Source organism: Paramisgurnus dabryanus, chromosome 17 (genome assembly GCF_030506205.2).
Source record: "Paramisgurnus dabryanus chromosome 17, PD_genome_1.1, whole genome shotgun sequence".
Lineage (NCBI taxonomy): Eukaryota > Metazoa > Chordata > Actinopteri > Cypriniformes > Cobitidae > Paramisgurnus > Paramisgurnus dabryanus.
Genome location: NC_133353.1, coordinates 32,177,390 through 32,306,829, shown reverse-complemented (window position 1 = coordinate 32,306,829; position 129,440 = coordinate 32,177,390). Strand labels below are relative to the sequence as shown.

Here is a 129,440-nt window from a genome sequence, read left to right as displayed (position 1 = left end):
CAACTTTAAGGCTTTAAAATGCATCACACTGTGTAGTCATGGCCGTAGCCAGGGTTTGAAAATTACAGAGGTCCAGGGTGGGGTGTTAAGAGTTAACAAATGCTATCACAGGTGAAAAAGCGCACTTTAATAAAATACACTTTTTGAGTACACTTAGTAAATAAATAAAGTAAATATTTTATTTAAACCCAATTCTTCTACATCTTTGTACCAGAGTTCTTTTCTGTTTTTCGATAGTGTTGTTGATACTGTTGATACTCTTACAGACACAATGATGATGATTACTGCTTTTATCTAACCGAATGTAGTATCAGCAATAACCTGCTCGCGCTGAATGATGCGTCTTATTGGATAACTTTCAGTTTCCATGTTGCCAGATATTAGTACGAAAAACAAGCAAAAATAATTGGCCTTAAAAAACAAAGTTCGTCCAAACCTTGTATTTCAAAAATAAATCAGAAAAACGCTAATACTAACCTACACCTAACAATCACTTTATAGATAATGTCAAAGTGTCACATTAATTTCTAAAACACTACGTCTAAAGAGAATTTTAACAATGGGATCTGGCAACACTGCAAATTCTGTACCCGCGCCGTCGCAGCTTAAGCCAATTTTTCGTCATTTTACACTAAACTATACAGTAAACTGTCCAAACTTGATTATATATGCGGATTAGTTTTGAAAAACTAATTAGTCAATCAGAGAATTTCAAATTTTATTTTTTAATATGAAAAAATTACTGAGGTCCTGACCTCTGTGACCTCATAGCTGGCTACGGCCATATGAATTTCCGTGGGACAGTCATAATTTTTTTTGCTAATTTTTCAGTGGCATTCCCACGGATCTCCACAATTTTCCATGGCCCTGCCACAGACTTTCTTTTCTGTGGCATTCTCACGGATAGGTTATTTAACTGTTGTCCTATTTTCTTACCATTGTCGCGTCAGTTTAGGGTTAGATTTACATAAAATGACATCTTTACCAAACCAACTCTAACCCCAGCGCCAGGCAACAATGGTTTAAAGTTTAGAAAATATATAAGAATAAATCAGAAAAAATAGTATAATGGTATAGCAAACACCAAATCTACCCCTAAACTGAAGCGACAATGGTTTGAAAATAAGAAAAAGCAGTTGAGTAACAAATCCGTGAGAATGCCATGGAAAAGAAAGTCTGTGTCAGGGCCACGGAAAAATGCGGAGATTTGTGAGAATGCCACGGAAAAAATGAGCAAAAAATTTGGAACTTTGTGAGATGTTTTTGCATGGTTATAATGTATAATTGACTGTGTGCTGTGTATAGACGGTTTCAGCAGTAACAACATAAACACGCGGCTTTGTGGTCATCACGTAACTTCCGGTAAACTCAACTTAGAATAAATAACAACAAAGTCCTTTTAAAGTAGTTTTATATAACATGCAAAATAAACAACACGTAGATTACATAGGAACGCAAAACATTCGTTATTTTCGACAAGGTATTTGTTTAAGAGTTCAGTTTCAGCAACTAGTCAAACAAACAGAAACCGAAAATAAAGTTCGGACCAGACGCTTATCGCGTCGTGCGCCCAGTGAAATGGTCTATATATGTCATGCCTTGTCTAATTTATTGCTAATGTTTTCCTCATCCTGTCATAGCCTGATCCATTTTCTACTAACATCCCCTAAATGCACTAATTTAATGAGAAATAATCCACTACAAACGCATTGATGAAAAAATTTATTTGATTCCATGTAGTGCTAATATACAATCTTATTTTTTAAACATTATGGGGCGGTTTCCTGGAGAGGGATTAGACTAGTCCTAGACAAAAAATACATCAGTGCCCTTTGTTTTGCCTCAAAATGTTTTTAGTAAGGTATGTTTGTTTGTTAAAACTAGTTATATTTCCTAATTAACCCATTAATTGGTGATGTCCCATGAGCGGGACACCTAGGTTTACTTCAAAATTTTTCATGTAAATGATAATCTATCACGACAAACCGTATATTGTTGGAAAGGTCTATGAATGTAATTTTCATATTTCAAAACCTTTTATCAGTAATAATAATAATGCAGTTATTGTAATTTATTCATTTGTGACAAGAGTATGCAGCAAACTTCACAGCAAACCAACACAAACCTGAGTTTTTTTGATAATTTTATGTATTAAAAAATATACTATATTGCATTTATTTATTTTATTACAAATAATTGTAAACTGCTATAAAAAGATATATATTTCACATCCAGACCCTTTCGTAAAAAACGTTAAAGTGTCTTCTTTAAAACAAGACCAAAATTAGGCTTCTAGACCAAAAATGCCAGAGTTATATTAATTTAATTTAAAATATTACATCACCTTTTCACCCCCCCACTCAAAAAGGGCTGTGCCAGTTAAAGGGTTAAACTAAGGACTAGTCCTGGGGCGTCATTTATAAAATGCTGCGTAAAAACCATCCTACATTTGATCTTACGATCTTTTAACAAAAATGCGTACGTGTGATTCATAAACCGAACGTACGCGCAGAAAACGCGCGTACCCCTTTCAAATCTATAAATCGCAACTGAACTTGAACTTGTGCACGCAGCCGAGCAGTTTCAGATCTCCGCTTTTAAACGATACGTAATTAATGTCAGACATATTAAAGTGCGCTTATCAATGTTTAAACCCAATTTCAAACAGAAAGAATGGCTTATATTTCCAAAAACCTGCAGCAATCAGACAAGCAAAAATGTGTACGTCTGCTCAGACCCTGACGTGGCACTAAGCACTTTTCCACGTCAAAGACAGTTTTATAAATATGGACTTTGCCGTGGATTTTTGCCTACGCACACTTTACGATCAAATCTGTGCGTACGCACGCTTTATAAATGAGGCCCCTGGTGTAAGCTAATTCCTGTCCAGGAAATCACCCCCTTAAATCTTAAAGCTTTAATCAAGTTCATCACATTTAGTCTTTCCGCTGCAGCTCTATATATCTGACAGTAACTTCCGGGAATTCTTGAGAGGCTTCATGATCCGCCATTGCTGCAGAAAACGGTTCAATTGGACTGAATGGAGTTGACGCGACTCTCTTCTTTCCTGCAACGTGAATCAACCCTTTTTAAAAAGCCACTTTAAAGTGCATAAGGATCATAATCATTTGATAGTTCTCCTGTGATAGCTATGTAAACAAATAATTCTCTCAAATAATATTGTTTACCAGCTGTTTTCCAAGGACCATAATGGCGCAATGTTAATCGTGCCAAGCAAGAAAACTTTTGTGAATAAGGCACGGTCTATAAAAAGCTTAATTTACATAGAAATGAGGCATATTTGTAAAAAAAAATTATGATGGCTTAATTTGAATGCTCACAGCAAAGCGTTATTTTAGCACATAGCGCTTGGTTAAACTGTATTGGGGGTGGTTAGCGAACAAAAGCAGCTTAATCATATTATATATGCACTGACAACATCACATATAATAAGATTTATACATCAAATCCTCTATATTCTCTTGTTTTTCTGAATAAATAATAATGTGCTAAATAATGCGCTGTCGAAAGAAGACTGCGAACAATCAGTGTTTTGTGGATGTGTTTTGTCCTGCTGTCCAATAAACTGATCATCTGGTTTGTTATCTTATGTGACTCATAAAAACTGTTTTGTGCAATAAAAGTGTTAATTATCTTAAATCATTTACTGTCTTTAGTTTGTGTCATACTTTATTTCAGAATCTAACGTATAAATCAGCAAATTGCAGTACTGTAAAACATGAACACAAAACCTCTTCTGTTCATATTCTACCTAACTCTAGCTGAATTCCTAACAGCTGGTATTTACAACACCACAAAACCATCATACGACGTGAGAGAAACTGTCTGCTGGAGAGAGAATCTTGTGTGAGAGAAAGCAATTTGGGGGACGGGTAGTGGAAACAAAAAGCTTTTCAGACATACCTTTATACTGTGAAACATCTTGTTGAATTTATGGTGAAAAGTGGCTGCGGTTGCCAGACGTCTGCTGTCAATGATACAGTATAACTGCAGCAAAGGCTTTGTTTGATGCCATTTTTGTGCCTGTATTTTGCACAGGTCATAAATGTGCATATTTCATAACTTTAATATACCAACTTACTTAAACTGCCAAAACAGACTTTCTACCTTTAATTATATACTATAGACGAAAAATTTAACGGACGCACGGCAGGTGTCGCGGTTACGCACCTGAACCGGAGTGAACTTCCGGCCTGTATTTATCTATTGGTCTGGCTAGGGGCTAAACTGATCTCTGAAACAAATACATTGTTGAAAATAAAAAATTGGTTTGATAAGGACGAGAGGAGACAATGAGCATGGATCAAACTGTGCAGAGAGGTTTGGAAGCCAAGCAAGAATTCAAGGACCTGTAATTAACATCATATACATTTATTTTACACAATAATATTAGCTCAGTGTAATAGTCAACTCTTTTCCCACCATTGACGAGTTATCTCGTCAATTACGAGAAAACGCTATCCTGCCAATGACAAGTTTTTACGCCAATCCATATTTCCGCTATTATCCACTAGGTGGCACTCTTACCCAACTTATAAAACATTAGAGTATCCACTGATCTAAAAAGCAGTAAAACTCTGTGTGTTTGGATCTTCGTTTAGAATCTGATCTCTTTAGAAAAAAAAATTTTATTTTTGAAGAAACCTACCCATATTTGAGAGATGATAAAAAGAGAACAAATGAAGAAAGGATAAAAGGTTTTTTTTGGAAAGCAGAGGGTCTGTTCTTTCATCCGATATATTGTATGTTTTTTCTGGAAGGCATTCAACTTTTGTGAAAAAGTTCTTATTCTTATTTAATTTCAGGGTTCCTACACCTTAGTTACCATCAAATTCAAGGACCTTTCAAGGATTTTCCAGGTCCAATACCTTCAATTTCAAGGACTAAATGTGGGGACACATTTCAAGTGAGAGCAAGGCTACATCATGTTACCTTTTAAGATACATTGTTACAGTTCCCTTTCAAGGGAATTCGCTTTGCGTCACTGCGGTGACACTTTGGGGACGCCTCCAGGGGTAAATGTGTCTGAATGTGTATATCTAATTCAACCAATGGTGAGGCTTAACGACAAAGACAGGGTGATGCAGGAACCAGGAAGTATATCGCTATCTGAAATATTGCCAAAGGCGGCGTTAAAGGGATACAGGAAGTATGGCAAGGAAGACGCAGCGTCTCGTTCCCTTCTCAGGGTAACCAGAGACGTTTTCATGTGTCAAACACAACTATGCAAAAAAACATTTTGGTATGAATCAACATTCGCATACAGAAGATATAAGCATTTAAAGCAAACAGTTAGCACGTGTGCTTAAAAAGTCTAGAATTTTTATGATATGATCCTACACTACACAGGGAATAATATGGATTTTTCCCAGAAAACTTCTTGCATAAAATAGATTAAAGCACTTTCAATGACCTGTATCTATGTATGTATATTTTCAAAAACTTCCCAGGGCCTTGAATTTTTTCCCCCAGATTCATAAACTTTCAAGGACCCGTGGGAACCCTGTAGTTTTCCCCTCATGTGGTATTTTATGTTTTACATTGAATTTCTGTTAAATCGACAAACATTTGCTGTGAAGGTCGGTGAGGTGAGATGAATGTGACTTAAGCTCCTCCCCTCCACACACTAATTAGGTATTGACCAACCAATAATGGCTACAGAGAAAAGGAGATTGTAACTAGATTAAAAATAACCCATCTAACGGGCTACTGTGAAGGAGGTTGATCTATATCCGCAAGACCTGCTGACTTATTTGAGACAATACATATGTCAATACTCACATTCAAAACCCAAATTCGAGCGTATAGTGCTATTGATCTGCAGAGGTAAACATAACGGTTGACCGCCCACGGCACGTGCATGGCCACCAAAACTATAGCGGCCCCAAGGCTACAGTATGAAGCGTTTATAAATTCATTGGACTTCAGCCCATCTCTTAACACAAACAGACCTATGAGCTGAGCTTATGGGCCCATTAACTCCTCTGCAGCTCCATGTTTATCGTAATACTGGCAGTGCAGAATAGTCCCCACGGACAATACGCCGAGCATAAATCCACTCTCAAAAACCCCGGCGATGCTTTACAACTCATTCTCATAGACTAAACGGCTCTCAAATGGGTGTGCGGGAATTAAAGGGGCCGTAGCGATTGTTACCGGCATGTCTGATAAAACCGTCCTTGTAATGCTGAGACGGTACCGGCGGAATCGAATCAAAACACACACATAGGAGCAGGGCATCCATATTCACATTCGACATATCGCGTGTCTCTACACATCTCGTTCGTGATTTAATCTCTAAGGCAACATGCCCTCAATCTAATTCTCTCATATCAAACATTGACGCTCCCTCCGTGTGCATTTAAATTACGGACGACGACGGCTCGAAATCCTCATTTCCTGTCAGTTATCACAACGTGCGAACACACACACATCACCGCATTGACACAAGTTGAGCTCTGCTGGAAGGTTGAAGTGCTAATGGGGGTGAGTTATTCGAGACTGATGCGTATGTGTGGTTGTCAGGAGGATTTATACATCCCTGCGTCTGGATTTTCATTTGGGAGAGAATAATAACAGATCAGATATGGGAATTAATCACTGCTTTTTTCTTTATATAACCTCTGAGAATTAGACATAGCTCGACCGCTCTCTCTCCCCCGGTCTTGCTCTATCTCTTTCTCCTTCAGTCCCAACCTTCTCCATTGTCATCTTGCGCTCTTCTTTTCTTTTTTTTCTGCGTAAATGCCTCATAAATCAGGTTCATATAAAGCAGGCGTCACATCGGGTCAGCTGTTGTCCCCTAGAAACTCATTAAAAGAAGAAGAAAAGCACTTTTCCCTAATGAAAGCGAAGTGATGTCTCGGTCTTAACATGCATTATTCTACAAGGGATTCGAGAGGCAATGGTAAAGAATAGAAAGGAGACATATGGCGGATAGAAGAGAGATAATGGGGTGTTAATATGATTAATATAAATATGTGAGACAGAAAAGAATCAAGGAAATTGGTGTTGTTAAACCATCATATAATTCGGGACACTATCAGAAAAAGCTGTCATCGAGACAGCACCCTTTCAAAAAGTACACCTTTGCACCTAAAGAGTTCATATTTGTACTTTATATGTATGTATAGGTACCAACCCAGACAGCAGACTGGGATCAGCTGTGGTCATCTGTAGACCTGTTCGAGTCGTGACTCACTCGGATCTTTAACCCGGATCTTTAAATTAACTCATGAGTCGCGAGTCTCTAGTGTCATTAACCCGGATCAGTTGAGTCCTTCTACAATTCAATGTAAAACCATAAACAGCGCCACCACACACACAAACCTCTTTCAACATTATTGATGAGACTTCGCTCGCACTACAAATCCACTCGTAACCGGCTGATCTGCGTGAGAACTGACCCGAGATTCTCACTCAGAGCCGGAAACATTGCAAACTCGAGAGACCTGCGGATCTGCGCGAGCCGCAAATTGACCCGAGATTCTCACTCAGAGCCGGAAACATTGCAAACTCGAGAGACCCATGGATCCGCGCGAGCCGCGAACTGACCCGAGATTCTCACCCAGAGCCGGAAACCATGCGGACTCGAGAGACATGCGAATCTGCTCTGACTCGAGAGTCTCTCAACTCATAACCGGCTGATCCGTAACCGACTGATCCGTAACCAGCTGATCCGCCGGCTGATCCGTAACCGGCTGATCTGCGCGAACCGTCTCTCCGGCTCTGAGGGCTACAATAGCAGGACAGTTTTATTCTATATTTTCTCTATATTATTATGCTATTGTTATTAGGCTTCTTTTTTAAATGGTTGACCATACACACCAAACCTAAAACCTATAAGCATGTTATTTCAGAAGTGAAAGGCTTTTGTTATGGATTTGCTTTTGAGGATACTTCAGTCGCTCTATAGATCCACTAACCGGCTCCGGCTGATCCACGCGAATCAGCCGGTTAGTGGATCTGTAGAGCGAGTCTCATGTCCATGGTCTGCGAGTCTGCAATGTTTCCGGCTCTGAGAATCTCGAGTCGCGTGGATCAGCTGGTTACAAGTGGGTCTGTACTGAGTTTCCTTGGCAATTAAGCAATACTGACTCAAATGACTCAAGTGAATCACACAACCCGGATCACTTTAGTGAGTGACTCACAATAACCCGGATCCTTAAAAGGAATCGAGTTTGCCAGGCCTAGTCATCTGCTGTGTGGGAAAGAGTGCATATTAGTACTTTAAAGGTACATATATACAATGGCAAGAAAAAGTATGTGAACCTTTTGGAATTTAATAAATTTGTCATAAAATGTGATCTGAACTTCATCTAAGTCAAGTGTATTGACAAAATAATAACACAAAAAATTCTGATCTTTCATGTCTTTATTGAACACACTCATTTAACATTCAAAATGGCAGTGGAAAAAGTAAGTGAACCCTTAGAATGAATAACTGGTTGACCCCCCTTGGCATCAATAACCTCAACCAGGCACTTCCTGCAGCTGTGGATCAGACCTCCACATCATTGAAGAGGAATTTTTTAGCCTTTCTTCCTGGCAGAACTGCTTTACCTCTGTCATGTCTCATGTGTATGGCCGTCTTCAAGTCAATCCATAGAATCTCTATTGGGTTGAGCTCTGGGCTCTGACTTGGCCACTGCAAAAGGCGGATTTTTTTTTTCTGAGCCATTCTATTGTGGACTTGCTCATGTGTTTTGGGTCGTCGTCCTGATGCATCACTCACCTTTTACACAGTTTCAGCCGATGTACAGACATTTTCACATTATCCTGAAGAATTGTCTGATATATTGTCAGACATCCAGGCCCTGATGCGGCAAAGCTGGCCCAAATCATGATGTTTCCTCCACCACACTTTAAAGTTGGGATGATGTTTTAATGATGATATGCCGTGCCCTTACTATGCCAGATGTAGCGCTGTGTTTTTTCCAAAACTTAGTTTCATCAGTACACAAAAATTTTGCCAATACCGCTGTAGAGTGTCAATGTGCTCTTTTTGCAAACTTCAGGCATGCAGCAATTACTTTTTAGTAAGCAGCAGTGGTTTCCTTCATGGTGCCCTGTCGTGGATAACCTGCTTGTTTAATGTTTTACGTATTGTAAACTCATAAACAGAGATGTTAGCAAGTTACAATGAGGCCTTCAAATATTTGGCTGTCATTCAGGGTTGTTTCTTTACCTCACTGATGAGTCTTCATTGTGCTCTTGGCTCATCCATCCATCCTCCAATTATCTATCTATCTGACTGTATGTATATCCATCCATCCAATTATCTATCTGTCTGTCTGTCTGACCATCCATCCAATTATCTATCTGTCTGTCTGTCTGTCTGTCCGTCTATCCATCATCAATCTTTCCAATAATTTGTCCGTTCATCTGTCCACCCATCTGTCAGTCTGTCCATTTATCAAAAAAAAAGTTCACATACTTTTTCTTGCCACTGTGTAGCTAAATGAGACATATTGGGCTCTTGGACTCTGTTGGGTCAGTGTGAAACCCCTGTTGGCAGTTATTGGATCAAAGTAAATGAGACTTTAGAATGTTGTGGTTTGTTGGTTGTTGTTGGACCAGTGTGAATTGGCCTTTAAAGGTTACTGCCCTTTTTGATCTGTTCAAACAACAGCAGCGCATAAAATCAGAAAGATGATATTTTGGCTTGTGCACTGTAAAGTTTGCTTTGGTATGCTAGTAGTTTTCATTAACGGCTGTTTTAACGGTTCTTTTGGGATCAACTGTATGCCATTATGGCCACAAGCTGATTCAGCGGTTACAGGATTACATTTTAGGCTTTAAATCAAATGGTTTTCCCATTACAGGCATGAAATGAACATCCTTGGGGACGTCGCCACAAGAATAAAGGTTCACAAAGGGACTAAGTAATGTCTTAATATTCTAATTTCCAGCAAGGTTTATGTTAATATGTGTGCGTATCCGTGTATGTGGGAATTAGCTTCGCTAATCAATTCGAATGGGTAAATTTGGTAAATTTTTGTTGTTGTTTATTCTTGGTAGCTGATAAAAGGTTTGAAAAGGAATATTGGTCTGATAACCCATATTGCCTGTAACTATAGGAAGAGAACATTCAGACTTTTAAACAGAAAAGTTGAGTGTCAGAGAGAAAGGAAGAGACAGAAACTCCATTCACACAGCAATTTGGTCACAGAAATTTCCGTAAAATTGGCAGAGAGGCTTCTGTGTGAACACAAACACGTCCCGTAAATGTTCTGGGAACGCTCTCTCAAAAAGGACTTAGTAACATTTACCAAACACTTTCTGTGTATACAAAGTCATAGACAATGCCGTAAGGGGTATGCCATCACAACCAGAAGTTATGGTTCAGCTATTTGACACAGGGATTTAAAGCTTAACATTTTACATTTAACATTTACAACGCGAAATGTGGCAAACTGGACTGAAGCAGAGATGGGAGTACACCACTATCCGCGTTGAAGCTGAGATCATTCACCAGCATGACAGAACAGCACAAACTGAACCTCTGCCAACCTTGCTGGAAATAAAGAAACAAGTCACCCATGTGTAAGCCCAAACATTTAACCCAACTGATTCACTTCTCTCGCTCTTTTTATATCTCATTTCATTAAAGGGACAGTAAGTAGGATTTACCCCCATCTAGTGGTGAAATTGTATTTTGCATTCAAACGAACAGTGCTCTCTAGCACCTCGCCTTTCCAAATGCATGTTGCAACTACGGTAGCCGCTATGAACTCAATGTTCTCCTTGTCCGTTGCTGCTGGTTCACGTGTTCTGAATGAAAACGCGTAGTGGAAACGCGTTGGTAGGCTAGTGCTTTTTGTCCTTCTCTGCTATTATAGTTTATCAATACGGCGGAACGACATGGAAGCCTCCTTGGACTTACCCGTTCAATGTAAGTAAAGAGAAGAAATTCTAAGCTTACAAAGAAAGGTCAGATCACTGGCAGAGGTCATTTGACACCAACGAGGACATATTTATGAATAAAGACATTGATTTTGATTAATAAAACACTTTAAACCCTACTTACTGTGCCTTTAACAATCACAGTAAATGACTGTAACATTTACATTTCAAATTTAAGGACTTCATCTTTTATCTCTGTTAATACTGCGCCTAATAAGTGATGCATCGAATATCATTGACCATATTGGTTAATGTCAATTTTTATTTTAATTATTGTTGTAATTGTCCCGATTAGATCAATACTGAAAGCACAAAATATCCAAGCTCATTTTTACGCTGCCAGATTCCTACAGTGCTAACTAAACAGTTATCTGCTGTTTCTACATTTTATATATAAAAAATCAATCATAAGATTAAAAATATTACAAAATAATCTGTATGCTGTTAATGATCTGATTCTGACATAATCTCATTTGACTTCTGAATCTGATTCTGAATGAGTCAGTCCAAAAGTGGAATAAAGTGACATATCTTTGCTGTTTTGGTTGTCCAGTTGCACAGGGCTGTTATTAATGTGATGAATAAACCCAAGTAGTCTGTAGTCTGGTGAAACGGATGAGAAATAATAAAATAGTAAAGATACAGGTGGAGGAGGACTGTTGATTCTCAACACTCTAGAGGACTGAAATGTTTGAACATCAGCATGCTAATATAGATGAAACAGGTTTCCCTCATTTAAATACAGAATTAATTATGCATGAGTGTCTCATTAGTTATGCAACACAGTGTTTGGATAACATGTGGGGAAATTAGAGCTTACAAAATGAAACAACTTGATGCTTTTGTAAAACACACCTTAACAGACTGAAATCTGATATCTGTCTGTCCGTCCATCTGTCCATCCATCTTTCCATTATCTGTCTGTCTGTCCATCTGTCTGTTCAAACATCTGTCTGTCTTTCCATCCATCCATCCTCACATTATCTATCTATCTGACTGTCTGTCTATTTGTACATCCATCTATTCATCCATCCAATTACCTATCTATCTGACTGTATGTCTATCCATTCATCCAATTATCTATCTGTCTATCTATCTATATATCCATCCACCCATCCAATTATCTATCTATCTGACTGTCCATCCATTCATCCATCCATGCATCCATCCAATTATCTGTCTGTCCATCCATCCATCCATCCAATTATCTATCTATCTGTCTGTCCATTCAAATATCTGTCAATCTTTTCATCAATCTATCTGTGTGTTTGTTTGTCTGACCATCCATCCATCCTCCCATTATCTATCTATATGACAGATATAGATAGATCGTTTTTCCATCCATCCATCCAATTATCTATCTATCTGTCTGTCCGTTCAAATATTTGTCTGTCTTTCCATCCATCTGTCTGTTTGTCTGACCATCCATCCTCACATTATCTATCTATCTGTCTGTCCATCTGTCCGTTCAAATATCTGTCTGTCTTTCCATCCATTCAAATATCTGTCAATCTTTTCATCAATCTATCTGTGTGTTTGTTTGTCTGACCATCCATCCATCCTCCCATTATCTATCTATATGACAGATATAGATAGATCGTTTTTCCATCCATCCATCCAATTATCTATCTATCTGTCTGTCCGTTCAAATATTTGTCTGTCTTTCCATCCATCTGTCTGTTTGTCTGACCATCCATCCTCACATTATCTATCTATCTGTCTGTCCATCTGTCCGTTCAAATATCTGTCTGTCTTTCCATCCATCCATCATCCAATTATCTATCTATCTGACTTTATGTCTATCCATCCATCCAATTATCTATCTATCTGACTGTCTGTCTGTCTATCCGTCTATCCGTCCATCCATCCATCCTCCAATTATCTATTCATCTGACTGTATGCCTATCCATCCATCCAATTATCTATCTATCTGACTGTATGTCTATCCATTCTTCCAATTATCTATCTATCTGACTGTATGTCTATCAATTCATCCAATTATCTATCTGTCTGTCTATCTATCTATCCAACCACCCATCCAATTATCTATCTATCTGACTGTCCATCCATTCATCCATCCATTCATCCATCCAATTATCTGTCTGTCCATACATCCATCCTGCCATCATCTATCTGTCTGTCCGTCTGTCCAATCAAATATTTGTCTGTCTTTCCATCCATCCATCCATCCATCCATCCATCCATCCATCCATCCATCCATCCATCGATCTATCTATCTATCTATCTATCTATCTATCTATCTATCTATCTATCTATCTATCTATCTATCTATCTATCTATCTATCCATCTATCTATCCATCTATCTATCCATCTATCTATCCATCTATCCATCCATAATCCAATTATCTGTCTATCCGTCCATCCATCCTCCAATTATCTATCTATCTGACTGTATGTATATCCATCCATCCAATTATCTATCTGTCTGTCTGTCTGTCCGTCTATCCATCATCAATCTTTCCAATAATTTGTCTGTTCATATGTCCAGCCATCTGTCAGTCTGTCCATTTATCAAATTATCTATCTGTCTGTCCATCGATTTATCCATCCATCTAATTATCTGTCTGTCTGTTAGTCCGTTCGTTTGTTTGTCCATCCATCCAATAATTTATCTGTCTGTCTGTGTGTCTGTCTGACGATCGATCCAATTATCTATCTATCTGTCTTTCTGTCCATCCATCCAAACTTCCAATAATCTGTCTGTCCGTCTGTCTATCCGCCCATCCATCCATCCTCCAATTATCTATCTATCTGACTGTATGTCTATCCATCCATCCATCCAATTATCTATATATCTGACTGTCCATCCATTCATCCATCCATCCAATTATCTGTCTGCCCATCCATTCATCCAATTATTTATCTATTTGTCTTTCTGTACATCCATCCATCCAACCTTACAATAATCTGTCTGTCCATCTGTCTATCTGTCCGTCCATCCATCTATCCTCCAATTATCTATCTATCTGACGGTATGTCTATTCATCCATCCAATTATCTATCTATCTATCTGACTGTCCATCCATTCATCCATCCATCCATCCAATTATCTGTCTGTCCATACATTCATCCAATTATTTATCTGTCTGCCAATTATCTGTCTGTCTGTCCATTCATCCATCCAGTTATTTATCTATCTGTCTTTCTGTCTGTCCGTCCATCCATCCAACCTTCCAATAATCTATCCGTCTATCCGTCCATCTGTCCATCCATTCATCTATTTATCTTTTCAAATATGTGTCTGTCTGTCTGTCCAGCTGTCTGTCCATACAATTATCTATCCGTCTTTCTGATTAACTGTCAAATCTCTCTCTCTCTCTCTCTCTCTCTCTCTCTCTCTCTACATTTCTAACCGAGAGCACAAGCCTTTAAATACATACATACCATGTCAGCCTACCTGTTGTGCAGCAAATCATTGTCATTTATCTACTGTCGACATAAGAGCATTGTAACACATACACCCCCCCCCCCATGCTTCTGTCTGTTGACACATCAGTTTATGATCTCATTACACAGTCCATTAATTAGCAGTGAATTAGTAAGAGAGCGAGCAGCCAACAGTGAACACCTGTCCACACACACACATACTCACGACTCCTCTCTATATCATGGCCTGTATGCTCTGCTTCTTGCATTCAAGTGATGACATGCTCAGTATGACGGCCTTCTCGACAAAGAAAATAAAGGCTTTTGCTCAGGCACCCGAGAGGACACCTAATCACACCAGCGATACAACAGCCAATCACTTAACTACAATGTCATTCATCACCATGTGGGTTAATTGACAGGTTCTTCTGTAACTGGAAGAGCTGTGTCAGCACAGATAAACGCTGCGCGGGCAGACAGATAAAAGTTGTTGTTTAACAGGAAACACACCAGAGGCCTATTTCACTCTAAATCGCTTTAGGGAGACAATCGTAAAGGAAAATGTAATTTTGGGAAAGCCGTGAGACATAGAAAAGCGGGAACATGGAGATTCCATAAACAACCACGAGATAATAAACAAAACTTCCTAGCAATCGCACAATTTCAACATCTATATATAGACACAGCTTTGAGTAACCCAAAACAAACTTTAATTTGGTTATTGCCCAAGTCAACAGTCATTAATGCGTTTGCTTTCATTTATTTATTTATATATCCAACCCAACCCAGCCTTTCTTAAAGTGTGTCTATCCGGTGCTTAAAAATAATAATGATAACTCAAATTGCATTTTAAAAACAAATCCTATTCAATGTAACTGATTAATCTGTGTTCTTTTCGAAAGGGTCACCTCTAACTACATAAAAAAAGCATTAAAACCAACACCATTGCTATAAACCAGCAATCGAATTTGGCATTGTGGTCAGGTTTTAAATTATTGCATCTAAAGGTCACTGAATCCAAGATGTGACTGTGATAGATTACTCCCAATGTCAAGTCAATAAGTGGTCGATGGCCATACCTGCTGGAACAAACCCGGTGGGCTTGTCTGAGAACGAGACGGCAGCGGAGATGCTGAGACATCAGTCGAAGCGCTGGGGCGAGACCCTTCATTAGCAGCCAGAGGCCAACGGGTCAAGTCTCGCCTGAGGGAGTTCAGTGACACAAGGCTGAAGAAACTAAGAGAGGATTTGGCGAATTTCTTTGTCTGTTTGAAGCACAAAGGTCTGAATAAGAACAGGTGCCAGGGGAAAAGACAGAAAGTAAAAGAGACGGGTCAGAGCAGGTTCACAGAAAAGAGAGAACGGTGTAGTCGGATTGTCTGGGTGAATTAGAAACAGTATATATCGGCCTGCTACTTTAACAGGGTCAGACGCACGGAGAATACAAATGGTTTGATTTGTAAACATTTACGAACCTTTATGGTGCATGACGACAAACAGACACAACTACATTCACACTTTCTATAAAGGAGTAAGTAGGAATTCAGCTATCAGTTATCCTTTATTACAAACCTGTTTGTCTTCTGAACACCTCTGATGCTTTTAGATTTATGCACTTGGTGGATGCTTTTATCAAAGGCGACTTATAGTGCATTGAAGATAAACATTTTATCATTGTGTGTGTGCGTTCCCTGGGTATTGAAACCGCACTTCTGTGTTGGTTTGAATGCTTGAAGAAGCCTCAACCCCATTATTAAAAATGACTTTATAATTGAAGAGCAACCAGAACATAGTTTATATTTTTGAGAACTTATTCCTTCATAGATATTTTTTTTTTTTTGTATGTTTCTAACATTTATTTTACGAAGCTAAACATACACGTTCCCATCAAGAACATTTGCGTTTTAAAGGGGACATATTATTATAATCTGACCTTTTCCATGTTTGAGTGCTATAATTGGTTCCCCAGTGCTTCTATCAACCTAGAAAATGTGAAAAAGATTAACCCAGTAACTTAGTTATGGTAAACCATTCTCTGCAAGCATGTGAAAAAAGAGGTTGTTAAAATGTGGCTCCCCTTGTGATGTCAGAAGGGGATCTTATTATTATAAAAATGCCCCTTAATCCAATCACGGAACTGCCATTTAGTGCAGAGAGAGCGAGAGAGAGAGAGAGAGAGACCAAATAATTGACAGCACAAATGAGTTTCAATTTCAACAAAACCACCATTATGGCGATCAGTGTTTGCAGTTCATCAGCTCATTTGCATTTTAAAGGACACACCCAAAAACGGCACATTTTTGCTCACACCTACAAGTGGCAATTTTAACATGCTATAATAAATTATCTATATGGTATTTTGAGCTCACATATGTACTCTGAAGACACCAAAAATTTATTTTACATCTTAAAAAAGTCCCCTTATAAGACAGCCCAGGGGTCTAGGGTAAAACAAGCCAAAATTTGGGCTGTCAGTGAAAATTTTATCAATGTCTAATCATAGCCTGAATATAAATGAAATACATAAATAAATGAAACCAAACAAAACACCTTGTTTAAGCCTGGTACACACAATTAGAAAATCAAGTTGAATTTGGGCCAGTGGCGGCTGGTGACTTCTCTTCCGAGGGGCGCAAAATCAAAATATGTGTTCGGAGTGTCATGTGTGTTGCTCGTCATGTCAAAATATGTGTTTATTGCGTCATGTGAACCATGTGCATTATACGTTTTTGTCAAAATAAGTGTCTGCTGAACACGCATCGAAAGGATTTATGATGAAAGAGCCGCTCACTTTCATGAAATACTCGCAAGACACTCCCTTAACACTAAACCTCATTTGCAAGTCGCTTTGGACAAAAGCGTCTGCTAAATGACTAAATGTAAATGTAAACTCTGATTACACATGAGATTAAGTGAGTATCTGGCAAACACGAGTGTCTCTTTTATCATAAACCCCTTTCGAAGAGTTGGCAGCAAGCACTTATTTTGACATCACACGTGATGCACAAAACTTGACATTATATTTTGAAATGACAAGACACGTGTCTTCGTGGTTGAACCGATTATCTTATCAGATTTTCCTGTGGTGCGTGGTGTGTTAAGAGCGTCTGAATCTGCTTGGAAGCACGTCGGAGGCGCTCCAATTGCAAATTGGAAATATTCAACATGTTAGGAATAAATAATCATAGATTTTGAGATGATGACAGAATTTTAATTTTTGGGTGAACTTTCCCTTTAAAAAAATCTTTTGGTGTGACCTTAGCCTTACATGATGGCATATCTCACATCTTCTAAGTTTTATTGGGAAAAACTACATTTTCAACCAAATTCAAGCGGGACTATATCGGGTCTATAGTAAACCTAGACGGTGAAATGATGGCTATTGCTTTCTAGGTTAATACCCCCAGTGTGTTACTATAACACATCAGAAATCATTTGCATATTAAAACCTACAGTATTTCAAACACTTTATCTATATTCCGGCCACCCCTTACATTTCTAAACTCTTAATGAGTTAAGATCTGCTAAAGACCTTTTCCTCTCCAACTAGAAGTCCTCTCTTTGTACTCTCGGTAGCTAATTTCATTTAAGTGCTTCATTTAAACGCTGTTTTGATGTAGCTGGCATGGCGAGACGTGCACCGAAAAAGGATCAAAGCATTTTAAGAAATCTCTTGCTTCTCGGGAGGTTAATATTTCATTTTCAGCCTAATTTGCACCAAATCAAAAAGACAAGAAAGCCAGGCGACGGCACGCAGCGACAGCGAGCTTGGACCAGACACGTCTCATTCCCACTCCTGTTGCCGAAGATATTTTATTTACAGTCTGTTAGAGGGGGACATGGCAGTGCACCCCCTCAATCAAACATCTGGTCATGGCGACGTATGTGAATGTTTTTTCCGAGGGTGATGCAAAACAGGGTGCGCAAAAGGTGCTTCACAGCGATGTCAGAGAAGAACCCCTACTGAAAAATCCAGTGAGCTGGTTTTAGATGGTCCCCCAGCTTGGTTTTAGCTGGTATTGCTGGTATAGCAAGCTGGTCTAGTCGTGTTTTGGTCACTTTTTAACCTGGTCTAGCTGGACTTAGTTGGTCAGAATGGAAACCCCCAGTTGACCCACCATCTTGACCAGCTGGGAGGACCATCTTAGACCGGCTACTGCCACCTTAAATCAGCTAAAACCAGCTACCAGTTTATGCTGGTATTTTTCAGTAGGGGCCATTTTTGGTTCCTCAAAGAACCATGGTTCTTCTATGGCATCATGAAACACCTTTATTTTTAAGAGTGTGGGTGTTGTCTGTTTTGTGTCTACATCAGTGGTCTCCAACATGGTCCCGCGGGCACAGAGCACATTTTATTAATAGCCTCAATTGTAATATTTATTATTTTTTAATATTAGCTTGGCTTCTTTTATGTATGTTAACATTTTAACATTTAAAAAGTAAAATTAAATAAAATCAACAAGTAAAAGAAAAAAGTTGAATCTATAAGTATTAATCTTGCAGACTTGTGCGCCCTCTAGAGGTCCTCTGATTTGGCAACAGTGCTGTGAATGACGTCATTAAATGAGTACTACATCTATACTTGTGATGGTCTAAATGACTTTAAAGTACAGTTTATGTGGCCTTTGCTATTAAAAGGCCTTTAAATAGTAAAAAAAAAAAATGTCTATAATAATGTGCATAAGGTTTAGGGTTAAAAAAACTTTAGGATGGTATAAAAACAATGCAAAGGTAGAGGTCCTCCTCACTAATATGATGATGAAACAAATTGTGTGTGTGTGTGCTACAAAGGTGAATAGTAGTTTTTAGACCAAATTCAGTGAGTTTATGTGGTAATCTGGATTAAATCCCTCAGAGACTGCATTAAACAACACTGACCGAAAATCTGTGTGCGTCTGTGTGTATGGCGTATTAGTTTTGATTGGATTGACTCTGGGGATTTGTGTATTTAAACTGAGATTACCAATGCGATCCAGCTTTTGAGAGCTCTATACACAGATGGAAAGAGAGAGAGGCCAACATCTCTGACCCTGTTAGCTAAACCTCTGCTGTTTGGGATAATGCCCTGGTCTCTCATATGTGAGCATAGATGAAACTCTTACATTTTTACGCACTATCAGCAGAAGTGTGAATATGTGTGCATCTGTGCATTCATGATTGTGTTTGTGTATCTAGGGAGTCTGGTGCTCCACAAATGTGTTTAAAGAGTGCCCTCTGCTGTCTGTTAAAGGAATAGATTATAATTTATTGACCCTGTGTTAGCTTTCTTCGTTGGTAACAAATAGAGGAAACGCATTTGCTCTTAATCGACTGGATTAAAGAATCAATAAAATGTGACCCTGGACCACAAAACAGTCAGTCAATTTCTTGAAATTTATGCATAATCTGAAAGCTGAATAAATAAGCTGTATGGTTTGTTGGGGTATTAGGGTTAGCGTTTTAAATGTGTGAAACGTGCCGCACTTTCTTTTTTTCGTCACTTTAAAAAAAAGAGCAACGTTGCTTTTTATGTTGCTAGGTAACCACCACGGCAGATGTACTGTCAATCAAACTTTGAAGCGTGAGCCCTCTCTTAACTATCGTATTAGCAGAATCTTTAAAAAGAGGACGCTTGCTCTGACCTTGATCGAGGATGAGAGGTGCACAAACACGCAGGAGGTAGTGAGTGACTGCAGTCTCCGGTTGTTCCAAACTGTAAACTTCTGTCACTACAACGGAAAGCCCGCCTCTCCCCTCATTCGATTGGACAATGAAAAAAGACGCGTGCTGTGGCAGGTGGCAAAAAACGCAAGGAGTTTTTACTATTCCCTATATGGGGAATGACAATTGAGTCCACTAGAAGCAAATGAAAATGAGTGAGCGATTTCGGACACCGACGTAAATATCTTTATTTTTTTAAACATCAAGTTTGGGATAATAATATAATAATATAATATAATAATAATAGTAATATAGGTCCATTTTAAATGTGTAGGTAGTATAGGACTCCCCCTACAGCACACATAGACATCAAAGGGGGCTTGAGCACCTGCCCTTTTTATTCCTGGAGAGAAAGTGCCCTTTTTTCTGGGGTGCCTTTAAAAAAAAAAAAAATAATATGATCTTTATTCATATAACAACTGATGTCTGTCTGTTTCTTGTGTTTTTTACTTGTTGCTTATTTAATTTCATTTAAATGAGATTTAAACTCTTATATAAAGAAAAATAGCGCTATTTGTGGCACACAAACGGTTAACCAATGAGTCCCGCCTCCAAAATTCACATCGCTAATATGATTGGCTTTACCTTTCCTTAGTCCCGCCTCTCTAACTTACTTCGCTTTATGATTGGTTTGTCTACACTCGTGCTGCATCATTCGCGCTTCAAGCGCCAAAGCTCAGCCTGAACGAGACGCGATCATGTGCATGATTATGCAGGCAGCTATCGGTAAGTGTGTGAGGAAGAGAGCATTCTTATATTAACAGTTTTATGCACAAAATATGGGACACGTTGTTACACATAACGATTCAGGGACATTGTTTTGCACGGCAATCCCATATTAACCTGAAGAGTTGCAAACGTGTAACAGTGTAGTGTATGTAGTTTAAACAGACTGCTCATAAAATAATAAAGCACAAACAATAAAATAATCGCTAACTGCAGTAGTAAGCTTTTTTGTTTGCGTTTTTTGTAATGGCTGTTAAATAAGTATAATGTGTTGTGTTATACTGGAGTGCTGGAGTAGATTGGGAAGAAATCTGATGGTTCAGTATTTTACTTGCCCAGTCTGAATTTTCACTGACATCACAAAAAAGTAAAATATAAAATACCAATAAAATAGGCCGTATCTATATTTGTTGTTTCTGACATGTGTAACCCTAATAAATATGAAACCTAAGATTAAAGGTGCCATAGGATGTGTTGTCATAATATGTTAAATTGTTCTTTGACAATTACATAGAAGGTATGTTGCTTTATTAAGTGCAAAAATTATCCAGAAACGTTTTTACATGTCTATTTACAACCCTAGAATTTGTCATTTGAATGAAATGGTCTATTTTTGCCCTATTTGAAAAGGCTCATGCCAGAAGCTCACATAAGTAAACAGACCTTATATTTTGAGCCCTTATCAGACAAAAATACATTTTGAGTAACAACTAACAACTAATCAGCTAAACGCTAGCATATGATATATACATTTATTGGCATGTAGCGCTAACTCAGCAGTCACAACTTTGTTTTTAGCATTTTAACAAATTTGTAATTAATGTGTAATTTAAAGGCGCTCTAAGCGAATAATGTGCGACGTCACTTCCTGTTGATGTTTGAACTGTTTTCAAACAGACAGAGCGTAGCTAACTCCTCCCCCTCCCCCTCCCTTCCGTGCTTTCATGAACGCGCCCAGCCCCCACCCCCAAATCCTTCTTGTCGTTTATTGGCTGGAACACTTTGTTATGGTTTCTGTTTGTAGGTTTGGCCATTTGTTGATATTGCCGTTTGTGAAGCCTGGGCTGTCTACAGAGATCGCGTTTTTTTACAGTTTGATCAGCGGACAGGCAGCAAGCAGATAGTGAGGAGATGTTTCCGGTATGTAACAAAAAATGTTTTATGGTCTAAAACGCTTCAATTCGCTTAGAGCACTTTTAAAGTTTTCAAAACATGCACATTGTGTAATGGCTTCCTTTGGTGCTCTATAAACCTAGACTACTAAGGAGACCTGTGTGAACTGATTATTTTGTAGACATCTTTTGAAAATTAAACAATTGCTTGAGTTTGAGGAAGATAAAATTAATTAACTTTTTAAATATTTTTTTTTTAAAAGGAAGTCAGAATTGCGTTAATATATATACTTTTTGTTAAAAAAATGAAAAAATATACATAATTATGAGAAGTGCCCTTTATTTCACTTGAGCCCCTGCCCCTCAAAATGTCTGTGCACGTCCCTGCCCTACAGGATATGAACGTCCATTTTTTCTACTTGTAAGAAATGTCATTTCTATTGCTATTTAAAAAAGAAAATCAACTGTTTCTCCAAAACTATGCAGTAATTTTGGTCAATTTTAACTGTGTATGTAGTATAGGATGCCCCCTACAGGATATGACCGTCCATTTTTTCTACTTGTAAGAAATTACATTTCTTACGTCATTTAAAGAAGAAAATCAACTGTTTCTCCAAAACTATGCTGTAATATATGTCCATTTTAACTGTGTATGTATAATAGGATGCCACCTACAGGATATGACCGTCCATTTTTTCTACTTGTAAGAAATGTCATATATAACAACACCCTTGACAAATACTGTTAAAAATCTCCATTACTGTCATAAGTTAAGTCCGGTGAATATCGTGAATATTTTACTGTAAGTATTGCAAGTAATAGTAAGTGTTCAATATTACTGTAAGCAGCACTTGTATTTTGTAAAAAGTCAGCAATTCAACTGCAAATTTTGCCAATTTGCATCATCTCTGATGTCCTGCTCTTTATCATACTCTTCATCTGCCTCTCAGACTGTTTCCAATCCACACAATTGGTAAAAAAAAATACCATTAGAAAAAAGTGTGTACATTTTTGAGATGTTGTGTTTACCCGATGTTAACTGTGTTGTACTGTAGTAGTGTTCAACTTTTGCCTACCTGTGTTTAGCATTCATAAAACAAGTGCATTGCAGTGTAAAATGTGTGTTTTAGTGAAAAGTTTGTGTTTAGAGTTTTGCAAAAAGAGTGCATGATTTGACTAATGGGTTTAGGCCAAAATGAATTTGATTCAGAGATAGAGGTTTAGGTTTAGGGTTTTAGCAATTCAGAGAAACTGTAAGATATCACTTATGTTTGTTTTAGCAGAGGGAATTTACACTTTGTAAATGTACTCTTTTCATTGATAAATTTGTCTTTAAATCTTAAAATAATCTTATTAACATGTACTCAACTGTGCAATTTGTTAAATACTTTTAATTAGTATATTTGTAGTGTACAACATGTACACTTTAGCACAAAATAGGAATGTTAAATAACAAACTTGCTGATATTTCATTATATTTAAGTAAATTAAAATTTTTTATTAATATTTTTACAATTTTAAATGTAGGGTAATATAAAGGAGACGTACCATAGGTGAAAAAATATTTTTTTAATATTGGTATTAAAAAACAAACAAATTAAGTAGTGAAACATGATTTTGTGACATTTAACACAGTGAGTAGTGAACACATACATACATTACACACACACACACACACACACACACACACACACACACACACACACACACACACACACGCACAGAGAGAGAGAGAGAGACAGAGAGAGAAAGAGCGAGCAAAAGAGAAAGGGCGAGCAAGAGAGAGAGAGAGAGAGAGAGAGAGAGGAAGAGCGAGCACGCACGCACAGAGAGACAGAGAGAGAGAGAGAGAGAAAGAGCGAGCGAGCGAGACGCCCGGAGCAATGTATGGCATATCAAGATGCTGATTAGACGGTATGATTATTTTACCACAATAAAATGTGCAGTTTACTGTTTTGGTGTAACAGTTCAGACAGGTTTGGATCTATATGCAAATCTTTTGGGGCCGGAGGCATCCAAAAATCAGTCAGTATCCGGTGTCACATAGTGCAAAACATCTATTACTGTTATCCTTAAAAAGAAAAAAGAACCTTATGATTATGGAAGTTCGGAGCCAGTTAGTCTAGGCAAGGCAAGTTTATTAGTATAGCACATTTCATACACAAAGGTCATTCAAAGTGCTTTAGGCAAGGCAAGGCAAGGCAAGTTTATTTGTATAGCACATTTCACACAGAGGTCATTCAAAGTGCTTTACACAGAAATGAGAAAACAATATATAAAAAAGAAAATGTAAAAATAAGATTTACACGATAAGATCACAATAAAGACAAAGATACATGAGAATTTAAAATAACAATTAAAGAAAATAAATGTGATTTTAATAGAACAGTTTCTTTACATAGAAATGAGAAAACAAAAATCAAAGATACATGAATTTAAAATATCAATTAAAAGAAAATAAATGTGATTTTAATAAAAACTGTTTAAATGTGTGAAAAAGAATAAAACAGGAAAAGTATAAAACAGTTAAAAATAAGAATAAAAACAAGAGAAATAGAAAATAATTAAAATAGTGCATATATAATATAGTGCAATCAGTTCGGACGCAGCATAGTGCTCATTCAGTAAATGCATAGCTAAACAGATGTGTTTTGAGTCTGGATTTGAATGTGACTACTGTTGGAGCACATCTGATCTCTTCTGGAAGCTGGTTCCAGCTGCGACTGGCATAATAGCTAAAAGCTGACTCTCCTTGCTTTGAGTGAACCCTTGGTATTTCTAGCTGGTGTGATCCTAATGATCTGAGTGATCTGTTGGGTTTATATTCAATGAGCATATCAGTAATGTATTGAGGTCCTAGTCCACTGAGTGATTTATATACCATTAATAATACTTTAAAATCAATCCTAAATGTAACTGGTAGCCAGTGTAGAGACCTGAGGACTGGTGTGATATGTTCATATTTTCTGGTTCTGCTCAGAATCCTGGCAGCAGCATTCTGAATGAGCTGAAGCTGTCTAATGGTCTTTTTGGGAAGGCCAGTGAGGAGGCCATTACAATAATCCACCCTGCTGGTGATGAAAGCATGCACAAGTTTCTCTAAGTCTTGTCTGGAAACAAAGCATCTAATTCTTGCGATATTTTTGAGATGATAGTATGCTGATTTAGTTATTGCTTTGACATGACTACTGAAACTAAGGTCAGACTCCAGAATCACACCAAGATTCCTGACTTGATTTTTAGTTGTTTGACCCCTAGCGTCAAGGTATGCATTCACCTTGAGCACTTCATCTTTGTTTCCAAACGCAATGTCTTCAGTTTTCTCTTTGTTTAACTGAAGAAAGTTTTGGCACATCCAACTGTTAACTTCATCAATGCATTTGCTGCGTCCGGAGTCAATGGGGCTGTAGTCATTAGGGGATAGAGCTAAGTAGATCTGAGTGTCGTCTGCATAACTGTGATAGGCAATTTGGTTCTCTCTCATTATTTGGCTTAGTGGGAGCATATACAGGTTGAACAGGAGTGGCGCTAGAATTGAGCCTTGCGGGACTCCGCATGTCATGGATGTCCACTCAGATTTATGGCCACCTATACTTACATAATAACCTCTCCCTTCTAAGTATGACTTGATCCATTTTAGGACCACCCCAGAAAGCCCGACCCAGTTTTCGAGCCTGTCAAGAAGTATGTTGTGATCAACAGTGTCAAAAGCAGCAGGTCGAGTAGCACCAGCACTGATAGTTTGCCTGTGTCTGTATTGAGGCGAATATAATTTATTATCTTTATGAGCGCTGTCTCTGTACTGTGGTGTGGTCGGAAACCAGATTGAAAAATGTCAAAGTAACCATTAGAAATTAAGAATTTGTTCGGCTGATTGAAAACAACTTTTTCAATGATCTTGCATATGAAAGGAAGATTTGAGTTAAGCGACTTTCGGGAGCGACTACCAATGAGAACAAAGCAGTGGAGTTCACGTCATCCTTCTCTCGTCAGTTACTGGTGTGGATGGTACTCATTTGTTTATGACAAGCAGATTTAGAAACGCCTCATTGAAAGAGACGGGCGACACACAGCGATAACGTCGCTGGCTGTCTGAACGAGGGGTGAGTGAGCAGCGACAGCTAGTATGGCAAATGGTGGTGAGGATCCGCCGGCCTCTTTAAGATCGCAAGTTTGGCAAAACTTCAGTTTTCCAGAAAGTTACAGTAGTACAGGTGAGAGAGTGGTGGAAAAGACGAGGACTGTGTGTCGGCAGTTCTGTCGAGTTCAGCTGCTTTCAGTTTTTTAAGTGTTCTCAACTTTACGCAGCGCCATCAGCGTCAGAGTACCGTGAGAAATCTTGCGGAAGAGGCTGATTTCAAATCGCTCTCACGTTACTCTGACGTCATCCACTTGTCGTTTCTTGCAGCGCCTCATGAAGTCGTACACACCTATTAACTCTTTCACCGCCAGCGTTTTTAAAAAAAGTTGCCAGCCAGCGCCAGCGTTTTTCATGATTTTCACCAAAGTTTAATGCCTTCCAGAAAATGTTCTTCTTTAAATTTATAAACATACAATATACCAAATGAAAGAACAGACCCTCTGCTTTCAAACAAAAAAAAAACGTTTCATCCTACCTTTAGTGTCTCTTTTGCAATCAGCTTTTGAATATGGGTAGGTTTTTGCAAAAACACCATATTTTGAGCAAAAAGCAGAGATAATTCCATTTTTATGACGGACTTTTCATAGAGATCCCATTCAGAGCGATCTTTAAAACAGACACGGACATGCAGCAGCTTGCCATAGGGCAATACTTCCGGTTTTAAAAAGTTGCGGAAGGGCGCCACCTTGTGGATAATAGCGGTATTGCGGAAAGACGGAAAATCTCGTCATTAGCGGGTAAGCGTTTTCTCTTAATTGACGAGATATCTCGTCAATGGCGGGGAAAGAGTTAATGCATCCCACAAGCCTACATTTTTTTGTTCTTTAGTATATTAATATGAAATAAATGTGCTAAAATGTAATTTAAAAATGTATTTAGATAACTTGTAATACATTTGAAACCTATCTTTGTATGAAAGATAGGGCTGTTCCGAATACCATTTTTTGAGCTTCGAAGCTCTAGTAGAAATAAAATTGAATATTCGAAGCTTCGGAAGGAGGGGCTGAACATATTTTTTCTCTTTAATAAAGGCAGGAATCTGTGTGTGTGTGTATGTGTGTGTCTGTCTATCCACAGTTTTATTATGTGGCGGATGTGTTGCTGCGAACTCAAGGGAGTGTAGTGCATTTTTTTCGTGCAATATGGACATGTGACACTTCTAGAATTAATAAACTTTAAAAATACTACAGAACAGCGCAAGCCGGAAGCGGCGTGCCTGTCATGCGTCATGCGAGAACAGCATTAGTGAAACCAAACACAAGAGCAATTCTTTTAATAAGGTAGCCTATTTTCTAACATCATTTGTCTAACAAACAAACATTCCCGTATCAGAAATTAGCAGCACAGTAATTACTGACAACGTAGGGTAGGCTATTTAAATAAAACAACGAAAATAAATGAACAAAGTTCAACAAACTGTAATAAAACGGTAGCATACTTTCAAAATCAAGTTTATTTATTATAACACTTACACCATCCAATATGTTTTTTTCATCAGAACAATAATGAAGATATTTTGCAGAAACCCCAGTGCTCCGTCATGCAAGTCAACCGATCCGCACACTTTAAGAGCTAAAGCATATATATCCAATACAAAAGTAATCCCCCATATCTCCGTGTGACATATTGACATCTTGTGAAGCAAATCAATCAGTTTTTGCAAGAAACTGAACGTTATTTACAACACTATTAGCGTGAATGCCAAAGCAGGAAGCGCGCTTTCCGTTCGAGGCGATCTCTTCTTCTACTGGTGGAGTTTGATGGATGTTGGTCTCTCTGCGCCACCTACAGAGCGGGAGTGTGAAGCGCACTTCCTTCTTGGCAAAAGCTCTGCATTAACGCTGAAAAATATTTATATATATATATTCGAATCTCAAAACTGAAAATCGAATGTCAACCCACTGAACGAATATTCGAATATTCGAATTTTTTGGTCCAGCCCTAATGAAAGATGAGTACACGTTTATACATTTTTGTTATACAAGATAGTATGTTAAATGCATTTCAGTTCATATTCATGACATCTCACAATAACAGAGATAAGGACACCTATGTTTTTAAGATTATCTTAAGTACTAAATAAAATTTGCCTTCTTTTTGTGTTGCTTTTCCCTCCATTGTACCGAAAATTGAACCGAACCGTGACGTCTGAACCGAGGTACGAACCGAACCGTGACTTCTGACTACCGTTCCACCCCTATGGTCTACCAACGCGACTTCCGGAGAACTCACCCGAAAAAATGTTCGGGACGTGTCCGGCAGAACTGGCACGAATGGCCACCCTATACACATTCCCTTTTTCTGCTCTGTGGCTCGTGGTTGCAGGGAGAAAGTGTAGAGGGCCTCTCATTGTGAGAGGGCATCAGCGTTGCCATGGCAAGGTCCGGGCCTGTGAATGACAGAGAAATGAAATGCTTTGAGGCTCAGGAACCATCGAGTTACTCTCCTATTGGTCTCTTTATTCCTTGCCATCCATTGTAATGGGGCACAGTCTGTTACCAGGACAAACCTCCGCCCTAGAAGGTAGTACCGAAGGGTCTCCAATGCCCATTTGATTCCTAAACATTCTTTTGCCAATGTGGAATATTTTTTATGCTTTGCTAACTTCCTGCTTATATACAAAACTGGATGTTCCTCTCCCCCTTTTGTTTGGGATAATATTGCCCGCATTCTCCACCATATATGGCATCATGAGAGATAGGGTATCACCAAAGTGTGGGTTGTTTCACAAATCGAGTCCAGGCACAGATCAAATCACTGGGTTCTTTTTAATCATCAACTTAAACACCAAAACGATTTTTAACCAAAAAACTCTTCCAGCTTCTCTTTGTGTGCCCTATCAAACACAAAACAAACAAGACTCTCTGTTCTCAGCTCATTAACAGGGAGAAAGTGTAGAGGCTTTTCTCCTTCATTCGCAACAGCTGTCTCCACCATTGAGAATCTTGGTAATTGTAGTCCAGGACCCGGTGGCCATCTTGGTTTGTAGTCCCCATGCTGCAACCACCTAGGGTGCGTTCCACTCCAGTTTTAGACACGCACTCGCAAACTTCCCTAAACACTTCCCCTCGGGGGAATCCCTGTCGCCATTTTGAAGTGCGTTCCACTTCGTCAAGTGGACGAGGGAAGTTTGTATGGACAGACCTTCGCTCCCTCGAATTTGACACAGGGAGCGAGTCTACTTCATATGTACACTTCAGGCAGCTCCATATCCCACAATGCAACACGATTGTAACGTCACTTCAGCAACTCGCGCTTTGCACAGTTCAAATGATGGAGGGGGCGGTCTCCACTTTCCATATGATCAAGGGCTTAGGGCGATCCATTTGAACCCACTTTAAGTGTTCTAGCAGTAGTGGGCACTCGTGCAACGTAAGCAATGATGTACCTCCGAGTGAACGAGACTAAGGGAAGTGATCAAGGGAAGGTCATGAAAAAACGAACTCGAACGCAGTGCTAGATGGCAGATACCTTGCCTCTATAACATACCCTCTCACGATGACACAATATGAAGGTTAAGATTTAAAAATATTTTCAATTGATCATTACTTTCTACAAAATGTATAAAGCATATATTTAAAATATATTTTTGGCCAGAGAAATGTATTTTAAAAAAATGTTTGCATTTAGAGTTGAGCATGGTAATAGGCAACGTCCGTTCGGACTGAGATCTATGATTGGTTGAACATTTTTTGGTCGTACGCCTTTCACAGATGACATAAATTTCTACAAATACATTTAAACAACTTAACATAGTGATTGTAATCAAGATGTGAGGAGACTTTTAACCAGCATAACTAAAAATGTTTCTGCATCAAATGAGATACCGTGCTTTTAAATGACAAAATAAAGGAAGTCAACAACAGTAACCTAGGTAACACCTAAAATGCATCACAGAAAGGGAGGAAACATTATAAAGTCAGATTTCTTTGCTACTAAATGTATACTCTTACACATTTCCCAGAGTTTTTGGATTCAAATCTGAAATCTGGATAATTCTTGCATATGGGTATTTGGGAATTTGTATTTCTGCATCTTTTTAATCCTAAAAGACTGTTATCTGTGATCAGGTGCTACTGTAAAAGCTCAAAATAGACTATGTACAGGGTAAAGTTGTTAACCAAACACACGCATGGGGGGAAGTTACATCACAATGTACTGCTGATTTAAGCTTTATTTTGAGGAACACGTTTCGCTGTTTGGAAGAAATATGGATGTGTTTAAATTTTAGGAAAGTTTTTTGTTTCTTAATGTCGTTTTTAATTATTTTCCAATACATAAACCTCATATGGGCTGATTCATAAAACACAACCCTTACAGTATACCCTTAATTTGCCATCTGCTTGAAGCTGTGAATTTCCAATTCTTCCTGGAATAAGCGATAAGTGTCATGGTTTTTGAGGCTTTAGAACAGGATTTTGTAAAAGATACTACATGTTGGTGCTTGTTTGCCTCCGAGCCTTATTTATAAGTCCCAGGAAACCAAACTTCTCGGACTTCCCCATGCTGTTCGAATTTCTCTAGAATCCAGAGCCTTGGCAGGACTAGTTCTTACAAGTCACTTCCTTCAGAGGCTAGGCGAGGCTCCTCCTAAGAATTCGGAGAACACGTTAAATGGAACAGGCTAGCAAGTGCACGTCATTGCGTGATTGAAAGGTGTGCTTTCAGTGCTGCGAGCATAGGATTGTATATGTGTTTGTTGCATCATGTGAACCATGTGCATCACGTGTTTTGTCAAAATAAGGGCTTGCTGCACACGCGTCAAAACCGTTTATGATAAAAGAGACGCTCACGTTCACAAAATACACGCAAGACTCCCTTAACACTAAAATGATAACGCATGAGATTATGCGAGTATCTGGCAAAAGCGAGCGTCTCTTTTATCATAAAACCTTTAGACGCGTCTGCAGAAGGGACTTATTTTGACAAGACACGTGATGCACACAGGATCTCTCAAAGAGCAGAACACATATTTTGAAATTACGAACCACACACATAATGGGCTACATACATGTTGTGACGAACTTCGCATCGAGCGCCCTCAAAAAAAGAAGTCACCATCTGCCACTGTTTAGATTATGAAAAGGTATGAAAGAAATGATTATTTAAGACTGAATAGTTCTTTAGGGAACCAAAAATGTACTACTATGGCATCACTGGGACAATCCAGTGATGACCATCCGCTGTAAATATCAGATCCAGTGTACACTGATTCAAAAACTGCCGCCACAAGAAGCGATAATATGTCATGATTGTGAAAGGGCATTGGCTCTCGTTTGTCTCGTGACCGATTGCATCATTACATTAGCTAAGAATATGAAGCGCTGTTGGTTCTTGTGACCGACTATGTCACGCTGGTTTATGTCAAACGTATAAATATCAAAATATCATGATATCATTTGGCAAAGAACAATACTTCAAAATAAGGTAACACTTTATTTCGATAGTCCACTTTAGACATGTTACTAATTATAAGTAACTTTGCAACTACCTATCAACTACCAATCTTTAGAGAATTAGTAGAGTGTCTGCTTAAAGGAATAGTCTACTCATTTTCAATATTAAAATATGTTATTACCTTAACTAAGAACTGTGTGTGTGCACGTAAGCGCTGGAGCGCGCTGTGACGCTACGATAGCATTTAGCTTAGCCCCATTCATTCAATGGTACCATTTAGAGATAAAGTTAGAAGTGACCAAACACATCAACGTTTTTCCTATTTAAGACGAGTAGTTATACGAGCAAGTTTGGTGGTACAAAATAAAACATAGCGCTTTTCTAAGCGGATTTAAAAGAGGAACTATATTGTATGGCGTAATAGCACTTTTGGGAGTACTTCGACTCGGCGCAGTAACACCGTCCCTCTCCCATTATGAGAGTGAGAAGGGGAGCGGACTTTTCAGGCGAGTCGAAGTACTCCCAAAAGTGCTATTACGCCATACAATATAGTTCCTCTTTTAAATCCGCTTAGAAAAGCGCTATGTTTTATTTTGTACCACCAAACTTGCTCGTATAACTACTCGTCTTAAATAGGAAAAACGTTGATGTGTTTGGTCACTTCTAACTTTATCTCTAAATGGTACAATTGAATGAATGGGGCTAAGCTAAATGATATCGTAGCGTCGCAGCGCGCTCCAGCGCTTACGTGCACACACACAGATGACAGAGGGATGATTCAACAGTTCTTAGTTAAGGTAATAACATATTTTAATATTGAAAATGAGTAGACTATTCCTTTAATATCTACTAACACTTTATTGTGATGATATCTCAACAGACATTCAACTGACTATAAGTACCTTTGCACGTGCATGTCAACTTATTCCACTAACCCAAACCTCTTCCCTAACCCCAACCCTTACAGTCTACTAATACACTAATGACAGTTAGTTGACGTATAGTTGCAAATTATTGAAAGTTAGTTGACATGTAGTTGCAAAGTTATTTATAGTTAGTATAATGTCTAAAGTGGACTATCAAAATAAAGTGTAACCCAAAAGGAATGCAATGATCAAGCATTAACACACCTGTCAGAAAAAAATGTCAAAATATGGTGTCACTGGGCTGTACCCTTTCGTAAAGCACACATTTGCTTCGAAAGAGTGCATATTAGTACATTAAAGATGTTGGCACCAAATGTATATGTACCTAAATGGTACAGGACCTTTTGAAAGGGTACTGCCCCATGTGAGGTACATATACCTTAATAATGTACTTTTTGGGGTACAATATTAAATCCTAAGGACCTATTGTATACCTTAAGGAATTTTTTTTATCGGTTAAATTTAAGGGGTACAAAACAGTTAACTGTACCCTTTTTCTGTCAGTGTAGATGTTTTGACATGTTTTTAATTGATGTGTTTTTGTTCACATTTCAAAGAGAAAAGGGCTGCACTTTGCATATAAAACGTGTTTATTGCACAAACACGTTTCGGCTTAGCGCCTTCCTCAGTGTGCCTCAAGCACACTGAGGAAGGCGCTAAGGCAAGGCAGGGCAAGGCAAGGCAAGTTTATTTGTATAGCACATTTCATACACAGAGGTCATTCAAAGTGCTTTACACAGAAATAAGAAAACAATATATAAAAAAGAAAAAGAAAATGTAAAAATAAGATTTACACGATAAGATCACAATAAAGACAAAGATACATGAGAATTTAAAATAACAATTAAAGAAAATAAATGTGATTTTAATAAAACAGTTTAAAATGTTAAAAAGAATAAAACAGGAGTAAAAGTGACTTGAGTTAAAGGTGCAGTCAGTGTGAAGCAGCACAGTGCTCATTCAGTAAATGCAGAGTTAAACAGATGTGTTTTTAATCTAGATTTAAAAGTGTTTACTGTTGAAGCACATCTGATCTCTTCTGGAAGTTGATTCCAGCTAGAGGTGGCATAAAAGCTAAATGCTGACGCACCTTGTTTTGAGTGAACCCTTGGTATTTCTAACTGACCTGATCCTAATGATCTGAGTAATCTGTTAGGTTTATATTCAGTTAGCATATCTGTCATGTATTTGGGTCCTAAGCCATGAAGTGATTTATAAAGAGTAACAATACTTTAAAGTCTATTTTAAATGTAACAGGAAGCCAGTGTAAGGACCTGAGGACTGGAGTGATGTGCTCAGATTTTTTGGTTCTGGTCAGAATTCTGGCAGCAGCGTTCTGTATGAGCTGCAGCTGTCTAATGGTCTTTTTGGGGATCCCAGTAAGGAGTCCATTGCAGTAATCCACCCTGCTGGTGATGAAAGCATGAACAAGTTTCTCTAAGTCCTGTCTTGAGACAAAACATCTAATTCTGGCAATATTTCTGAGATGGTAGTAAGCTGATTTGCTTATCGCTTTCACGTGACTACTGAAATTAAGGTCAGACTCTAAAATTACACCAAGATTTCTGACTTTATTTTGTGTCTTTAGACCCCTAGAGTCAAGGTATGTGTTAACTTTGAGAGTTTCATCTTTATTTCCAAATACAATGACTTCGGTTTTGACTTTGTTTAACTGGAGGAAGTTTTGACGCATCCAACAGTTAATTTCATCAATGCATTTACATAGAGAGTCAATGGGGCTGTAGTCATTGGGTGACAGGGCTAAGTATATCTGGGTGTCATCTGCATAGCTGTGGTAAGCAATTTGGTTCTTTTTCATTATTTGACCAAGTGGGAGCATATACAAATTAAACAGAAGCGGTGCAAGAATTGAACCCTGTGGGACTCCACATGTCATGGATGTCCACTCAGATTTATGGTTACCTATGTTCACATAGTAACCTCTTCCTTGTAGGTATGTTTTAAACCATTTGAGAACCATCCCAGAGAGCCCCACCCAGTTTTCCAGTCTATGTAAGAGTATGGTGTGATCTACTGTGTCAAAGGCAGCACTAAGATCTAGTAGCACCAGCACTGATATTTTACCTGAATCAGAGTTTAAGCGAATATCATTTATTATCTTTATGAGCACTGTCTCTGTGCTGTGATGCTGATGGAAACCAGATTGAAAATTGTCCAGATAGCCATTTGAGTTTAAGAATTTGTTCAGCTGATTGAAAACAACCTTTTCAACGATCTTGCTTATAAACGGAAGATTTGAGATAGGTCTGTAGTTGCTAAGTATGGTTTTGTCTAGATTACTCTTTTTTAGGAGAGGCTTAACAACTGCTGTTTTTAATGACTCTGGAAAAGTACCTGTGATCAGAGAGGTGTTTACTATTTTTAAGAGGTCAGTTTCTAAGCAGTTAAGCACCTTTTTGAGAAAAGATGTGGGGAGAGTGTCAAGGCTGCAAGTTGATGCTTTAAGATGTTGTACTGTTTCTTCCAAGGTTTTTATATCAATTATGTCAAATTCTGAGAGAATGGCTAATTTCTGAGGTTGTTGCAATGATATCTGACTGACCACAGTACAATTTGAGGTCGTATTGATTGCCATTCTGATATTACTGATCTTCTCAGAGAAAAACTTAGCAAACTCATTGCATTTGTTGTCAGAGAGCATTTCACTAGGAACTTGATTTGGGGGGTTTGTTGGTCTCTCTACAGTAGCAAAAAGAGTGCGAGTGTGGTTTATGTTGTTATTTATAATATTGGAGAAGAAGGTCTGTCTAGCTGTGCCTAGTTCTACATTGAAAGCACGAAGACTGTCCTTATAGATGCTATAATGTACTTCAAGTTTTGTTTTCCGCCACATACGTTCAGCTTTTCTGCATGTTCTTTTCATGTGCTGTACTGCTGTTGTGTTTGTCCAGGGTGCTTTACGTCTGCCAGTGATCACCCTGACCTTTACTGGAGCTATATCATCAATAGCATCTTTAACTTTTATGTTAAAGTTTTCAAGGAGAACATCAACAGAGACATAGCATTCATAAATACCTCACTGGTGTTCTCATTTATGAACCTTTTTTTGATATAGACAGATCTACCATCAGTGGCAGGACAGATCAATAAATCAAAGTAAACACAGAAATGGTCAGATAGCGCTTCATCCTTGATTACAGTGGATGAAATGTTTAGACCCTTGCTAATGAGCAGATCAAGAGTGTGTCCCCGATTGTGTGTAGGACCTTGCACGTGCTGGGTCAGATCAAAAGTGTTTAAAACATTTAACAGTTCAATCGCAGTATTGTTTTCTGAATTGTCTATATGAATATTGAAATCTCCAGCAATAACAAAATAATCAAATTCAGAGGAAATTGTTGATAAAAGTTCTGTGAATTCATCAACAAATGCTGAGGTGTATTTGGGAGGTCTATAAATAATTGTAGATGTCACAAGGTGACGATCTTTTTGGGCGGAACCAAAAGTTGGGAAAGTTTGGTTCCGCACGGATGTTTCCGCCCAGACCGGGGAGAGGAAACACCGGACATCCGGCAGCATCGCGAAGGGCTGTAATCAGTAGATTAAGCACAGCTGTGTGTCGTTAAGGAGATCGCCGGGTGATTGGACGACTGGAGTACACGGAGGAGTACTTAAGAGCAGTTAAATCACAGTTGGACTAGTTTAGTGTGTGCTGAGGTGCGGAGCTGTGCTCGTTTGATAGACATTGGTGGCTGTCTACATTTTCTCTCTCTCTCGTTTGCAGTCTGCGGTGAAAACGCTGGAGTTAAAGGAAAATCCTACGGGTAGAAGAAACATTGGTCTAAGTGGCACATTTAAAGGAGTAAAGCAGGAAGGAAACTGACTTTGTTTTGCAACGTAAACAAAGGCAGACCGGTGTGAGTATCAACTCTTGTGTTGAGCAACGTGTAAAACTAACCTGTGCATTCGTTGGATACCTCCAGGAGAAGGAGGGCGGCCCTACCCCTGAAACAGCGTGGTGGGTGAGCTGCAGAAACGTTCATCCGAGCAGCCACAGCAACGGACTATTATCCAGGTCGTATTTTCATCGCCCTCATCCAGCCCAAGTGAAGTGGATGACGCCGGGCGTCTCTTGTTGTGTACACCGATAGTGTGGTGAGTGAGTCCTTGTAATTAGCAAACTTTTCACGTTGAAGTGGTGCTGTGTATTTGCTGTGGGTTGCTGTGTGTCTTGTCAGACGAAACCCCGCATCACCCATTTTCACTGAGCAAGGGACGAAGAGGCTAACGACCCTAGGAATAACCAGCTATTATACGCAGTGTGCTGTTTGGAGTGTGAAGTGACGCAGATTAGAAGCTGTCAGCGAGTGTGAGTACGAAATTGGATTATTTGCATTGAAAACTTACCTGTGTATGCCCTTGTCGCAGAGTCAGAGGCGAAAGAGTTCCGCCGCCCCGTGGTCTTTACAAAGGGGCGCCCCTGTCCAGTATTTGATCGCCCTACGGGTAGTGAGGATAGGGCAGCGCTCGACCCGGTGAGACGGTGTGTCATCTTCGCGCCCTCTGCTTGACCTATGGAGGAAAAGGAGAACGAGAGTGAACATTAGGAGAACCAATTGAGAGCTGTAAACGACAGAGCAGGTGAGAAGCATCCAAAATCCAAGTTAACAGTGCTTTTGTGTCCCAGCTGCCACCTGTGGAGTGAGCATTAGGCGGACAAACTGTGGAAAGCTGTACCTACCAAGAGCTGTAAACAGCAGAGCAAGTGAAAAGCATCCAGAGTCCAAGATAACGGTGTTTGTGTGTCCCCGCCGCCACCTGTGGAGAAACAGGAGAACGAGAGTGAACATTAGGAGAACAAACTGTGGAGAGCTATACCTACCAAGAGCTGTAAACAGCAGAACAGGTGAGAAGCATCCGAAGTCCAAGTAACAGTGCTTTTGTGCCCCAGCTGCCACCTGTGGAGGAAAAGGAGAACGAGGGTGAACATTAGGAGAACAAACTGTGGAAGGCTATACCTACCGAGAGCTGTAAACAGCAGGGCCGGTGAGAAGTATCCGAAGTCCAAGTTAACAGTGCTTTTGTGCCCCAGCGGCCACCTGTGGAGAAAAAGGAGAACGAGAGTGAACACTAGGAGAACAGACTGTGGAAAGCTATACCTACCAAGAGCTGTAAACAGCAGAGCAGGTGAGAAGCATCCAAAGTCTCAGTTAACAGTGCTTTTGTGTCCCAGCTGTCGCCTGTGGAGAAAAAGGAGAACGAGAGTGAACATTAGGAGAACAGGCTGTGGAAAGCTATACCTACTAAGAGCTGTCAACAGCAGAGCAGGAGAGAAGCATCCAAAGTCCAAGTCAACAGTGCTTTTGTGTCCCAGCCGCCATCTGTGGAGAAAAATAGAAAGAGAGTGAACGTACGACGGAGAAACGTGAAGGCACGCGGGGCAAAGACCCCCTGCCGAACAGAGAAAGGTACGCAGATAGCGAAAGGTCCACTTACCAGTCACACTGATCTTACTCTGCCTCCAGGAAGGAAGAAGGAGGGCGCCACGGATAGCAGGGACCAGGCCGGAGCCTGACGTTTCCCTTCCCCCTGGCTTACGGTGGTCTGGACCCCCGTTGCCCTTTGTCCCTGCCTGCCCGTGGCTGCAGTCTCCCTGGAGGGAGGAGCCAGAGATCCTTTAGTTTTAATTGCCCTTTCCCCATTTCCCCATTTCCCCATTCTTTTAAATATTTAAATAAAGATTGTTTTATTACTTACCTGTCCTCGTGTTGTCTGGTCATTGGGTTGGCTTTGGGGACCTCCTCGAGGTGGAAGTTGAGAAGGGGCGTGGCTTTAGCCAAACATAGCTAGCCCCTGGGTGTGACATAAACAGAATGCGTGGTGTACCTTTTAGAGCAATACACAAATATTCAAAAGACTGGTAATCACCAAGTAACACTTGCTTGCATTGAAAGGCATCTTTGAATAAAGCAGCTATTCCTCCACCCCTTCTAACAGCTCTACAGACATTTATAAAGGTAAAGTTGGGTGGGGCTGATTCATTGAGGACTGTAGCACTGCAGCTGTCATCTAACCAAGTTTCATTTAGAAACATAAAGTCCAGGTTGTTAGTGGTGATAAGATCATTAACTAAAAAGGATTTGTTCTTTAGTGAACGGATGTTCAGAAGTGCTAACTTAACAGTAACTGGTTTTGACACTGTATCAATCTCAGAATGACGTATAATAGGCAGTAGATTAGATAGAATTGCTGTGCGGCTGGAGACAGCCTTCATCTTTCTATCACATGTCAGGACAGAGATAGGGAAAGCTAAAGGGACATCGGGCGCCCGCTTGTTCTTAAAATATTTATGATTGTTACTGCTGACGGAGCGGGAACCCAACACACATCAGTTACCAGTGCTGTTTGCAGATGTTGCAGCTGTTTGCTAAGCCGAAACTTGTCTGTGCAATAAACACGTTTTATATGCAAAGTGCTCCCTTTTTTGTCTTTGAGATTACTTATATGTTTGGTCAAAGAAATTGAGTGAAGCCTTCTCCTACGACACAATTATTTGTTTACATTTACCATGTATTATATTGAAGAAGAACGGTATTAAGCTTGACATACTATATATCATTACAAAGGGTTTAAATATCTGAGCGCCTTTTCATAAAATAAACTGCATATGTCATCCTACCTAGGCCTGGGGCGGTAACCGGATTACCGCCATACCGCGGTCACGTGACCCATGCCGCGGGTCTGAGCTCCTCACCGTCATAACCGCAAAAAAAAAAAAAAAAATCCCTTGAAACATTGGCCTGCACCTGTGTGTTATGTGCGGATGTTATAAACGCAGCTTGTTAACAACCGCAACTTGTTAACTGAACATTAACTGATATGATTTTAATATTAAATTGTCATTGAGTAGAAATACAGGTGACGTTGTCTGTCACTCGTTTAAAGTAGAGTTGCTGTTCAAACGTGCTGAGAATCCTCCTTTTAAGGAAGTAAAGATAACAACCATGCATTAGGAAAATTTATAATTGCTTTATTTAGGCTATAGTATATTTTCTATAGACGTGTAAAACCATATTTTGGCGGATTGTTTTTTACTTTCATTGTTTTTACTAGTTTGCCTGCCCATTTAGTCTTAATAATTAATGGAACCTAAATGAACTTGGCTTGCTGTTCTCGAAGGCAGCTCGAATCTTGGTCGGGCTCGAGACCCAATTCCCAGTAACAGAACAGAAGAAAAATGCAGTGAAGGAGGAGAGATGCCAGAAGAATTGCGGCTGGGCGCAGAGACACGGAGACTTGCGTTTACCATGATTAATGATGATTGACAAGTTTAGGTTCCTTTCAAATTTACGTTAAAAGTGTAGCCGTTAAAATATTATTAGCCTAATAGTTTATTTTGATCATGGTGCTACGATCGATGGATAATTCTGAAGTTGTTTTAAAGAAGAATAAAATAATTACTTCTCAGTCATTTGCGCTGTCACACATTTGAACGTCTCCGCATATGTGCATCATTGCCAGTGGCGTGTTTACCATTTTGGGGGCCCTAAGCAAAGTCCAAGGACCTGGGGCCCCCCATGCCCCAACATTAAGAAAAAAATTCTTGGTTTAAAAATACAAATAGTGCCCATTGTCTTATTCAAAAGAATAAAGAATCATTATCTGTCAAAAACATAAAGGTCTTGGTTTTACCGCAGTGGTTTCCAAACTTTTTCCAAAAGGCCTCCCTTTTGTACAGAAATATATTTTTAAGCCTATCTCAGATATATCCTTTGCTGGCAAATTCCTTATAGGATGTATTTAAAATGATGTAATTAATACAGTACTGCAACTTCAGTGTGTGATCTTAAAAAAAAAAATAAGAAAAAAGCGGAATGCTTACCACGCAGACTTTTTATAACTCTGCAATCATTAAATAAAAAATCATTAAATAAGTTAACCGCTTGTGGACAGTAGGGGGCCCCCCAAGCCCGTGGGGCCCCAAGCAATTGCGTGGTTTGCGTGGTGGGTAAACACGCCACTGATCATTGCAACGTACATTTGCAAATGATTCATAAAGTCATACCTCCGCAATACTTTAATCGATTGTGTTTTAAAAGTACTGTATGCTCAAACTCTAATGACAGCAATGTGATCACTGATGCGCTGGTAGAGAGAGAGAGGCGGAGAAAAAGAGAGAGAGCGCGGCTCTGTTCAAATGTGGAAATAATTGATGTTATTTGAAGTCGGCTCTTACAATACAAAATACCCGATTAAGCTATTACGTGGCTATTATACACATTTTTTCGGGACGTTCTTGTGACCCGGTGGCAACTTGTCCACGACCCAGTACTGGGTCGCGACCCGGTGGTTGGGGACCTCTGATCTAGCCTACAACAGTGGCCATTTCTAAAGCAGGACACATTTCAAAAAGTTTTGCTTTTGCGTCTTCTTTCTCTGTTTGTGGAAAAAGACAGATGTTTATGGTAAGGGTCGAGGATAGAAGCGGTCTGTCCAAGCACGCGCAACAGAGGCGGACTGGCCAGGCGCGCGCGAGACAGACAGACCGCGCGTCATCTTGCACGCACACACACACACACACGCGTCTCCGTGCAGCTTCCCAGCTATACTCAAGCACAGACACATATGCAGTACAAGTGATTTCTCATACAAATGTTTATTTTACCAGACCATCAGGGCAGCAATAATTTGCGTCCTTACAGGCTATTCACAAATTAAGGATAGAAAAGTGGCGAAATGTCTGTAGGCACGTGTGGACACGCACAATGCGTTAAAAAATTTTTTTAACTGATAATACTAATTGTTCAAGTTGTTGAATGTTGAAATTGAAGAAATGTGGAAGGAAATAAAATTCACTTTACATGTTCCTTAAGTAATTTGCACGTGTTTTGTATTAAATATAAATAAATCATGCATGTTATTTAACTCATTGTCTTGCCAATAAACCGCAAAACCGCGGGAATTTGTTGATTACCGACCGCGGTAAAAAAAAATCCAAACCGGCCCAGCCCTAATCCTACCACACTTTCTCCAACCCATACACTGTTAGACTTTTTATTGTATATATGCTGTAACTGCCTCATTACAGTACCATAACTGTACATGTTTTTTACAGTATGATGCCTTTACTGCAGTTCCATTTTACAGTGTAATACACTTACTGTAACCTAGCAGGTGCGTCGCCAGCCGATTTTGCTGAGGCTTCAGCCCCGAATGTTTTGAGTCAAGCCTCGTATGTCATGACCTGAGCACTTTTGGGAGTACTTCAACTCGCCTGAAAAATCCGCTCCCCTTCTCCCTCTCATAATGGGAGAGGGAGGGTGTTACTGCGCCGAGTCCAAGTACTCCCAAAAGTGCTGTTCCGCCATACAATATAGTTCCTCTTTTAAATCCGCTTAGAAAAGTTCTACGTTTAATTTTGTACACCAAACTTGCTTAACTACTCGTCTTAAATAGGAAAAACGTTGATGTGTTTGGTCACTTCTAACTTTATCTCTGAGTGGTACCATTGAATTAATGGGGCTAAGCTAAATGCTATCAAAGTGTCGCAGCGTGCCCAGCGCTTACGTGCACGCACTAAGATGATAGAGGGATGTATCAACTCTTCTTAGTTAAGGTAATAACATATTTTAATATTGAAAATGAGTAGACTATTCCTTTAATATAGCCTACTTTTTTTTCTTTAGTACGTACATTAATATGAAATATGCTAAAATTTGTATGAAAGATGAGTACAAGTTAACTTTAAGTGGTATACATTTTTTGTAATAAGAGATAGTATGAAATGCATTTCAGTTCATGACATCTCAAAATAAAACAGATAAGGACACCTTTTTAGGATTATCTTAAGTACTAAAGAAGAATTTTTGGTATATTGTGTACAAAACTACTGTGTGAAAACAGGGCACTTTAAAGGGAAAGTTTACCCAAAAATAAAAATCATTTAAATTACAATTCTAAAAAAATTAATGAACACTGAAAACACTGAACATGCACAGCCGTTATAATTGGTTCTAGGCTAGCGAGTGGGTGGCTAGGCTAGTGATCCATGTATACATAAAATGGTCTGGGCTAAGCCCCGGATGTCCTTTAATGCTGGAAATGCCCCTGTAACCTAGTTTAAAAAAATATATTGCCTTGAAGGGAATCAAACCCAGGTCACCCATGCATGGCATAGGTCCGTAACACTACCACAGTGCCACAGAGTCACTCCCCAAGTAGCCTCTTCTGTCACTCTCCCGACACTTCGAGGAGCGAAAACTTGGCGTCACTGGTGTTTTAAAGTCTTGAGGTCAAATTGAAATCTGACGGTCAAGCATTTATCCATAATCCCTTTTTTTTGTTTCTATCTACAATTCTCAATAAATTATTTACACTGCTGAAAAACAATTCACATTTTGAAATTTGCTTCACTGCTAAAAGCATAACAAATAAAATGTATTTCATTTCATAGATATATTTTATTTTTCCATTTTATATGCTTTTATGACACTAGTATTTTTATTCAACTACAGTAGCACTACAGCTATTGTTTTACAGCAGTCTACCGCAAATTCAAAACATACAGTAAATCACTGTAAATTAAATGTTAATACCCATAATGCAATGCATATTAGAGTAATGAACTGGAAAAGAAAATGATGGTATTTTACTGGGCATTTTGTGGTAAGTAACTGTAGAAATTACAGTTAAGTCTAACAGTGTACGATTGCAGTGATCGTTTGTCCATTTCACCAAATATGACCATGCGTTTACTAAATTAGCACCTCTACCAGCAGCAGGTGAAACTTAATAATATTAGGTTATAAAATTATAAATTGGGGTATAATTTTGCTATGATGACATGTACTGGCATAAGATTTTCAATTTAAACCGCCAGGATTAAGTGTATTTTATTACACATTACACTATTCAAGCATTTAAAGCAAATAACGTACCAATTTATTTATTATATGATAAAAAGACAACTTTAAGTCACAACTTTTAAAAAAATTACTTTAAGAAAAGATGCAAAAGTGATGACAATCCGCTGTAAATATCAGATCCGGTGTACAGAGATTAAAAAACTGGCGCCAGAAGAAGCGATGCTACGTCATCTATGATTGTGAAAGGGCATTGGCTCTCGTGTGTCTCGTGACCGATTGCATCATTACGTTAGCTAAGAATGTGAAGTGCTATTGTCTCTTGTGACCGACTACGTCATGCTGGTTTATGTTTGAATGAGATCTGACTATATGTTTTGTGAGAATAAACAAAAAAGCAAAACATCCAGCTTAATGAACAAAGTTTATTTAATTGATTGAAATTTACACGGACATCAACTTTATTATTTTATGTACAAAGATGAATGAACTCTTGAGAACTCGAATAAATAGTAGCCGCACAATCATCGAGTCATCAATAACCCATCTTTCTGAGCATTGCACATATTTGTCTGAACCATGCAAGCATTAGCAGACATTAGCAACACATTTTTGCCTAATTTCCTGCTTGATGGACATAAAGCTGAATCATTAGCGGCATTATAATATCATGAAATTTGATAATACTATAACAAAGAAAACAAAGATGAGCATTAAATACTGTATGTATCAAAGATTTCAGTGTGGAAAAAGTCATATTTTATAAAATGAACACATCTGACAAGGTTTAAAAATATAATTGTACACCATACAAAATACAAAACAATATAAACAAGAAATATTACAATCAGTTATAAATAACAATACAAAATTGAAATGTCGGAAGTTCTATTGGGAACACAACATAAAATTGTTTCTGAGTGTCATTTAAAAATGTTGAACTTTTAAACTTATCACTGTAAGTCACATATAAAAAGACATTTTGATTATTTAAAATGTTCAAGTTCTCCTTTTGAGCAACAAATTATTGCAAAAGAAAATAAAAGTTCCTGAAAAAGCAATTCTATTCTTGAGATGGAAACCAGGAGCAAGCATGTGACTCAGATACAGCAGGTGAGCCTGAGCTCGCTGTTAATTTAAGATAGAGACAAAAAAAACGAATTATCTTTGTCTCTCAACAGGTATTTTTTAAGAATTGTAAAAACTTGGTTTAACGTCTCATCTGAATGTGTTAAAAGCATAAAACCAAAAGATGTGTAAAAAAGTTAACACATCCTTTCCTAAAGACAGGATTAGGCCTTGGTTAAATAATTATATTTAAGTCATTTTTAAAAGCATAATTTATAAATAAACAGTATTGGTGTGCATCTTGAGATACAAGACACATATTTTAAGATATGCCAGAGCAAGTTATTTTTGATTAAGAAAACACTAACATTTAATTAAGTTAGTCTGGGACTAGCCTTCAGGCCTGTCTGGGAAACCGCCCCATAATATAACTAATGCCTAGTCCTGGATTTGGATAAAACCTGACTGGGAAACCTGTTAGTTTAATAGATTCACTAAAAAATTTACATTCTGCTACCCTAAAAAATACTATGGAGTGGTTTATCCTAGTCCCAGACTGAACTGCATGTTTGAGCTGCCATCATTTTAAAACACTGTATACCGACAGATCTTAACATATATCAGTGCCATTGTTTTATCTCAAGATGCACACCAGTATTTTTTTTTTGTAAAAACTATTCAATTTCGTAATATAACAAAGGTCAAGGTCCTGGATTAATCTAAACCCTGTCCGGGAAACCCTTAAGTGCTATCATTTCAGTGATGATTCTGCACAGAAACGCTGCTTACAGTAACAAAGCTACATTACACCCAGTCATTCAAAACAATTAATATTTGTTTTCAAACTACCTCAAAGCTGTTTTTTACAAAGTGCATTTAAGATTATAAATACATTTACATTAGAAGATATGGAGATTTATTTTCTGGGTGACCTAAATATTAATTGGAGGTTGAATAGTTGTTCGTTAAAAAATAAATTGCAGGCTATAGCTGATACTTGTAATCTGTCACAAAGGGTTACAAAGCCAACAAGAATTTTTTATAATGCTGATGGGACAAAAACGGAAACATGCATAGATTTACTTTTTACTAATGTAACGGATTTGTGTTCAAAAGCAATTTCAATTTGTGTAGGCTTTAGTGATCATAATTTAATTGTAATTAACAGAAAAACTAAAATTCCAAAGCCAGGTCAGAAGATAATAATTAAACGGATTTTTAAATATTTCAATGAGGCTAGTTATTGTGCTGATATTAGAAATATTGACTGGTCAATATTATTTAGGGAAGTAGATACTGATCTGGCTTTGGAGGTTTTTATGAATTTATTGATGCCAATTGTTGACAAACATGCTCCATTAAGACGGATGACTGTAAGAAATATTTCTTCTCCGTGGTTAGATGCTGAACTTAAAGAATATATGATGAAAAGAGATAAATTAAAGTCAGAGGCAAGCTTATCAGGGGATAATAAATTATGGGAAAAGTATAAGCAATTAAGAAATTTTGTTACAAAATTAAATAGAACTAAAAAGAAGATTTATTATGAATATAAATTTGAGGAAATAAAATCAGATAGTAATAAATTATGGAATACATTAAACCAATTAACAGGGCGTAGGGACAGATCTGTACCGACATTTTTAGATGTAGGCGATATGTTTTTGACTAAACCTGTTGACATAGCTAATTATTTAGGTGATTATTTTACAAATAAAGTTCAGAACTTACAAAAAGATATGATTTCACAGGTATACTCAGATCTTTCTTTTAAGACTATTAAGGAAACAATTATGTTTAATAAATCATGTACATTTAAATTTGATAGCGTTAGTATTACTAGAGTAGAAAATATATTGAAGTCAATGAAAAATAAACCTCCTGGTTTTGATGAATTGGATGTCAAGTTATTAAAGATGGTTGCTGATTTGATTTCTAGGCCTATATGTTATATTATTAATTTAAGTTTAGAAAAATGTGTTTTTCCTGTTAATTGGAAAAAAGCTAAAATTGTGCCTCTGTCAAAAAATAACAAGGAACATTTTTCTGGGAAAAATAGTAGACCTATAAGTATTCTGCTAATTTTGAGTAAAATTACGGAGAAAATAGTATATGATCAAATTAATTTGTATTTTTCTAAAAATGGGTTGAATTCACTTTATCAACATGCCTATAAGAAAGGGCACTCTACAACAACGGCCTTAGTTCAGATGACGGATGATTGGTTGCATGAGATTGACGATGGAAAATTAGTTGGAACGGTAATGTTAGATCTAAGCGCAGCATTTGATTTAATTGATTATGATTTATTATTAGAAAAATTAAGTTGTTATGGATTTGAAAAGGGTGCAATCGAATGGATCTATAGTTATCTTATTAATAGGGAGTTTAATGTATTGTTTAATGGTAGTTATTCTGAGACAAAGGTTCTGCGTTGTGGGGTGCCTCAAGGGAGTTGTCTTGGACCATTGTTATTTTCTATTTTTATAAATGATCTGTCTTTTATGTTGGGGTGTGCCACTATTGCTCTATATGCAGATGACTTGACAATTTCCATATCGGATTATAACTCTACCAGACTTAATACTCTATTAACTAATGAACTAAAATTAATTGAAAATTGGATTAGGGATAATAAGTTAATTATTAATGTTGAGAAGAGTAAATGTATGATGCTGGGATCAAGTCATCTTTTAAAAAATTCTCCTGCTCTGTACTTGTCAGTAGGTGGTTTGATTATAGAACAAGTGGTTGAGGCCAAATTGCTAGGTGTGATTGTGGATAGCAGGTTGACCTGGAACGTTCAGATTAAATCAATATTGAATAAAATGGGAAGGAGCATGGCTGTAGTTCGACATTGCAGAAAATCTATACCAATGCGTATACGGAAAACTTTGGTTGAATCAATTGTTTTGTGTCATCTGGATTATTGTTCCATCATTTGGGCTACAACTACAGAAAATAATTTAAACAGATTACAGATTGCACAAAATAAAGCATCTCGGCTTGTTCTAAATTGTTCTTTTAGAACAAGTATCAGGGATATGCATAATAAGTTAGCATGGCTTCATGTAAGAAGCAGAATTAAGTATTCTCTTATTAAATTCTTAAAAAATATAATTATTACAAAAGCACCAGAAATTATTTATAACAGGTTGATTCTTTTCAGTGATGTTCATACTTATTCTACTCGTCAATCAAGTGAAGGGCGTTTTTTGTTACCTGTATGTCGAACAAAGCAACTTCAAAGAACTTTGTATTATAGAGCAATGGTGGCATGGAACTCACTCCCGTTATTTTTGGTTTCTGAGAGTCGCAATGCTAGTTTTTCTAAAAGATTGAGATTGTATTTATTTACCTTGGAGTAACTGTAATTATGTAATTAATAGTTATTGTTTAATGAGCTAAGCAATTGTGACGTTATTATTATATTTTACACAATAAGTTATGATATTTTGAACATAGTAGAGCTTATATTGTAATATTGTTATATGGTTATGTTGTGTGTGTGTGTGTGTGTGTGTGTGTGTGTGTGTGTGTGTGTGTGTGTGTATGCGTGTTTATGGAGTGTAGATGATTTAGATAATGTTGTGATCACTTCTGTATTTGTCTTCATTGTTGTAAAGCGTTGATGTTAATATGTTGGTAATATTCTAAGACCCCAGGAAGAATAGCTGCTTCTTTAAGGAGTAGCTAATGGGGATCTTAATTTAAATAAATAAAAAATAAATTAGAAATTACGGTAACGCTTTAGATTACAGCCCGGAAAGTACTACGTAAGTACAGCGAATTTACAGCGTATGTTTCTGTAATTATAGTTTACTTATGAAGTACGTACGTGTAATTATAAGGGAACAATTTATAATATTTGGGGAATAAAGGGGTAACAACCAGGAAAAATACAAATAATATATGCAGTGAAGTACTGCGTAAGTACAGCGAATTTACAGCGTATGTTTCTGTAATTATAGTATACTTATGAAGTACGTATGTGTAATTAAAAGGGAACAATTTATAATATTTGGGGAACAAAGGGGTAACAACCAGGAAAAATACAAATAATATATGCAGTAAGTATTTTAGATTACTAAACAAAACTTAAAATTCAGTTAATGTGTTTATGCTATTTATTAGTATGATACAATTTATTTAGAATTTTCAATAAAGGTTACTTACCTTAAGAAAGAAAAAGAGTACAGGAATTTGTTGGGTCATCAAGCAAAATTAAAAATAGGCAAGGCAACTTTGGTGAAAACAAAGCAAGCAAAACTAGAACTACACTCTTAGAACAAATGTGTTAAAAACAACACATTAGTGTTGATTCTGGGACGACACACTAAATGCGTTGTCCCAAAATCCACCCATCTCTGTGTTATTATGGAAACAACACATTTTGTGTTATATTTTAACACAACTTGTGTTATATTTTAACACAAAATCAACACAAAATGATATATAATGTGTTAAAATTACACATAATGTGTTAAAAACTTAACACACAAAGATGTGTAAAAAATTAACACATCCTTTCTAAGAGTGTATTTTCTGTAGTTACTGTTTTGTGTTGTTACAGTCTAAGTCGAAATGTTTTACCCCCTTGTTTCACGTAGTTACAGAGTAAGTACAGAATCTGCGGGCTGTAAATTAAAGTGGCACTTGTTACCCCCCTTGTTTCACGTAGTTACAGAGTAAATACAACATCTGCGGGCTGTAAATTAAAGTGGCACTTGTTACCCCTTGTTTCACGTAGTTAAAGAGTAAATACAACATCTGCGGGCTGTAAATTAAAGTGGCACTTGTTACCCCCTTGTTTCACGTAGTTAAAGAGTAAATACAACATCTGCGGGCTGTAAATTAAAGTGGCACTTGTTACCCCTTTGTTACGAAAATATTATTAATTGTTCCCTTAAAATTACATGTATGTACTGTATAAGTACACTATAATTACAGAAATGTATGCTATAAATTCGCTGTACTTACGCAGTACTTTACTGCATATATTATTTGTATTTGTCCTGGTTGTTACCCCTTTATTCCCCAAATATTATAAATTGTTCCCTTATAATTACACGTACGTACTTCATAAGTAAACTATAATTACAGAAACATACGCTGTAAATTCGCTGTACTTACCCAGTACTTTCTGGGCTGTAATCTAAAGCATTACCGAAATTACATAGAAAGCGACTTACAGTGCAATCAAACATTGTTTTTTCTCAGTTAAACCCACAACCTTGATGCAGATTGTGTCCTGCTTTAAAGACTGAGCTGCAAAGACAAAAAGATAAACAGCAAGTTCAAGTTTATTTTGAGAACAAATAAAAGCTATCTTACAGATCAACCACATGTGACCTCTTATTTGTCTTTGTCAATCTTCAGCTTCTGGCATTACGTTATCATTCTTCATGAAACTGTCGCCAAAACACTGCACTAACAACCCTTACGAAAATTAAACAAGTTTACCATTGGCAAAACCATGGTCTTACTACAGTAACCCATGGTTTTGTAGCAAACCTATGCTTCAAGCCTTAAAAACCCACAACAACCGCAAAGTGGTCCATGTGACTACATTTCAAGTTATTTAAAATAATAACGCTTAAAATAGTTTAGTTGCTACACCACCAATGCATGCAAGTAACTGTGGAGCAAACTTTGAATTGTGAAATGAATTAATAAATTAATAAACAAACATCGAGAGTCATCTATACTTTTGGCAACATTCATAACTCGGTCTAAATACTGCTCTTCGGAGACATAGCTGTGCTTAGCGTCTGACGTGAGCAGTTTTTCTTATTCTTGACCTTTTTAAAGTGACCCTGGATGTATTTGCGAAACTTTGTGGTGGCAAAGCAATACACCAGAGGGTCCAGAATGCAATTTAATCCCATCAGCATGAGTGTGATCTGATGAGCATCATTAATGAGTTGATGAGTCTTCATGCTCCATTCTTTTTCTCTTAGGCCCAACACTGACAGAACCCACGGACCCTGCACCACATGATGGGGTAAGAAACAGATCACAAACACGCCCACAATGGCAAACAGCATCTTTAAAGCTATCCGCTTAGTGCCGCCGAATCGCTTCCCCGTACTGGCTCGTGGCTGACTGATGGGTTGAGACAGAAGAGTTCGAGCAATCGAGATGTTGCACAGAATCACTATTAAGAAGACGACAAAAAACACGGCGATAATAAGGAAATGAATTGTGGCGACTGTGTTTTTCGTAGAATCAGTCTCGTTGCGATAACCCTCGAAGCAGCGGTTATTCGCGGTCGTGCGGTCTTCCTGGAGCCCAGGATCAATGAGAAATTTTATAGAAGCTGAAAGTGTGAGGCCCCAGACGCCCGCTGAGATGATCGCTCCACGTTTCCAGCAGTTGGAAGAAGCGGCGATCAGTGGCCTGGTAACAGCCCAGTAACGGTTAATGTTGATAGTAGCAAGAAAGAAGGAGCAGTAGGTGTTAATAAAATAGAATGACCCTTTGATGCGACAGACAACATCCGAATACTTCCAGATGCCATTGTTAGCATAGTACCCGATCCAACACGGTAGAGTGAACACGAACAGCAAGTCTGCAACCGTCAGGTTGGTCATGTAGATGCGAATCTCATTCATGGCTTTAGAGTCCCGCATTTTGTGCAATACATAAAGCGCGTAGCAGTTGGCTGCCAATCCTAAGACAAAGATCACGCTGTAGAAGATGGGGAAGAGGGTGTAACGAAACTCAGAGGCAATGAACTCCATGTTGAATATCTGAAAAGAGATGCATGAGATAAATAAGACATTATGAGCATGACACATACTTATTTTTGTTAAGTTTTGCTGTAAAGTGGTAAGCCAGTCTGGTCTCACTGTTAATACGTTGTATTAATATGTACCTTTAAAAATCACAAAAATGTACTTTTGTACGTTTAAATCGATGCTAAAGCATACAATGTAGACGTATTTGCAACATTTAATCATAACATTTTTACATTTTAATGAAGTCATCATTAATCCGGCTTCTCAGAGGGTGTGCATTTCAAATTTTAAAAGTACATAGATTGAAAGACGGCAATGTCGCAAATCTGTGCAGGATCCAATGAGCGTTTGATGTAAGTGCCGTGAAATGTGTCGTAAGGCTTCTTGAGGCTCAATATTTGAATTTGAGTTCATAACAAATGCGGGATTAGACATTGATGAGAACTGGGATCAAGATCGCAGAATTTAATTTTATTTTTCAATTTGGCCAGAATGATGCTTCATCAAGTTGAAAATGAAAATGAAAAAAATCAATTTAATGTTTTAATTTTTATTTTAGCATTTAATTTTCAAATTTTGGACATATTTTGCGATTTAATTTTTTATTTTATCATTTAATTAATTAATTTAAAAAAGACCAAAAATACCTTCCATACATAAGAGACGAAAATTACGAAAGACTCAAGGCGACACGCCAATCTATAGTTAGGCTATTAAACAGTTGTATATTAAAATATATGGATAGCGTTTTTTTATGATTTAAAATAGTTCAGCAGCTTTCATCAACTTCCATCTTATCATTATTGATGAGAGGTTTTTTTATTTTGTCTCGTACTTTATTTAAACTCGTATGCTCTTTATTCAAAGTAAGACTGTTATTTAAATAAAAATGTAATAATTTATTGTAACCCACCTCGTATATCGAGATCAATGTGTTTGTTCCAGCACGCGCTCCTCACGCTCTCTCTGAAGTGCGCAGCCTTTAATGGCTCTGTTCATGTTCAAAGTCACACCTCTCTCTCTCTCTCTCTCTCTCTCTCTCTCTCTCTCTCTCTCTCTCTCTCTCTCTCTCTCTCTCTCTCTCACATAGGAAATGTATTGCACTTCTTTCTGGCTCTGTTTCTGTTTCATGAACTAAATTTAAAAGAATCCATTTGGTTGGAGAAAATTTGGAAAATTTGAAAATTGGCCACTTATGGATTAAGAAGTTGTTCAGGTTAAACTGGTTACAGACATGAAACACTTTGTACTCCTAATCTCTTCATCACAAAGGCTTTTGCACTGTTAGCCTTCAGGCTCACATCACTGGGTATCTGCTGAAATATATAATTTGTTACATTTATATAGCGCTTTTTCTGCAGACCTCAAAGCGCTTTACATATGAATGTGGGAATCTCCTCATCCACCACCAATGTGCAGCATCCACCTGGATGATGCGACGGCAGCCATATTGCGCCAGAACGCCCACCACACACTAGCTTATTAGTGGAGAGGATATATGGTGCATACAGTATATGATGTAATGTATACATATTATGTGGTTCTAAGATTGTAATTTTATATTAATGTTTAGCATTATTTTAAAGGTCACGGTGCGATAAGTAAAAATATCTCATTTCTATAAATCTCAGATAAGATAGGACAAGGTTTTAGAACTTAGGATAGAAGATGCATTTCTTGTAGAGTTGGGGTTTCGCCAGATACTTCTGGCTAGTTTGACCAGGTGTTCTTTAAGATCACTTGGCACAGGTCAAACTGGGTTTTTGTAGTTTTACAATGTCTTTGTCTAAAGCTGTGTATAAAAGGTGGCCTGGTAAAATATTCTGGGAGGCATTCTGTTCAGAAGCTCCCACACTATGTGTGTATTGAGACATCATGGAAGAAATCTTTAACAAGAATCTTCCTACACCATTTTGGGTGTATTATATCCACATTGAATGTACTCTGTAGCCAGAGTGTCTATTCCCAGGTATGACTATTCTTTAATTGATGTTTGAAGCTGAAACCTGCCTGGTATAATAAATTGTTACATTTGTTTCATCTAAATTCTTCAGAAATTGTATTGATTTATTTTAATTCTTTCAGAAATTATTATTTCCAGTAGATTAGAAGGAGTCTGGTATTACTGCAAAATATGTATGTCAGGATATGATCACAGATTTATGTCTATGACCTGACTTAACAAGTTGCATGTTTCAGTATACAGAATTAAGTGAGATATATTTAAACCATGTTAATTTTGTTTTACACTGCTTAAAACAACACTAAATTGTAGGGCTGGGCAAAATCGATTTTTCAACAACTTCATAGGTGCATACCGCCCCCTACTGTATCGGGTGCACGGCATGAGGGCGCTTATAAACTATACGGGGCACCCGATACAGTAGGGGGCGGTATGCACCTATAAAGTTGTTTCGCAACCCGCCATTAAACATTAGATGAGTAAGACGGTGATGTGAAAAATAAACATAACGGTGATGTGAACGCACATGTTGCTCTGGGGTTAGTGTTGTATTAGAGGTAAAAAATTATATAAATACTGTTCGGTTTTTCACACAAACCGATCGTTTAGTGTCTTAGGACATTGATGTGTCGTCACGAGCCGCAGGGTTTAATTTGGATTTGTCTGTGCATGTTATTTTTTCTCTATCAGAGTTTGTTACCATCCAATTTTTACGACTGACAGACTGAAACGGTTGGACTTAAAAATGTACATTTGTGTTATGTATTAGCACGGGTGCCAGATTAACACAGATATCTGTGAGGTATCTGAACGTGTTGTCTAATTTTGATCAGTCTTTTTTTTTGTATTATTTCATTTTATATGATTTTTTATGTCTTAATGTTGTGTTTAAATGTAGTGTGTTATGGAAATGTGTTTTTGTCAATGTTTTTGGAAGCAGTGTTTAATAAATAGCTTTTATAAACTCTAGTGATGGTCATTAATTATTAATAAATCATTAGCTAATGTTTTGTAAATATATCATTATGTTGTGACTTGTTGAGGCACATTATTATTAACTCATTATTTAGTAATTGTATTAATTAACACACTACTAATGCTGTAATTAATAATGTATTAATGCATATTAGTTTACCTGTATTAAAAGGCTTTGGATCATTGTGGTAATTAACAAATTAATTAACACTATTCGTTCATAAAAGAAGTGATGATGGAATTAATCCACAATTACATATTTAATTAATAACAATTCATATATGAACTAATATATTAATCAGACAGACTCTTCATTAGCTGCTAATGAGGCAATCATTAATGAATAGCTTAGATAATCATTAGTAATACATTAATTCAGTATTATATGTGCATTAGTTAAGCATGAATTCATGATTATTAGTGCACCCTTATTGTAAAGTGTTACCTACTTATTTTGACCCATACAATGAATTTTTGGCTTTTTCTACAAACATACCCGTGTTACTCATGCAGTGGTAGCCTGTTGTGGTTGAGCTCATTATTATCAGCTGTTTGTTTGTGGTTATACTCATTGATTTTTAAAGAACGTGAATTTTTTGGGAAATGAACCCATGACCATGGTGTTGTTAGCTCTAGTTTATCTAGAAGGAATAGATTTGAATATTTATAAGATATTAACATTGTGCCAAATTGAGCTTGATTTATTTTATTGCATTTGGAGTTTTGGTCATTTTTGTGGTCATTTGTTGCAGAGAAATGAGTCGCTGTGCATTGTTGACTGCTCTGAATCTGACCTGCTGCTGTCCAAGTGCTGATTGAAAACAAGTGGAAGGCAATTTGTTGTCCTAGATTTTGTCTCCCTCTAGTGAAAGGTCAGGAAACATTAGATCATCCTTTTGCAATATCAACACTTTTGACTTTCCATTTCATTATTGTCAAGAACTAATGTATTATCATACAGCAGGCTGCAAATCAGATGTCTCCTAATATATAATAATCGATCCTGCCAAGTCAGTCAAGTTAATATGCAAGTTAATAAACAGACAGCTGGCTTACTCTCGTTCAGCTATCCATATTGTGACACTATGTATTAAACCATTTTGTTTAAGTGTTCAAGACAAGCCATTAGTCGTGTTTGTTCTTAGCTCAGTAACCTCGACACCATCATTTAAATCAGAGAGACTTACAGACATCAATTACTTCAATCATTAATCCTGTTCATTATCCAAGTGAATGAGTAAATCAGTCCTGTGTAAAAAGAGATCCACATAGACAGTTCAGCACATCCGAAATGTCATTTGCTTTATCCAAACCATATCCAGCCTTCAATGCAGATGGATTGTAAAGGCCAAATCACCAAAATCACTAAAAAATTCGGCCAGCTGCTGCTCGGACAAAGATTTTCCTGTTTTCCTGAAAGTCTGACACTCCAGAGATCAAGACTGTTTGAGAGGAAGGAAGAGATATCCACATGGGTACGATTGCTGACCTGTGACATTGTTTGTTTAAAAACTGTCCACTGCGGAAATGCTGCATGTTGCCAACTGTGAATATGAAATGTATCTTTACCATTTGCCATTAAGATCCGTCTGTAATTTAAATATTGCATAATGTGTACAGTTGTGTGTTGTCTAGCATTTGACCATCAATGCATCTGGCTTTTAACACTACACAGCTCTTTATTTTTTCCATCCACTGAACCAGGCAGCACAGCGCCCCCTGTCAGCCAATAACGTAGTGCCACCACAGGCCTCAGTCTCAGGATAAATATATTACACCTTTAAAGGAAAACACCACAGTTTTTCAATATTGTCGCAGTGCTAAGTGCCCTATTTAAACAGTCTTTAAATATCGAAATCATGGAAGTGTTTGGTGGCATCTATATTCATGTTTGGATCCTAAGGAATGCATGGGGCTAGGCTAAATGCTAACACATTCACAACGCACTGTGCAAAGATGAAGTGCACCCATTGAAAAAGATACGTATGTATTAATTCGTCTAAGTTGAGGTAAGAACATAGTAAAATATTGAAAACCGGTGGTGTCTTCCTTTAAATATGTGTGTGTACTGTGTAGGTTTAGTTATATTTGTGAAGTGCTGTTGTTTAATGTTCTTGCAAATATGTGCCACTGTCTGTGAAATCAAAGCATCAAAGTTTGATTTCAATATTTAATACAGTCTTAGTCATTATTAAAGAAAACAAGGTTATATTTTCACAGAATGTTCTTTACATCTAGAATGATTTTATGCCGAAAACAGCAATTCATAAAAAACGACTCTATCTGGGCTTTTCCAGATTGGGTCACAGTCATGTTGAAATCTGACTTGTGAGGACACATAAAGCAAATGTCTCAAATGTTCACATTTTTCTACTCTAGGAATGCATCAAAGCCTTGTCTTTACTTAAAGCCCCCCAAACCTAAAAAAATGTTTCCAGTAGAAGATGAGTCACCAGTGTGTGTGAAGAAACATCCGGTTATTATACCAATCCATCTTTTCTTCTTTGTGTAATCGCCTTTAAAACGCAACAGTTACCAAAACAGGCTGTTGGGGATTCCCTGTGATTTCACATTGATTAAGCCCCACCCATAACCGTTCACAGACTCCGCCTTATTAGTGCGTAGTTCAACCTTCTGCCAGAGACAGATGTTTTGATGTAGTCCAAAGCACATGTGTAAGCGCTCTACCCCCTAATGTGCATATGGGGAAGAGAACAGAAGCTTTCTTTGCATTTAAAAAGATAGGATGTTTTTATTGGAGCCAAAAATGGCCATGTTTAACATCGTATTATGAAAGATCTGTGGTGTATTTTGAGCTGAAACTTTACAGACACATTCTGGAGATACCAGAGGGATACTATTTTTATATTGCTGAAAACACATTAGGGGACCTTTAAGTAATCATGACTAAATACAATTTGGCATTTTGGTCCTACAAATAAAAACCTAAGTTAATTTAGCTTATTAACTGATATACAGTACTGTGCACCAGACTTGTTGTTTTAGAAATTTAAATGTCCATCCATATTTATTTTTTAATCTATTTTATTAAGATACAAACAGAAAATACAGGAAATATGTAAAAAAAAAAAAATCAGGACTAAATGTCTTCTTTAGGCATCGTGGGTGTTTAATGTGACTTCTCTTGGCACTAAACACATCTTGAGCGTTTTTATATATATTAGTATATTATATATATTACTATATATATATTAGTGTTCATAATGCTGTGATGATTACCTAAAAGCCTTTGCACCAAATATTTTGATTATTTCTGCTTGGTTAAAGAATAAGAACTAAACTATTTAAATCGTTTTTAATTATAGGCCAGTTTATAGCTATAATTTTTAGAATTATAGATGTTGTAAAAAGTTTTTTCACATGAAGCCGCCATTCCATTAATTCGTGTTTGCTTTGATACACACTGACCCTGTTATCTGAAGAAAGTCAACACCAGAAGATTTTAAAGTATCAGGGACAGAATGGGACTAATTTTTTTTAGCCCTGAAGATTCATGCCTTAGACCCGGCCCACTTTAGTTCATGACTAACTATATTAAAATAATATAATTAAATCCTTAGTAGGCTACAGAAGTCTGCAGTCAGCCCATTCTCATGAAATGCATATAAATAGCATGCAGTGTGAAACTATCGTGTGCGCATGTGAAACTACCGTGTTAATGTTTCGCGTGAGCACGCAATAGTGCACTGTTCTCTGCAGCCTTGCAATTCATTGAATTTTTCCAAATATATAATTTCCAATTCAGTGCAAATACTCAGTTCTTACGGCGCTGTGTAAAGTGGAGTACACTTAAAAAACTCGAAGCAGCTAAACTCGACAGAACTGCCCCGCGTATGCCTGCGCCTCGTCCATTAATTGTATATAGCAGGACAATTTATCTCTTACTTCTCAGTGTGAGAAATACAAGGTGTGTCGTGTGAACTGACTGAAATGAGCCCAGGTCATGACATTCGGGGCTTAACTCAAAACATTTCGGGGCTGAAGCCCCGGCAAAATCGGCTGGCGACGCCCCTGCTAGGTTACAGTAAGGGTATTATACTGTAAAATGGAACTGCGGTAAAGGCATCATACTGTAAAAAAACATGTACAGTTATGGTACTGTAATGAGGCAGTTACAATATATATACAATAACAAGTCTAACAGTGTATGGGTTGGAGAAAGTGTGGTAGGATGACATATGCAGTTTATTTTATGAAACAGCGCTCAGATATCTAAACCCTTTGTAATGATATATAGTATGTCAAGCTTAATACCGTTCTTCTTCAATATAATACATGGTAAATGTAAACAAATAATTGTGTCGTAGGAGTAGGCTTCACTCAATATCTTATTTATATTGTAAGAGTGCTTGACCAAATGTATAAGTAAAAAAAACATGTGTTTTTGTTTACATGTCAAAGACAAAAAGGCCGCACTTTGCATATAAAACGTGTTTATTGCACAGACAAGTTTCGGCTTAGCGCCTTCCTCAGCGTGCTTGAGGCACACTGAGGAAGGCGCTAAGCCGAAATGTGTTTGTGCAATAAACACGTTTTATATGCAAAGTGCGGCCCTTTTCTCTTTGAAATGTAAACAAAAACACATCAATTAAAAACATGTCAAAACATCTACACTGACAGAAAAAGTTTGTACCCCTTAAATTTAACCGTTAGAAAATTGTTCCTTATAAGGTATACATTAGGTCCTTAGGATTTAATATTGTACCCCAAAAAGTACATTATTAAGGTATATGTACCACACATGGGGCGGTACCCTTTCAAAAGGTCCTGTACCATTTAGGTACATATACATTTGGTACCAACATCTTTAATGTACTAATATGCACTCTTTCAAAGCAATGGTGTGCTTTACGAAAGGGTACAGCCCAGTGATACCATATTTTGACAATTTTTTTTCTGACAGGTGGTAGAAATATCTCTAAATGTTAATGCTTGATCATTGCATTAATTTTGAAGTATTGTTCTTTGCCAAATGATATCATGATATTTTGATATTTATACGTTTGACATAAACCAGCCTGACATAGTCGGTTACAAGAACCAACAGCGCTTCATATTCTTAGCTAACGTAATGATGCAATCGGTCACGAGACACACGAGAGCCAATGCCTTTTCACAATCATGACGTATCATCGCTTCTTATGGCGGCAGATTTTGAATCAGTGTACACCGGATCTGATATTTACAGCGGATGGTCATCACTGTATTGTCCCAGTGATGCCATAGTAGTACATTTTTGGTTCCCTAAAGAACTATTCAGTCTTAAATAATCATTTCTTTCATACCTTTTCATAATCTAAACAGTGGCAGACGGTGACTTCTTTTTTTGAGGGCGCTCGATGTGAAGTTCGTCACAACATGTATGAAGCCCATCATGTGTGTGGTTCGTAATTTCAAAATATGTGTTCTGCGCTTTGAGAGATCCTGTGTGCATCACGTGTCTTGTCAAAATAAGTCCCTTCTGCAGACGCGTTTAAAGGTTCTATGATAAAAGAGACGCTCGCTTTTGCCAGATACTCATATAATCTCATGCGTAATCATTTTAGTGTTAAGGGAGTCTTGCGTCTCTTTTATCATAAACGGTTTTGATGCATGTGCAGCAGGCCCTTATTTTGACAAAACATGTGATGCACATGACGTAACAAACACATATTTTGAAAACACGAGCAACACACATGACACTCCGAGCACTTATTTTGAATTTGTGCCCCTCGGATGAGCAGTCACGAGCCGCCACTGAATCTAAACAACCTTTATCCACTACAAAGAAGTTTCTTTAAGTTTCTTTGTGAAACTACCAAAAATGTTTCTTCTATGGCATCGTGTATCACCTTTATTTTCAATGTTTATTTATTTATCATGACAATTTAGGTCAAAGAATGCTAATATACAAAGATGAGGGAAAAAGTGCAGGGCAGGCAATAGTTAATATGATTTTTTCAGCTTCTAAATATCCATGACCTTTTTTAAACCCTTAACAGCAATAATGGCAGGTCAAGCATTTTTACTGCACTAAATATAAAAACAGATCTAAAACCTGGATTCTAGAGAAATTCGAACAGCATGGGGAAGTCCGAGAAGTTTGGTTTCCTGGGACTTATAAATAGGGCTCAGAGGCAAACAAGCACCGACATGTAGTATCTTTAACAAAAACCTGTTCTAACTCCTCAAAAACCATGACACATATCGCTTATTCCAGGAAGAATTGGAAATTCACAGCTTCAAGCAGATGGCAGTCAATAATATTAAAATGTTGCACCCTTGCTTAAGGGTATACTGTAAAGGTTGTGTTTTATGAATCAGCCCATATGAGGTTTATGTATTGGAAAATAATTAAAAAACACATTAAGAAACAAAAAATTTAAACACATCCATATTTCTTCCTAACATTTCTACTATTACAGAGGACGTTTTGCTAGAAACGAATTACCAGCGAAACGTGTTCCTCAAAATAAAGCTTAAATCAGCAGTACATTGTGATGTAACTTCCCCCCATGCGTGTGTTTGGTTAACAACTTTACCCTGTACATAGCCTATTTTGAGCTTTTACAGTAGCACCTGATCACAGATAACAGTCTTTTAGGATTAAAAAGATGCAGAAATACAAATTCCCAAACACTCATATGCAAGAATTATCCAGATTTCAATGCTATGAATCCAAAAACTCTGGGAAATGTGAGTATAAATTTAGTAGCAAAGAAATCTGACTTTATAATGGATTCCTCCCTTTCTGTGATGCATTTTAGGTGTTACCTAGGTTACTGCTGTTGACTTCCTTTATTTTGTCATTTAAAGGCACGGTATCTCATTTGATGCCAAAACATTTTTAGTTATGTTGGTTAAAAGTCTCCTCACATCTTGATTACAATCACTATGTTAAGTTGTTTAAATGTATTTGTAGAAATTTATTCGTTTTTTTATGACCTTCCCTCGCTAACTTCTCTCAGTCTTGTTCATTCGGAGGTACATCATTGCTTACATTGCATGAGTGCCCACTACTGCTAGAACACTTGAAGTGGGTTCAAATGGATTGCACTAAGCCCTTGATCACATGGAAAGTGGAGACCGCCCCCTCCATCATTTGAACTGTGCAAAGCGCGAGTTGCTGAAGTGACGTCACAATCGAGTTGCATTGTGGGATATGGGGCTGCCTGAAGTGTACATATGAAATTCGAGGGAGCGAAGGTCTGTCCATACAAACTTTCCTCGTCCGCTTGACAAAGTGGAACGCACTTCAAAATGACGAGGGGAAGTGTTTAGGGAAGTTTGCGAGTGCGTGTCTAAAACTGGAGTGGAACGCACCCTATGTGGTTGCAGCATGGGGACTACAAACCAAGATGGCCACCGGGTCCTGGACTACAATTACCAGGATTCTCAATGGTGGAGACAGCTGTTGCGTATGAGTTGAGAACAGAGAGTCTTGTTTGTTTTATGTTTGATAGGGCACACAAAGAGAAGCTGGAAGAGTTTTTGGTTAAAAATCGTTTTGGTGTTTAAGTTGATGATTAAAAAGAACCCAGTGATTTGATGTGTGCCAGGACTCGATTTGTGAAACAACCCAAACTTTGGTGATACCCTACCTCTCACGATGCCACATATGGTGGAGAATGCGGGCAATATTATCCCAAACAAAAGGGGGAGAGGAACATCCAGTTTTGTATATAAGCAGGAAGTTAGCAAAGCATAAAAATACTCCACATTGGAAAAAGAATGTTTAGGAATCAAATGGGCATTAGAGACCCTTCAGTACTACCTTCTAGGGCGAAGGTTTGTCTTGGTAACCGACCATGCCCCATTACAATGGATGGCAAGGAATAAAGAGACCAATAGGAGGGTAACTCAATGGTTCCTGAGCCTCAAAGCATTTAATTTCTCTGTCATTCATAGGCCCGGACCTTGCCATGACAACGCTGATGCCCTCTCACGACGAGAGGCCCTCTACACTTTCTCCCTGCAACCACGAGTCACAGAGCAGAAAAGGGGGATGTGTATAGGGTGGCCATTCGTGCCAGTTCCGCCGGACACGTCCCAAACATGTTTTCGGGTGAGTTCTCCGGAAGTCGCGTTGGTCGACCTCATACGTCATCAAAGTTTAATATTTCGGGGTCAATTTCAGAAAAACAACCGTTACATTTCAAGGTAATAATGACACAACAATGGTTGTATGTTTTAAAAGAAATAAATATTAATTTTCTAATGTATTTTAACTGAAATGTGAGAACCTCAATGACATATGCAGTCGAGCAACGCGACTTCTGGAGAACGAACCCGAAAACATGTTCGGGACGTGTCCGGCGGAACTGGCATGAATGGCCGCCCCAGATGTGTGGCATCGTGAGAGGGTATATTATAGAGGCAAGGCATCTGCAATCTAGGTGGTTGCAGCATGGGGACTACAAACCAAGATGGCCACCGGGTCCCAGACTACAATTACCAGGTTTCTCAATGGTGGAGACAGCTGTTGCGAATGAAGGAGAATAGCAGTTAATGAGCTGAGAACAGAGAAGGCTTGTTCTACAGCCGGATGACGTCAAAGTACCGCAAGAGCGAGACGAAATTAGACTTTGTCTGATTTCTTTAATCGTTCTCGCGTTACTTTGACGTCATCCAAAATATATTTCAGCAAAATATATTTAAAATGAGAGATTTATAGGCAGCATGTTGTAATTGCAGAAATACACTTAACATTAAAAAAACACACAACGCTTTTGTTTTGGCACCTATTTTTCATGAGATGAACTCAAAAATTAAGATAAATTCTCAAATATTGTTCACAAATATGTCTAAATCTGTGTTAGTGAGCACTTCTCCTTTACCGAGATAGTTCAACCACCTCACAGGTGTGGCATATCAAGATGCTGATTAGACAGTATGGTTATTTTACCACAGTAAAAGGTGCAGTTTTACTGTATTGGTATAACAGGCCAGACAGGTTTGGATCTATATGCAAATCTTTATTTAGAGTATCATTACACAGCAGACAGAACAGAGGTAAGGTAAGGCAGCAATTAGACAGATAACACAATCCCAGGTCGGGGCAGGCAGATACCAATTATAAACGTTAACACAGTCCAACATAAACACCAAGTAAACAAAAACACGGATACACAGGGAAATAACACTCAGTAGTGCAGCACAGGGCAAACAAGACTTCGCAATGAGCATGCGTGAGAATCCCAGGCACAGTAATGAACATCAGGTGGCATGTAATCAACAGAGAGCGGGGCATGATGGGGGTTGTAGTCCGTGTTAAAATTCGGGTGAGCGTGAAGATTGGACACCGGGGGCATTAGCGCTGACATCCGTAACAAATGGGGTCCGGTGGCATCCAAAAATCAGTCAGTATATGGTGTCACATAGTGCAACACATCTATCACTGTTATCCTTAAAAAGAAAAAGGAACCTTATGATTATGGAAGTTCGGAGCCAGTTAGTCTTGAAAATATTGATCGTAAAATTGTATCTAAAGTATTATAATTAATCATCCAAGATTAATTATATTTTTTATTACATGGCACTCTGAAATGATTCAGATTGTCCAGTTACAACATTCCATGGTATGTTATTCCGAGATTACAACCCCCTGAAACTACAGTATGTTACAGTTTCTAGACTAACCGGATGAGGACCCTCAGGATCATAAGGGTCTTTTCCATTTTAATGTTTAAAGTGATAAGTGCATAATTGAATGTTGGAGGCAGTTTAATCCAAAGCCAGAGCGTCTCGTAATATTGATACGACAAAGCACTTCTTTTATTTTTTGACAGGAAAGCCATCCAAGGCCGGAGACTTTGCTGGCTTCATTGAGATTAGCCTACTGCAGCCAGGCCCAGATTTGTCATATAGGGAGGACCGGGAGAATTCTCGGTGGCCCGGGCTGTTTTTTTTTTGGCCATTGCTCTGTCCCTAGGCTGTCCCAAAAAATTTTTATGCAGGATGCACGGTTTTCCTCTGCTTTTCATAGCGCTCGCCTGTGAACACAAGTTTTGTTTCAGACACGTCTATTTGAGTAAGTCACGCGTCTAGATTTAAAATAAACTTGAGCGAGACTTAATACGAATGGCTTCTGAAATGAAAAGGTTTAACATATCATATTTTTTATATCATAAGTCATTCAAATAATAAGTCATAGAAGAGTAACAAAAATCTATTAAACTGAAGAACAAGAACTGAAGGTCCGGATCCAAACATCATGCTCGGACACAACAGACAAGGACGTCACGATCCTGTCACAGAAAAATAAGAAACAAAGTGCATACAGGGCTTACAGGATCGTGACAATTCAATATTTTCTATCTAGACTAACTGGCTCCGAACTTCCATAATCATAAGGTTCCTTTTTCTTTTTAAGGATAACAGTGATAGATGTTTTGCACTATGTGACACCAGATACTGACTGATTTTTGGATGCCACCGGCCCCAAAAGATTTGCATATAGATCCAAACCTGTCTGAACTGTTACACCAAAACAGTAAAACTGCACATTTTATTGTGGTAAAATAATCATACTGTCTAATCAGCATCTTGATATGCCACACCTGTGAGGTGGTTGGATTATCTCGGTAAAGGAGAAGTGCTTACTAACACAGATTTGTGAACAATATTTGAGAAAAAAAATTGAATTCAGCTCATGAAAAATAGGGCCAAAACTAAAGTGTTGTGTGTGTTTTTATTATGTTGTTCAGTGTATTTCTATTACAACATGCTGCCTATAAATCCCTCATTTTAAATATATTTTGCTAAAATATATTTTGGAATATGTTTACTGATATATTTTTTGACAATATTTTGTATATTTTGAAATATATTTAAAAAATAAATACATTTTAAAGCATTAAAATCTTATATTTTTTGACAGGAAAGCCATCCAAGGCCGGAGACTTTGCTGGCTTCATTGACATTACTGTCATTTTTTTGGCCATAAGGGCCTGTGTTGTCATGCCATCCGGTTGAAGGTTGCTGTCCCTATGCTGTCCCAAAAATTGCCCAAAAAGGACGCACGGATTTCTCTGCTTTTCAAAGTTTTGTTTCAGACACGTCTATTTGAGTGAGCTTGTCACGCATCTAGATTTAAAATAAACTTAAACGGTGACTTGATACGAATGGCCTCTGAAAGGAAAAGGTTCAACAAATTATATTTTTTAAGTCATTTAAATCATAAGTCATAGAAGAGTAACAAAAATCTATTTGATGCGAAACTGATCACTTTAAAAAGTTTCATATGAATATGATAAAATTTTAAAAGTCCATTATATATTTGTTCTTTTTTGTCAAAAGGTAGGCCTATACGTTATCAAGTACTTACATGATAAGTGCTAAAAAAGGAAGGAATTTTATTTTTCCATTTGTTTTCCCTGCATACTTAATAAGTCTTGCTTGTGTATTGTATATCTGGGGTTTCCAAACTTTTTCAGCCCAACAGATAATCTCAAGATCCACCATTAAAAAAATTGAAATTTGTTCCCATTGAGTAGTTTTGAATATGTTTAATTGAATAATATTAAAATGGTAGGTCTGCATGATTATGATTAATAATTATTATGATAATTATTTAGTTAATACGTCACTTTACGCTGTAATAAGGTGAGTGCACAAACGACCTATGAGGTCGTTATTTTTTGAAGGACAGTCTCCACTTATCTCAACTACATCCACCAGACTTGACACAGACCCGTTCTGACTCATGAACAGCCTAAAGGATGATCAGACCGGTTAGAAATCCTACAAGATTCCTTAGAAATCTTGGTCAAAAGATAAGAAAATAAACAGAAAAGCAAAACAACCAGCTTAATGAACAAAGTTTATTTAATTGATTGGACATCAACTTTAGTATTTTATGTACAAAGGTGAATGAACTCTTGAGAACTCGAATAAATAGTAGCCGCACAATAATAATATGCCTGAGTCACAATTGCCTGAGAATAAAATGGAGTCATCAATAACCCATCTTTCTGAGCATCACACATATTTGTCTGAACCATGCAAGCATTAGCAGACATTAGCAACACATTTTTGCCTAATTTCCTGCTTGATGGACATAAAGCTGAATCATTAGCGGCATTATAAGATCATGAAATATGATAATATTATGTCAAGGAAAAACAAAGATGAGCATAAATTACTGTATGTATCAAAGATTTCAGTGTGGAAAAAGTCATATTTTATAAAATGAACACATCTGACAGGTTTAAAAATATAATTGTACACCATTCAAAATACAAAACAATATAAACAAGAAATATTACAATCAGTTTTAAATAACAATACAAAATTGAAATGTTGGAAGTTGGGAACACAACATAAAATTCTTTCTGAGTGTCATTTAAAAACGTTGAACTTTTAAACTTATCACTGTAAGTCACATATAAAAAGACATTTTGTTCATTTGAAATGTTCAAGTTCTCATTTTGAGCAACAAATTATTGCAAAAGAAAATAAAAGTTCCTGAAAAAAGCAATTCTATTCTTGAGATGGAAACCAGGAGCAAGCATGTGACTCAGATACAGCAGGTGAGCCTGAGCTCGCTGTTAATGAGACAAAAAAAATTATCTTTGTCTCTCAACAGGTATTTTTAAAGAATTGTAAAAACTTGTAAGTTGGTATAACAATTGTATTATAGCCTCCCTATGACAAATCGCTTGATTGTTTCTTGATCTTTGTAAGCGTCTGCTTAATGCCTAAATGTAAAAGGTGACCCGCTAAATTAGGATTATATATATAGTTTACATATAAACAAAAATGTACAACACACTGTCAAAATTATATCATATCAATCTATGTTTTTGTTACTTTAACTTGGTTATGTCAATGTAACGTCACAAGTCAAAACTCAATAATTGTAATAATTAGGTTGTTATAACTTTTTAAAAAAATGAATATTGACAACAATAAAAATATAGATTTTTTTATTTTATAGAAAAAAAAACATATTAAGGTACCACTTAACAATTAGGTTTTGTTTGTTATTAGTTAGCATGAACTAATCATAAACAATACTTTAAAGGTGCAGTGTGTAATTTTTAGAAGGATCTCTTGACAGAAATGCAAAATAATATACAAAACTATATTATCAGGAGTGTATAAAGACCTCTCATAATGAACCGCTATGTGTTTATTATCTTAGAATGAGACGTTTTTATCTACATACACCGAGGATCCTTTTACATGTAAGTCGCCATTTTGGGCCGCCATGTTTCTACAGAAGCCCTTAAAGGACAAACTTTTTTACTAAATTGTCTCCGACGATGACCTGTTTGTCCGGTGGTGGCTACAGTAGCTTCTCTATGTGTTTCAAAAGCGAGGGGTGAGCAGTGGACTGAGCAATCTCACCACTAGATGCTGCTAAAATTTACACACTGCACCTTTAACTGCATATTAGTTAATTTTTTCATCATACTACTAATAAACATTATGGGGCAGTTTCCTGGACGAGGCTTAGTCCCAGACTAAAATGCATGTTTGAGCTGCCTTAACATATATCAGTGCCATTGTTTTGTCTCAAGATGCACACCAGTATTATTTTCTGTAAGGTTAACTTAACACTAAATGCGTTGTAACAAAATGACACATAATATGTTAAAATTACACAATGTGTTAAAAGCATAAAACCAAAAGATGTGTAAAAAATGTACACATCCTTTCCTAAAGACAGGATTAGGCCTTGGTTAAATCATTATATTTAAGTCATTTTTAAAAGCATAATTTATAAATAAACACTATTGGTGTGCATCTTGAGACACAAGACACATATTTTAAGATATGCCAGAGCAAGTTATTTTTGATTAAGAAAACACTAACATTTAATTAAGTTAGTCTGGAACTAGCCTTAAGCCCTGTCTGGGAAACCGCCCCATAATATAACTAATGCCTAGTCCTGGATTTGGATAAAACCTGTTCGGGAAACCTGTTAGTTTCATAGATTCACTAAAAAAAATGTACATTCTGCTACCCTAAAAAACACTATGGAGTGGTTTCCCAGACAGGGTTTATAGTCCCAGACTGAACTGCATGTTTGAGCTGCCATCATTTTAAAACACTGTATACAAGATCTTAACATATATCAGTGCCATTGTTTTATCTCAAGATGCACACCAGTATGTTTTTTTTTTGTAAGATATGTTTGTAAAAACTATTCAATTTTCATAAAATAACTAATTAATCTAAACCCTGTCCGGGAAACCCCTAAGTGCTATAATTTCAGTGATGATTCTGCACAGAAAAGATGCTTACAGTAACAAAGCTACATTACATCCAGTCATTCAAAACAATTAATATTTGTTTTCATAGTCAAACTACCTCAAAGCTTTTTTTACAAAGTGCATTTAAGATTATAAATACATTTACATTAGAAATTACATAGAAAGCGATTTACAGTGCAATCAAAAAAAAAATCTCAGTTAAACCCACAACCTTGCAGACTGTGTCCTGCCTTACCAACTGCAAAGACTGAAAAGATAAAAAGCAAGTTCAAGGTTATTTTGAGAACAAATAAAAGCTATCTTACAGATCAACCACATGTGACCTCTTATTTGTCTTTGTCAATCTTCAACTTCTGGCATTACGTTATCATTCTTCATGAAACCGTCGCCAAAACACTGCACTAACAACTCTTACAAAAATTAAACAAGTTTACCATTGGTAAAACCATGGTCTTACTACAGTAACCCATGGTTTTGTAGCAAACCTATGCTTTAAGCCTAAAAAACCCACAACAACCGCAAAGTTGTCCATGTGACTACATTTCAAGTTATCTCAAGCCATACGACAGCTTTGTGTCATACAAGTTTGTATTTTTCATTTTGAGCCATTCTTTTAACAAACACATAAAATAATAACATTTAAAATAGTTTAGTTGCTACACCACCAATGCATGCAAGTAACTGTGGAGCAAACTTTGAATTGTGAAATTAATTAATAAATTAATAAACAAACATCGAGAGTCATCTATTCTTTTGGCAACATTCATAACTCGGTCTAAATACTGCTCTTCGGAGACATAGCCGTGCTTAGCGTCTGACGTGAGCAGTTTTTCTTATTCTTGACCTTTTTAAAGTGACCCTGGATGTATTTGCGAAACTTTGTGGTGGCAAAGCAATACACCAGAGGATCCAGAATGCAATTTAATCCCATCAGCATGAGTGTGATCTGATGAGCATCATTAATAAGTTGATGAATGTTGATGCTCCATTCTTTTTCTCTTAGGCCCAACACTGACAGAACCCACGGACCCTGCACCACATGATGGGGTAGGAAACAGATCACAAACACGCCCACAACGGCAAACAGCATCTTTAAAGCTCTCCGCTTGGTGCCGTCGGGTCGCTTCCCCGTACTGGCTCGGGGCTGACTGATGGGTTGAGACAGAAGAGTTCGAGCGATCGAGATGTTGCACAGAATCACTATTAAGAAGACGACAAAAAACATGCCGATAATAAGAAAATGGGTTGTGGAGACTGTGTATCTCATATCATCAGTCTTGTTATAACCCTCGAAGCAGCGGTTTTTCGCGGCCTCGCGGTCTTCCTGGAGCCCAGGAACAATGAGATATTTAATCGAAGCTGAAAGAGTGATGCCCCAGACGCCCGCTGAGATGATCGCTCCACGTTTCCAGCAGTCGGAAGAAGCGGCCATCAGTGGCCTGGTAACAACCCAGTAACGATTAATGCTGATAATAGCAAGAAAGAAGACGGAGCAGTAGGTGTTAATAAAAAAGAACGACCCTGTGATGCGACAGACAACATCCGAATACTTCCAGTCGCCGTTGTTCGCGTAGTACCCGATCCAAAACGGTAGAGCGGACACGAACAGCAAGTCTGCAATTGTCAGGTTGGTCATGTAGATGCGAATCTCACTCATGGCTCTAGAGTCCCGCATTTTGTGCAATACATAAAGTGCGTAGCAGTTGGCCGCCAATCCTAAGACAAAGACCACGCCGTAGAAGATGGGGAAGAGGGTGTAACGAAACTCCGACTCGATGAATTTCGAGGATGTGTTTCCGGCTGCCGTTTGGTTCTTGACTGTAGGGGTCACCATGTTGAACATCTGAAAAGAGATGCATAAGATAAATAAGACATTATGAGCATTACACATTCTTATTTTTGTTAAGTTTTGCTCTAAAGTGCTCCTGGTAAGCCACACTGTCAATAAATAAAGGTACGAAGCTGTCACTGGGGTAGTACCCTTTAAAAAAGGTCCTAATATGTACCATTTAGGTACATTTTGGCAGTTCAAAGTACCAATATGCCCTCTTTGGGTACAAACTTTTGTACCTTTAGTCTGGTCTCACTGTTAATACATAGTATTAATATGTAACTTTCAAAAACACAAAATGTACTTTTGTACGTTTAAATAGATGCTAAAGCATACAATGTAGACGTATTTGCAACATTTAATCGTAGCATTTTTACATTTTAATGAAGTCATCATTAATTCGGCTTCTCAGAGGGTGTGCATTTCAAATTTTAAAAGTACATAGATTGAAAGACGGCAATGTCGCAAATCTGTGACGTAGCACGCAGGCTCCAATGAGCGTTTGATATCAGTGCCGTGAAATGTGTCGTAAAGCTTCTTGAGGTGCAATATTTGAATTTGAATTCACAATGAACGCGGGATTTGACATTGATGAGAACTAGGATGAAGATCACTGGATAAAGATATGAATTTGGATCTGCAATTTTAAAGATGTGGATTACAGCGAATGAATAAAATTACCATCTTTTGTGAATTTATGTTGTGTTTTGGTGTAATTATTGTTGCATAGGAGAAAACGCCTTTTGTGTGTCATGGCAAATAAAGTAAATATTACAAAATGGTTAAATGATTACAGAAATTGTATTCATTTTAAAGCAACACTAAAGAGTTTTTGCTCTTTGCTCCCCCTACAGGTTAGAAGCGTAATTGTCCATTACCACTATCGTAAATATTGCAGCATAGCTGGCTCTGATTGGATTGTAGGTCTGCCGTAAAGCAAGTTTTTATAGTTTTTACTCGAACTACAGGACCACTACCCGACGGTTGGAAACTTCTTTAGTGTGGTTTTGGTCGATAGAGGGCTGCAAAGCGAATGTGAAAGTGCCGTTCACCCTGTTTAGAGTGGATGAACGACTGAAACTTTTTTGGAAACATTATTTTAAGGTAAAAAACTCTTTGGTGTTGCTTTAAAGGGACACTCCCCTTTTTTTTGAAAATAGCCTTATTTTCCAGCTCCCCTAGAGTTACACATTTGATTTTTATTATTTTTGGAATCCATTCAGCCGCTCTCCGGGTCTGGCAGTACCACTTTTAGCATAGCGTAGCATAATCTATGGAATACAATTAGACCATTAGCATCGCACTCAAAAATGACCAAAGATTTCTGATATTTTATTAATGATATTATGCGGTGCCCCAAAATAGTCCCCTGCTATTAAAAGTTACCTAAGGGACTATTTTCAGGCACTGCGTAATATCATTAGCATGTAATACCATGTTACGACAGCAAAGTTCTTGATTATTATGCCAGAATGAGAGTATAGTTCCTAGCCATATCGGCCTAGAAAATTGCAGCTTTTAATTTTCTGTCGGTCTAAGTACACGATGTAACTGCAGAAACATCAAATTTTAAATAGGAAAATTTTGAAACTCTTTGGTTATTTTTAGCGCAATGCTAATGGTCTAATCAGATTCAATGGATTATGCTAAGCCATGCTAAAAGTGGTACCACCAGACCCGGAGATCAGCTGAATGGATTCCAAAACGATAGAAATCAAATGTTTAACTCTATGGGAGCTGAAAAATTAGCATATTTTCACAAAAGTGTAGTGTCCCTTTAAGGTTTTAATGTGTAGTCTTCTTTACTAATGTGTAATTCTCTGAAAGTCATGAACATTTCATTAAATAAATAAACTGATGAGTAAACTGTCTTAAGTATATCAGAAAACACACTGCCATTTAGTGCAGATATCAGCTCATTTGCATTTAAAAGACGCACCCAAAACAACACATTTTTGCTCACACCTACAAAGTGGCAATTTTAACAATCTATAATAAATTATCTATATGGTATTTTGAGCTAAAATGTCACATACATACTGTGAGGACACCAAATATTTATTTGACATCTTAAAAAAGTCTTGTGAAATGTCCCCTTTAATATTTATAAATAGGAATACGTACAAATCTGTACGTCTGTAAAGCTGTTATACGTAAATAATTAATGTATTAGTCCTGTCAATACGTAGATATTATATGTTTCAGTGTGTATTAAAACGTAAGTAAATGTATGTGTGGTACAACAACCACACTTTACATAAATATACCTATGTATTCTCATGAGATCACGTTGGTTTAGCTCAGTGGTAGTTAGCTTTTGTGGTAAAAGTGTAGTAACCATGTTTTTTTGGTGCATTGATTACTATTAGCAAACCTTGGTTTTGAAAAACATCGCTATTTTGTGGTAACTATGGTTTTACTACACTAACCATGTTTTTTTTTGTTTTAACTGTAGTAATTCCATAGGTATATTTTTGTAGAGCATTGCGTCAGCAGTGCAAAAACCCAACAAACCCACAAATTGATAAAAACTAATACTTTTTAAGTTTCTTTGGATAAAAGCCTCTGCCAAATGTTTAAATGTAAATCTGATGCAAATTTGTAATCACACAGGGTTTTCTGTGTTTGGGTGGTTCAAATATTTTAAGAAGCAGCATTGATGAATCTCATACTGGTGCCCCACTGATCTTAACATTCGGTTGGGGTGTGGATTGTATCACAATGCTTATAATAATGTTTATCTCAAATAACTATACAAGTGGGAGAGCTCTCAGTGATGAGAATAACGCCTCTTTTCTCACACTTTATATAAAAAATTTCCTCCTTCCAGTCAGTGATGTGATGTATCTGGTTTTCTGTTCTCATTACAGCTTATTTATCTGTAATCTCTTGAATCTGAAAGAAGGAAATGAAGCTTCATTCTATAAAACCACAGAGCATCATCGATAAAGTCTATTTATCATTGCAGTAGTTTCAACACCAGGCCTACACTGCCCACAAGTTAATTGTATGTACCAACCAGGAAAATAGCTATCAGTTAATAATTTGTTTAAAATATAATAGACTATATTACTGTGTGATCTATTTACATTTGATAAAGCAATGCTACTTAGGCACAAAAATGTTTTATCAATAATAAAATGTTTTAAAGGTATAGCTCACCCCAAAATTAAAGGTCACATTCTTCCTGATCCCATTTTTCAAACTTTAGTTAGTGTGTAATGTTGTGTTAGAGCATAAATAATACCTGCAAAATGATAAAGCTTAAAGTTCACTGCCAGACGATATATTTTCTTGCGTAGGGTAGGGGCTTGTTTTTTTTAGGTGATTTCAAATATCAACATTGGCTTTCAGAGATCATGCACCCCGCCTTTAAGAGACATTTACTCCTCTACTTCTTGTGGATATCGCTGTTGTTTTAGTTGTTACACATTATTTAAAGTAAACATCCTAAAACACAGAATATGAACTAAAACAGAGGAAAAAAAATTACATTTACATTTAGTCATTTAGCAGACACTTTTGTCCAAAGAGACTTATAAATGAGGTAACAATAGAAGCAATTAGCAACACAAGAACAACAATACTTATATGCAAAGTATATGAAGTATATGCAAACATAGCCTACTACAGCATACTTACAAGCTGTTTACAAACTCACTGCCTTTTCATTTCTCTGTCTGACATAAATACACCTATAGGTATTTTATCATTAGCATGTTTTGAAAACAGCACATAAATGTACTCTTAAGTAATTGCGTAAATATATGTTTGGCTATATATATGGAATAATTGACAACAGGCCATTGAATTATTAGAAAATAATGCAGAATGCAAGGTGATAGTGTGGCACGAGGTGAAGCACTGTTACACTGTGGGTGTGCATTATTTTTTATATTACTCGTGGGCCAGTACAATCGACACAGTAGCCTATCTGTACACATGTGAAGCTAAGATTCATCCAAACAGTCGCTAAGTTTGGCTAAATGGGTCTAAAAGTCACAATAAGGTCGCTAAGTTGGCAACACAGTCGCTGAGTTGGCAACACTGCTTCAGCCAATCCCCTTTTTTAAGCAAGTAAGCCCCACCCACTGATTAACATTAAATTTGCATACAAGTTGAAAAAGAAAATGAAAACAAAAAAAACAGAACATAAAATTAAAACTAAACTTTACATTTTAATTTTGTCCCTATTATTGCTTGGGCATGAATAAAAAAAAGTTTTTACAGATTCCTTTTCAAGTTTGCCTTTTTATTTTAATATTGGCTGTCTTGCCTCAAGATAATATGGAAAATGAAATGTCAAATCATCAATTTCATTTTATTTTTCAATTTTGCCAGAATGATGCTTGATCAAGTTGAAAATGAAATAATTTAATTTAATGTTTTAATTTTAATTTTAGCATTTAATTTTCAAATTTGGGACAATTTTTTTTTAGCATTTAATTAATTAATTAATTAAAAAAAGACCAAAAATACCTTCCATACATAAGAGACGAAATTACGAAAGACTCTGAGAACAAGGCAACACTCCACCCTATAGTTAGGCTAGTAAACAGTTGTATATTAAAATATATGGATAGCGTTTTTTATGATTTAAAATAGTTCAGCAGCTTCCATCAACTTCCATCTTATCATTATTGATGAGAGGTTTTTTTATATTGTCTCATGCTTTATTTAAACTCGTATGCTCTTTATTCAAGGTAAGACTGTTATTTAAATAAAAATGTAATAATATATTGTAACCCACCTCGTATATCGACATCAATGTGTTTGTTCCAGCACGCGCTCCTCACGCTCTCTCTGAAGTGTGTGCAACGGCCTTTAATGGCTCTGTTCACGTTCAAAGTCACACCCTCTCTCTCTCTCTCTCTCTCTCTCTCTCTCTCTCTCTCTCTCTCTCTCTCTCTCTCTCTCACAAACAGGAAATTTATTGCACTTCTTTCTGGCTCGCAACAGCTATGAGATTTTTGCCATTACAACAGTGTTATGGCTGTTTCTGTTTCATGAACTAAATTTAAAAGAATCCGTTTGGTTGGAGAAAATCAGGAAAATTTGGAAATTGTCCACTTATGGATTAAGAAGTTGTTCATACGAACAGGATCATTGCTTATATAAATGATCTATTAGTATGGTGATCGTTTCTAAAATTAAATTAGTGAGTCAATGATTTGCTCTTAGATGATATAACAGCCACACTAAAAATGAATTATTGAACTCTTCTAACTGCCCATAGATTCTCTTGTTTAGTGGTTTTCTAATGGACAATTTATGCACATTATTAGCCAGAAAAATTATATGGATACAACTTCTTAGCTTTAGCATTTAGCCTAGACCCATTCATTCCTATGGTACCAAACAGGGAAGCCACCAAACACTTCCGTGTTTTCATATTTAAAGACTGTTACATGAGGAGTTATACCAGTAAGTATGGTGCCACAAAATAAAACTTTTTTTTGGTACCATAGGAGTGAATATGGCTAGGCTAAATGGTAACACATTCACAATGCGCTGTACAGTGCATGCTTTGAAAAAAGATGGGTATGTATTAATTTGTCTAGGTTGAGGTAATAACATAGTTTAATATGGCAAAAGGGTAGACTATTCCTTTAACCATGCATCTTGTAGTACAGCTGGTATATAATAAACTTTAAGTTAAACCTTAATTAAACCTTGTGTTGTTAACACAAATTTGACCCTCAGGTTGAACTGGTTACAGACATGAATCTCTTTGTACTCCTAATCTCTTCATCATAAAGGCTTTGCACTGTTAGCCTTCAGGCTCACATCACTGGGTATCTGCTGAAATATAGGATGTAATGTATACATAATATGTGGTTCTAAGATTGTAATTTTATATTCATGTTTAGTATTATTTTTAAGGTCGTGGTGCGATGAGTAAAAAGGTCTCATTTCTATAAGTCTAAGAGAAGATGGATCAAGGTTTTAGAACTTAGGATAGAAGATGCATTTCTTGTAGAGGTGGGGTTTTGCCAGATACTGGTTTTTGTCAAGGAATTTTAAATCCTAATGAGGAGGACATTTTTTATACTTTAATCTTGTCTCCTAAACTGGAAGAATGTGATGGTCCTTTTTTGGTGAAAAGAGAGATATGTTTTTGTGATGATTCTTTGAATGTTAAAGAAATGTATAAAAGTTGTGTGAAAGCTTTTAATAAGAAAGTCTTGAATAACAGATGTGATACTCCTTGGCGTAATGTCCTTGGGTTAAGCGCAGAGTGTAAACCAGAATGGAGAGCACTATATAAGCCACCGTTACCCAAGAGGGGAGGTGATATTCAATGGAGGATTTTACATGGGGTAATAGCTGTAAATGCTTTTATTTCAGTTTTGAATCCGGAAATAAGTCCCGATTGCCCTTTTTGTGGTCAAAGAGAAACTGTTTTTCACGCTTTTATGCATTGTTGTAGATTGAGACCTTTATTTTGTGTTTTAGAACATTTGTTAACATGTTTTGGTGAGGTTTTTTCTATGCAAATGTTTATTTGTGGTTTTAAATATGTAAGAAAAAGGTCTTTTGAATGTCAATTGTTGAATTTTGCTCTGGGTCAGTCAAAAATGGCAATTTATGTGAGCAGACAAAATAAGGTTGAAAACATATCTGGACAAGACGTTCTGATGGTTCTTACCAATTTGATTAAGTCAAGGGTAGTTACAGATTTAAATTATTTTAAGTCCATGAATGACCTGTTGTCCTTTGAAATGAAATGGTGTTGTAATGAGGCGTTGTGTTCTGTCTGTGAAGGGATGTTAGTCTTTGCATCTTTTTTGCAGTTAGGTTTTGAATTGTATTAGGAAGAGGTTGTATTACATGTATGTAAATGTTTAATTTCTTGTGTATATATGTTATTATGTATATTTTTTGAAGAGATGTATTAGAAGTAACCTTTTTTGTCATTAAATTGACTTTTTTTAATTGAAATTCTCTCTCTCTCTCTCTCTCTCTCTCTCTCTCTCTCTCTCTCTCTCTCTCTCTTACTTTAAATTTTTTTCAATTTAAAGGACTTTATTGGCATGATTGTGTCACTTACAATATTGCCAAAGCATTATACATAAAACAAGAAACATACAATTACACAATATTAAAGGAAAAGTCTACTCATTTTAATATTAAAATATGTTATTACCTTAACTAAGAAGAGTTGATACATCCCTCTATCATCTGTGTGCGTGCACGTAAGCGCTGGAGCGCGCTGCGACACTTCGATAGCATTTAGCTTAGCCCCATTCATTCAATGGTACCACTCAGAGATAAAGTTAGAAGTGACCAAACACATCAACGTTTTTCCTATTTAAGACGAGTAGTGATACGAGCAAGTTTGGTGGTACAAAATAAAACGTAGCGCTTTTCTAAGCGGATTTAATAGAGGAACTATATTGTATGGCGGAACAGCACTTTTGGGAGTACTTCGAATCGGCGCAGTAACACTCTCCCTCTCCCATTATGAGAGGGAGAAGGGGAGCGGATTTTTCAGGTGAGTTGAAGTACTCCCAAAAGTGCTGTTCCGCCATACAATATAGTTCCTCTATTAAATCCGCTTAGAAAAGCGCTACGTTTTATTTTGTACCACCAAACTTGGTCTTAAATAGGAAAAACGTTGATGTGTTTGGTCACTTCACTTGGTTTGGTAAAAATCCAATCTGACTTTTACTTAAGACGTTGTGTTTGGTAAGGAAGGCCTGAATCCGAGCATTTAAGATACAACAGAAAGTCTTCCCTAGATTACTATTTACACAAATGCCTCTGTAGTTATTGGGGTCAAATTTGTCTCCGCTTTTATATAGCGGGTGTATTAAACCTGTACTCCTGTTGTTGCAGCTGATGATGATGTTGGGTGGAGGGATGACTTCTCCTTCTCTGCTAAAGCTTTCAGGCCTGCAAAGTCTCTCTCAAATTGTTCCAGTCTGTCCTCAGAGCCCTGGATCATAACAGTGCCATTATGATATAGGTTGATGTTAAATTTAGGTGTAGTGTCCAGATATAATTGTCTCATTGCTTTGTTTCCACCCATTTTAAGATCTTTATAGGTAGAGCAGAGTGCTGAATGCCAGGCGTTTGGGTGTTCTGTGTGAAGAGCAGGTCTGCTTTTACGTTCCTCTCGTTCACTTGTATAAAGTCTGCTTTAAGTGTTTCTGGGGATTCTTTGATCAGTTTGGTTTTGAATTTCTTTCTTACATTTTCACTGGTTACATCATCTGGGAATATGATGGCCAGGGTGTTGGGGTCCCATCCCGCTGATGTGTTACCTCCATCCATTGTTACCTGTATTGCTGTATTTAGTTATTGAAATTTAAATGGTATCCAGCTGGCGGTCGTCAGAATTTGTAATTAGATGGGCCGTTTGCAGACTGTTGTCCTTTCAGGGGAAAAGGGCCTGGGTCCTTTCACAGTAGCCAATTGACACCTCTAGTGAAAAACTTTGGTTGTTGTTTAGCAAGTTTGGCAAGCTAAGATTGACTCTCCTTTTGCTTGGTTAAATTTAAAATCTTGGTGTATATATATATATATATATATATATATATATATATATATATATATATATATTTTCTTTTTTTTTCAATATCTGTTTATTTCCTTAGGTTTCCAAGGTTCAATACATTTAGAGAGACTTACTGTTCACTGATATGGTCAGGTTGTTTTGGTAGCTCTTTGTTGTATCCTTGAATCCTTGTTACTGTAATCTTTAAAAAGTTGTAGATCTTCTCTCTCTCTCTCTCTCTCTCTCTCTCTCTCTCTCTCTCTCTCTCTCTCTCTCACACACACACACAGAAAATGTATTGCACTTCTTTCTGGCTCCTAACAGCTATGAGATTTTTGCCATGCTTTAACTAACAATATTGGGAAAAATTGGAAATTGGCCACTTATGGATTAAGAAGTTGTTCATACGAACAGGATCATTGCTTATATAAATTATCTATTAGTATGATGATCGTTTCTAAAATTAAGATGATATAACAGCCACATTAAAAATGAATTATTGAACTCCATCACTCATTTTCTCAAAACCTTAAACACAAATCCCAATTTTAAACAAAATTCACAGAACCCCTGACTCTTCTAGCAAAATCAAACAATTGCTTCAAAACAATTTCACTTATACCCAAAATCAAACTAAGCTTTCAAATCATACACACATAAGTCATGAATATAAAACACTAGAGAGCATCACCTTAAAAAATGGAAAACACAACATCCAGGAGATCTGCTTACAGAAAAATACATGTTTATTGTATATAACAACACACTTGACAAATACTGTTAAAAATCTCTATTACTGTAATCACAAGTTTAGTTCAGTGAATATAGTGAATACTTTACCGTAAGTACTGCAAGTAATAGTAAGTTTTCAATATTACTGTAAGCAGCACTTTTGCCAATTGCATTGTCTCTGGTGTCCTTTTCTTCCTCATACTCTTCATCTGCCTCTCAGACTGTTTCCAATTCACACAATTGGTAAAAAATGCCATTAGATAAAAGTGTGTAGAATTTTGAGTTGTTGTGTTTACTCGATGATAACGGTGTTTTTGTTGTGTTCAACTTTTGCCTGTCTGTGTTTAGCATTTATAAAACAAGTGCATTGCAGTGTGAAATGTGTGTTTTAGTGAGAAGTTTGTGTTTAGAATTTTGCAAAAAGAGTGCATGATTTGACAAAAGGGTTTAGGCCACTATGAATTTGGTTCAGAGATTGGGGTTTAGTGTTTTAGCAATTCAGAAAAACTGTATTAGCCAGAAAAATGATATGGATACAACTTCTGCATTTTGTAGTACAGCTGGTATATATAAAAACTTTAAGTTTATTTATGAAGAGACATTGTAAAACAATTAAACCTCAGGTGGTGTTTTTAACCCAAATTTGACCCTCAGGTTGAAATGGTTACAGACATGAAATTCTAACCCTAACCCACCCGTTTTGGGCGAACTATCCCTTTAAAAAATCTTTTGGTGTGACCCTAGCTTTACATGATGGCATATCTCACATCTTCTCAAGTTATATTGGCAAAAACTACATTTTCAACCAAATTCAAGCGGGACTCTATCGGGTCTATAGTAAACCTAGACGGTGAAATGATGGCACTTTCTGGGTTAATACCCCCAGTGTGTTACTATAACACATCAGAAATCATTTGCATATTAAAACCTACAGTATTTCAAACACTTTATCTACATTCTGGCCACCCCTTACATTTCTAAACTCTTAGGGGAGGTTTCCCGGACGGGGCTTATCCTATTCCCAGACTAAAATGCATGTTGGAGCTGTCTTAATTTAAAAACATCTTGCACTGACATATATTTTAACATACCAGTGCCATTGTTTTGTCACACGATGCACACCAGTAATGCTTTTTGTAAGGTTTGTTTGTAAAAACTACCTGAATATCCCAATATAACTTAATGCCTAGTCCTGAATTAATCTAAACCCTGTCTGAGAAACTGCCCCTTAATGAGTTAAGATCTGCTAAAGACCTTTTCCTCTCCAACTAGAAGTCCTCTCTTTGTACTCTCGGTAGCTAATTTCTTTTAAGTGCTTCAATTAAACGCTGTTTTGATGTAGCTGGCATGGCGAGACGTGCACCGAAAAAGGATCAAAGCATTTTAAGAAATCTCTTGCTTCTCGGGAGGTTAATATTTCATTTTCAGCACCAAATCAAAAAGAAAAGAAAACCAGGCGACGGCACGCAGCGACAGCGAGCTTGGACCAGATACGTCTCATTCCCACTCCTGTTGCCGAGGATATTTCATTTACAGTCTGTTAGAGGGGGACATGGCAGTGCACCCCCTCAATCAAACGTCTGTCATGGCGACGTATTTGCTGAGGGTGATGCAAAACAGGGTGCGCAAAAGATTCTTCCCAGCATGTTATAGCACGTTCATGTTATACTCATTGATTTTAAAAGAATGTGAATTTTTTGGGAAATGAACCCATGACCATGGCGTTGCTAGCTCCAGTTGAGCTAGAAGGAATAGATTTGATTATTTATAAGATATTAACATTGTGCCACATTGATCTTGATTTATTTTAGTGCATTTGGAGTTTTGGTCTTTTTTTGGTCATTTGTTGCAGAGAAATGAGTCGCTGTGCATTGTTGACTGCTCTGAATCTGACCTGCTGCTGTCCAAGTGCTGATTGAAAACAAGTGGAAGGCAATTTGTTGTCCTAGATTTTGTCTCCCTCTAGTGAAAGGGATGGAAATATTCGATCATCTTTTGCAATACAAACACTTTTGAGTTTTTATATACAGTACATAAAGGAGCAGTTACCTGGACAGGGTTTAGATTAATCCAGGACTAGCCCTTAGTTAAATTAAGATATTTAGGTAGTTTTTACAAACATACCTTACAAAAAACAATACTTGTGTGCATCTTTAGACAAAACAATGGCACTTATATATGTTAAGGTGTTAGTTCAAGATGTTTAAAAATTAAGGCAGCTTAAACATGCATTGTAGTCTGTGACTAGGAAAAGCCCTGTCCTGGAAACCACACCCAAGAGTTCTCTGTTTGTTTAATTTCACAACAATATCCTAAATGTTTAAATGTATTTTGATTGTCCTATTGAAAAGTTTTATTAACTAACCTCACAGTAGCTATTCTTAATTGCAAACTTAAATTATTTCAGTTCAGAATGACTTTTTATTGTTCTGTCTTGGTGCTACTGTAATGTTTACTCTCTGAAGACGGTTTCATCGGTTATGCATCTGGCCGGAAGTTAACTTGGTGCTTGTTTGTCGGTCTGCCTGGTGACTAAACTGACCTCTGGGAAGAAAATCTTGTCGAAATTAGAAAGGTTTCGGTTCCCATAAGAAGAGGGGACGATAAATAAATGGAATACCCATAAAACAGTTTATGCATTCCGATCTTATTATCTAATAAAATGACTGGATGGAAACTGGCTTGTTTTGCAGTGTAAACCTCAATTTTAAATAATAAAGGAAAATCCTGACTTTTAAATTTAAATAATGAGCTTTAAATCCATTTCATTATTGTCAAGAACTAATGTATTATCATACAGCAGGCTGCAAATCAGATGCCTCCTAATATATAATAATCGATCCTGCCAAGTCAGTCAAGTTAATATGCAAGTTAATAAACAGACAGCTGGCTTACTCTCGTTCAGCTATCCATATTGTGACACTATGTATTAAACCATTTTGTTTAAGTGTTCAAGACAAGCCATTAGTCGTGTTTGTTCTTAGCTCTGTAATCTCTGAACACCATCATCTAAATCAGAGAGACTTACAAACGTCAATTACTTCAATCATTAATCCTGTTCATTATCCAAGTGAATGAGTAAATCAGTCCTGTGTAAAAAGACATTCACATAGACAGTTCAGCACATCAGAAATGTCTTTACCATATCCAGGCTTCAATGCAGATGGATGGTTAAAGGCGCAGTCCATGATGTTTGAAAGCCAATGTTGATATTTGAAATCACCTAAACAAACACGCCCCTACCCCAATAGAATCTGGACCTTCTGTTGATAGACCCACCCCACACATACGCAACCCGGCATTTGATTTGATTTGATTGGCTATAAGTGTGTTTTGGTAGTCGGCCCGTCTCCTTTTCCAAAGCGTTTTTCAAACATTGTGGATTCTGCCTTTAAGGTCAAATCGCCAAAATCACCAGAGAATTCGTCCAGCTGCTGCTCGGACAAAGGTTTTCCTGTTTTCCTACAAGTCTGACACTCCAGAGATCAAGACTGTTTGAGAGGAAGGAAGAGATATCCACATGGGTACGATCGTTGACCTGTGACATTGTTTGTTCAAAAACTGTTTACTGCGGAAATGCCAACATCTTGCTGGTTGTCGATTGCTATGAACTGTTTACCATTTGTCATTTAAGATATGTCTGTAATGAAATATTGCATAATGTGTACAGTTGTGTGTTGTCTAGCGTTTGACCATCAATGCATCTGGTTTTTAACATCACACAGCCCTTTATTCTTTCCATCCACTGAACCAGACAGCACAGCGCCCCCTGCCAGCCAAAAGAATGTAGCGCCATGCACCACAGGCCCCAGTCTCAGCATAAATATATTACACCTTTAAAGGAAAACAATACTATGTTTAATATTTTCAAGGTGCTGCAAACTAAGTGCTCTTCCGCCATACAATACTGTATATTCCTCATTTTTTTCCACTAAAAAATCGTCACGTTTTATTTTGTGCCACCATACTTACTTGTGTAACAGTCTTTGAAGGGGAAACATGAAAGTGTTTGGTGGCATCTAAATTCATCCCTGTTTGGATCCTAAGGAATGCATGGGGCTAGGCTAAATGCTAACACATTCACAACGTGCCGTACAAAGATTAAATGCACCCATTGAAAAAAGATAGGTATGTGTTAATTCGTCTAAGTTGAGGTAAGAACATAGTAAAATATTGAAAACCGGTGGTGTTTTCCTTTAAATATATGTGTGTACTGTGTAGGTTTAGTTATATTTGTAAAGTGCTGTTGTTTAATGTTCTTGCAAATATGTGACACTGTCTGTGAAATCCAGGTTAACGTCTCATAATCTGATTATGGTTTAGGAATATCAAAGTTTGATTTCAATATTTGATACAGTCTTAGTCATTATTAAAGATAACAAGGTTATATTTTCACAGAATGCTCTTTACATCTAGAATGATTTTATGACGAAAAACAGCAATGCCCAAAAAAACGCCTCTAGCTGGGCTTTCCCACATTGGGTCACAGTCATGTTGAAATCCGACTTGTGAGGACACGTAAAGCAAATGTCTCAAATGCCACATTTTTCTACTCTAGGAATGCAACAAAGCCTTGTCTTTACTTAAAGCCCCCCTAACCTAACACATGCACTTGTGTTTCTAGCAGAAGATCAGTCACCAGTGTGTGAAGAAACATCCGGTTATTATACAAATCCATCTACTCTTCTTTGTGAAATCTCCTTTAAACCACAACAGTTACAAAAACTGTTGGGGATTCCTTATTAATGTGATGTCACATTGATTACGTCTCAACCATAACCGTTCACAGACTCTGCCTTATGAGTGCGTAGTTTAACCTTCTGCCAGAGACAGATGTTTTGATGTAGTCCAAAGCACATGTGTAAGCGCTCTACCCCATACTTTGCATACGGGGGGGGGGGGGAGGGGGGGCATAAGCTTTCTTTGCATTTAACGAGACAGGATGTTTTTATTGCAGATACAAAAGGCCATGTTCAACATTGTATAATAAATGATCTGTGGTGTATTTTGAGCTGAAACTAGTGATGTAGTAAGACCGGGTCTCGAGACCGATTTCTGCTTTCTCTGACTCGCTCCTTCAAAGCCTCAGCCTTGACTCGGTCTCGGACCACAGTGGAAGGAGAAGGACTCGTAACTAATCATGACTAAATAGAATTTTGCATTTTGGACCTATAAATATTAACCTAGGTTATTAACCATTTAGCTAATTAACTGATATACAGTACTGGTCAAAAGTCTTAGGCCACCACCACCAGACTTGTTGTTTTAGAAGTTTTAATGCCCATCCATGTTTATTTTTCAATCTATTTTATTAAGATTCAAACAGAAAATACAAGAAATATGTAAAAAAATATATATACAATTTTCTGGACTAAATGTCATCTTTAGGCATTGTCGGTGTTAAGTGTGATCTCTTTTGGCACTTAATACATTTTGAGCATGTTTGATATATATATATATATATATATATATATATATATATATATATATATATATATATATATATTAGTGTTCATAATGCTGTGATAATTATCTAAAAGCCTTTGCACCAAATATTTTGATTATTTCTGCTTGGTTAAAGAATAAGAAATAAACTATTTAAAACGTTTTTAATGATAGGCCAGTTTAGGGACTTTTTAGAATTATAGATGTTGTAAAAAGTTTTTCACATGAAGCCACCATTCCAGTAATTCGTGTTTGCTTTGATATACAATGACCCTTTAATCTCAAGACAGTCAACAGCAGAAGATTCCAAAGTATTAGGGTCGGAGTGGGACTCATTTTCAGCTGGAGTTTCATGCCTTAGACCGGTCATGACTAACTATATTAACCTCCTAAGACCTGGATGTCCTCATATGTGGACATGACATTTTTTGATGTTTGCACCATAATACTTAATTCTGAGTAACTGGAACCTGTTGTTCACAAACATGGACAAATACCATGCTTCATGTTCTTAGAAAACTATTTGGTTATTATATTTATTGGTTCTTCCTATCCCCAAAATAGCTGGTAGAGATCTGAAAAAAAGACAAACCAAAACTCGGGTCTTAGGAGGTTAAAATAATATCATTACATCCTCCGTAGCTTACAGTAGTCTGCAGTCAGCCCGTTCTCATGAAATGCATATAAATAGCGTGCAGTGTAAAAAGTTTTGTAATACCTATTCATTCTATTCATACGCATTTCATGAGAATGGGTTGCTGCAATAGTGCACTGTTCTCTGCAGCCTTGCAATTCATTGGAGTTTTCAAATATATAATTTCCAATTTAGTGCAAATATAGTAGCATAAACAAATATGATTTTTAGCATAATCATGCAGCCCTACCATTTTAATAATATTCAATTAAATGTATTCAAAAACTACTCAAAGGGAACAAATGTGTTTGTGTTTCCCCTATATTTCAGTTTTTTTAATGGTGGGTCTTGAGATTACCTGTTGGGGTGAAAAAGTTTGGAAACCCCAGATATACAATAAACAAGCAAGACTTATTAAGTATGCAGGGAAAACAAATGGCATAAATGTAATTCCTTATCTTAATTTTTTAGTACTTATCATGTAAGTTCTTTGCCAAATAACGTAAGGTAGGCATATCTTGTGTTAAAAAAGAACATGGACTTTCAAAATTTTATTTTACTTGAGAAAACATCATATTCATGAAACTTTTTAAACTGATGAGTTTTGTTACTCTTCTGTGACTTATTATTTGTAAAACCTTTTCCTTCCAGAGGCCATTCGTATCAAGTCATGCTCAAGTTTATTTTAAATCTAGATGCGTGACAAGCTCACTCAAATAGACGTTTCTGAAACAAAACTTGTGTTCCCAGGCGAGCGCTTTGAAAGCAGCAACCTTCAAACAGCATGACAACACCGGCCCTTATGGCCAAAAAAAAAAAACAGACGGGGCCACCGGGAATTGTCCCTGTCCTTCCTATTACCAATCCGGGCCTGGCTGCAGTAATGTCAATGACCTTGGATGACTTTCCTGTCAAAAAATAAAAGAAGTGCATTATTGGATTGAAACTGCCTCCAACATTCAATTATGCACTTATCATTAAAATGGAAAAAGACCCTTATGATCCTGGGGGTTCTCATCCGGTTAGTCTAGAAAATGTAACATACTGTAGTTTCAGGCGGTTGTAATCTCGGAATAACATACCATGAAATGTTGCGACTGGACAATCAGAATCTTTTTAGAGTGCCGTGTAATAAAAAAATATAATTAATCTTGGATGATTAATCCATCCAATACCGTGGATGGATTATCTCGGTAAAGGAGAAGTACTCACTAACACAGATTTAGACAGATTTGTGAACAATATTTGAGAAAAAAAATGAGATTTTTGAATTGAAGAAAAGTTCATAAGATAATTCATTTGTCTTACCTTAAACTAGGATATTCTTCATCATGGAATTGTTACCCAAACTCATGCTTTGGGTCTTATGTTTGTGTGGGGAAGCACATGGCCTTTGTGTTTGGTGTGCCATGTGCTTTCCTGTCTTGTACCTTTTTTTTATTTAATATTTTCAAACACAGTGGCGGCCGGTGACTTTTTTTTTGAGGGGGCTCGATGCGAAGTTCGTCACAACATGTAAGTAGCCCGTAATGTGTGTGGTTCATTTTTTCCAAAAAAGGGTTCTGCGCATTGAGAGATGTGCATTACGTGTCTGGTCAAAATAAGTGCCTGTTGCAGATGCATCTAAAGGGTTTATGATAAAAGAGACGCTCGCGTTTGCCAGACACTTATTTTGAATTAGCGCCCCCTTCGGATGAGCAGTCACGAGCCGCCACTGTAAGTTTACATGTATCTAACACGCAAAGTTTTCTTCCAATGTGACGTGAAAACAAATGCTTTAAAATATATACATTTTTAAAATATACTTTAAAATATACATAAATTGCCAAAAATATACTGCTGAAAAATACATTTTGTAAACATATTTAAAAATATATTTCAGTACATATATTTTTTGGCTATTTTTTATATTTTGTATATTCTAAAAATGTTAAATTATTTATTTATTTAAAAAAAATTCTAGGTTGTGTGTCTTTCAATTCCGTTGCATGGAACAGTTTTTTTGGAAACAAGTAAATTGTCTTGCTGTTTAATTTTAAACTTTTATTGAATGCAATTACTATTTTACTTTCTTTTTTTTCCACATTCAGTTTTTGTGGTGTGTTTTTGTATTCTGTTTTGTGGGTGAAATGTTCAAAATAAAAAAGTTAAATGACAAAATAAAGGAAGTCAACAGCAGTAACCTAAGTAACACCTAGCATCACAGAAAGGGAGGAAACCATTATAAAGTCAGATGTCTTTGCTACTAAATTTATACTCTTACACATTTCCCAGAGTTTTTGGATTCATAGCCCTGAAATCTGGTTAATTCTTGCATATGAGTATTTGGAAATTTGTATTTCTGTCTTTTAATCCTAAAAGACTGTTATCTGTGATCAGGTGCCAAAAGCTCAAAATAGGGTAAAGTTGTTAACCAAACACACGCAGGGGGAAGTTACATCACAATGTACTGCTGATTTAAGCTTTATTTTGAGGAACCGTTTCACTGGTAATTCGTTTCAAGCAAAACGTCCTTTGTAATAGTAAAAATTTTAGGAGGAAATATGTATGAGTTTAAATTTTAAGAAAGTTTTTTGTTTCTCAATGTTGTTTTTAATTATTTTCCAATACATAAAACTCAAATGAGGTGATTCATAAAACACAACTTTCACAGTATACCCTTAAGCAAGGGTGCAGCATTTTCTGTATACTATTATTGGCTACATGCCATCTGCTTTTTAAAATACATATTTCAAATTCTTCCTGGAATAAGCGACATTTGTCGTGTTTTTTCAGGCTTTAGAACAGGTTTTTGTGAAAGATACAACATGTCGGTGCTGGTTTGCATCTGAGCCCTATTTATATGTCCCAGGAAACCAAACTTCTCGGACTTCCCCATGATGTTCAAATTCTCTAGATTCTCTACAATCCAGGCTTTAGATAAATTTCTATATTTAGTGCAGTAAAAATGCTTGATCTGCTATTTTTTCTATTAAGGGTTTCAAAAAGTTAATGGAGTGCCTGCCTGCACTTTTTTCATCATATCAGCATTCTTAATAAAGCCTATTTTCTCAATTTTAAAACATTGTCGCCTGGCGTTAGGGTTAGAGTTTGGTTTGGGTAAGGATGTCATTTTATGTAAACCAAAGCAAAAATGGTTTGAAAATAGGAAAAAGCAGTTAAGGAACCAATACGTGACAATGCCACATATACAGAAATTCGTGATATGATCACAAAAAAATAGAAAATAGGGAAATTTGTGACAGAAGGGGAGAGCGTGGTTGGTTGGCACACTTTGTGTGTGTATGTGTGTGTGTGTGTGTGTGTGTGTGTGTGTGTGTGTGTGTGTGTGTGTGTGTGTGTGTGTGTGTGTGTGTGTGTGTGTGTGTGTGTGTGTGTGTGTGCGTGTGTGTGCGTGTGTACACAAACTGAATCACACACACACACACACACACACACACACACACACACACACACACACACACACACACACACACACACACACACACACATACACACACAAAGTGTGCCAACCAACCACGCTCTCCCCTTCTGTCACAAACTATACAAACTGTATATAAATTGTGCCAACCAACCCCATTGCATGTGTCAACGAACCCCCATGCTGGGGCTGGATGGCACAAGTGCACAACATGACTTTAATGATGAATAAAACATTTTTAGGAATCATTTGTGAACATTAAATGTATCTGTTGATTAGCTGAGATCTTAACCTTTCAGTTGTTACTAGTTAGACTTTTTTAACATATTACATGACTGATAAATATGACAGAGAGTGAAAAGTGTGCCAACCAACCACGCTCTCCCCTATTAACTAACATGAACAAACCATGAGCAATACATTTGTTACAGTATCTTTGTTAATGTTAGTTAACAGTATTAAAGCTGTTCATGTTAGTTCACAGTGCATTAACTAATGTTAACAAGATTTTAATAAAGTATTAGTAATTGTTAAAAGTTACATCAACAAAGATTAATAAATGCTGTATAAGTGCAGTTAATTATTATGTAAACTAATGTACATAACTAATGTTAACAAATGAACCTTATTGTAAAGTGTAACTGAAATCTTTGTCAAAAGCAATAAACAGAAAAGCAAAACATCCAGCTAAATGAACAAAGTTTATTTAATTGATTGGACATCAACTTCAGTATTTTATGTACAAAGGTGAATGAAATCTTGAGAACTCGAATAAATAGTAGCCGCACAATAATAATATGCCTGAGTCACAGTTGCCTGAGAATAAAATGGAGTCATCAATAACCCATCTTTCTGAGCATTACACATATTTGTCTGAACCATGCAAGCATTAGCAGACATTAGCAACACATTTTTGCCTAATTTCCTGCTTGATGGACATAAAGCTGAATCATTAGCGGCATTATAATATCATGAAATATGATCTTATTGTATCAAAGAAAAACAAAGATAAGCATAAATTACTGTATGTATCAAAGATTTCAGCGTGGAAAAAGTCATATTTTATAAAATGAACACATCTGACAAGGTTTAAAAATATAATTGTACACCATACAAAATACAAAACAATATGAACAAGAAATATTACAATTTGTTTTAAATAACAATACAATACCTTTTACAATTAAAATGTTGGAAGTTCTATTGGGAACACTGTTTCTGAGTGTCATTTCAAAATGTTGAACTTTTAAACTTATCACTGTAAGTCACATATAAAAAGACATTTTGTTCATTTGAAATGTTCAAGTTCTCATTTTGAGCAACAAATTATTGCAAAAGAAAATAAAAGTTCCTGAAAAAAGCAATTCTATTCTTGAGATGGAAACCAGGAGCAAGCATGTGACTGAGATCATGTGAGCCTGAGCTCGCTGTTAATTTAAGATAGAGACATAAAAAACGAATTATCTTTGTCTCTTAACAGGTATTGTTTCCGAATTGTGAAAACTTTAGAAGTATCTCTTGACGGAAATGCAAAATAATAATAAAGACCTTTCATAATGAACCGTTATGTGTTTATTACCTTATTAGATGTTTTTATCTACATACACCGAGGGTCCCCTTACATGGAAGTCGCCATTTTGGGCCGCCATGTTTCTACAGAAGCCCTTAAAGGACAAACTTTTTTACTAAGTTGTCTCCGACGATGACTTGTTTGTCCGGTGGTGGCTACAGTAGCTTCTCTATGTGTTTCAAAAGCGAGGGGTGAGCAGTGGACTGATCCGTTGGTTGCAATTCACAACCTCACCACTAGATGCCGCTAAAATTTACACACTGCACCTTTAACTGCATATTAGTTCATTTTTGTATCATACTACTAATAAAACATTATGGGACAGCTTCCTGGACGAGGCTTGGTCCCAGACTAAAATGCATGTTTGAGCTGCCATAACATATATCAGTGCCATTGTTTTGTCTCAAGATGCACACCAGTATTTTTTTTTGTAAAAACTATGCAATTTCGTAATATAACAAAGGTCAAGGTCCTGGATTAATCTAAACCCCTAAGTGCTATAATTTCAGTGATGATTCTGCACAGAAACGCTGCTTACAGTAACAAAGCTACATTACGCTCATTCATTCAAAACACTCTAATTTTTGTTTTCATAGTCAAACTACCTCAAAGCTGTTTTTTACAAAGTGCATTTAAGATTATAAATACATTTACATTAGAAATTACATAGAAAGCGACTAACAGTGCAATAAAAAAAATTTCAGTTAAACCCACAACCTTGCAGATTGTGTCCTGCTTTAAAGACTGAGCTGCAAAGACTGAAAAGATAAAAAGCAAGCTCAAGGTTATTTTGAGAACAAATAAAGGCTATCTTACAGATCAACCACATGTGACCTCTTATTTGTCTTTGTCAATCTTCAGCTACTGGCATTACGTTATCATTCTTCATAAAACCGTCGCCAAAACACTGCAATAATAACCCTTACGAAAATTAAACAAGTTTACCACTGGCAAAACCATGGTCTTACTACAGTAACCCATGGTTTTGTAGCAAACCTATGCTTCAAGCCTTAAAAACCCACAAAAACCGCAAAGTGGTCCATGTGACTACATTTCAAGTTATCTCAAGCCATATGACAGCTTTGTGTCTACAAGTTTGTATTTTTCATTTTGAGTCATTCTTTTAACAAACACATAAATTAATAACATTTAAAATAGTTTAGTTGCTACACCACCAATGCATGCAAGTAACTGTGGAGCAAACTTTGAATTGTGAAAATAATTAATAAATTAATAAACGAACATCGAGAGTCATCTATACTTTTGGCAACATTCATAACTCGGTCTGATTTCTGCTCTTCAAAGACATAGCCGTGCTTAGCGTGTGACGTGAGCAGTTTTTCTTATCCTTGGCCTTTTTAAAGTGACCCTGGATGTATTTGCGAAACTTTGTGGTGGCAAAGCAATACACCAGAGGATCCAGAATGCAATTTAATCCCATCAGCATGAGTGTGATCTGATGAGCATCATTAACGAGTTGACGACTCTTCATGCTAAATTGATATTTTCTTAGGTCCAACACTGCCAGAACCCACGGACCTTGCACCACATGATGGGGTAGGAAACAGATCACAAACACGCCCACAACGGCAAACAGCATCTTTAAAGCTCTCCGCTTGGTGCCGCCGGGTCGCTTCCCCGTACTGGCTCGGGGCTGACTGATGGGTTGAGACAGAAGAGTTCGAGCAATTGAGATGTTGCACAGAATCACCAATAAAAAGACGACAAAAAACACGGCGATAATAAGGAAATGCGTTGTGGCGACTGTGTTTTTCGTATCATCAGTCTCGTTATGATAACCCTCGAAGCAGCGGTTTTTCTCGCCATCTTTCTGGAGCCCAGGATCAATGAGAAATTTAATAGAAACTGAAAGAGTGACGGCCCAGACGCCCGCTGAGATGATCGCTCCACGTTTCCAGCAGTCGGAAGAAGCGGCGACCAGTGGCCTGGTAACAGCCCAGTAACGGTTAATGCTGATAACAGCAAGAAAGAAGATGGAGCAGTAGGTGTTAATAAAAAAGAACGACCCTGTGATGCGACAGACAACATCCGAATACTTCCAGTCGCCCTTGTTCGCATAGTACCCGATCCAGAACGGTAGAGCGGACACGAATAGCAAGTCTGCAACCGTCAGGTTGGTCATGTAGATGCGAATCTCATTCATGGCTTTTGAGTCCCGCATTTTGTGCAATACATAAAGCGCGTAGCAGTTGGCTGCCAATCCTAAGACAAAGACCACGCCGTAGAAGATGGGGAAGAGGGTGTAACGAAACTCAGACTCAAGGAATTTCGAGGATGTGTTACCGTCTGGCGTTTGGTTCTCGAAAGCGTTGACAGCAGTCGGCCAGACTGCAGGGGTCACCATGTTGAATATCTGAAAAGAGATGCATGAGATAAATAAGACATTATGAGCATGACATATTCTCATTTTTTGATACGTTTCGATGTAAAGTGCTCCTGTTAAGCCATTCTGGTCCCACTGTTAATACGTAGTATTAATACGTAACTTTCAAAAAAATAAAACTTAAATAGATGCTAAAGCATACAATGTAGACGTATTTGCAACATTTAATCATAACATTATTACCTTTTAATAAAGTCATTATTAATCCGGCTTCTCTCTGTAAAGGCACGCATTGCAAATTTTAAAAGTACATAGATTGAAAGACGGCAATGTTGCAAAACTGTGCACTGTGAACGTAGCACACAAGATCCAATGAGCGTTTGACCTCAGTGCCATGAAATGTGTCGTAAAGCTTCTTGAGGTGCAATATTTAAATTTGAGTTCATAACCAATGCAAAATTTGACATTGGGATGAAGATCGCTGGATAAAGGGATGAATTTGGATCTTTTCTCGCAATCGTTTGAATTTTAAAGATGTGGATTACAGCGAATGTATAAAATTACCATCTTTTGTGAATTTATGTTGTGTTTTGGTGTAATTATTGTTGCATAGTAGAAAACGCCTTTTGTGTGTCATGGCAAATAAACTAAATATTACAAAATGGTTAAATGATTACAGGAATTCCATTATTTTAAGGTTTTAAAGCGTAGTCTTGTTTACTAATTCTCTGAAAGTCATGAACATTTCATTAGATAAATAAACTGATGAGTAAACTGTCTTAAATATATTTGAAAATACAAATTTTAAATATTTAATAAATGTGATCTTAAAGGGGACATTTCATGAAAATTTAACGTTTTCCATGTTTAAGTGCTATAATTGGGTCCCCAGTGCTTCTATCAACCTAGAAAATGTGAAAAAGATTAACCCAGTAACTTAGTTTTGGTAAACCATTCTCTGCAAGAATGTGAAAAATAGTTAATTGAAATTTGGTTCTCCTTGTGATGTCAGAAGGGGATGATACCACGGCACTGCCATTTAGTGCAGATATCAGCTCATTTGCATTTTTAAAGGACACACCCAAAACAGCACATTTTTGCTCACACCTACAAGGTGGCAATTGTAACATGTTATAATAAATTATCTATATGGTATTTTGAGCTAGAACGTCACATACATACTCTGGGGACACCATTTATTTTACATCACAAAAAAGTCTTGTGAAATGTCCCCTTTAATATTTATAAATAGGAATACGTCAAATCTGTACATCTGTAAAACTGTTAATACGTAAATTACCATGTTTTTTTGGTGCATTGAATACTATTAGCAAACCATGTTTTTCAAATTCATGACTATTTTGTGGTGACCATTTTTACTGCACTAACTTTTTGTAAGAGTAGAGCGTTGCGTCAGCAGTGCAAAAACCCAACAAACCCACAAACTGATAAAAATTTATACCTTTTAAGTTGCTTTGGATAAAAGCCTCTGCCAAATGCGTAAATGTAAGTCTGATGCAAATTTGTAATCACATGGGGTTTTCTTTATTTGGGGGGTGCAAATATTTTAAGAAGCAGCATTAATGAATCTCATACTGGTGCACTTAGCATTCGGTTGGGGTGTGGATTGTATCACAATGCTTATAATGATGTTTATCTTTCAAATAAATATACACATGGGAGAGCTCTCAGCGATGAGAATAACGCCTCTTTTCTCACACTTTATATAAAAAATGTTCTTCCTTCCAGTCAGTGATGTGATGTATCGGGTTTTCTGTTCTCATTACAGCTTATTTATCTGTAATCTCTTGAATCTTAAAGAAGGAAATAGATAAAGCTTCATTCTATAAAACCACAGAGCATCATCAAAGTCTATTTATCTTTGCAGTAGTTTCAACGCCAGGCCTACACTGCCCACAAGTTAACTCCATGTACCAATCAGGAAACATCACGTACTGAATAGCTATCAGTTAGAGGCGGACACAGCTTCATTACTTGAGTAAAAGAACCGATACCCCTTGCTAAATTTTACTCAAGTACAAGTAAAAGTACTACAGTCAGATATAATTAGAGTAAAAATAACAAAATGGTCTTTAATACGTTTCTTTAATTTCTTCAGTGTGTCAAAACTAAATTATTTGATTTCCATAATAACTCATTTTCAATAAAAAAACAGTCCGCCACTGAGCCCTGATATAACCATCATCAAGCCAGTCTGGGATTACATCAATCAGAAAAGACTTCAACGGGGATGTCAACTTTATATTGAACTGAACCTATATGCAAAATGCAAACATACTTAAGCATACTTACAAGCTGTTTACGTACAAACTCACTGACTTTTCATTTCTCTGTCTGACATAAATACACCTATAGGTATTTTATCATTAGCATGTTTTAAAAAAAACACATAAATGTACTCTTATGTAAATGCGTTAAAATATGTTAGGCTATATAAGGAATAATTGACAACAGGCCGTTGAATTATTCGAAATAATGCATACCCAAGATGATAGTGCGGCACGAGGTGAAGCGTAGCACTGTTACACTGTGGGTGTGCATTATTTTTGAATAATTCAAAGGACCCGAGTCAATTATTCTGCTTACACCACAGTGACCACAGACATTGCTTTAGTGGTTATTTTAAGACATTTGACAAATCAGGTGTGCGCTTTACAGATAAATAATCAATGAATAATCAGAATAAAGCATTCATCAGCCCAGTGGTAAATAATAATAATAATAATACAGTTTTTCTAAATTGCTAAATACTAAACCTCGACCCAAAATCATAGTGGCCTAAACCCATTTGTCAAATCATGCACTCCTTTTGCAATACTCTAAATACAAACATCTCACTAAAAGACACATTTTACACTACAATGCACTTGTTTTATAAATGCTAAACACAGACAGGCAAAAAAAGAACACAACCACAACACAGTTGTCATCAAGCAAACACAAAATTGAACACACTTTTTTCTCATGGTATTTTTTACCAATTGTGTGGATTGGAAACAGTCTGAGAGGCAGATGAAGAGTATGAGGAACAACAGGACACCATAGACTAGGGATGCACCGATACCAATACTGGTATTGGGTATCGGCCTCGATACCACATTTTCTAAAGTACTCGTACTCGTTAAAAGTCCCCCGATACCTGGAATCGATACCACGGTCTGAGAAATGTCTAGCCTATGTTTGAGCGGCGTGTAAGGGGTTAATGCCTCTTGTGTTGTCCAAAGAGGCAGCGTTTACAACAAACTGGTAAACTAGTCCTTTGTTTTTTTGTTAAATTATATGACTAAAGCTGTTACCTGTAAATTTAAATCATGTTTTTTTATTAAGTACTCTGTATCGGTATCGGCAAGAACTGAAATGCAAGTACTCGTACTCGTACTCGTATTCCAAAAAAGTGGTATCGGTGCATCCCTACCAGAGACGATGCAATTGGCAAAATTTGCCAGGTTTTGCAAAATAAAAGTTCTGCTTACAGTAATATTGAAAACTTACTATTACTTGCAGAACTTAAAGTATTCAATATATTCACTGAACTAAAAAGTAATAGAGATTTTTAATAGTACTTGTCAAATGTGTTGTTACAGTATATACAATAAACATGTATTTTTCTGTAAGCAGATGTCCTGGATGTTATGTTTTCCATTTTTTAAGGTAGTGAATGGATGCTCTCTAGTGTTTTATAGACTTATGTGTGTATGATTTAAAAGCTTAGTTTGATTTTGAGTACAGGTGAAATGGTTTTAAAGGAATTGCTCGATTTTGTTAGAAGATTCAGTGGTTCTGTGAATTACGTTTAAGCGTGAATTACGTTTTAAACCTTAAACGTAATTCACAGAACCCCTGAATCTTCTAACAAAATCGAGCAATTCCTTTAAAACCATTTCACCTGTACTCAAAATCAAACTAAGCTTTTAAATCATACACACATAAGTCTATAAAAGTAACAAAGGTTTTGAGAAAATGAGTGAGGTTTCAATAAATGTGTTTTAGCGATTCAGAAAAACTGTAATAAAAAAATGTCTGGGTCATTAAAAATGTTATATAGCAAAATTGAATACAATTAAAGATTAACAACAGATGTATATTTCAGCTATGCAGGACATTATTTATTTATTGATAAAAATGCGCTTTTGTCAAAAGTGACTACACGATCGCATTTTGTCTTTATAAGAAACAAATTAACCAAAAGAATGACATTTATTTGAATCATTTACAAAAACGACATATTTGTTTCATTATGTGCTCATAAAATTTGCACATAAAAACCTCCTCCTGCACCGCAGCTGGCGTAGCAAAGTATTGTTGTTTAAAAACATGTAGCATACTGTAAGACTGTTTTTATCTGTAGCCTACTCCAAAAATATAAAAAAATAATTATTATTATTTTGGAAAACACTGCATTTTGCTTAAAAGGTTTAGACTAAAATTCGTTTTCAGCACCATAGGAATGTTGCGTGTGAAACATAAACAACGGGTTTTTCCTGCATTGCACGTCGTATAAAGCTATAAATGTGGCTCATCATATTGACAGGAAATTTGTCTTAAACCCAAAGTTACAACATAAGAGACGAAAATTACGAAAGACTCTACAAGGCACCACGCCACCCCATAGTTAGGCTATTAAACAGTTGTTGTATATTAAAATATATGCGTTTGTTTAACGATTTAAACTAGTTCAGCTTTCATCAACTTCCATCTTATCATATTGATGTGAGTTTTTGATATTGTCTCGTGCTATATTTAAACTCGTTTGCTCTTTATTCAAGGTAAGACTGTTATTTAACTAAAAATGTAATAATTTATTGTAACCCACCTCGTATATCGAGATCAATGTGTTCGTTCCAGCACGCGCCCCTCACGCTCTCTGTGAAGTGCGCGCACCACCAGCCTTTAATGGCTCTGTTCACGTTCAAAGTCACACCCCTCTCTCTCTCTCTCTCTCTCTCTCTCTCTCTCTCTCTCTCTCTCTCTCTCTCTCTCTCTCTCTCTCTCTCTCTCTCTCTCTCTCTATCTCTCTCTCACACACACACACACACACACACACACACAGGAAATGTATGACACTTCTTTCTGGCTCGCAACAGCTATGAGATTTTTGCAATGCTTTAACTAACAACAGTGTTATGGGTGCTTCTGTCTCATGAACTGAATTTAAAAGAATCCATTTGGTTGGAGAAAATCGGGAAAATTTGGAAATTGGCAACTTATGGATTAAGAAGTTGTTCATACGAACAGGATCATTGCTTATATAAATGATCTATTAGTATGATGATCTTGTTTCTAAAATTAAATTAGTGAGTCAAAGATGTGTAGAGGCCTGTGTAGAGTTTGTAAAGGTGTGAAATAAAGGTGTGAAATAGTGCAGTACACTTTTAAAATAAAGGTGCTTGTAGAGAAGCTTTCTTTCTTTCTTTCTTCCGTGCAATGGAATTATCCATTTCCTATAAAGGTTTCAATATACTGAAACATGTGACTGCATAGGAAACAGAAAGCAGCTTGCGTTACTCGATGCTTTGGCAACATTAGGACACACAGGAAATTTGCTCTTAGATGATATAACAGCCACACTAAAAATGAATTACTGAACTCTTCTAACTACCCATAGATTCTCTTGTTCAGTGGGTTTCTAATGGACAATTAATGCACATTATTAGCCAGAAAAATGATATGGATACAACTTCTTAGCTTTTAACCGTGCATCTGAATGTGCAAAAATATGATAAATTATACTCCAAGGCCGTTTTTTTGTATAGCCATTCCTTTAAAGAGAAATAATGGCATTTAATATATTTCATACAATCTGCCTAACTGTTGATTTAGACATCGTGTTTTGTTATAAACAATGTTTCTGGATTGCAAATCGATTGCTATCTCTCTCTTGAACCTACAGATTTCTGAAAACATTTTCACACTGGAAATAGTTAACCGTGAGTTATATTCTCTGAGTTATATCTGTTTATTCTATCTATCTGTTTCACACTGTTCATACTTAACCAGGGGTTAACCTGTGTATTCATAATCTGACTGTGCATTCGAAAACTTCTAAATTACAAGTGTGAAACAATCTTCAACCTATGGTTTAAAGCGAGTTTTAGAATGAAGATGTTTCAGCGTTTAGGTACCGTGTAAAAAGCCCTATGATTTCAGAAAGGCTCCAAGAATATGGTCTCATTTGTATTTCGCTATTGATGATTTCAAATGTGTCCCCGTCTGTTGTGTGTATTATTTCACAAATAGGCTCATATATGATAACAAACTAATTTCCTCTTAGGAGATTCAGTTTCAAATAATTTACAAAACTTTACACACAATGATCATTAGATTCATTTTAATCCAATTAAGAGATTTGCAATGGTTCTCAAGTAATCAAGTTGTTTTCTTGCCCTCTTTGTGTCTTTGTCTTTTCAATTGATGGAAATCTCCTAATTGTATTGATAAGAGCTATGATTTATACAATTTCAGTAGAATTAATTAGTAGTGATTCATCATGGGATTAGTTTTGTACATGTTCATCCATTATCATTTCCCAAAACAAGTTTAGTCGGTAGTGCATGAGCTCTCGACATCGACATGTAAGAAAAGTTCTGTTCTCGTGAACTTGTGATATATAGGTTTTTGACTGTACTAAATAAACAAATACTATAATATATTCGTAGATATTTAGAAAACACGCTAGGTATAAAATCCACATAAGGGTGTTTGTAATGTGCAGACAACAAAAAAACATGGTAAGGAGTGTCACGTTTCCGGCTGACGTCAGAGGTATTCAGGCCAATCTCGACATACAGATTAGCTGGCCATTCAGGGACACAGAGCTTTTCAAATCCATGTGTTTCAGGAAGAGAGTGAAATCTAAAGCTACGAAAATGTACAGTATGTGTAAAATAATGTGTTTTTAACCATAAACCACGCAAACACAGAGAGAGAGGTGGTAAGATTACCAGTCAAATTACCAAGCATACGTAAGCGATATGTGTGAACGGAGAATAAGGATTACTGCCAACTGATGACGTCAGAAAGCGCTGACAGTTTTGGGCCAATCATTATGTTTTGATACAGATGACCTGTTTACCACCGAACTGTTTAAAGACACTTGCCATCTGTTTGCTGAAATGCCCACGTCCTTAGCACACCCTTTGTGAAGCGTACTGTGTAAACATGACAGCGGTTCAAAATGCAGGTTGAGACTCTTCTCCAGTTCAGTTTAGTTTAGTTGTATAGTCATCTAATGCCATGTGAAATACGAACCATGGATATAAAGTCATAAGCCGCCATTGTTTACAAATGCCCTTAAAAAATTAACTATGGTTTTATTACAGTAAAAACAAAAAAAAAACATGGTTACTGTAGTAAAACCATGGTAACCACATAATAACCATGGTTTTGACAGCTATGGTTTTCAAAAACCATTGTTAAACCATAATTAGTGTAGTAAAAACAGTTTTGCTGATAGTAATCAATACACCAAAACCATGATTACTACACTTTTACCACAATAAAACCATGGTTAATTTTCATAAGGTTCCACTTTTTTTACAGAGTTTACCGGTATTTTGGTACTGATGTGTTAATGATGTCTTACTGGTAAAAGTATTTAGTATTTTGTTTATCAGTAAATTTTGTATTTACTGGTAAATTCATTCTTGTAGATGAATAATAATTTACCAAAATGACTGAAAGAGGCTGATGTTACATACAGCTCATTTAAGTTAAAAACTTGCACGCAAACACTAAAATACACATCCTACTCTAATGAAGCTACAGAATATCAGATTAAATATTGATAGTGGGAATTATACACCTGGGAAATAACAAACTTTTATACTTTCACTCACATCAAACCACAATGCACAAAACACACGTCATCACTTTTATCTAAAATCAATCTTCATAAACATTCTCACTGTGGTCTTTATGATCTCTCACGGAGTGTTGTAGATGTTCACAACACTTGGATCAAGATACTGATCAAGATAATGCATGGATGAAGATACTGTAATAGGGTCATGTGTGTGCGCATGTGCGTGTCTGTGTTTGTTTCCATCAAATAATTCAGATCATATTGGGTTGAATGTGCAGTGAATGCAAAATCCTCAACAAAAAGTTCATAATAGAAATTTTTGAATGTGCACATTTATGGATAACATTTATTAAACCCTTTTTAGATGTTCATAACCTTATCAAAAAACTGATCAAGACACTACATGGGTGAAGATACTGAAATGGGGTTGTGTGTGCGTGTGTGTGTGTGTGTGTGTGTGTGTGTGTGTGTGTGTGTGTGTGTGTGTGTGTGTGTGTGTGTGTGTGTGTGTGTGTGTGTGTGTGTGTGTGTGTGTGTGTGTGCGCGTGTGTGTGTGTATGAGTGTGTGTGTGTGTGTGTGTTTCCATCAAATGATTCAGGTCACATTGGGTTAAATGTGCAGTGAATGCAAAATCCACTAGACGGAGATATTGTCCATAAAGTCCATAATAGAAAGTTCTGAATGTGCACATTTATGGATAACATTTATTAAACCCGTCAAAAAGATACAACGTAAAAAGTAAAAGTTGGATTTACTTCAAATAATTACTTCAGTTGGTAACACTTGGCAACACACGATGCCATAGAAGAACCCTTTCTGTCTAAAAGGTTTTTGAAAGCACCTTTAACATCCAAATAACCTTTTTGTATCACAAAAGGTTCTTTAAGGTAAAAAAAAGGTTCTTCAGATTATAAAAATGTATTAAAGATATGGTTATTTAAAAAACTTTGACTAAATGATTCAAGCCCTTTGTAGAAATGACACATTAAAATTGTGCTCAATTAATTTAAAATACCTCATTAAGAGCAATAAGTATATATATTTAATTAGTCTTACACAAAATGAATATGTACTATAATTTATTGATTTCTTTTTAATTGTGTTAACACAATTAGTTTGAGTCTGGGTTCTGGAAAAATAATTTCCCAGCATGCTTTGCATGCAACTGCTTTTGGAGAGTAATTTTTTTAATTAAGTGTTATTTTATGCATTTTTAGGTAAAGAGAAAGACTTAATAGTGTTTAATGTTCATTTATCTTATTGATTTAGAAGTGTTTGTGTAATATTTTTTCAAATTGTTTGGTTACCATCGTGCAGAAGAGTGGCGCTTGTGGTTAGGTTGTGGATGTGACATATTTCTCTCAATGAGCACTAATGGTGTTAATGTCTGTTTGGAGATCAGTCTCTTCTCACAACCTCGTACAAAGTATCACATGTTATTATTATTAGCATACTAACATGTGCTTATGCTAATCAGTATGGTATAAAAACATTTTATATAGAATAACTGAATTGAGTTATTCAGACTTCACTACATTGAGTTGAGGCAATTAATTGAGTATTGCCATTTACTTTAAATTGAGTTGGACTAGCTCAATATATTTTTATTGTGTAAAGCAGTTTTTTATGAGTTAGGGGTACACATTCATATTGGATGGAAATCCTGCCCACAATTTTATTGAGTTAATCCAATTAATAATTTTTTTTGAATATCACTAACGCCTATTCCTGGATTTGGATAAATCCTGTCTGGGAAACCTGTTAGTTGAATAGATTCACTAAGAAAAATTACTTCTGCTACCCTAAGAAACCCTAAGTTTTCAAGACAGGGTTTATCCTAGTCCCAGACTAAAATGCATGTTTGAGCTGCCATAATTTTAACAATTAACACTGTATACCGACAGATCTTAACATATATCAGTGCCATTGTTTTGTCTCAAGATGCACACTAGTATTGTTTTTGTAAGGTATGATTGCAAAAACTATTCAATTTCGTTATATAATATAAGGTCAAGGTCCTGGATTAATCTAAACCCTGTCCGGGAAACCCCTAAGTGCTATAATTCCAGTGATGATGACAATTCCAGAATGTCACAGGTCGGAGCAGACCACAGATGTTGCAAGTCACGCCCCTCCCTAGTATTCACCTCAGGGAGTTCCCAAAAGCACCCCAATGACCAGCCAAACGAGAGGAGGTAGGTAAAATTTAAAACAAACTTTATTAAATTACTTAAAATCAATGAGGGGGAAGGGGAGCTAAAATCCAAAGCTTGGATGAGGGTCAGTCTTGGGCCTCTTCGACCCAGTTTCCTGGCGACTTTTTTCAGTTCATTCCGAAATCTCCTGTTTCTGTTTCCTTCTGCAGGCCGCCGATCCTGGAGCTCCCGCCCTCTCCTGAGCGCAAAGAGAGACAAGGGTGAGTAGTTAAGCAAGGAAAGTATAGTACCTGGATCCCCGTTTGGCGATTAACCCAGCTCTGTCCGTTGGAGGACCACACAGAAGGACCCTGAGGTAAGTATCCCGTTGGTTTTTGTCCTGAGATGGAGATACAGGCAGGGGTCTCGGATGACTGGGGCGTTACTCTCCTTAGGGCGCTGCTTGATGGTTCTGACAGAGCAACACAAGGTAAGTATTTCGGATGGCTGAGGCGTTCCTCTCCTTAGGGCGCTGCTTGACACTGCTTGGTGGTTCTGAAAGATCAACACAGGGTAAGTATTTCGGATGGCTGAGGTGTTCCTCTCCTTAGGGCGCTGCTTGACACTGCTTGGTGGTTCTAAAAGATCAACACGAGGTAAGTTTTTCCAGTGATGACTGGGGTTTTGTTCTCACAGGGGCGGCGTATAGTGCTAATAGATAACCCTCAGCTATGACAGGAGGTAAGTACTTTAGCTGGCGACTGGGACTTTTACTCTCACAGGGGCGACGTTGGACACAACCCAATAAGTCTTAGCTATGACGGGAGGTAAGTACTTTGGCTGGTGACTGGGACTTTTACTCTCACAGGGGCGACGGTTGACACAAGCAACTAGCTCTTAGCTATGACGGGAGGTAAGTACTTTAGCTGGCGACTGGGACTTTTACTCACAGGGGCGTCGGTTGACACAAGCAAGTAGCTCTTAGCTATGATGGGAGGTAAGAACTTTAGCTGTCGACTGGGACTTTTACTCTCACAGGGGCGACGGTTGACACAAGCAACTAGCTCTTAGCTATGACGGGAGGTAAGTACTTTGGCTGGTGACTGGGACTTTTACTCTCACAGGGGCGACGGCTGACACAAGCAACTAGCTCTTAGCTATGACGGGAGGTAAGAACTTTAGCTGGCGACTGGGACTTTTACTCTCACAGGGGCGACGGTTGACACAAGCAACTAGCTCTTAGCTATGATGGGAGGTAAGTACTTTGGCTGGTGACTGGGACTTTTACTCTCACAGGGGCGACATTAGACACAAGCATGTAGCTCTTAGCTACGACAGGCACTGAATACTTTTACTGACGACTCGACCTTTACTCTCACAGGGACGTGAACAATTCTCTCCCGGACTGATATACTTATGACAGGTGAGGTTTTCCGAAACGGTGAGTGGCAAGGAATGTACAGACCTTTAGCGGTGGTGGAGATCCTAATGTTGGCCTAGGCGAAGACTCCAATGTCTCGGTGAAGCTGCCGACTGCTGCGGTGGGCCGAACGCTTCCCTCTCCTCTCCTCCAGCTGACGGGGTCAGAGATCTAGACAGGGGCGAACTTCGAAGGGCTCCACGACAGACGTAAGTACTCACACCGACATTATCTTCTCTCCACCATAAATTTTCCTTATTACAGATATCTCCCTCTGTAGTACAAAAAGTCTCAATTGCCTTGTTAGTTCTCCCCACCGCCTCAGCAGGACCAGAGGATTTCCTCGATGTCAGCCCGGGGTGTCAACACTGAGCTCCGGAACCAGATCGTCCTTACTTGGTGTCCACACAAGGGGGGGGGGGGGGGGGGTCAGATGAGGCACATAATTTAGGTGTTGCTGCACCAGAATACGACTTCCACTTGTTTCCCGGAACTCCTTCGGTCCAGAGGTGGTCACTGACAACACAAGCACAGCACTGCAATTATTCTTCACGTGTACACACTCACGACAAGGACCCGGACTCACCCACTGCACTCCACACACACTTCAGTGATCTAGGGTCACCAACCAACAACGGACTGGAATTTGTCCTGGGGTTTCACTGGGCGCCGTCTTCGCTGCAGATGAAAAAGCAATCGTCGCCGTCCTGGCTCCCCTGCTCCTTCCTTTATTCTGCGGGTTTCTGGCTCTCCCACAACACTCTTTCACAGTGGGGCTGTCTTCCTACGACAACTAGACTCAGAATATTCGCCCCGTGATTCACACGCCCATCAGTTATGACTTCCACAAGTTATACAATGGTACTCACAAACAGATGCTAATACTCTCCTCTCTGTGTCTTTCTCTTTCTAGTGGCCAGCTGAAATCCTCCTTCCTGCATGTTCCTGCTGCCAGAACTCCTCTCCCAGCGACACTTCCAGTGAGTATTCCTATTGCACACACTTAGCACGGATCATTCAATTTAAATGCTTGAGCACACACATCCTGGTTGCATAAAGTAAATACTCAGCCAATTCCTGTTTTCCTATATCCTCCTTCACCCAGTCACTCGTAAATCCTCCGTCTCTTCGGCGCTGCACTTGCTCCCACGCTCTACTTCCTCTCACCAGGTCAGCTCGAATAAACTGCACCATTGGCAACTTCTGAAGCCCCTTATATCCTCCTCCTCTTCTCTCGGTCGTCTAATCCACGATCACCACGTCCGCTTGTCACACCTGCGCCTGATCGCGCCTAATTTTCCCTCCCCGAGAACCCGGAAGTGCTGGTGTTTGCGCTTTTCGGTCCGGGCGGAACAATCTCCAACATTTAGTTCCGCCATCAGAAAGTCACCCCATGACAACAAAGCTACTTTACGCCCAGTCATTCAAAACAATCTAGTATTTGTTGTCGTAGTCAAACTACCTCAAGGCTGTTTTTTTACAAAGTGCATTTAAGATTATAAATACATTTACATTAGAAATTACATAGAAAGCTATAATTAAAGACAAGATTTAAAATGTATTGATGTTACCCATTTATTTTGCCAGGCAGGTTACACTTAAATCAATCATTCATCAATCCAAAATATCCACAGCTAAAAGATCAGCACAAAGTTAAAATCATACCTGGCAAGACACACAAAGTGGTCTAGGAAGATTCTTGTTAAAGATTTCTTCCATGATGTTGTAATACACACATAGGGCCCTATTTTAACGATCTGAAACACAAGTGCGAAGCGCAAAGCGCAAGTGACTTTGTGGGCGGATCTTGGGCGCTGTTGCTATTTTCCCGGTGGGAGAAATAACTCTTGCGCCAGATGCAAATCAATAAGGGGATGGTCTGAAGTAGGTTCATTATTCATAGGTGTGGTTTGGGCATAACGTCAAATAAACCAATCAGAACGCTATCCAACATTCCCTTTAAATGCAAGGGCGCAAGTTCCATGGCGGGTTGCTATTATTATGACGGATTTACCAGGCGCACGCCAGGAGCGGTTCACAGCCGAGGAGACTGACGTTCTTGTAAGAGCAGTCAAAGACAGAGAAGTTGTTTTGTATGGGGATGGGAGAAACCCGCCCAAATCAGCGTCGGTTAAACAGGCGTGAGAGGAAATAGCCACAATTGTCTCATCAGCTGGCATCCCCATTGTTGCGCCAAGCGCTACAATGATGTCAGGAGACGGGGGAATCCCAAGCTTGCCAGCATAAATCGAGCACGCCGTGTAACGGGAGGTGGATCTGCCTCAGGACCTGACGCCAGCAGAGGACATCGCTGCGTCCACCCTCACCGCTGAAAGGGTTTGGGGGCTTTAAAATCGGAACCAAGAAACGCAAGCAAAATCCAACCCCAAAGTACACTTACAAATCAAGTTCATATACATTAAGGTTTCTTATGAAAACATTTTAATTATTATTTACATAAAATAAACGCATTACAGCCATACAACAAACTTGAAAATATTTTAATCGTTATTTGCATGATAATTTTTTAACGCAGCCACACAATAAATAAAAACTATCACCACAATGCTCACCACAATGTTTTTCCTTATCTAATGTGTTAATATTTTTTATTGTTACAATTTATGATTTGCAAAAATAACGGTTGCATCTGTCTAGATTAGATAAGCAAAGTGTGTGTGCGTTGTGCACGCTATACATTATGGTCACGCATGCGCCCTTATAATAGCATAATGAACCACGCGCAACGCGCCACTGACTTTAGACTATTTTTTTTTTGGTCAGTGGCGCAATTGTTTTTTAAAACTGCAAAATAGCATCAGGGATGGTTTGCGCCACAACACGCCTCCTTTTTTGCGCTGAACCGCCCAGGGAGCGCAAGTTCATTCCCTAGTTTGCCGACGTGCGTCTGTGGAGGGAAAAACCCGCTGTGCGCCGGTGCAAAATACGAATGATACATGCATCACTGACAACGTCAATTGCACTGGGTGCAAGATAGGGCCCATAGTGTGGGAGCTTCTGAACAGAATGCCTCCATAAGGTTTGAATACACACAAAGTGTGGGAGCTTCTGGTAACAGAATGACTCCCAGAATGTTTTGCCAGGCCACCTTTTATACACAGTTTGAGACAAAGAAAGACATCCTAAAACTACAAAAATCCAGTTTGACCTGTGCCAAGTGATACATTAGAACACCTGGTCAAACTAGCCAGAAGTATCCTGGCAAAACCCCACCTCTACAAGAAATGCATCTTCTATCCTAAGTTCTAAAACCTTGATCCATCTTATCTTAGACTTATAGAAATGAGACCTTTTTACTCATCGCACCATGACCTTTAAAATAATCCTAAACATGAATATTAAATTACAATCTTAGAACCACATATTATGTATACATTACATCATATATTTCAGCAGATACCCAGTGATGTGAGCCTAAAGGCTAACAGTGCAAAAGTCTTTGTGATGAAGAGATTAGGAGCACCAAGAGTTTCATGTCTGTAACCAGTTCAACCTGAGGGTCAAATTTGGGTTAACAACACCACCAGGTTTACAGTTTTTACTAATTGCTTACACACATTTTCAAAATGAAGTCTCCTTTTTTTTAAAACTCTACACACAATTCTCAAAACTGCAGACACAAAATGCAAAGTAGCTCACATCTCATTCAAAATGCAACACTGCATTCGAAATGCCACAAACACATGTCAGCATGAAGCATTTGCATCAAATGTCAAACACTTCTTTCATAATAATACATTTGGGGATATACCATCTAAACACTGCTGTTCAAAATCTAAGGCTCTTTGGTCTTCCATAGGCTTATATCTACATTTCAATACAATGTTTTACAGTGAAAGTAATCTGCTGAGAGGGGTAACAAGTACAATGGAAATGCTAATGCAATGTAGAAACAGAAAATATTTATTAGGCCAAATATTACTGTTGTATACATTAGCATACAACAAAACTATAAACATGTAAACCAAAAGTATATTCTTTACAGTAGAATACAGTAAATTGTGTGGGGTCCCGGTCCAGGATCTGGCAGGGGGGTGGGGTGCAGATTGCCAAAACAGGTAATCTGACCTTTGACCTATTTATAGGCCTATCTATACTACTGTAAAGTAAAGCAGTGATTGGTAAGTGATCAGTAAAGCAATTAGTGTTTACACATTGTGAGGAGTGTGTCTGTGTGACCTGGTGAATAAGTGTAGCATTTTGATTGGTTGTGTTTGAAAAAAAGAAAGCAAGTCACTTCCTCATAGATCTTTGTGTTTTAGGTAGAGAATTGTGTGTAGTGTTTTGAAAAAAGTGTTTTATGCAATTGAAAACTGAGTCAAAGGCTGAGAAATAGCTTATGGTTTTGAAGATTTGGCATGTAGTTTTGCACTTTGAGTGAGAGGTTTCAAAAATCGTGTGACATGAAAAGATTTTGTGTGTAAGCAATCGTAAAAAACTGTAATTGTTTTACAGTGTCTCTTCATAAATAAACTTAAAGTTGATAATAGAAGCTTGTATTTTTCATTTTGACCCATTCCTTTAAATAAACACATAAAATAATAACGCTTAAAATAGTTCAGGAGCTACGCCACCAATGCATGCAAGTTACTGTGGAGCAAACTTTGAATTGTGAAATGAATTAATAAATTAATAAACAAACATCGAGAGTCATCTATACTTTTGGAAACATTCATAACTCGGTCTGCTTTCTGCTCTTCAAAGACATAGCTGTGCTTAGCGTCTGACGTGAGCAGTTTTTCTCATTCTTGACCTTTTTAAAGTGACCCTGAATGTATTTGCGAAACTTTGTGGTGGCAAAGCAATACACCAGAGGATCCAGAATGCAATTTAATCCCATCAGCATGAGTGTGATCTGATGAGCATCATTAATGAGTTGACGAGTATCCTCGCTCCATTGAGTTAGGCCCAACACTGCCAGAACCCACGGACCCTGCACCACATGATGGGGTAAGAAACAGATCACAAACACGCCCACAACGGCAAACAGCATCTTCAAAGCTCTCCGCTTTGTGCCGCCGGGTCGCTTCCCTGTACTGGCTCGGGGCTGACTGATGGGTTGAGACAGAAGAGTTCGAGCGATTGAGACGTTGCACAGAATCACTATTAAGAAGACGACAAAAAACACGCCGATAATAAGGAAATGCGTTGTGGCGACTGTGTATTTCGTATCATCAGTCTCTTTATGATAACCCTCGAAGCAGCGTTTTTTCTCGTCGTCTTCCGGGACCCCACGAACAATGAGAGATTTAATCGAAGCTGAAAGAGTGACGGCCCAGACGCCCGCTGAGATGATCGCTCCACGTTTCCAGCAGTCGGAAGAAGCGGCGACCAGTGGCCTGGTAACAGCCCAGTAACGGTTAATGCTGATAACAGCAAGAAAGAAGACGGAGCAGTAGGTGTTAATAAAAAAGAAAGACCCTGTGATGCGACAGAAAACATCCGAATACTTCCAGTTGCCGTTGTTTGCATAGTACCCGATCCAGAACGGTAGAGCGGACACGAACAGCAAGTCTGCAATCGTCAGGTTGGTCATGTAGATGCGAATCTCATTCATGGCTTTAGAGTCCCGCATTTTGTGCAATACATAAAGTGCGTAGCAGTTGGCTGCCAATCCTAAGACAAAGACCACGCCATAGAAGATGGGGAAGAGGGTGTAACGAAACTCAGAGTCAATGAATTTCGAGGATGTGTTTCCGTCTGGCGTTTGGTTCTCGAAAACTTTGACGCCAGTCTTCCAGTCTGCAGGGGTCACCATGTTGAACATCTGAAAAGAGATGCATGAGATAAATAAGACATTATGAGCATTACATATTCTCATTTTGTGAGTTTAATAAAGTTTCGCTGTAAAGTGCTCATGTTAAGCCAGTCTGGTCTCAATGTTAATACATAGTATTAATACATAACTTTCAATAACACAAAATGTACTTTTTGTACGCAGTGGCAGCCGGTGACTGCTCTTCCGAGGAGCGCAAATTCAAAATATATGTTCGGAGTGTCATATGTGTTTGTTGCATCATGTAAACCATGTGCATCACGTGTTTTATCGAAATAAGCCTGCTGCACACGTGTCAAAACCGTTAATGATAAAAGAGACGCTCACGTTCACAAAATACATTCAAAACACTCCCAAAACAGTAAACTCTGATTACGCATGGGATTATATGAGTATCTGGCAAACGAGAGCGTCTTTTTTATCATAAACCCTTTAGACGCGTCTGCAGCAGGCACTTATTTTGACAAAACATGTGATGCACTTAGGTTCACTCAACGCGCAGAACACATATTTTGTAATGACGAACCACACACCAAGGGCTACATACATGTTGTGACAAACTTTGCATCGTGCGTCCTCGAAAAAAGAAGTCACCGGCCGCCACTTTTTGTTCGTTTAAATAGATGCTTACGTATTTGCTACATTTAATCGTAACATTGTTACATTTCGATGAAGACATCATTAATCTATATAAGTACTGTACTCAAGTAAATAAACTCTGTTACTCTCCGGCTCTGCTATCAGTTAATAATTGGTTTTAAATATAATGGACTATAAATAATTATAAATGCTTTGCTATGTGATCTATCTTCATACAGCAATGCTACTTAGGCACAAAAATGGTTCACCAATAATAACATGTTTAAAGGTAAAGCTCACCCCAAAATTAAAGGTCTCTTCCTGATCCCATTTTTTTTTTATTTAGTTAGTGTGTAATCAGTGGTGCAAAAAGTGGTTATGCGGTATATCGGGGCATAGGGGCGCAGCACCAAGGGGAAAGGACACAGAAAGAACGGGACCTTTAAATTAATAAATTCATTCCACTTGTGTCATACAGTATATTTTAAAGGCGGGGTGCATGATTTTCGAAAAACACTTTGGAGAACGAAGTCAGGCCGAGTACCAAAACACACTTGTAGCCAATCAGCAGTAAGGTGTGTGTCAACTAAACAACATCGTTGCCTTGGTTGTGTATGTGCAGTGTTTCCCACAGATCTGAAATTTACTTGTGGTGGTAGCTGGTGAAAAGGGCAATCATTATTATCCACCGACAAAAAATTGTCTACTATACATGTGACAAAGAACTAATAATGTGTGACACAACACAATACTTTGATTTATAAAACATCTATATTAATTTCACAATATAGTTCATTAATCTAACCACCCCAAACTTTTTTGCCATAAACAAAGCTGACACTGTTTGTCAAAGCACCACGAAAACACTTTATGTTTTTGCACTGATATATGAAGCAATTTGATGACCCCTTTTATCAAACTCAATTATATACAATACTATGTATACTATAGCCTATATAGACAGTGCAGGTCTATAGATTATAAATGTGACTGATGTTATAATGTTAATAACTTCTATAAGATAGGCACTTTTACTGCTTCTGCTTTCTATTTCTCTTTTGCTGATTAAAAAAAGCTTAATTCACTAATTATTTCAGATTTAAAAGTCTACTTGCTGTCCCGATGACAGACTTTACATTACAGCTTTGCGTTTTTTATATCCTGAGTCAGCTAGAGCTTTGCTCATTCAGTATTATCACTGCTTTTTGCTACAATCTCTGTGCAAACTGTTTAGATTTTAGTAAAGATATTGTCTATTAATAGTAAGATTATTAAAAAATGGGATAAAGAAAATGAAGCGGCGCGTGGTCGTGACAAGAGCCAGTTGCTATCGCCATAGAAACCGGAGGCACGCTGAAACAGCACTCGAGCTTTAGCGCGGTAGCGCTCACGGCCGTTCTCCGATGGACTCGGGTTTTACACACAATATTAATCAGACTTGGGGCCTGAAGTAATGAACTAGGACCGACCCGGACCCAACTGACCATTTAAAATATAAACCCGGAACGTACGGGTCCCGCGTCCTCAGTGAAGAAAGACCTCTAATGGTAAAACTCTGCTCAAGTTCAGAAACATGAAAGGATACAATGTGACACTGAGGTTGCTTCGTGTCGCGCCCAATTCATTGAGAAACAGAGAGCACGTGAACGGACACTCAACCGGAGAGACACAACGTGCTTGCACGCAAAATGAAGCCAACTTAGATGCTATAAACACATATGCACATAAGCATATGCGAACATTTTGGTTGCAGTGTGTTCCCTGGCTGCTCCGTATGTGCTGCTGCAGTTGATCCAGTTTGCCGCGCTGGATGATGAGTTTATGACGGGTGCATCATCTTCACGGTCACCCGACCCCCACCTCTCTCTCTCGCGTGCGCTCTCTCTCTCGCGCTCTCTCTCTCTCGCTCTCTCCAAAACACGGGTCATCCAGTCGAGTTCAGAAAATACGGAATTTCGTAAAGTGATTTTTTTTACCTGGGCGGGTCGCAATTTACCTGGGCGCACCGCCCAAGTGGAGCCTATGTATGGGAAACACTGATGTGTGGGGTGGGTCTATCAAAAGATAGTCAAGATTCTATTGGGGTAGGGGCGTGTTTGTGTTGGTGATTTCAAATATCAACATTGGCTTTCAGAGATCATGCACCCCGCCTTTACGTGTTGTGTTACTCCTCTACTTTTTCTTGTGGATATCGCTGTTGTTTTAGTTGTTACACATTATTTAAAAGTAAACATCCTAAAACAGAGAATATGCACTGAAACAGAAATTTTTTTACATTTACATTTAGTCATTTAGCAGAAGATTTTGTCCAAAGCGATAAATGAGGTAACAATGGAAGCAGTTAGCAACACAAGAACAACAATACGTAAGTGCACTAAAACTAGTCTCATCAAGTCTAACACAGTATAGGCATGGGTTAGCTTATTTATTTATTTATCTGCATTTGGGTTCTGAAGAACAAAGAAAGTCATTGGGGATCAAATGACACTTTATAACACAAGCGTGAATAAAAATAACAAAATGTTTTTTAATATGTTTCTTTAATTTCTTCAGTGTGTCAAAACTAAATTTTTAATTTCCATAATAACTAATTTTTTTAAATAAAAAAACTGTCTGCCACTGAGCCATGATATAACCATCATCAAACCAGTCTGGGATTACATAAATCAGAAAAGACTTCAACGGGGACGTCAACTTTATATTGAACTGAGCTTATATGCAAAGTAAATGAAGTTTATGCAAACATAGCCTACTTCAGCATACTTACAAGCTTTTTACAAACTCACTGCCTTTTCATTTCTCTGTCTGACTATAGGTATTTTAACATTAGCATGTTTTGAAAACAGCACATAAATGTACTCTTGACCAAATGCGTAAATATATATATATATATATATATAATTGACAACAGGCCATTGAATTATTAGAAAATAATGCAGAATGCAAGGTAATAGTGTGGCACGAGGTGAAGCACTGTTACACTGTGGGTGTGCATTATTTTTAAATAATTCAAAGGACCCGAGTCAATTATTCTGCTTACACCACAGTGACCACAGACATTGCTTTAAGACATTTGACAAATCAGGTGTGCGCTTTACAGATAAATAATCAATGAATAATCAGAATAAAGCATTCATCAGCCCCGTGGTAAATAATAATAATACAGTTATTCTGAATTGCTAAATACTAAACCCCAATCCTCGAACCAAATTCATAGTTGCCTAAACCCATTTGTCAAATCATGCACTCTTTTTGCAATACTCTAAATACAAACATCTCACTAAAACACACATTTTACACTGCAATGCACTTGTTTTATAAATGCTAAACACAAACAGGCAAAAAAAGAACACAACTACAACACAGTTGTCATCACTTTTTTTCTAATCGTATTTACTAGTTGTGTGGATTGGAAACAGTCTGAGAGGCAAATAAAGAGTATGAGGAAGAGCAGGACACCAGAGACGATGCAATAGGCAAAATTTGTTGATTTTTTGCAAAATAAAAGTGTTGCTTACAGTAATATTGAAAACCGACGATTACTTGCAGTACTAACAGTAAAGTATTCACTATATTCACTGAACTAAACAGTAATAGAGATTTTTAATAGTACTTGTTGTTATATACAATAAACATGTATTTTTCTGTAAGCAGATGTCCTGGATGTTGTGTTTTAAATTTTTTTAAGGTAGTGTCTAATGGATGCTCTGTGAGGTGGTGAGGGCGCAGTGGATAAGACAATTGCAATTGTGAGAGACCCGGGTTCGAATCCACTGTGACACACCATTGTGTCCCTGAGCAAAACACTTAACCCCTGCTCCAGAGGCGTACGACCTCTGACATATATATAGCAATTGTAAGTCGCTTTGGATAAAAGCGTCAGCTAAATGAAAAAATGTAAATGCTCTGTATTGCTGTGTATTATATTATAAACTTATATGTTTGTGATTTGAAAGCTTTGTTTGATTTTGAGTACAGGTGAAATGGTTTTGAAGGAATTGTTTGATTTTGCTAGAAAATTCAGGGGTTCTGTGAATTTAGTTTGACAATATGGATTTGTGTTTAAGGTTTTGATCAAATGAGTGATGTTTCAATAAATGTGTTTTAGCCATTCAGAAAAACTGTAATAAAACAAAATGTCTGCGTCATTAAAAATGTTATATAGCAAAATATTTGAATACAATTACAGATTACATAGCAAAAGATGTAAATTTCAGCTATTATGCAGGACATTATTTATTTATTCCTAAACAATGCGCTTTTGTCCCAAGTGACTTACACATGAGGAAGCATTCAACATTTTGTTTTTAAAAGAAACAAATTAACCAAAGGAATGACATTTATTTGAATAATTTACAAAAACTTCTCGGTTACGTATGTAACCCTCGTTTCCTGAAGGAAGGGAACGGAGACGTCACGTCGTGACCGACGAATTGGGAACCGCTCCGCGGTGACCTACTTCGAATAACTATGAAAACGCCAATGAACTTGGCATGCAGGTATTTGCATAATGCCGGCGCCGCCCCGCCAGGTGCGTATATAAGCCGCAGGTGCACAATACCAAATCAGCTATATTATTGCTGAGAAAGCAGAGCAGCAGTGCCCTGCCTGAAAAACAGTAATGGAACAGTAAACTGTGGCAACGGGACGTGACGTCTCCGTTCCCTTCCTTCAGGGAACGAGGGTTACATACGTAACCAAGACGTTCCCTTTCAGTCGGTCACTATGACGTTGGGAATCCCTACCAAAACGCCACTGCAGCTGAACCCTTCCAGTGCCTGCAAAAGCCCTCCGCCCTCCACATAAGGGGCGGAACCTAAGGCGAAATGCAGAAGGCCGGTCACTACCTGTTCCATAACCCACGATAGTGAACCAGCGAACTGGGGAAGCGACCTAAACTGAGCGGAGCTAGGAACACTGTGGAAGCCATCCCCTAAGAAGGTTGAATGGATGACAAAAAATATGAAACAACCGACGGGTTGCTCATATAGAACTCTCTGAACAATACATGGTATGCAGAGAGATGTAGAGCAGGCTCTGCTAAGGAAAAACGTGGAGGATTAGAACCCCACGGACTATACACACAAATGAACCCCACGTAGGGGCCAAATGTGGGCGCCTAGCCTACACAGGTTTACAAAGAATACATCAGTGATAGGCTGACAACAGATGCTCCGCAACATCGGCTATCAGGGCGGTGGAGGAGAGCCAAAAACAGTTTTTGTGACGTTTTTGACTCAATGGCCTTCCATAATGGTGCAAATGTGCAGCACCAAAATAGAGGCTCCAAGCCGACACACGAGCCGACCCTCTGTGTTCTTAACTAGTTAGAAGAAAGAACCAGAGTGGATACCGGCTCGACACGAACACTATAGAATCTCGTGAACATATTAGGTGTCGCCCAGCCTGCAGCTCTACAAATGTCCATTAGCGAGGAACCGCGAGCCAGTGCCCAAGATGATGCCACACTGCGTGTAGAGTGAGCACGTAAATTAAATGGACAAGGCACGTCTTGCTTTTGATATGCAAGGGCTATAGGATCCACAATCCAATGGGACATCCTCTGCTTGGTGACAGCTTTCCCTTTCTGCTGACCAACGTAACAGACAAAGAGCTGATCTGAGGTCCTAAAGCTTTGCGTCCTGTCAATATACACACGTAGCGCAAACAGGCCACAACAAAGCCATGGCTGGGTCTGCCTCCTCCAAAGACAGCGCTTGCAGGTTCACCACCTGATCCCTGAAAGGAGTGGTGGGAACTTTGGGCACGAAGCCGGGCCGGGGTCTCAGTGTTACGCTGGATGCAGCTGGCCCGAACTGAAGGCATGAATCATCGACCGAAAATGCATGAATATACCCTATCCTCTTAACAGAAGCCAAAGCCAGGAGAATTAAAGCCTTCATAGTAAGAAATTTAACACTCACACTATGCAGAGGCTCAAATGGGGCTTCCTGGAGTGATTTCAGCACCAAGGACAGGTCCCAAGGAGGAATAGAGGGAGGACGCGAAGGATTAAGCCATCGGGCGCCTCTGAGAAATTTAATGACCAGGTCGTGCTGACCCACTGTCCTACCGTTTACGGGTGAATGGTGAGCTGATATTGCAGCGATATCGACCTTAATGGTGGATGGTGAAAAACCTATTCTCCAAACGATGCTGGAGATATAAAAGCACAACACTAATCGGGCATTCTCGGGGGTTCTCACGTTGGGAAGAACACCAGTCGACAAACAGATTCCATTTAAGCGCGTAAGCCTGTCTCGTAGACGGGCTCGCGCTGCAGCAATAGTGTTAGATACCTCTTGCTGTAAATCACTCAAATCCTCCGTGCCCCGTCCAGAGAACACACATGGAGGTTCAAAAGGTCGGGGCGCGGGTGCCATAATGTGCCCTCTTGTTGAGAAAGAAGGTCCTTCCTCAGGGGAATCTTCCAAGGAGGGGCTGTCGCGAGGAGAAAGAGTTCTGGAAACCAACTCCTGGTTGTCCAATATGGTGCCACTAACAGCACGCTCTCCTTGTCCTCCCGGATCTTGCATAGGGTTTGCGCAATGAGGCTCACCGGGGGGAACACATATTTGCGCATGTTTCGCGGCCAGCTGTGTGCCAATGCATCCAGCCGAGCGAGTCGTCGGCTAGTGAATAGAACAGGCGACAATGGGCCGTCTCTGGGGAAGCAAACAGATCTATCTGCGCTTTGCCGAAACGTCTCCAAATCTGCTGAACCACTATGGGGTGGAGTCGCCATTCGCTGGGGCGCGCAGCCCGAGAGAGCGCATCCGCCTCTATATTGAGCGTGCCCGGAATGTAAATGGCACGAAGAGACCTCAAATTCTTCTGACTCCAAGTGAGGAGGTGACTGGCGAGATGCGACAGGTGACGCGAGCGTAAACTGCCTTGGCGATTGATGTACATGATCTACGGTCGCAGTATTGTCTGTGCGAACTAATACGTCTTTGCCCCGTAACTCGTTGCTGAAACGGACGAGCGCAAGATATACAGCCCACATTTCTCGGCAGTTTATGTGCCAATGCAGCTGGGGTGCTGTCCAGACCCCCGAAGCCGCAAGCCAGTCGTACGTGGCCCCCCACCCCGTGTCTGAAGCATCTGTGCATACTATTGCATGCCTGGAGACCTGTCTCAGAGGCACACCGGCTAGGAGAAACGCACGGTCTGACCACGGGGCGAAAGTGCGACGACACGCAGGTGTAATGATAACACGATGAAAGTCGCGCAGCCACGCTCTCCTCGTGACTCGGTCGTGAAGCCAATGCTGAAGCGGTCGGAGCTTCTGAAATTGTTTCAGCAGGACCGCGCTCTTGCTCTTGAATGTATTCAGGCAAGTCAGAATCAACTGTACACGTGCTTCTGTTAGACGAGCTGTCAAATCGACCGAGTCCAGTTCCATCCCGAGAAAAGAGATTCTTTGCACAGGGCAAAGCTTGCTCTTTTCCCAGTTGACCCGAAGACCCAAACGAGTGAGGTGTTGTAGAGTTAAATCTCTGTGATCGCACAGCGTCTGACGTGTTTGAGCTATTATGAGCCAATTGTCTAGATACGCGAGAATGCGCACACCTTTCTCTCTCAGGGGTTTTAAAGCCCCCTCCACTACTTTGATGAATACACGGGGTGACAGAGAGAGCCTGAATGGGAGGACTTTGTACTGGTATGCTCGCCCCTTGAACGCAAAGCGGAGAAACGGCCTGTGCCGGGGGAGAATCGATACGTGGAAGTACGCGTCCTTCAGGTCGATAGATGCAAACCAATCGTTTGGACGAATGCTTGGAAATATGCGCTTGGGCGTCAGCATCTTGAACGGTATTCTGTGAAGTGCACGATTCAGCGAACGCAGGTACAGGATCGGTCGCAAGCTGCCACTTTTCTTGGGTACAATAAAGTAAGGGCTGTAAAACCCCGACCTCATCTCGGCTGGAGGGACCAGCTCGATCGCGTCCTTCGCCAATAGGACAGCAATCTCCACACGGAGGACATGCGCATCGGCAGCTCTCACCGCAGTGAAACGAACGCCGGAGAATTTGGGGGGACGGCGGGCAAACTGGATCGCATAGCCGAGACGAATCGTGCGTAAAAGCCAACGCGACGGGCTGGGAAGCTGTTCCCATGCCCCCAGATACGGTGCGAGGGGGACTAAAGGCACGATCGGTGTACCCGCGGCAGGCTCAACGGAGGTGATCGCTTGTGTGTGCGTATTGGCCGCACCGACAGCAGTGTTGTGTACGGTAACACTCACCTGAGTCCGCTGCTGGGTGGGTGAGTAGTGGGGGGAGTGGTGCCTTCACCATCTCCCGAAGAGCGATCCCCTCCATCTCTAGGTTGCTCGTCTCAGGGCCGCTTCGACTTCCTTTTTCCACCCTTCGAAGCGGGCTGAGCGGGCGGGGCGGGCTGTTGATGACCGGTTCCTTGCTTCTTAGAAGAGCCCCGGGGAGGAACGGGGGCGGCCGCCGCAGGACTCCCTCTGTGAGGAGCAGGCTGAGGCGCCGACGTGGATGGGGCAGGACGCTTCCGAAGTGGCATGATCTGAGTGATGAGTCTGCTTCTTGGCCGCGGAGAACTGCTAATCTAACCCTAAACCGACGCGAAATTGGTAAGAAAATAGGAGAAGAGAATGCAACGGACGTAATAGTATTGAAGTCCCCAGTTCGTCAAAAAATGACGCGAAAGGTATACCCTCCGCGTCACATATTGACGAATGGTCAAGTGTCGTCAAATATTGACGAAATGGGGTGAGACTGTGTTACCGGTGGAGGCTCGACAGAGCGTGAGGACACCGTAGAACACGGGCCGCTCGTCTCCATCGGGACCTCCACTGGCAACGGATCAGGGCGCTGGGAGCTACTGGACGAACCAGCAGACCGACCCAGCACCGTTATACAGAGGTCATCCTTCGCAAGCCTGGTAGCTGCGCCCTTAGCAGCACCAGGCTTGGAAGGCGGGGGCCGTTGCTGGAGGAACGACACCCGTCTCCGCAAATCCGCCATAGTCATGCCCTCGCAGACGGAGCATGAACTATCACGAAACGCTGCCTCAGCGTGCTGGAGCCCCAGACACGAAAGACAACGCTCGTGGCCATCCAGGGGAGCGATGAACACACTGCATCCAGCAATGGACCACGGACAGAATTCCATCTTTAAAAAGACGGACCCGACCGTGACACGAATGATGGCTGTCTTTAAAAAGACACAAAGCTCAGATGTGCTGCTCTTTTTAGCAAAAATCTTTTGTGCAAGCTGGTGAAACACACAGGGAGAGGCAACGCACTCACTCGAACTCAAGTCCTAAATTAAAGAGACAGAGAGAGAGAGAGAGAAAGGGTGGAGAAAAACACTGCGAGCCTCCGCTGAGGTGCTTAGCCCAACCAACTTCGGCAAGCTGAGATCTTTTTTCCCTTCACACACAGGATCTACGAAGATCAGTTTCGCTTCTCGAGAGCAGATATCTGCCGGCTTCGAAGCAATAAAAGCTGATTTGGTATTGTGCACCTGCGGCTTATATACGCACCTGGCGAGGTGGCGCCGGCATTATGCAAATACCTGCATGCCAAGTTCATTGGCGTTTTCATAGTTTCTCGAAGTAGATAGGTCGCCGCGGAGCTGTTCCCAATTCGTCGGTCACGACTGAATCGTAGTGACCGACTGAATCGTAGTGATCAACTATAGTGACCGACTGAAAGGGAACGACACATTTGTTTCATCATGTGCTCATAAAATTTGCACATAAAAACCTCCTCCTGCATTGCAGCTGGCGTAGCAAAGTATTGTTGTTTAAAAACATGTAGCATATTTGCTGTAAGACTGTTTTTATCTGTAGCCTACCCAAAAATATACAAAATTAATTATTATTATTATTTTGGAAAACGCACTGCATTTTGCTTAAAAGGTTTAGACTAAAATTCGTTTTCAGCACCATAGGAATGTTGCGTGTGAAACATAAACAAAGGGGTTTTTCCTGCATTGCACGTCGTATAAAGCTATAAATGTGGCTCATCTTGACGGGAAATTTGTCTTACACCCAAAGTTACAACATAAGAGACGAAAATTACGAAAGACTCTCAGAAATATGCGTTTGTTTAACGATTTAAACTAGTTCAGCTTTCATCAACTTCCATCTCATCATATTAATGTGAGTTTTTTACATTGTCTCGTGCTATATTTAAACTCGTATGCTCTATATTCAAGGTAAGACTGTTATTTAACTAAAAATGTAATAATTTATTGTAACCCACCTCGTTTATCGAGATCAATGTGTTTGTTCCAGCACGCGCTCCTCACGCTCTCTCTGAAGTGCGCGCACCACCAGCCTTTATTCGCTTTGCTCACGTTCAAAGTCACACCCCTCTCTTTCTCTCTTTTTCTCTCTTTCTTTTTCTCTCTCTCTCTCTCTCTCTCTCTCTCTCACACACACACACACACACACACACACACACAGGAAATTTATTGCACTTCTTTCTGGCTCGCAACAGCTATGAGATTTTTGCAATGCTTTAACTAACAACAGTGTTATGGCTGTTTCTGTTTCATGAACTGAATTTAATAGGATCCATTTGGTTGGAGAAAATCAGGAAAATTTGGAAATTTGCCACTTATGGATTAAGCAGTTGTTCATACGAACAAGATCATTGCTTATATAAATGATCTATTACAGTTTTTCTGAATTGCTAAAACACATTTTTTGAAACCTTCACTCATTTTCTCAAAACCTTAAACACAAATCCCAATTTTAAAAAAAATTCACAGAACCCCTGACTCTTCTAGCAAAATCAAACAATTGCTTCAAAACCATTTCACTTGTACTCAAAATCAAACTAAGCTTTCAAATCATAAACACATAAGTCTATAATATAAAACACTACAAGCATCCATTAGACACTACCTTAAAAAATGGAAAACACAACATCCAGGAGATCTGCTTACAGAAAAATACATGTTTATTGTACATAACAACACACTTGACAAATACTGTTAAACATCTCTATTACTGTAATCACAAGTTTAGTTCAGTGAATATAGTGAATACTTTACTGTAAGTACTGCAAGTAATAGTAAGTTTTCAATATTACTGTAAGCAGCACTTGTATTTTGTAAAAAGTCAGCAATCCAACAGCAAATTTTGCCAAATGCATTGTCTCTGGTGTCCTTTTCTTCCTCATACTCTTCATCTGCCTCTCAGACTGTTTCCAATTCACACAATTGGTAAAAAAATACCATTAGATAAAAGTGTGTAGAATTTTGAGTTGTTGTGTTTACTCGATGATAACGGTGTTTTAGTTGTGTTCAACTTCTGCCTGCATGTGTTTAGCATTTATAAAACAAGTGCATTGCAGTGTGAAATGTGTGTTTTAGTGAGAAGTTTGTGTTTAGAATTTTGCAAAAAGAGTGCATGATTTGACAAATGGGTTTAGGCCACTATGAATTTGGTTCAGAGATTGGGGGTTAGTGTTTTAGCAATTCAAAAAAACTGTAGTATGATGATCGTTTCTAAAATTAAATTAGTGAGTCAAAGATGTGTAGAGGCCTGTGTAGAGTTTGTAAAGGTGTGAAATAGTGCAGTACACTTTTAAAATAAAGGTGCTTGTAGAGAAGTTTTCTTCTTTCTTTCTTTCTTTCTTTCTTTCTTTCTTTCTTTCTTTCTTTCTTCCGTGCATTGGTATTATTCATATCCATTTCCTATAAAGGTTTCAATATACTGAAACATGTGACTGCATAGGAAACAGAAAGCAGCTTGCGTTACTCGATGCTTTGGCAACATTAGGACACACAGGAAATTTGCTCTTAGATGATATAACAGCCACACTAAAAATGAATTATTGAACTCTTCTAACTACCCATAGATTCTCTTGTTCAGTGGTTTTCTAATGGACAATTTATGCACATTATTAGCCAGAAAAATTACATGGATACAACTTCTTAGCTTTTAACTGTGCATCTGAATGTGCAAAAATATGATAAATTATACTCCAAGGCCGTTTTTTTGGATAGCCATTCCTTTAAAGAGAAATAATGGCATTTAATATATTTCATACAATCTGCCTAACCGTTGATTTAGACAAATTCTTTCTTTTGCAACTCTTGATACAAATTATTAATCACTACGATGATTAATTATTAATTATTATGCCATTTATGTACTACTTACTGAGACATCGTGTTTTGTTATAAACAATGTTTCTGGATTGCAAGTGGATTGCTATCTCTCTAATGAACCTACAGATTTCTGACCAAATTTTGACACTGGAAATAGTTAACCACGGTTTATATAATATATCTGTTTATTCTATCTGTTTCACACTGTTCATTCTTAACCAGGGGTTAACCTGTGACTGACTGTGCATTCGTAAACCTTCAAATTCTCAGTGTTTAGGCGCAGTGTGAAAAGCCCTAAGGCTCCTAGAATATGGTCTCATTTTTATTTCGTTATTGATGATTTCAAATGTGTCCCCATCTGTTGTGTGTATTATTTCACAAAAAGGCTCATATATAATAACAAACTAATTTCCTATTAGGAGATTCAGTTTCAAATAATTTTCAAAACTTTACACACAATGATCATTAGATTCATTTTAATCCAATTAAGAGATTTGCAATGGATCTCAAGTAATCAAGTTGTTTTCTTGCCCTCTTTGTGTCTTTTCAAATTAAGATGCACTGATAAGAGAGGTTGAATGACATCAACAACCAGCAGCTACAAGCTAAATACTTTAATATTTAATAGCTTATTAAATAATATTGTGTAGTCCAAACTAGCCAAATTCAACATTAGTGCTAAGGCTAAGAAAAATACATTAATTTGTAGATGTCTTTTCAATTGATGGAAATCTCCTAATTGTATTGATAAGAGCTATGATTAATACAATTTCAGTAGAATTAATTAGTAGTGATTCATCATGGGATTAGTTTTGTACATGTGCATCCATTATCATTTCCCAAGACAAGTTTAGTCGGTAGTGCATTACCTCTCGACGTGTAAGAACAGTTCTGTCCTTGTGAACACAGAATGCCACTTTATATAGGCATTAAATGAGTTGTATGTATAGGTTTTTGACTGTACTAAATAAACAAATACTGTAATATATTCGTAGATATTTAGAAAACATGCTAAGTTTGTTTTGGTCTGTGTGATCCTGCCCATTGACAATTTACCCAACAGTGTTATTCGACAGCTCGGTTGCCAGTTATTACGGTTGCCTAAAGGAGACCACAATAGCTCATAAAAGCTCCATCCGGAGGATGCAACCTTCAAAATGAGCAACAGATTGAGGTATAAAATCCACATGAGCGTGTTTGTAATTTGCAGACAACAAAAAACATGGTAAGGAGCGTCACGTTTCTAGGACATCAGAGGTATTCAGGCCAATCACAATGTACAGATTACCTGGCCAATCAGGGACACAGAGCTTTTCAAATCCGTGCGTTTCAGGAAGAGAGTGAAATCTGGGGCTACAAAGATGTATGTTATATGGAAAATAATTTTTTAACCATAAACCACGCAAACACATTATATTATACCAAATACACAAAATAACATTGTTTTTGGCAATGAAACAGGTGCTCTGTAACACATAAAAGTCTGTCAGACTTTACAAATGCAACACTGCCCTTAAGAAAATTAACCATGGTTTTACTACACTTAAAACCAAAAAACCATGGTTACTCTAGTAAGTTTTCAAAAACAATGGTTACACCATGGTTAGTGTAGTGAAACCATGGTTTGGCTTATAGTAATTAATACACACAAAAAAAAAACACTTTTACCACAAACATTATATTTTCGTAAGGGTGAGCTCGCCCGCGTGGCAGTTTAGAGGTAACTTCCCTTACTAAATTAATTATGGTTTCGCTACAGGTAAAAAAAAAAACATGGTTACTGTAAAACCATGGTAACCACAAAATAACCATGGTTTTGACAGCTATGGTTTTCAAAAACCATTGTTAAACCATAGTTAGTGTAGTAAAACCATAATTTTTCTGATAGTAATCAATACACCAAAACCATGATTACTACACTTTTACCACAATAAAACCATGGTTAATTTTCATAAGGTTCCACTTTTTTTACAGAGTTTACCGGTATTTTGGTACTGATGTGTTAATGATGTCTTACTGGTAAAAGTATTTAGTATTTTGTTTATCAGTAAATTTTGTATTTACTGGTAAATTCATTCTGGTAGATCAATAATAATTTACCAAAATGACTGAAAGAGGCTGATGTTACATACAGCACATTTAAGTTAAAAACTTGCACGCAAACACTAAAATACACATCCTACTCTAATGAAGCTACAGAATATCAGATTAAATATTGATAGTGGGAATTATACACCAGGGAAATAACAAACTTTTATACTTTCACTCACATCAAACCACAATGCACAAAACACACGTCATCCCTTTTATCTAAAATCAATCTTCATAAACATTCTCACTGTGGTCTTTATGATCTCTCACAGAGTGTTTTAGGTGTTCACAACACTTGGATCAAGATACTGATCAAGATACTACGTGGATGAAGATACTGTAAAAGGGTCATGTGTGTGCGTGTGTGTTTGTTTCAATCAAATAATTCAGGTCATATTGGGTTAAATGTGCAGTGAATGCAAAATCATCTAGATAAAGATATTGTCCACAAAGTTCATAATAGAAATTTTCAATGTGCACATAAATGGATAACATTTATTAAACCCTTTTTAGATGTTCACAACCTTACACTTGGATCAAGATACTGATCAAGATATGTGGATGAAGAAACTGAAATTGGGTCGTGTGTGTGTGTGTGTGTGTGTGTGTGTGTGTGTGTGCGTGCGTGCGTGCGTGCGTGCGTGCGTGCGTGCGTGCGTGCGTGCGTGCGTGCGTGTGTTTCCATAAAACAATTCATGTCACATTGGGTTAAATGTGCAGTGAATGCAAAATCCTCTAGATGGAGATATTGTCCATAAAGTCCATATAAAAATTTCTCAAAAAGATACAATGTAAAAAGTAAAAGTTGGATTTACTTCTAATAATTACTTCAATTGGTAACATTTGGCAACACACGATGCCATAGAAGAACTTTAGACTTTCTATCTGAAAGGTTTTTGAAAGCACCTTTAGCATCTAAAGAACCTTTTTGTATCACAAAAGGTTCTTTAAGGTAAATAAAAGGTTCTTCAGATTATAAAAATGTGTTAAAGATATGGTTCTTTAAAAAACTTGGACTAAATGGTTCTTTGGAGAACCAAAAAAGTTTCTTCTATGGCATCGCTGTGAAAAACCTTTTAAGCACCTTTATTTTTAGGAGTGTTAAGTGAAGTATTTTTTAAAGTTAATCCAGCTTTTACTTTTTACAATGTAGTGCTGGTGTTGAATAGTACAAAGTCTTTACTATATGCTGTACTATTAGTCAGAATCTTCATTTGACACACGCATGAACTATTTTTTCCACAAATTATTCCAAACAAAATTATGCAGTAATAGTATATTAATGAGAATTGTTGTGTTTTTAATTTTATTCATTCAATAATTTTAATTAGTATGGGCAGGACACTTTTCTATTCCAACATGATAATGCCCATGTGCACAAAGCAAGGTTAAAAAAAGAAATGATTAAAGGAGCATTTCCCCCGTAGAAACATTAATCTTTATTGAAAGTGTGTCATATTTGTAGTCGAGATGTAACATACATTTAGAATTTGGTGCCTATTTGACAGAGAAAAGGGGTGTTTGTAGTCTCACTCCCTCAACAAAGATATTGCACTTCCTTCTTTTAATGATGCAAAATGATGATTTTTACATCAATGAAAGAAGGAAGTGCAACACTGAAATCTGTATTTCTCCTGTCTCAGCGGCAACTGAGAAAATGATGCATGACCATTCAAAAACATAACTGGGGTTCTAACTATACAAAGCTTAATGCAAATGGGTGAAGTGTCCCTTTAAGAGCTTCACTGGTTTGCATATAAAGTCAACTAATCCCAGCAAAACAACTTCGGTATGACAAACATTTACCACCCAAACCCATCATGGACTTGAGCAGACAGTCATTTTGGGAAAAATAAAGGCTCTAACAAGGATTAAATTTTTTATATGGTACTGCATGGTATAGCATTAATTTTTGTTTTGAGGAAGTGTTACTTATGGTACAACTTTAGTCACAAATATTATGCAAACTGTTTAAATAAAATTAAATAAAGGCCATGACTTAAGTAAAATTGTTATCCTTTTTGTAAAAAATAACAGATATATATCATATACCGACATTCCTAAAAAAAATATGATATATATTTATATATATATATATATATATATATATATATATATATATATATATACTGCGATATGAATTTTTGCTCATAACGCCCAGCTCTATGCAGTATTGTTCAAGCATACAAAAACTCTAAATAGTGAAATATTTTCCACCAAAAGTCTGATGAGTGCATGCGGTAGGACAGTTTAATTGCTGGAGTTGCTTGCTCTGCTATCTATCCTTACATCCTTGCATACATTTGCAGTTACTTTATACAGCTAAATCTTTTACATGTACATTTCCAGTAACACACGGCATATACTTATATATGAAAAACTGCATGGCTTTAAGTCTATAAATTAAAAATGGGCCATGTCTGGGCAGCACACTCTCACGATCAATGCAATTTTTTAAACCTCAATCATTCCGCACAGAGGCAAGGCCCTGCAGATGGAATCCGGGAAAGTGATGGGCCAAATTCACCCAGGTGCTCTTCGGGAATGTTGGCCTGCACCCTGAAGGCTTCATGCAATATGGTGAAGATAGAAAGAATCACATTCCAGCTAAAACCCTTAGTGGTGAACACCTTTTGCTCCTCATACAGTACATCTCTGAACTGTGCTGTAAACAACAATGAAAAAGACATTGTTGATGATGGTGCGCTGAATGACGTTGTTCCTTTGATGGGGTGGAATGAGGTGAGGCGTCTTATGTCTGCTGTATATCTGGATTCTGATTGGTTGGGAGTTTTAAAAAGCCTAAAGGCTCTTGAGTCCATCCAGGTAGAAATATTGATGTTTTTTCACAGGAAGATGTAGGATGGAATGACTTACAAAGTACAACATGTACCAATAGAAGTTATGTTACATAACCTTAAAAAGACTATGCAGTAATGTATTGAAAATAAAACATTTTATTTTTTGAATAATACATTTAAATGTTTTATTATTTTTACTCTTGATATTTGTAAGCCGCTGGGAATGAAAAGTTGAAAAGAAAATTATATATATTAATAAAAGCATTTTTTCCACTTAAAATGACATAATAGTTTGAAACTTGAAAAAGCAAAACTATGGGTATCTGTAGATGTTTTTCACTTAATCGAGTATCAGCTCAGAAATTTTGTATCAGTGCATCTCTACTGAATATAAAAGTGATTGCAAAAATACAAAGAAAATTGTGTCACTGTTGTGCAGTCGTGCACACTGATTCCTGGGCAGGTCCCATCATGTCTTGTAAAACACACACACAGTTGAAGCTGGGTTATTTGAACATCAAAATATAAAAATACTTAAAAATAACACATGCATACACTGTGTATAACCTATATGTTAAAAGTTAAATGAGAGAACCAGTACATCTTCTGGTCACCCTTCCGAACCATTCTGCATCTGTTATCACCTTTTGTTTTATTTTAAACTGTTCCACAGAGGAAAAGCATGCATGATTTAACTTTTTGAGTACATTAGGTAAGATTGTTTTTCCCACGTTCACCTCACCTTTCTTTCAGTGCGAGTTTGAAATAGTCTTCCCACCTACGAGCCTAGAAGCTACTCCTGCTGTGACATGCAGTGGCCCTATACAAAAACATTTAAAGAGTGAAGGACTTTGTTTTGATTTAACAGATGACGGCTTGTGTAGGAGTCAGAGAGATTCAAACTTATAACCAAAGCTACACGTGTTTGAATGTGAATATAAAGCAAAGAGGCAATTATGGTTACACTGAATGGTGTTTGAAATACCAGACCGTGTTTCAGATGCCTTCACTGTAACCATAATATCAATGTAGGGAAAGAAAGAGAAAGTTTACACCATGAAAAATATATATTAATTATAAAACAACTCATATTATACTATATATGCATTAAAATTCCTACAATGTAATGTTTTAATATTGGTAAAGAACAAATATGTGAGGATTTTAGTCAATATTATAGATATCAAGGTTAGGAAAGATCTTAACTTTATTTAGACATTAAGTCACATTAAGTCACAAAGAAAGGACTTTGGTTGGGTTTAACAGACAGGGTCACATATTTTAGAGGAAATAAAAAATATATATAATTATATATATATATATATATATATATATATGGCTGGGTGGGCATAGATTGATCTAGATTAATCTCATACAAAATAAAAGTATTTTTTTGCATAATATATGAGTTTGTGCTGTGTGTAAATATTATGTATATTTAAACACACACACATACATATATGTTCTATTTATATATAATATAGAATTTATAAAAATATAAATAAATGTATATACACATGCAAATGTTTCTTAAATACATACATGAATGTGTGTGTGTTTATATATACATAATAATTACACACAGCACAAACTTATACGTTATGCAAAAAATTACTTTTATTTTGTATGATATTAATTTAGATTAACCTATGCCCAGCCGTAATATATATATATATATATATATATATATATATATATATATATATATAAAGCGTATCTGTCTTCAACAGGCAGGTGAAACTCATCTAGTAAAGAATTTTTGACCTAGTCACGTGCAATATATTTGGTTGGCTACATGACAGTCACTCTGAGGACAGCAGTTTTGAGCTTTTTTATTCCTGCCATGTGCTTATTCAGGATCACTGCCACTGCATGGGGAAAGCAACAAGTATTTTAAACTGGCATGCAAAGCAAAGCACATAAAGCTTGGTTTTGAACTTCAATGAAATGCTGCTAGTTCATTGAGGTCTGATGCAGAAATACTCGAACCTTTCACACAATCTGAATCAGCGCAAAACCCTAATTCACTAATCACCCCGATTGCATTGCTGATAAACTCTTCATGCTGGAATAATAAATGCATGCCTATGGTTCACTGAGTTCACTGAGTACTTA

The 129,440-nt window shown here is 37.7% G+C and overlaps 3 protein-coding genes across 5 annotated transcripts; all 3 read right to left on the bottom strand.

The window, feature by feature from the left end:
- Positions 1-49,492: 49,492 nt before the first annotated feature.
- On the bottom strand, positions 49,493-51,923 carry LOC141280938 (platelet-activating factor receptor-like). Its single transcript, XM_073812329.1, has 2 exons — positions 51,861-51,923; positions 49,493-50,959 (listed from the first exon to the last, which is right to left on the bottom strand). The coding sequence occupies exon 2, from the start codon at positions 50,948-50,950 to the stop codon at positions 49,940-49,942; it is 1,011 nt and encodes a 336-aa protein (XP_073668430.1). The 5' UTR covers positions 50,951-50,959; positions 51,861-51,923; the 3' UTR covers positions 49,493-49,939.
- Positions 51,924-65,688: 13,765 nt separating this feature from the next.
- On the bottom strand, positions 65,689-74,752 carry LOC141280922 (platelet-activating factor receptor-like). The gene is made up of 2 exons (XM_073812256.1): positions 74,686-74,752; positions 65,689-69,947 (listed from the first exon to the last, which is right to left on the bottom strand). The coding sequence occupies exons 1-2, from the start codon at positions 74,698-74,700 to the stop codon at positions 68,880-68,882; spliced, it is 1,083 nt and encodes a 360-aa protein (XP_073668357.1). The 5' UTR covers positions 74,701-74,752; the 3' UTR covers positions 65,689-68,879.
- A 16,185-nt stretch (positions 74,753-90,937) lies between these two features.
- Positions 90,938-120,681, bottom strand: ptafr (platelet-activating factor receptor). Of its 3 annotated transcripts, none has more exons than XM_073812255.1 (2): positions 120,576-120,646; positions 90,938-92,611 (listed from the first exon to the last, which is right to left on the bottom strand). In XM_073812255.1, exon 2 carries the CDS (start codon positions 92,600-92,602, stop codon positions 91,511-91,513), a length of 1,092 nt encoding a protein of 363 aa, XP_073668356.1. In that variant the 5' UTR covers positions 92,603-92,611; positions 120,576-120,646; the 3' UTR covers positions 90,938-91,510. The 3 variants fall into 3 exon arrangements, with proteins under 3 accessions (XP_073668356.1, XP_065144345.2, XP_065144344.2); XM_065288273.2 differs by lacking the exon at positions 120,576-120,646 and adding an exon at positions 97,416-97,502; XM_065288272.2 differs by lacking the exon at positions 90,938-92,611 and adding an exon at positions 106,600-109,747 and having other exon boundaries at positions 120,576-120,681.
- Positions 120,682-129,440: the final 8,759 nt, after the last annotated feature.

Bases quoted from the DNA above. Each gene is read 5' to 3' on its own strand.
- LOC141280938 (XM_073812329.1), bottom strand. From the start codon at position 50,950: ATGGAGTTCATTGCCTCTGAGTTTCGTTACACCCTCTTCCCCATCTTC.
- ptafr (XM_065288272.2), bottom strand. From the start codon at position 109,747: ATGTTCAACATGGTGACCCCTGCAGACTGGAAGACTGGCGTCAAAGTT.